This window comes from Wyeomyia smithii, chromosome 3 (assembly GCF_029784165.1).
Source record: "Wyeomyia smithii strain HCP4-BCI-WySm-NY-G18 chromosome 3, ASM2978416v1, whole genome shotgun sequence".
Classification (NCBI taxonomy): domain Eukaryota; kingdom Metazoa; phylum Arthropoda; class Insecta; order Diptera; family Culicidae; genus Wyeomyia; species Wyeomyia smithii.
The window spans coordinates 72,036,692-72,160,954 of record NC_073696.1 but is presented as its reverse complement, the minus strand read 5'-3'; the positions used below and the strand labels follow the sequence as shown (position 1 = coordinate 72,160,954).

Genomic DNA, 124,263 nt, shown 5'->3' with positions numbered 1-124,263 from the left:
GTCTTCATCAGATTTGGTGTGCTGGTTGATGAGGCGGGACAATACGTCAGCGTTACCGAATTTGTCAGTCTGAACATACTCAATAGAGAAATCGTAAGAGAGCAGCGATAGTGCCCACCGCTGGAGTCGATTGGCTGTGTAGACCGGAATTCCTTTTTTGGACCCGAATATCCTCAGCAGTGGCTGATGATCGGTTTGAAGGTAGAACCGCCTTCCGAAGATAAACTTGTGAAACTTCGTTACTGCATATATTATCGCTAACCCTTCTCGGTCGATTTGTGAGTAGCACTGTTCAACCTGTGTAAGCGCTCGAGATGCATGAAAACTTTCACGTAGCCATCTGGGTACCTGTGGCTGATCGTTGCCCCAATACCGATGGAGGAGGCGTCCGTTGAAACGACTATTTCTTACCTTGGATCATAGTGTGCTAGAAGAAGCTCCGACGATAGAATTTCTTTCAATTTGTTGAACGCCTGCTGGCTCTCATGCGTCCATACGAACGCCGTTGTGTTTTTCAGGAGCTCATCTAGCGGACACCTGGGAGCTCGGATGTTGGGAACATATTTCCGGTAGTAATTAATAGCACCCAGGAAGGAGCGTACTCCCGTGATGTCCTTCAGCGGCGGTACATCCTTGGTGGCCTGAATCTTGGCTGGATCTGGTCTGAGTCCATGACGATCCAAAAGATGACCCAGATATCGGAATTGCTGTTGGCCGAACGAATATTTTTCCGGCCGGATTGTGAATCCGAATTCCTCGAGCCGCTGTAGCACTGCATGTAGGTTGCACTGATGTTCGGCGGCATTCTTGCCACCCACAACCACGTCGTCTAGGTAGCCTGCGGTACATGGAAGACCTGCCAGCATTGTGTTCATCAGCTGCTGGAATGCGCCCGGAGCAGCTTTGACACCCGGGGGGGGGGGGGGGGTGGACTATTGGAGCCGCCCACTCGGAATAGTCTACTGGTGAAATGATCTGCAGACGCTCTAGTCGGTCGAGTTCTTTGTCGACTATCGGCAGCATAGCGTACGAAACCGGTCTCTCAGGACGGAAAACGGGCTTACACGACTCTTTCAGCGAAAGCTGAACTTTGGTTCTGGAGCAAAGTCCCAAAGTATCGCTGAACAGTTTCGGATGCGCCTTCTGCAGATAAGCCTTACGAATGCTGGCACCACCGACGAAGTTGCAAAAATTGTCCATCGGTAACGACCAGAGCTAGAATTTTTCGATAAAATCGATGCCAAGGAGATTCAAAGGATGGTTGGACACGAAAATTCGCCCGCTGTGCGTCGTGCCATTGATTTCGACGTCGCTGACAAATTCACACACAAGATCCAACTGCTCACCCGATGCTGACTTGGCGGTCTGAGTCGCTGGAACACCTGCTGGTTGGCCGATACGGTTCCACACTTGCTCGGACACAATGGTTATATCCGACGCTGTATCAAGCTGCAGTCGTACGGGGGTGCCATTGATTTTGACCCACACATAACGACGCTTACACTCGACGCTACTAACCGATGCTGTTACGCTTTTGGTGGAGAATCGGCGTGACTTGTGTTTTGATGGCTTCGAAGGTCGCTTTGCGCTGGTACAGTAGCCCTCCTTGTGTCCAACTTGCTTGCAGTCAACGCACTTGTGACCTTTGAAACTGTAGTGGTTCGAAAAGTGCAAAAATAACCTCACTTTTCTGACACTTCACACGGGTTTGTTTACAAGGTGTTCCGTTCATATTTTATATGATAGGAGTGAAAATGAATAATACGAGTACGAAAAAGATGGAAAAACTCTCCGCCTATGCGAATTCGTTACTGTGATCTTTTGGTTTATTCTTGAAAACGCAATTTTTAACAAGACACTTCCGCATTTTATTCAAGCCGAAAATTTTGCTATGTAAACAAACCCGCGACAACTGTCAAAGCAAAGACGTCATCGTGCAATGATCTATTGAATAGCAAAACACCCAATGTTGTCAGTTTTTTGTTTGAGTGTCCAACCCTGAGCTCGTTGGGTGCCACTCTGAGAAATACGCACGTAAAATCCACCTGAAAAATCACGTAAGTGACTGACCTTAAAAAAATCTGCCAGTTTACGTGAAGTTAGTAATATTCACCTAAATTTCACGTACGATTCACTGTCAATTCACGTACAACTGGTAGATGGTTTCAGCGCATTGGTATTTGTGTTCTTTTAACTTTGTTAGTGCGGCTGTGATTTGACGTTTCCGACAACGATATTTACGTGAATTTTTAGTATGCAAAAAGTCAATATGGCGGACTATGGAAGGACCCCTGAGCTGCTCCAGCTAAATCAATATTGGAAATCACGCAATGTAAGTAGCCAGAATAATATTCATATTAACAAAAAAAACATATAAATCTTTTGAATTTTCAGTTGGTGATTTCTTTCCGGAACGATTGCAATCGTCAACACCCGGTTTCGAGCAGAACACCTCCGGTACCAGCTGCGGATGAACAGTTGACTATCATTCCGGCCAGTCCTGTTTCTCTCCTGTCGGAAATGTCGATTCGGAGCAAGTAATTATTTTTTGATGAATTTTTTGCATATAAATTTTATTTGTCATATGCGCCGTGTATTCTACTATAACACGTAAAAAGTACGTGAAAATCATGTGGGGTTCATGCGCTTAATTTATGGTTTCACCTAAATATCACGTAAAAAGGTACGTGAAAATCAGGTAACAATTACCTGACCAACATCTGGTTGATTGACACTAACACACTGACACATGATCGGCTTTCGAGAAATCGGCAAAAGTTACGTGAAAAGAAGGTGGATGAGAATCAGTCACTTTTCCCGGTAAATTTTACGTGCATTTTTTTCAGAGTGTGGTTTGTGATAGAAAAGTGCAATTTTTAAAAGCGCTCGGCAACTCTGGTGTGTAGTGTGCATTTTGGAGCATGCAAATTGTGTAGTTCGTTCTGTTATCTATCGCTTTTTGTTATAAATACATATGTAGATTTGCATTTGCGATCTGTGAAAACAATAGGAGTTCGTGTTTTCTTCACCTGAATCGTTTACTTGGCTTTTTTTAGTAAACCTGTTTGTGTAGTGCAATTCATCGTGCTGCTCTACTATCAAGGCTTGTGAGGAGAAACTTGCCGGAAACTGGTAAATTTGCACTCCAAAGCTTAGTATCTTTGTATTATTGTAAGAAAACGCTTGTTCAAGTTAAAATGAGTAATTATTATTAGCTGAACTGCAGTGAAAGCCAGAAATTGTTTTTTTTTCTATCGGAAGCAAATCCATTCGGGATTTAGACAGAGTCGAACTGGAAAATTTATGTTGTCAACTATACGAGTGAGGGATAGGAAACCGTGTGAAATGTTTCTTTTCTAGGATTAGCTGAATTGATGCTTAAAATAAAGTTTTATTCAAAATGCCTATGTACGCCGATTCATGTAATCCAGGCAAATATTGGCTAAACATGTTGAGAAGGTTGAAGCTCAATTTCGGTATTTATTTCTATAAATTATAATGTCTGGAAAACAGAACCGTCACAAATGATTATTTCATGCAACAACTCTCATGATGGTTTTTGTTAAAGCTGCTGCCGTGTTGTGTTGTTGCGAAGGATCTCTTTCGATAATAAAATTTTTAGCACACTTGATATATCTTGCATGTTCAACAAATTCCCAAATTTATCTGGAAGTCTGTGATGTCTCACATTTTGGAAATAATATTCAAACTGCAATTTTTACATATTTAATCTAAAATTTATATCGGTACGCTAAAAACTCCGGTTGCCGATCTAATCTATTCCAAAGATTTTTAACATGAGCATACGCAAAAAAATGAAAGGTCGATTAACATTTAATCAGAATAATATGCCGGTTTTGACAATTTCTTTGGATGAGTGTTGGTGACTAAAGAAAGATGACATGCAGATATGTCGCATAACACAATCAAGCATCTGGGGAATTGTTGGAGACAAAAATGGCAAGGAAGACCTCAGACAGGACAACAACAGTAAAAAGCTAACAAATTCGGGCTCAACCGGTGCGGCAGTTTTTCGTGTATTTTTGACTAATTTGTTATCCAATTTTGTACACAAAATCAAAATTCCATAAGGCTATAAAAAGGATTCAATATTCCAGTAAAAACATGTGATTCTAAGTGAAAAAAAAAACTGAATTTGCTGAATCAGTGACTTCGAGTGTCTTTCGTACTAGAGTGATTTATATTGCAGAAGAGTTCACGTTTAACTTAAATTGATATTTTAGACAGCCGGAAAACCGTAGAGAGCCCCAAACAGAACTCACGACTGTGGATGTTCTTACGTTTTTTCTTTCGTGTAATTATTTATGAACACTTACTTTGCTGCTCGTGTCAATGTTCATGCTCCTGCGTAATCAATCGCATATACTTCAGTGCATGGCTTAAATCAAAATTAACTTTTGCTTTTCAATACTACGGATTAATTGCTTTCCAAGCGTGATATTTTAATTACCTCGTGTGTAAAGCCTGAATTGTCGCGGTTGTAGAATTTTTTTGCATCTCTAAAATAGGTTTCTTGGCTTGGGAAATATGCTCGGTAACTTTAGTCTAATATAATGTTACCAAGGCCACATACTGAGAACAAAATTCTGCAAGAAAAGCACAATTCTAATAACCGCTGATAAGAAATAGTTTATGATTCAAAATAACCGCGTACATGCATTCGATGAAAATCTATTTTATTTTTACTATCTGATCATCTCTATCAGTGTTGCAACAACCAAGAGATGAATACACTAAACAAACCCGTTGGCCCGGCAGAAAACGGCGCAATACAAGGTGAACGAATAATAATATTAGATGCCGGGGCTCAATATGGAAAGGTATAAATTTGAAATACTACTCTACGGTTATTTTTGTAAATTGTTTTGTTGTCTAAGGTGATCGACCGAAAAGTACGAGAGCTACAGGTAAGGTCAGAAATATTGCCTTTGGATACTTCCGCTCAACAATTGAAAGAGGCTGGCTGCCGAGCCATTATTATTTCCGGAGGGCCCAGCTCTGTCTACGACGATGATGCGCCTGTTTACGATCCGGATATTTTCAAAATAGGCTTGCCAATCCTAGGTACATAAAAATGAGTTTATTTCAAATTGTTAGACAAAGAAATTGTTGTTTTTGTTACAGGTATATGCTATGGGATGCAAATCATTAATAAAGAGTTTGGAGGTACTGTGCAAAAGAAGGATATACGAGAAGATGGCGAACACACTGTGGATGTGGAATCGGCGTGCCCTCTGTTCAAGTGAGTTGTAAAATTCGTTCCGATAGAAGTCGAATTTATTCTAGGAGGTACAAGAAAAGGATTATCACTTTTAGCATTCGGTAACTCTTGATACAAACCTCCGAAAGTAGCAAAGTTACTACGAACATCTTCTAAAGCATATAGTATTTATTTAGAAGCTACACGCTGTAACACATTTATTAAAAAAAAAGTTTCACATCGTCTTATAAGATCAACGCATATGAACAGCAAAAACTTATTTGAATGATTATTTGAAAAATAATATTTACATATTGATCTTTTGGGACGATTTTTGATTTCGATTGAAACGATTTTCTAATCAATACTATTCTCTAACCATCAGTGGACTGACCCAGGTGCAAACTGTCCTACTAACACATAGTGATAGCATCGATCGACTTGGAGCCAATCTAAAAATAAGCGCTTGGTCCTCAAACAAAATTATTGCTGGTATCTATAACGAGCAATTGCGGATCTACGGTGTCCAATTTCACCCTGAGGTATACTTGATGCTCTATCTTGAGTGCATCATTTAAGCATTTGCTTATTTTATTCCAGGTGGATCTAACTGTAAATGGCAAGCAGATGCTTTCCAATTTTCTGTACAATGTATGTGGTGTATCTCCAAATTTCACTATTCGCAGTCGGCGGGAGGATTGTATTCAATACATCAAAGAACATGTTGGAAACAGCAAAGTTTTGGTGAGTATCCATGAGAGTTCAGCAGTTAAAAATGAATCATACTCTTGAGTCTGTAAAACCGCAAGTGAAGTGTTTCATCACTGCTACAGATCACGATATGAATAATTTTCTAGTCAATTCTCTACTAATACTTATTAATAATCAAAAAAAAAATTCTCAGATGCTGGTAAGTGGTGGAGTAGACTCTACAGTTTGTGCAGCACTTCTTCGGCACGCTTTGAAACCTGAGCAAGTTATAGCTGTTCACATTGATAATGGTAAATAGTACCTAAAATATTGTTAATATTTTGACTTCCACTTTAAAAATCATTGTAGGTTTTATGCGTAAGAACGAAAGTGCAGCAGTCGAGAAGTCCCTTCGTGAACTCGGTGTTGATCTGCTGGTGAAGGATGCATTTTTCCAATTCTCGCGAGGCTCAACCACAATTAAAGTTCCCGGGTCGCTCCATAATCAAGATACACCCATGCTTTGCCAGACTATTAGTCCAGAAGATAAGCGCAAAATAATCGGGGATGTGTTCGTCAAAGTATCGAACGAAATATTGAAGGATATGAATCTGAACACTGATGAAGTATTCCTCGCCCAGGGAACGCTTCGTCCAGATTTAATTGAGTCTGCATCAACCGTGGTCAGTTCAGCAGCGGATACGATTAAAACGCACCACAACGACACAGAATTGATTCGGCAGCTACGAAACACAGGAAGGGTTATTGAACCGCTGCAGGATTTCCACAAAGACGAGGTTCGACAACTAGGCTACGAATTGGGATTACCAGCACACCTAATCGAAAGGCATCCATTTCCGGGCCCTGGTCTAGCAATTCGTGTACTCTGTGCGGAGGAACCATTTATGAAGGACTATTCTGAAACACAGGTAATAGCATTTTTCCTATAAGTAATTTAGACTACTCTTATTATCCAACCATTTTAGGTAATAGCTAAAGTAATTGTGGATTACAAGAATAAGCTGGAGCAAACACATGCACTTCTAAATCGTGTGTCTGGAACGACTACCAGGGAGGAACAGAAAAAACTCTGCCGTATATCCAGCAGTATGAGTTTGAACGCAACTTTACTACCAATTCGCAGCGTTGGAGTTCAAGGTTTGTTACATTTTTCACAGTATCACAATAGTTGTGCTAAAACGGTTGTTTTAAGGTGATAAACGCTCCTACAATTATGCGGTCGGCCTTAGCAGTAAAGATCAACCTAACTGGCAAGATATGATGTTCCTGGCGAAACTAATTCCCCGAATACTTCATAACGTAAACCGGGTATGCTATATCTTTGGCGATGCGGTTAAATATCCTGTGCAGGATATAACCCATACGCTGCTAACGCAGAACGTAGTAGCGCTGATTCGACAGGCTGATAGCATTGCAAACAGGGTAATCTTGATGTGGCTTTTGTCTGAAGCTGCGAGGCTGAACTATAACACTTAATTTTCATCTTCTAGATCTTGTTAGAGCACGAATGCACGCGAAAAATCTCGCAAATGCCAGTTGTTTTGATTCCCGTTCATTTCGATCGTGATCCGGCTCCGAAAACGCCATCCTGCCAGCGGTCAGTCGTTTTAAGACCTTTTATAACTAATGACTTCATGACGGGAGTACCCGCGGTACCTGGCTCGGATCAACTGCCACTACCGGTATTCTAAATACATTTGAGACCATGCGTAACCATCGTTGCTATTGTGAATTATCATTATTTTTAGGTGCTGCAAAAAATGGTCGACGAAATTAGCAGTCTAAGTGGTATTTCTCGAGTGTTGCTAGATTTGACATCCAAACCACCGGGCACTACCGAATGGGAATGATTTTTCAGATCCGTGGCAACCATCATGCGTATTGCCCCTATTTGTTGAACTCTTGTTGCCAGCTATTATTCGTCACCGGTCACCTCTTTGTAGCAACTCATCCAAAATGACACTGCTTCCTACGCATGTCGAGGGCAACCTTACTCAAATTGATCATATTGAACCGAACGATTGAGTAAATATTTTAGTTTTCAGAGAACATGCTAATTCTATAGAAGATAACCAAGGTAATATTGTGAAAAACAAGCTCGACTTCTGATTTGAACATAATGTCATTTAGTTCGAAAATGTAATATGATAGGAATTCAAGCTTCAGTCGATTTGTTGCTATTTATTGCGGTTACATTTTCAGTTACAGAAGTCCCAGCAGATCGATTAGTTAGTTTTTAAAACAATATAAAACGTTTGCTTTTGATGTAAACATATTGTCCATCTGAGTAAAATTGCAAGCTGCAAAATATAACGATTGAGCAAGGTTGAGTCTTATCGGAGCGACCTTTTCACGATGCTTCCGAAACATCCCTTGGCTTTTGAAGAAGAACTTTTTAAACTCGTTCGAATGCAAGCTTTCTTTACCTCCGAATGTTAGGTATACAAAAATGAGTGTTCGATTTACGGCTTGAGAGAGATTGTTAGTATCAATAGGATCGTAGTGCTAATGATTGGCTGCAAAGTCTGTGTCGAGTAAACAAAATGTAAGACCTAAGCTTCCCTTTTGTCTTCCAGCTTGCGCACTTTCAGTCCACGTTTTTTCGGTGAATTTTCTTTACCATTAAACCGATGAACTTCCCGAAAGGACAAAATTTTCGGATCATAGCATTCACTCTTTCTTTTTCTTGTTATTTAATTTATTTTTTTGTTTTTTCATTGTTTTGTTTCTTGCCATCGTCATTATTCTCTTCTTCTTCTTTTTCTTTAAAGTGTTGCTGCTAATGTCTTAGGTTTATTTTAATTTCTTGTTTTATTTGTTGCTGCTTCGTTTTTCGGCTGTTCGCCGACGTTCTTTTACGGTTTTTGGTTGCTTGGATTTGCGAATTTCTTTTCCTCTTCATCAATGAATATAGTTTCTAGTTGCTATTTGTTTTATATTACGATTTTGCAGTATTAAGTGTTGGATTTTATTCCCATACTTCCTTTTTTTGTTTATTACTAAATATTTACAAGAAAATCCTAGTAAATTTCGCGCGCTTTACTTCTGTTCATAATTATCGATAGTATCTCTCTTATAATTAATTCAAATTTTTTTTTTCTTTTTATATTTTTCTGTGATAACATTATTATACCTTCCAGTTTCTGCTTACTCCAAATAATAATTAATTTATTTTATACTTGTTTTGTTTTTCTATTTACATATTGTCGATTTTTCTTTCTTTACCCTATAGTTCATCCCAATAGTTTATTACTGCCTGGATTTTTTTTTGCGTAACAAATTTAACGTCGTTTTTTACTCGTAGATTTTTGTTGCTTTATGATTTTCATTAAATTATCAGTAATATCGTTTGCTTTGCTCTTTTTTCTCTGCGTGAAAATAATTTTTAATAGTACTTTTTTTCTAGAACGAGAAGAATTAGAAACGTTTATTCATATTCTTTTTTTCTGTTTTTTCATTATCAAAATCGTTACTTAAGAAGATGTCAAAAAAGTTTTCTTTTCAGTGTCTACAAAAATTGTTTTTTTTTTCTCTTACTCGACTGCGACTTTCAAATGATCAAAATTGTGATATTATACCGAAAAAATCTGTACTCGTTCGTAAGCCAAATATTAAAGCAGACAACTCAGAGTATATGGCTTTGATCGCCCGCTTGAACACAGGAAAAAATTAAAGTTGTTTCAGAAGAAATGTTTAAAAGATGGCAGTGCGCATTTGTGTTTTTTTTTATACAGTTTTATCTACTTTTTGTTTCATTTCGGATTCGATTAGTTTGGTTAAACCAATTACTGGGAATAGCAGTTCTGTTCGTAAAATTATTACCGCACTCAAATATATTCTTTTATTTTCGATTCGGTTCGGTCCAACTGTTACGAAAACGTGTTTTTTCTTCAATCTAAATCGAACAACTATCGCAACGTGCTTGTTTCTTAGATGCATCAGATGTAAAATCATCCGCATATTATCATATTTAGCGATTGGTCAGAAAGAATGAACATAAATACGATCTTCTCTTTGCTTCTGCTAAATAACTTTCACTTTGTTTTTGCAATTATGGATTCAAATTTGTTTTATATTTTACTTCGTTTGTATCCATGGATTTTTTGGTATCGGTTTGCTATTATTAGTGTTGCGTATTGGCGCTAAAACCATGATTCATCTTTCTGCTAAATTGATTTGCTTGGTTTCACTTCTATAGCTGTCCTTAATTGGTATGTGTCTGTGCCAGAGACTATTTTCTTTTGTAAATATTTGCTGGTTACACTGTTTTCTGTCTCTACTAAAAAGCAAAAAATAAAGCAATGCTGCATTGACAATATAAAATACATTCAGAGTATTGTGTTATTTCGTGTACATTCATAGGTGGCTAGATCCAGATGATGGCATTGATGGACGAGTTCAATTTCAAATTCTAAGAATACGATTCAAGCTAGTCTAGAAAAGCTGGTTCAAGTTCGATCGTGATTGGCGTTAGATTAATAAATCAACTGAAATCATGTTGCTAAATACTACATAGGAGTGAATAGTTAGATAAACAAAACGATTAAATTAAACACCGAGTTTTTCATATATTTATCTGTTCAAAAGGGGTTGTTCTGAGAAAAAAACCTTATCGGAATAAAGAATCCACAATTTATCTGAATGCAGTGCTCAGCTGTGCATTTTACATCATTTCTATCAATGCAAAAATATCATCTATATGAAAACATTCAACATTCGTTTTGCAGGCACTTTTTAGATTAAGGTTAAAAGTCGTTTAACTAACTCGATTGTTGAAAACTGCGCGACAGTGCGGGTTACGCCTGATCTAGGTTTACGTGAAGTAATCCGTCTCGACGAGTAACTCTATGACTTATCTGGTGGCAAATCGTTACTCCGATGTCGATTGACGCACTGTATGGAATTTGCACGTCAAACAATTTTAATTCCCAAATTATACTCTATAAAATGTACGAAAAGTAGGCACTGAACGTGAAGTGAGATCTAGAAAAAACTCCGTTGTTAATCAATCTTCATCAAAATATAGACACTGAAAAATTATCACAGCAATGATAAAATAACAGACTAGGGAAAGATTGTAGTAGTAATGAAAAATTTCGATTATTTTGCTTGAGTGGAAACACTTTGCCAAAAACCCAAAACAATCTGCATTTCCATTAATGACAGCAAGCCCAAAACAAGTGTGATTGACTTGATCAAATCACAGCAGCCCAGGACTGAATAGAAGAAAAGAATTCATACTTGATGACTAGATCTATCTCAGGTCTGTACCGAAAAGTAAGCATTGCAGCGTAGAAAAGAGATAGAGCTGAAGTAGTTTCACCAAGGTTGCAGAATTTGACTGTCAAGAAAGGATTTTCAGTTGGAATTGAAAACTGTGAATTTAAATTTTTCACGAACGAGCTGATCTTTCTCATGACTTTCAGCTTCAATCTGTTGTCAGTGATAATGTTGATTGATTGATTGATTTCTTTTTAAAGGGACTTTGACCTCAGTGATAATGTTGGTTAGCAGCATTTCTATTTTTTTTACACACGTGGTGCTTTAGCGATGTTTATGCGATTGAGGATGTACATAGGGTTGTCACTTCTCGGGGTTTCACAGTGTTTGAGAGGTTATCTCTGAGTTTCCGGGTGAACGCGAATTTTATCTGAGCCAGGAAGGTAGCTTTTGGGTTCTGAAAACTGCATGAGCCATACATTTTGACAATTTGTTAGAAGTCCTGCGTATTTAATTGGCGGGAAGTAAATGAACGAAGTGCGAAAATTGGATAAGCGATACAAAACTCGATTCTAGAACTACGTCTTCTTCGTTCTGCGGTGGTGTAACGGAAACACATCTGACCGGAGATTGGAAGTTGTGGGTTCGAGTCCCACCTGCTGAACTATATTTTTCGTAGTTTCTACTATCATATTTTCAGTTAGTTTAATTTTCTATCTTCATTACTACAGTTACTTTTTTATCCAAAAAGTAAATTATCTGGGCGAAATATTTTAAGAGACTTCCACATTAGTTTTGAGAATTTTGTTAAGACTTTCGGGTTTCCGGCAATTTTGAACAATTTACGAAATTTCATTCAAAAAGCAAAACTATTGACATTGTTTCTAAAATCACCGCGTTAGGCTGTTAAGTATTGCTAAGTTAAATTAGGTAAGTATTTACTATACAAATAGCGTGGAACACTTTTATGGAAATATTTCTTTCTTCCGGTAGAGCAAAAAATGTGATAGCATAATTTAAATTTCGATATATTAGTCCAGTTAACCAATGCAACACACTCAGCCCCCCCATATCCCTCTTCCCCTCCTTCGATATGTTTAAGATCTCCGGGTCAGATATCCATGTGAGGCGGCAGCCCTTGATATAGATGCTTATTGACTTCATCGGTTTCATGCAATGAATTGACTCTGATCAAATAATTTCGATAATATTCTACACATCTTAAGGTGAAACGGGATTGTGGCCTTTTCCTATACAATTTTTAGGTTAGAGTTCTTTTTACTTCTGTATTTTGATCGTAAAAAATTCGGCTTCCACTAAATAAACAGCACTCAAATTGCTACTTTAGGCATGCAACAGTTGTGAAAACAATTGATCAAAGTTTCATGTACGTAGTCTTTAGATTGCAAAATTCGAGTTGATCGCGACCAAGTCCCGATTCACCTTAAAGATCACCTTCACGGGTAAAGATCACTTTCAACTTGAGAATGAAAATGCTGTTTTCATTCGCAGTTTTCAAAATTTGCAACCCTGGTTCTCATTAATTTTTGACTAAAGAATTTTACGATTTTTGTGCTATAGGGCCTCTATTTGGCAGCAATGTTTTCCATTATAGGTCTCAATTTTGACGTAGGGCAACGTCTTCCTTCACTATACTGCGCTGTGGCACCATTCTGTGCAAACTGGATTGTGCATGAACCGTTTAAAATGAGGAACATAACACAGGGTGTCACCGTTAAAATGATACACACATTGAGTACCTCTTTTCGCATCAAGAGGCTGTCAATCAGCTTTATTTGTTTTGACTGTGACACATGTTTATAGTTCACTTGTAAGTGATAGAGGCAGTGTTATATTTTTTTTATCCTAAGAAAAATTGTAATGGATACAAGTACAGAACAAATCACGATATTGTATCTTGCTGATATGAGCAACATACAGATCAGATGGTTATCTCCAAGTGCAAACCGGTTGGAAAACGGAGTGTGCGGACTGCATCGGTGATCGAAGCGGTTAAAGAACGTATCCGGCAAAATTCAGCTCGGTCGGCTCGAAAAATGGCTCGGGAAATGACCATGAATCATAACACCATGCATAAAATAATCAAAAATGAACTTGGATACGGACCCGGAGCTCTCAAGAAACAAAAGATTCACGGATTATTGGCTTTCTCCTAGAAAGGTATAGAAATCACTGAAAAAACCAAAGGTATAAAAGTGCTCCAAAGGGTCGAATCTAGTATATCAATCGACTTAGTTCGACGAGCTGAGCATTTTCTGTATGTGTGTGTGTGTGTGTGTATGTGTGAGTGTGTGTGTGTATGTGTGAGTGTGTGTGTGTGTATGTGTGAGTGTGTGTGTATATATGTAACGGTCTCCCAATCTCACTCGATTTTCTCAGAGATGGCTGGACCGATTTTCATGAAACTAATTGCAAATGAAAGATCTAGTTACCCCATAAGACCCTATTGAATTTTATTGTAATCGGATTTTTAGTTTCGAGGTTATGTATCAAAATGTGAAAATAACAAAGCTTCATTATCTCAGAAACTACAAAACCGATTTGAACAAAATTGGTATCGAAAGAACGGGCTTGTTTTTTGAATCATTTGTGAAATAATTTTATAATGATTGGACATGTAGTTAAAAAGTTATGCAAAGAAACGTGTTTCAAACACTGTTTAAACTCACTCACTTTTCTCAGAGATGGCTGGACTGATTTTCACAAAATCAGTGTCATATGGAAGGTCTTGTTGCCCCATAAAACCCTATAGAATTTTATTGTTATTGGACTTTAACTTTGTCCGCTATGTATAATAATGTGAAATCAGGCTATGACAAGAAACATGTTTTTCTAAGACTGTTTGAGCTCACCCACTTTTCTCAGAGATGCATGGACCGATTTTCACAAAATAAGTTGCAATAGACAGGTCTAGTTGCTTGATAAAACCCTATTGAATTTTATTATAATTGGACTGTAACTTTGTCTGTTATGTATCAAAATGTAAAAGTTATGAAACTCCATTATCTCAAAAACAACACAACCGATTTGAACAAAATAGGTATCAAATGAACGGGCTGTCTTCAAAAACCTTTAAATAAAGAATTTTATGATGATTGAACATGTAGTTCGAAGGTTATGAAAAGAAACGTGTTCAGAAAACTTTATCAAATTTACTCGTGTTGCCAAAGATGGCATCACTGATTTCAACAATCTTAGTTTTAAATTGAAGGTTTAGTTGCTTATTGGTACCCATTTAATTTGATTATAATACTGGTGGACAAAATCGAAAAAAATGCTGCTCTAAAGCTCATAATAATTGCCCTAGAAAGAAAAAAATTCACAGGCAAAGCTATAATTTTTCATTTTTTCTTAGTTTGACCTTCGAGGCAACACTTGTGTTGACCAGTGTAATCGGACTATTATTTTATCCAATATTGAAAATCTCTTCTTCCAAAGATGATTCTGGTCTCTGATGATTCCTGGTCTCTGAGCATCATCCCGGGTACTGAAAAACTCACATTGGGTAATGTTTGTCCCTTTTAGACTGGTAGAAACCTGAAGTTACTGTCTAGAAATTTAAAATGGCCTCTGAAGATGATTTCTGGCCTCAGGGTATCATACTGCTTCTTCAAATCGTATTGGATGATATTTGTCACTTTAGGCTGTTGATCGGAAACTGTCGCCATCTTCGCCATAGAAATACCCAGATTAGGCAGTTCGGCAATTTTACGATGGATTTTATGATTTTATGATTATCAGGCAACCAGAAGTGGTCATCTGGATTGAAAATTAGGTTTTAGGTCGGATTCTGGCAACTGGGTATAATCCAGGTTTCAAGAACCCATATTGATTGGTATTTGGCCATTCATTGGATGCCTCTCAGAAACGATCAGTAATATCAACTGCGTTAAAGAATTTCAATTTCACTGATAAGATAATTCAAATTAATGTATAAGCATGGGCGCAACTAAGGAAAATTTCTAGGGGGGCTAGTTTTCATACACTTCATTTAAAAAAAATAGGAAAAAGAGTTACAATGCGCTGGGCAGTGCGTACCAGCAGTACACCCGTGCTAGTCGGCATAAAATAGATCCCAGTGTGGACCAAGGCATAATGCCATATTCCTAACTCCACGTGGAACCGACTGGAATACGAGCAACCATGAGAAGATTGGGGAACCGGTGGGAACTTGGTCGTATGCTGACAGGGAAGCGGTAGTTGTTCTCCTTGGAGAGCAGCTTGTCTGAGCGTCTGTTTTCCAGGATGGGGTCGGCTCGAACAGCGACTGATCCGAAGTGGACGGTGAACTATGAAATGCGGTGTCTCGCCTCTACACCCAACACGGCGGCCCCGTCGCGAGACTAGGTATCGCAGCCCTAGTAAAGCAGCATGCTAAAATAAACATACTACGAACAATCAAGAATTGAAAACAAACCGGAATTACCCGCAATGATCTAGTGACGAAATAAGGCTGACGATTAGAAGCACGGTACATGTAACAGTAGATCGCTTAACGCCTCGGATGCCGACCGGATCCTGCTTGATCAGCTAGAACTTCACCAGTTCGGCATCGTTGCGCTCCAGGAGCTTTACCGAAAAGGAGAGAAGGTATGGCGAATTTGTGGCCGCAGAGCACAATTTTACCAGAGCGGCGGCACAAACAATGAGCTGGGTACCGGTTTTATAGTGCTGGGCAGGATGCAGAGTCGTGCAATCAAGTGGAGGGGTTTAGCGACACGTTGTGTTTGTTGAGAATAAAAGGCTGGTTCTACAACTACACCATCCTCAATGCCTACTGCCCTCTCGAAGGACGTCCCGATATAGAGAAAGAAACGTTCTACGCACAGCTGGGGAAACTCTACGATAGCTGCTCGTGTAGAGACATTGTCATTGGGGACATGAACGCTCAGGTCGGTAGGGAAAACATATATAAGCCGGTGGTTAGTCCGCACAGACTGCACACCGTCACGAACGACAACGGCCAGGGAAGCGTCAACTTCGCAGCTTCCCGCAGACTGGTAGTACGAAGAACCTGCTTTCCCCAAAGAGACATCCACGAAACCACCCGGAGATCACCTGACCAACGTACAACAAACCAAATTGACCATGTTCTCATCGATGGCTCTTTTTTCTCAGACATACAAACGTACGCACCAATTGTGGTGGGGGTATTGGCATGACCACTTCAATCAAGTCTAGAGCGACGAAGTAAAAAGTTGATGATGTAGCTGATACGACCGGTAGTTCTCTACGGAATCGATACATCAACGCTTCTGGCCTCAACGCTCTTGGAGTTTTCGCACGGAAGATGCTGCGGACTATCTATTGTGGAGTACAGATAATGACGACAGTGCATGAACCATGAGCTGCACGCGTTGCTTGGACAGAACCCTGTTGCACGCCTGGCGAAAGTCAATAGGTTACGGTGGGCCGGTCGCGTCGTAAGGATGCCGGACGATGATCCTGTGCAATCACTTCTCTTCAGCAACCCTGTGGACTAGGGGATGCAGCGTTCGCGATGGCTCGACCAGATCGAAAGAGACTTGCGGGTGATGAGACGTCTGAGGAACTGGCGAAACACAGCCCAAAACCGAGCAGCATGGCAACAACTCCTTGATACAGCACAAGCCACCACGGCACTCGTCTTATTAGTAAGGTAAGTAAGAGAGCTAGGTTTGAGAATCGATCCTGGGCACAGTACTAGTTCTCAGCCAATGAATGATGACTTCTCAATTTGTGTTGATTTTGATGGGATGTATTTATATTGACTACAATTATTCTCTGGGAATTTCTAGGGGGGAGGGGGCTTAAAACTTACTAGGAGGGGCTGTAGCCCCCGTAGTTGCGCCCATGTGTATAAGGAACAACCTTTAATTATACATTATTTGAAATCTACTGACTAGTGTTGACTTAAAGAATCTGAATATTTATAGGCAGTATATGAGTACAAATCGATTATACCACAATCAAAACCAAAATCGCATCATATAGTTGAAAGAATTTAATGTTATTTTCACGTATATGTGTTAATTTATATTCATATCGTCGGTTTCGTGCAACACTGGCACAACTCAAAAAACATAGTTTCGAGAAAAACGCTTTTTCGATTTTCAAGAAAACTTTGAAGTTTAAGATTACCAATCCTTATTAAACACCTTTGGGTCTATTATGCACATATTACGTGCTCACGTTGTCCAAGTTAAAACCTTATTTTTACTAACTTTATGGAGAAATTTCGATTTGTGCAGCAAAGGCACTTCTACTCATAACTCTGGAATTTTTGTGATTTTCGAAATGGGATTTCGTGTGATGAAACTTTTAAGTTAAAACAGTATTTGGCATCGTTTGCCATCAAAAACTCAAAAATGCAAAATTTTGAGTTGTGCCAGTGTTGCACGAAGCCGATGATATGGTAAATTTTAATTGTTCGGTATAGTTGTACTGTTGGCTACCAAAAATTTGTTGTTTAGAATGAATAACAAATCCAGCAGAAATAATCAAGGTGTACTTTTAAATGTTGGAGTAAATCTATTTTAACAAATTATAAGTTCGAAGGTGAAAGGCTGGGTCTCACCGCTAGGTGGATTAATTTAGGTTCTCGTAGAAATTTTGCCGACAGGGGTGCCAGATCTCGATTGCTACTGAAGACGGACGCTGCCCATAAGATATTTTTTTCAGATGAAAAAATGTTTACGGTGGAGGCTGTTTTGAACAAGCAGAATGATCCTGTATATGAAGCATGTCTTTGTGATATACCAGCCGATAAAAGAGAAACGATTCCAAAATGCTTGAGCTGTGATGGTTTGCGAAGCAATATCCAACAGAGGAAAGTTGCCACTGCTATTCATCGACAGGGGAGCGGAAATTAATAAAGAGTACTATCTACAACACATCATTAAAGACCATTTACTACCTTGTGCCAAAGAATTATTTGGAGAAGAAAGTTTCTGCTGTCAACAAGATTCAGCGCCAGCGAATAAGGCATTGGTTGTTCAAAAGTGGTGCAATAAAAATTTTCCGTGTTTTATCAGCATCCTCTTCTGATTTGAATCCATTGAATTTCAGAATTTGGGGGTACATGCTAGGAAAATACATGAGTTTGGACACTTTAAGAACCGTTTGGTGAAAATCTGGTATGAAATGCCGGAAATGAAAATCTGGTATGAAATGCCGGAAAGTCGTGCATGCGGCTTGGCATAATTTTTAGAAGCGGTGATGATAGAAAGAACCAGAGAGTCATCTGTTTCAATTATATGGCACAAATGAAGTGTATCACTTTCACGGTGGCACCCTGTAATCAGTGTGCCGTTCGATCGCTAAAATGTACAAGATTGTTATGATAATTATAACCGATATTTTTTTTTATTAACCCTCTAGTGCCCAATGCCGCCATTTGGCGGGCTTCAGTCGAAGTTCCGAAAAGCTTCAATAAGTACTTAAAAAGTGTTATAATAGTTTATAGTGATTTTATCGAAGTCCGTTTAGAAATTAATTTGGGCACTAGAGGGTTGATAGGAGAAAATCGAAGAAAAGTACGATTGGGTAATTTCCCTCACGCAGATATCAATAAGGTAGACCAGCGGTTCTCAACCTTTTTTGTAAGCGTACCCCTTGGCGATATTTTTCATATCGATTGTACCCCCTGGCTTGGAATGTTCTTGCAGAGTGGAAGAGAGTAATGGTAGATCATGTTGTGGTAGTCTAGTTAAGGTTCCAAGTTAAACTGTAGCTTGTTTGATTGCTACAGTCATGTTTTAGAGGCTAGATTGAACAACAAATGAAGTATTACAGAGTATAATTGCTTCGTCCGCCATTACTGATTTTTCTTTCGCGTACCCCCTGAAGGCTTTCGAGTACCCCCAGGGGTACGCGTACCCCAGGTTGAGAACCGCTGAGGTAGACGAACAATTTTAAGCATACAGTCATTGACTAGCAATACCAATCTTGATATGAAAACTACCAGAATTGTTTGAAATTTAATACCTTTTCATATGCTCATTGGATTTATTTGTTTTGTAAACATTGAAAAAAATACAACCTCCGATATCAGATAATTTTTATCCATCGTAGCAAGATCATTGCAAATTGGCTTTTTTTAATAAGCCTCTTTCTTGTTTGCCTCAAATCACATAAAAGTATTGTAAATTCGTAGTCCGTTTTTAGTTTAAAAAAAAAATAGAAAATTCGAACGTTTTATTTTGCTAAAAATCAAAAATCTTTTCGAAGAAATTCACATTTCTTGAAATCACATTATACCGAAGAACGGTGATCAACTGGAAAATGTTCTATTTTCGAACGATTTCTCCTTGAAGTTGAACTATTAACAGAGAAAACAACGCGAAGGATACTGTTAAAGATTTTCAAGCTCATACAAGAACAGAGATTGTTATTTGCTAAAGTACTTATTGCGGGAGTCACTTCACGGTGAAATATATTTCACTCTCACCGCTTACTTCACTATTTGAGACCCATTCCCCATTCCACCCAACGTGAAGTGTCAAAAATTAGTTCCGTGAAATGAAATTGATAGGGAAGTGAGAATAGGAATAGGATAAGTGAAGTGAGTTTGGCAGCTGAAAAATTTCTAAGTCGATGTTTTCCGAATTTTTATTTTTCTTAGACATTTGGTAAATTTTTATTTCATCAATCGCCATATGATGATTGCCTACAAATACTTCTGGCGATTATTTTTCGTTATAGATTCTATTTCTGATTAGTCTTGTAACTGAAAGATAAATCTAATATATTTTATCATTAGAGCACAAATTAATCGATTTTTAAGACTTATCCCATCTTCGTGAAATCATTTCATCGTTCAAAGTGGTCGTGAAATATTTTTTTACGCGAAATTTCACTATTTCAGTTTTTGCTTCAGTGAAATGGCATTCATAATAACCCAGAGGGACCTGGGCGGCAACGTTCTCACGAACAAGTGTGAGGTGATTGACAGGTGGAAGCAGTACTACGATGAGCACCTTAATGGCGATGTAGCAGAGGACGACGACAGAGTGGTAGTAGATCTCGGTGTACGCGCAGATGACGACAGAATCCCAGCCCCTGACCTCCAGGAGGTTAGAGAGGAGATCGGCCGGCTGAAAAACAATAAAGCCGCTGGAGCTGACCAACTCCCCAGCGAGCTGTTAAAACACGGTGGCGAATCACTGCCTAAGGCGCTACACTGGGTTATTGCCAAGATTTGGGAGGAGGAGGTAGTACAGGAGGAGTGGATGGAGGGTACAGTGTGCCCCATCTACAAAAAAGGCGACAAGTTGGATTGCTGCAACTACCGTGCAATCACGTTGTTGAACACCGCCTACAAGGTACTCTCTCGATTTCTGTGCCGTCGACTATCACCGTTTGCAAGGGAATTCGTGGAGCAATACCAAGCGGGATTTATGGGTGCCCGCGCCACCACGGACCAATTATTCGAGGTACGGCAGGTCCTACAGAAGTGCCGTGAGTATAACGTGCCCACACATCACTTGTTCATCGATTTTAAATCGGCATTCGACACAAAAGTTCAAGACCAGCTATGGCAGATTATGCACGATTACGGCTTTCCGGATAAACTGACGCGGTTGGTCAAGTCGACGATGGATCGGGTGATGTGCGTAGTTCGAATTTCGGGGACACTCTCGAGTCCCTTCGAATCTCGAAGAGGGTTACGACAAGGTGATGGATTATCGTGCTTGCTATTCAACATCGCTTTGGAAGGTGTGATACGTAGGTCTGGTATCGACGCGAGGGGCACGATTTTTACAAGGTCTGTTCAGCTCTTTGGCTTCGCCGATAACATTGACAAAAGAATGACGGAGACGTACATCAAACTGAAGGCTGAATTCGGACGAATTGGACTGGCCATAAACGCTTCGAAGACCAAGTACATGAGAGGAAGAGGTTCAAGAGAAGACAGTGTTAACCTCCCGCCACGAATTCATATTAGCGGTGATGAAATCGAGGTGGTAGACGAGTTCGTGTACCTGGACTCACTGGTGACTGCTGACAACGACACCAGCAGAGAAATTCGTCGACACTTTATGGCAGGAAATCGTGCCTACTTTGGACTCCGGAGGACGCTCTGTTCGAATAAAATCCGCCGCCGCACAAGGTTAACCATCTACCAAACACTGATCAGACCGGTAGTCCTCTACGGCGACGAAACCTGGACTATTCTCGTGAAGGACCAACGCGCCCTTGGGGTTTTCGAACGAAAGGTGCTGCGTACCATCTGTGGTGGAGTGCAGAGGGAAGATGGATCATGGCGGAGGCGAATGAATCACGAGATGCACAGCTGCTGGGAGAACCACTCATCGTTCAAACGGCGAAAATCGGGGGACTACGGTGGGCTGGGCATGTCGTTAGGATGTCGGATGACAACCCGGTGAAAATGGGTCTTGATAACAACCCGACTGGAACAAGGCGACGGGCCGCACAGCGAGCAAGGTGGCTCGATCAAGTGGAAGACGACCTGCGGGGCCTCCGCAGACGACATGGCTGGCGAGCTGCAGCCATGGACCGAGTTGAATGGAGACGACTTCTTCGAACAGCAAGGGACACTTCCGCCTGGAGCTGACTGGTAAGTAATAACCCAGATTTCACAGCAGATGTCATTTTGCCATTTTCTTCTCTCTTACGTGAGTCCCGTAATAGGGCTGTATTCAGTTCACTCTGATTTCGCTGAGAAGTGACTCCCGATGAACACCTTTTAAAATTTATGATCCAACTTATTTACTTATAACAATGAAAATTATCACTGATCATGAAACTGTGTAATTTGACAATTATGCTAAGAATTATCGCGTGTAACGAAATATTCTATTCAACGTCGTTTGTGACTACAATTAATTATTCTTCATTGTAATAACGATACCCCATCGGCAATTTCAAGCTTAAAAGCTGACTAACAACATATAGAAATTCATTTATTCTACTATTTAAAATTATTTCCGAGAAGTATCCTCCTTAAAACGAGTCACTGCAATAAAGATTGAATTTACATGTTTTCTAGCCTGCCAGGAACACCAAAAGTTACAATACAACGCAGTCAACTGTTAGTATTCAATTGCTAGCGCTACAATCCTATTGACTCTAACGTTCTCTCCCAGTCGAGATTCGAACACACGACGACTGGTTTGTTAGACCAGCTTCGTACCTCAACGTCAGCTGGGGTGGCATACTTGGCGCATGTTGTCCTCATTCACTATCGCTGCCTTCTACTGGTACACCCCAATAGATTAGCTTTGCTTGCAAGATCTTGCCGCCACTTTTAACGGTGGTCGGTTTGAATAGAACTTTTGGCATCTCTCAATAAATTAGTAAACATGTTGAATTTCATTTTCTCAAATAAAGTAACTTTGAAGCAGAAAAGTGTGAAGAAAACTATACAAACGCATAATATAATAGAAATGTAAATATGAAAACTCTGCACATTTTAGAAAGATATATTGTTATTAGGGATGGTTTTCTAAGAAAGGTTCCTATCTGGGAAATGGTTTTTTAAAGTGTTGTTCGTTTCGAAAAGCTCTGGCAAACGGTTTTCTAGAAAGTGGTTTTTGGGTTCAATCACAAGAACTTGTCCATACGGCACTCATAAGCTTCCGCCGCTAATTTCACACAAAACGAAATTCAGTGACTACATCACAGGTATATTCAAATGAATAATTGATAGAATAGTCATTCTTCCGAGTGCTTCGGTCAAGTGTTTCCATTAGAAACGAGGGTTTCAACCAACCAAAGAGTGAATTATGAAGGGGCGAATTCTAGTGCACAACTTCTCCAAACTCTCAAAGATCCAGTTCAAGCGATCCAAAACTCGAAGTACTCACTAGCGCATACATATTTCCGATCAGATCGAAGTGATTCCGTTTATTTTGTTCTTACTCATTCGAGAGGCTCCTAGCTATCCGTCTAATAGTAAGCAGCTTAGCAAAATGGACGTAAACGGTAGCGGAAAAGATCCGTTTACTGAAATGTAATCCGAATGAAGGAAAATGTATAAAAAGTGCCTAAATATTTTGTTTTCTCTAAATATCGTTGAGACGGTATGGTTACGCTTTTTTTACTGCAGCTCGAATCAAGCACAATTAGATACACGATTGTTAACACTTTCGTTAGTACGGCTTCTAGCTACGAGGGAATAAATCGTGTATTGAGCTGATGGCTACTTTTCCATCCTATAGATGCAAAAAATGCTACTGCTCTGGTAACATCTGCTGACGGTTCGTGACATTGTGTTTGGCGCTGGTGACGGGTGATATTTTACACAAAAATACGTGTCTTCTAATAAGTACACTCCTGAAGCATACAATTATACTACAAAGGGGGCGGAAATTTTGCGCGTGTGTTATTTCTCTGGTTTAGTATACAAAATTGTTTGGTAGCAAAAATCGACCAATATCGGTTTTCCTTTTTTCTTGACGAATAAAGCCATTTTCTGTAACATTTCTTTCCTAGATTCGGATCTTACGTCCTTGTGGGAATGGATTCTGGTTGGCTTTTCTTCTATAATATACTTGGGGTTTTCTGTCAACGATGCTCTTCAGCTAAATCGATATACATATACTAACAATTCGGTTGTGAATGTTGATGAAGTTTTAGCCTCTAGTGATATTTCTTTAACAGTGCTCGTGTGTAAATTATGTTATGCTGTTATTTTTAATGCGTGGTAACGGTTACAAATGAAACCAACCGCTTTTTGGTTTCACCGAGAAATACGGTTTCGGTTTGGTTGGACTGATTAGTATTAAGATGTATTGTGCAATTGAAATCTACTTCTGGGTAAGAGAAAGAATGTGTCAAAGGAAAGAAAATTAAACTAAATGATTTTATCTATAAGCAACAGGATTTACGAAACACTTGGCAATAAAATTACTACCCGGCAACATCAGTTTCAAAGTAACCGTAGTTTGAAAAAGAATGCGCCGGTTTTTTATCAGAAAAACTAAAATGTTACGTTCAGAAAGTTGGAATAAAACCATTGCACGTAGTGTCTTCAGAACGAGGGGGAAGAGACTCTCGTTTTGGAAGACTTGGATTGCAATTTGTTCAACGCTATTCAACTTTTACGAAATCCTGTTGCTCCGAAAATCCAGCATCGATAACCGAGGGTTACTGAATGAAAAATTTTGTCGACAAAGCAAAAGTTCAAATCGCTGTTAAAAGTTATACTTTCTTACAAACTAATTAATTGCTCTTTTCGTGATTTGCTTCTTTTACATGCATCAAAATTATACAAAGTCTCTATCGCTCTTATAGTTGAAAATTAACAAGTAATAGTAACTATTGCATTGGTTCCATTTTTCGACTCATGCTACAAAAAATTACTAAAAAACACCTTTTTAACAAAATATATCGATTCATTCTTTTTGTTTTGTTTTTTTCATTATACTTTTACTTTTGTAAAAAATACAAACCTTCTCACAACTTGATACATCATAGAAAAGGATGGACGAGAAATGGTTGCCTCAATATTTATTTTCCGTTGTGTGTATTTCTCGCTCTAATGGCATTACCTCTTACTTTTTTCCTTTTAATTTTGAAGCGATTGTAATGTGCAAAAGAGTTATTTTCTTCCTTAGTTTGTCTAATATGTTTGCCGAAAGAAGATACCTCAATTTCTGTTCTTAGATATACAATGCAGAGAATGCAATGCGGTTCACTATTTGGTATTGACCTTACACGTTCTACTATGGATGTTGCTGTTTATGTTAAATTTTCTATGAATATAAATTGTGAAAAAGGTCAGAATTGATGGATGTTCATAGACTATCACCACATACTCAATAAAGAAGTGAAAACGTACCAAGTAATAAATTTGAACCACTCAATTGTATCTGAAACAGAGGATGTAACAGAATAAGAGATAAATTTCCTGCTGCAGCTCGAATTGTTTTCAAATTTCGTCTGAATACGATCAGATGTTGTTTTTTGCCAGTTTATTATGTGAAATATTTCAAAACATAACAAGTTTTATTGACAATAAATGTTAGTTCAACTTGAATCGGGTTTCATGCAACTGAGAACAACCAAACCTTATTAAAATGTTCTACTCTCTAAACGCAGAACCGGTACTCACCACATAAACCGTGCCTTCGAGTAACCTAACCTCTAACGTTAATATATCGCTCATCTTTTCCTTTCAAAGAAAACACAAGAAGTGAAAACGTACGTATGTTTCTTCTAACTAATGCAGTGTTGTGAATTCGAACTATATAGTACGTGAAATAAACAATAAAATCAACAACTCACCGCTTTATCGGAAACAACAATACTACTTCTATATGTACAAATTTCACCACACTTTTGCCGGTGCGCGCTATCACGCAATCGCGGTGATGTTCCCTGAGGCACAAAAACGTAATGCTGCCTCATTTGCTTTATGGTCCGCTCACCGATACGCATGTCTCGCTACGTAACTTAACTTACATGATGAAGGCTAAAAACAATTAGATGCATTTAAAACACACTAAACCCTAACCACTATGTACAATCGATCTTCTTTGCTGTAGCTTCCGTCGTCAGCTAGCCGATGATAATAAACGGGTCAACACCCACAATCAATCCTCTGTTCAGTTTCGCTGTGATTGCGTTTTTTTGATCACTCTGCCATTTCCTTAGTTGCTGGCACAACAAAAAATTTTGAAATCGAAACAATAATAATTATTAGAGCATAACATAAAAAAGATCGAATCAATTTAATGTCAGTGTCAAACTGACAATTACTTGTTATTAGTGTAATTAGTAAAATAATGATAGATATGAACTTGATTAATCCTGGACATGAATGTGTATATAATAGTATCGGCATGATTCTATATTCTAGTATTTGTTTCTCATTTTGTGCACTCGTGTACGCGTTGGTTCAGCCTATTAGCCCTATATTTATTCTCTGACAAAAATGAAAATGAAATGTGATACAAATGTTAACAAAACTATATGCTCTCTATTTCATTCTGATTTGGTTTTTTTGCTATTCATTAGTTTCACTATTTCCCTACGTTCCCGGTTGGTAAAACAGTAGAAATGAAAATGTGTTTTCCTACTTTGATAAAAATAAGTTCCTTTGACCGAGCTGTGTATTTGAATTAGCTTTCAAGTAGACATCTTAATTTCTATTATCATTGCGTTTTGTTATATGAAATTTGTTTAGCGATTTCTATTTGTCATATATCTAAAGCTACAATTTTAATACAAATGTTAAATCAAATTTTAGTTCTGAAGTTTTTTTTTGCTTCTATGGCGTTTCATATCTAATAATTTAGGATATTATTAGTATGAACTGTTCGCCTTTCGCCTAAGGACTTGTCTGTTATCCGCTCATTAAAATCTTGTTTTCAATTATCTGCACTGTATTTTTCTCTGTGTTCTCCTTCTGACTTTATAATTAACATAATTATTTATAGGTTGCGTTCTATAACCTTGCACCAAGGTTAATTCCAATAGTATAATGACGCTTATCAGTATGAAACTTACAGCAGAGCACCGCCCTAACCCACGATTACCGACTATCGCGAGCAGAGCGAGGCCGTCCCTAACTGGAAGTGGATGCAATTGGCGACACCGGTGAGAGTGGACTTCGGGCCGAGTCCCGAGGGCAGCCGGACAGCGTTATCACCAGCTTGCGGGAACCGGCATGATCACGGTGCTCACACAGCCAAACGCCCTGCCACGTGCCGAGTGACAGTTTGCCATCAGTGATCGGGATTGTCAGAGAACTGCCAAGAAAACATGCTTTCACATGGGCAGGCTGTAGAAGACGATAGGGAATATTAAATTGATTGCACCAGACAGCGTTTCAGTGTCCAATAGTACAGTAACACTTTAGTTGTAATAGCAATATTACAATACTATTGAACTACTGAAATTGAACTGATTTTGAAACGATACAGCAACGATTGCAACTATCGATAAAAATCGATAAATATGAAATTCGACCATAGCTTTCTATTGCTATTAAAACATAACTTACCATATCATCGGGGCCTTCACATGAATGTCGGTACGGCAGCCCCTCCGGAACAATTTTGTTCAGCATCATTTCCATGTCGTCTCTAAAAAGAAAAAAATACATCTCTTACTAAATTAAATTTATTAATTTTTAACATATATCAAATCAAAAGTTTTTTAATTATTATTTTTAACAGCCTAAAAAATGTCCGAAAAACAAGCGTTCATTTGTTTGTTATCAGTCCAAAAAGCCTTCAGGGATAATCTTTCATTACTGTACAAATTACCCGACACGGTTCCTGTAATGATCAGAGATAGTGCGGCGGTAACCTAAAGCATAATAAATGTTTTGAATCATCTCGGTATAGCTATCGAAACTACACTTGAAGAACCTAATCGAAAAACAGAAAAGTCAAGTAGGGCACAACAGTAACGGAATCCACGGTTTCTTCCTTAATTTTCTAACCAAAAATTCAGCGACGCTAGACTTTAATCTGGTTATTAACAAACTCAGGCTAAACGCCAAACTCACATCAGCGAAACTTTCGTTAATCCTTGATTACTAACCGATTATTATGTAGATTGTTATACATATCTTTATACATATATACATAATCACCCAGTCGCCGTAGGTTCGAGTCCCGGCTCGGGAGAGACTGTTAGTGTTAGTAGGATCGTAGCGCTAGCCCCGCAATTGTCCTGTACACTTAACAGTCGGCTGCGAAGTCTGTGTATAAATAAACAGTCTGTGTATAAATAAATCAAGTTTCGAATCGGAATGTAGCACCAAGGCTTTGCTTTGTTATACATATAGTTAAATCTACTCGCTTATCGAAATAAACGAAAACCGATTATTATATAGATTGTTATACATATAGTTAAATTTATTGCTTATCGAATGCTATTTACAACAAGTCGTTCAAAATTTGCCAAACAATTTTCATGCTCCAGGGTTTAAAAAGTAATTATGTTTGTATTTTAATAATGTAATAAGATGGCTGGTTGGTAAATGGCAGGAAACGTGTTACTTAAGACACTATTGTGGTCATCGACCTTTGTTCAGCAACTCCTCTCCTAACCTCCACGTGGTGCTGGATCACGAAATACGGTGCCTCGCCAGTTATATGTAAGATGGCATCCCCGTCGTCAGACTAGGTATCGTAGCCCTAGCAAGCGAATATGAATTACTACGAACAATCCACAGAAAAACACGGAACTAAATAATCGGCCTGGACCTAAGCGAACGAAAAAGGACAACTATCATTGGAAACTCGGTACTTGGGATGTAAGGACTCTACCCAACCAACAATTGAAACACAATGAAAAAGTAGGAGGGTGGTAATCAAGACACGACCGCATGACGTTGGACTACGGTATTCTTATATTCCATTAAAACAAATAATAGAGAGAATTGCAACTCTAGTATTTGCTGCAATTTTATCTAACAGTGCATTTCTGAATGCTGAGACGTTAAAACGTTATAAATAATAATATATACTAAAAGAATGGATATCTTTTATTTATTCGCTGTTATTTCATACATTTTCGAATCAACCCTTTGTTAGTAGCTGCACTACCAAGACAATCATTTAATTGAGCGAATTGGTAAAATTTTTCTATCTAAGCAAAAAGCAAACTTAACGGAACTATCTGAAATTGGAGCCCAGAACGATTCAAACGAAAATTTTAAATTTAAAAATTGTTTGACATTAAATCGATAAAACTTATGCTAGGTTAGCTCCAGCCCAGCATATAACTTCATGTATTCAAAAAAATACGTTTATTTCAATAACTTAATATAGCAAGAGCTCAATTACACGTTTTTCGGTAGTTGTTATCAAGGTTTGGGCGAGTGACAGGAAAATATCTTAACTTCTTCAATTGTGATTTAGAGCATTTCTAATTGTTTTGTTATTTTTCACGATAGCGACAAGTTTGTTTCTTTCTCTGTGTGCGAGAAACAAAATCAAAACCGCGCACCGAGAAACAAAAACGAAAATTTAATGAATGCTCATTGAGAAAACTTGCAACTCTTTTTACCAATAATTTATGATACTCAAAAAAACCTGTTTTGATATAAATGAAATTTATAGTAAATAAGTGCTGATCATTCATAGGCAGTAATTTTTTCTCGATGAATAACGACTGGCTGAAGAAGTTAAAATCGCTGCTGTAAAATCAAATTATCAACTGTGTTCGTGAAATTTCGGTTTTCGAATTTTTTTTATGCCAAATGACTTAAAAACGCATGAAACGTCGAGAATTGGTGGCATCTGAAAAAAAAATTTTGCAAAAATTTACTCTCTGGGACTTCGTTTCGAGTCGTTTTTTCAATTGTGGAAGGCGGAGTTCAAAATGTTTAGAACTTATCTTTTGAAATTGATCACTAGTCTCTCGAAATAGCTTGTATAATGATATAGACTATTTTAAAATTTTTAATATCTGTCATCTAGAACAGTGAGTTTTCTATTATAATAAATTGTGTACAATGCATGTGCCGACGAAAAAAAATTAAAAATTGTCTTTAGACTGTTTGTCGGCGTTTGTTATACATATATACGTAATAATAAATTATGTTATATTGATTATCTCGAAGTAAAAACAAACACTCATGTTTTTATCCCTCTCTTGAGCGACCTATAACGACCTAGACGCTCGATATAGACTACTTTGCGGATTTCAAGTCGTTATTAATTTCGCTTGATGAGTTTTGGTTCAATAATCCGAGATTATCCGGAACAGAACCGGGACAGGCCTGCTTGTTCTAAGTACTGCAATGATCATGGCCATTATATTACAGGAATATGTTCCTAGTTACTATAATTACAAAACCGGTTTACCAATAGCGGTTGTTCTTATTGGCAACAAAAAACCCTAAAACCTTGATTTGTGAGGTTATTGAGTAAGAATTGGTTGAAGGAACGACGAGAAAACTGCCAAAAACGAACTGTCTAAGCGGAACGGGGCTTTTATCACTACAATTATGAACAACCCCGAACCTCCCAATGACCCGGAAGACAAAGGTACGTTATATAAATACAGAAACAAAAAATACTCCGGATAATCGAACCATTTTCTCCGGATAATCGAGCCCCCAGATAATCGAGTCCGACCTGTATTGTGAAAAATGAGTATAAAATAAAAAAAGCACTTCGGTTCGTTTGATTGGTGTGACGGCTTCGACAAAGTTGTAGGTAATAATTTTGTCTTTCCAAAAAAATTACACTTAAAATTTTTTTGATTCAAACGTTAGAAGAAAGATTAAAAATTAATTAATCAAAAGTGCCCATTTTTCAAAAACTTGATTTTTCTAATAAAACCTACTAAAGATTACCAAAACAATGAAACCAGTCTGATCATATAGAAATCAAGAAAAATAAGTTATCATTTTTTGGAAAAAAATATATTTAAAAAAAAAATTATTTTCAATTTTTTTATAAAAGGCATATTTCTTTTTTGGAAGGACAAAATATTATCTACAACTTTGCCGAAGACACTATGCTGTTTCGACTGTAGACATATTTTTAATTTCCAATAGAGCACTCTATGAGGAATCCAGAATATTTCTACAGTCAAAACGGTTTATTCGATTGGCATAGTGTATCTGGCAAAGTTGTAAATAATAACTTCGTTCCTCGTTTTTTTCTGATTTCTCCATGGCCGGTTTCGTTGTTCAGGTAAACTTTCGTAGTTTTTATAAAAAAAATCAGTTTTTTTAAATGGGTTATTTTTGATAATTAATTTGAAACTTTCTTTTATTTTTTTTTTTAATTAGTTATTTGTTCTTAGAGTGTATTTTTTTTTTTGAAGAACAAAACTATTATCTACAACTTTGCCGAAGATGTCACACCGCTCAAACGAACCGTGTTGGCTCTAAAAATTTTTGTAATCATCAATACCTATCCGAAATAGCATTTTCCAATAGCTTTTCAAAAATGAGTTGTGTTTCAATAAATTAAACCAATAGCACAAAATGGCATCTTCTGCCTATAAAAACGTCTATGCAAAGTTTCAGCCAATGGGCTAGTTCACGTTCTGATGATGTAAACTTGACAGAAAATGTATGGTCGAACTGTCAAAACGACGCATACCCAGAAACAACGAGTCAATTGTGTTGCGTATCTGATTGAGATCCCTATACTCTCATTATCACTGAATAACATCGATACAGTCTTTTGTCTGATTACATAAGCTAGAGCACTGTGTGTTCAATCAAGTGTTGGCAAAGGACATTATTGTGGTAAATTAAACGAATAAATTGTCTGGTACAACATTCAAAAGACGACTGCAAGTGTCTTAGAGAGTAGATTTTTCAAACAAAGTAAAATTTCATTTCATCAGTTTTCACCGTTTCATTTAAAACTTTAAGACACTTGGAATCGAAAACATTTTTCAAATATTAAAATTCCATGTACCTCCCGTGTGTGATTTTGCAAACGACATGAAAGCATTCAACATTTTCCACGAGACACAATCTTAATTTTGGTTGAGATAATTTTTTTTGCACAGATTAGTTTGATACATTTTGTAAATTTGTTTTGTAATATTTTGCCATTTTACTTATAATTTTTCCAATTCATTGGTATTCAGTGAAAAGTAATTTTTTTCATTTTATACTCATTTTTACACAATATTATGAACCACCCTATGTCGAATAAATGAACCACCCTAATGACACATATTGTATTCGATGCTAGTTATAGTCTATATCATTATACAAGCTATTTCGAGAGACTAGTGATCAACTTAAAAAGATAAATTCTAAACATCTTGAACTCCGCCTTCCACAATTGAAAAAAAAATTTTTTCAGATGACACAAATTCTCGACGTTTCATGCGTTTTTAAGTCATTTGGCATCAAAAAAAAAAAAATTCGAAAACCGAAATTTCACGTAACATTTTCTGGTCACTTTTTTCATACGATAATTGGCACCCTAATGTACACACTGCACACACACTAAATGGCGGTAGCTTTCCTAGTGGCGGTGCTGGCTCGGGCAGTTTGTGGCTGTTCTCACCCAACGATATCTGAATTGGATTATTGCTGGTGGGGTCCAACTCAGATCGAAGGGGAACCGAACTGAATGAAGAAATGCAGCTGCCTACTACCTCCGTAGCTCTGCCTGATACCACCGCTCTGGTTCTGCTGCAGCTCAGTTTCGCCACTGGAATCAGCCACCGCTGCTGATTATTCAGGACCGTTCTAGTGGCCGTCCACTTGGTAACTGATGACTGCTATGAGCAGCGTTGCCAGGTCATATTTTAATAAATCTGGAAAAGGCAAAAAAAAATCTGGAAAAAATCTGGAAGTCATTTCGTGGGGTGAAAGGTAAATTCTTCGGATAAAAGTCTTGGGGTACGTAAAATTTGGGGTGACAAAATTCCAAAATTTCGCGCCAAATTTGAAGATGACCTTTTTGCGGAACAGAGAAAATAAAATCTGGATAAAATTTGGATCATTCATGGAAAATCTGGATAATTGGACATCAAATCTGTCTACCTGGATACATGTTCAAAAATCTGGATAATCCAGCTAAATCTGGATACCTGGCAACGCTGGCTATGAGACGACGCAGGCTATTATATAGCCCAAAGCAGCGATGCCAAACTTTTTTTTATAAAAAGCTGGAAGTTTTCAAAATAAAAAACTGGAGAAAACTGAACTGAACTAAATTTGAAGCTTCTACATTAATTTATTTGATTTCCGGTTCAAAAATGCTGCACCATATTATTGCATGTAACCAAAAAGGCTGAATGAAAATTGTTTACACATAGAGGTTATAGTCACTGGCGTACTTGGAATTGAGTAGATTCCGATTAAGATCTTACAACCGAGGCGTATGAATGCACAAAATACTGAAAAGACGATACATGTAATAGAAATGAGTTCAAAAAATGTGGTGATGAACAGAAAACTGGAAATATTCAACCTTCAGCTGTTTCGCTGGCGATCTTCAAAAAAACTGGAGATATCCAGGAAAAACTGGAGGGTTGGCAACGCTGGCCCAAAGCAAAAATCCATCCGCGAGCAAATGAGAAGCGAGCTTGTGGTTGGTTGAATGTGCACGACTTTTAACACAACTTTTAACTAGTTTAGTATTGAAAACATATTTAAATTATTATATGACAATCTTGCGCAATATTTCCCCTATCAATCAAGCCATAGTGTATCTGGCAAAGTTGTAAATAATAACTTCGTTCCTCGTTTTTTTCTGATTTCTCCATGGCCGGTTTCGTTGTTCAGGTAAACTTTCGTAGTTTTTATAAAAAAAATCAGTTTTTTTAAATGGGTTATTTTTGATAATTAATTTGAAACTTTCTTTTATTTTTTTTTTTAATTAGTTATTTGTTCTTAGAGTGTATTTTTTTTTTTGAAGAACAAAACTATTATCTACAACTTTGCCGAAGATGTCACACCGCTCAAACGAACCGTGTTGGCTCTAAAAATTTTTGTAATCATCAATACCTATCCGAAATAGCATTTTCCAATAGCTTTTCAAAAATGAGTTGTGTTTCAATAAATTAAACCAATAGCACAAAATGGCATCTTCTGCCTATAAAAACGTCTATGCAAAGTTTCAGCCAATGGGCTAGTTCACGTTCTGATGATGTAAACTTGACAGAAAATGTATGGTCGAACTGTCAAAACGACGCATACCCAGAAACAACGAGTCAATTGTGTTGCGTATCTGATTGAGATCCCTATACTCTCATTATCACTGAATAACATCGATACAGTCTTTTGTCTGATTACATAAGCTAGAGCACTGTGTGTTCAATCAAGTGTTGGCAAAGGACATTATTGTGGTAAATTAAACGAATAAATTGTCTGGTACAACATTCAAAAGACGACTGCAAGTGTCTTAGAGAGTAGATTTTTCAAACAAAGTAAAATTTCATTTCATCAGTTTTCACCGTTTCATTTAAAACTTTAAGACACTTGGAATCGAAAACATTTTTCAAATATTAAAATTCCATGTACCTCCCGTGTGTGATTTTGCAAACGACATGAAAGCATTCAACATTTTCCACGAGACACAATCTTAATTTTGGTTGAGATAATTTTTTTTGCACAGATTAGTTTGATACATTTTGTAAATTTGTTTTGTAATATTTTGCCATTTTACTTATAATTTTTCCAATTCATTGGTATTCAGTGAAAAGTAATTTTTTTCATTTTATACTCATTTTTACACAATATTATGAACCACCCTATGTCGAATAAATGAACCACCCTAATGACACATATTGTATTCGATGCTAGTTATAGTCTATATCATTATACAAGCTATTTCGAGAGACTAGTGATCAACTTAAAAAGATAAATTCTAAACATCTTGAACTCCGCCTTCCACAATTGAAAAAAAAATTTTTTCAGATGACACAAATTCTCGACGTTTCATGCGTTTTTAAGTCATTTGGCATCAAAAAAAAAAAAATTCGAAAACCGAAATTTCACGTAACATTTTCTGGTCACTTTTTTCATACGATAATTGGCACCCTAATGTACACACTGCACACACACTAAATGGCGGTAGCTTTCCTAGTGGCGGTGCTGGCTCGGGCAGTTTGTGGCTGTTCTCACCCAACGATATCTGAATTGGATTATTGCTGGTGGGGTCCAACTCAGATCGAAGGGGAACCGAACTGAATGAAGAAATGCAGCTGCCTACTACCTCCGTAGCTCTGCCTGATACCACCGCTCTGGTTCTGCTGCAGCTCAGTTTCGCCACTGGAATCAGCCACCGCTGCTGATTATTCAGGACCGTTCTAGTGGCCGTCCACTTGGTAACTGATGACTGCTATGAGCAGCGTTGCCAGGTCATATTTTAATAAATCTGGAAAAGGCAAAAAAAAATCTGGAAAAAATCTGGAAGTCATTTCGTGGGGTGAAAGGTAAATTCTTCGGATAAAAGTCTTGGGGTACGTAAAATTTGGGGTGACAAAATTCCAAAATTTCGCGCCAAATTTGAAGATGACCTTTTTGCGGAACAGAGAAAATAAAATCTGGATAAAATTTGGATCATTCATGGAAAATCTGGATAATTGGACATCAAATCTGTCTACCTGGATACATGTTCAAAAATCTGGATAATCCAGCTAAATCTGGATACCTGGCAACGCTGGCTATGAGACGACGCAGGCTATTATATAGCCCAAAGCAGCGATGCCAAACTTTTTTTTATAAAAAGCTGGAAGTTTTCAAAATAAAAAACTGGAGAAAACTGAACTGAACTAAATTTGAAGCTTCTACATTAATTTATTTGATTTCCGGTTCAAAAATGCTGCACCATATTATTGCATGTAACCAAAAAGGCTGAATGAAAATTGTTTACACATAGAGGTTATAGTCACTGGCGTACTTGGAATTGAGTAGATTCCGATTAAGATCTTACAACCGAGGCGTATGAATGCACAAAATACTGAAAAGACGATACATGTAATAGAAATGAGTTCAAAAAATGTGGTGATGAACAGAAAACTGGAAATATTCAACCTTCAGCTGTTTCGCTGGCGATCTTCAAAAAAACTGGAGATATCCAGGAAAAACTGGAGGGTTGGCAACGCTGGCCCAAAGCAAAAATCCATCCGCGAGCAAATGAGAAGCGAGCTTGTGGTTGGTTGAATGTGCACGACTTTTAACACAACTTTTAACTAGTTTAGTATTGAAAACATATTTAAATTATTATATGACAATCTTGCGCAATATTTCCCCTATCAATCAAGCCATTGGTGTTTAGAATCTGTTCAGTGGTAATGATAAAAGAAGCACTTTAAAACGGTGTTGAAACACCTGTTGCAGCTACCGAAAGCGAGCTCGTTATTTGTTGAAAGCTGCGATACTGTTTACACAGTCAGATCGGTTGTATCCGTTAGTGTCGACTGTGCTTGTGAAGAGTGGTGGTGATTGGTTGCTCGGTATGGTTTAGACAATCAATGTGATTTATCAATTTTTCAATAGTGTATCTCGAACTTATTTTTGTTAAATAAGTTCAACCGTAAGAGAATTTCTGATCGGTTGATGCCAAAACCTCGAAATTCTGAAAAGAAATGACTGATATATAAGCGCTCAAAAGCTGACCACTTTTCCCTGGTTTTCCTTGGTTGAACTACTGGGTTTTCAAATTCAGGTGCCTAACTTCGATATAGACGTTAGTCCAACGTCAAAATAAATTGTGATTATTTGTTGCACTAACGAAATTCTCAAGTTTCAAGAAACATCTAACAACGATAAAATTGTAAAATTGCAAGCAACAACGAAAGTTGCATCGTTGCTTCAAAAAACTTTACACCAACAACGTGATTAACGATGTTGGGTTTGTTGTTGAAACGTGTAAACGGCATTTGAAAACCTAACCTTCACTAGATAGATCCAGTGGGCGTAGTATATAAGTTGCCAACGTGATGCTTGCGAGATACACAAAACAAACACAAATTAATACTACTAAAAGTTGCTGTCATGTTCGCAAGCTGTGTAACAGCAACTTTTGCTCAATTATTCGCCTTATACTTGTTTTTGAGATGAGGTTATATATTGCGTTGTAACTTTTTACTGATGTCCATGTCTTCACGTCGCAAAGCGATTAATTTACATAAAGAAATGATGCTGTAGTGTTAACCTATGTTCTCTACAGCGCTTGTTGCAAATTTTATTATCTTTACAATGCAAGAAAGGAAAATAGTACCCCGTTGTAACTTTTAAAATGTTAAATAAAGTTATCAACGCTGTAACTATCAAGTGACCTTTTATTTCACTGCGTCGTAACCTCTGATATTAGGATTACAAGTCATCCATAAACCATTTTCACAATTCGGCAGAAAAATTTGGGTCTCTAAAACGAAATTAAAATATTTGCTTTTAATACACTGTCACGCTGAGGTGCTTATGATTTAGAGAAAATGAATTAGCAAAATTAAAAACTGAGCGTGAGCATGATTAGAAAAGCAAAACTAAAAACTGAGCAATAAACTTGCAAGAATTTCTACAGCAAACGACGTAATTAGTAGAAACGTGAAAACTGAATTGAAGTTGACAACTGGAGTTGAATCCTCATCAATTTTTTGAAAATAATCAAAGATCAATCTTTTGTTTGCCACGAGGTCATGTAATTGCTGTTTCGTGCAAGTTGCTGTTACGATACATCTTCGTTGCTGAAATTTGACAAAGCATCATTTATCATGTTGTTATCAAATTCCATACATATGTGTTATGTACATATTGCTGTTTCATTCTTGAAACTTGTGTTGCAACAACGGAAATGTTGCAATTGGCTCCACCTCCCCCGCTTTTTTGGTCATTGTTCAGGAAACTGAAATGTAGCTGCAACTTAGTTTCGCATAAGAATTTGTTGCTGTGATGCAAAAAGTTCATAATCGAAACAAATTTCGCTGCTTGGGTACTCGAACCGGCACGCGCAGACATTTTGGCTAGAGAGCTGCTGAAGATCAATTTGAAGGTCGCAGCTATCCAGGAGGTGGCCGAAAACGAGAGAACGTGAAAACGTATACGCGTGTTGAGAATAAAGGATAAATTCTTCAATTACAGCCTAATCAATGTGTACGCCCCGGCCTATGATGAGAAGGAGGAGTTGTATGATCTCCTTAACCCTCTAGTGCCCAATGCCGCCTTTTGGCGGGCTTCATTCAAACCTCTAAAAAACTCCAATGACTACTTAAAAAGTGTTTATAATGACTCATAATGATTTTACCGAAGCCCGTCTAGAAATTCAAATTGGGCAATAGAGGGTTAAAAGATGTACATTTATATGTGCTGGGTACGTACAGTGCCCAGGAAATGCCAAGATCGACATTGAAGATGCAAATGCGCAGATCACTCTGTAATTGGTAGAGAATACTTCCTTTCTACAATGAACAGTAATGAGGCTTATAAATTTCGCTGCAGCCAAAGGCATGGCTATTTGTATTATTTAACACGCTGAAATATTTCAAAGCACACCTAGATGCACCCAAGTGGTGTGCTCTCAGATCGGCCATTTTCTGATGGTCGGCACTTCAGATGTTACAGACGATAGGTCGTTAACGTAATTTTTATTGTCATTTACATTCATCATTGACTGCGAAGCCAATGTTCACCAGATTGGGGGAGCAAGGGTGTCAATGGTCTTGATGAGTGCCTATTGGATATTAGATATTTGCGATAAAGATAACAAACCTACGTTTACAAACGCTATCAGAGGTGAAGCGGATCCGATGCTATGCAATCTAGCAATTTCTGAGAAAATTACTATTTGGCATGTGCCGGATGAAACTTCACGACCTGACCACAAGCACATTTTGTTCGAAGGGATTGGTGGAAAACCATCATCTATAGCAGCGCTTCTCAACCTTTTTTTTGTCCGCGTGTCCGCGTACCTTTTGGCGATATTTTCCATATCGATTGTGCCTGAAATGTTCCGCGTACCTTTTGGCGATATTTTCCATATCGATTGTGCCTGAAATGTTCTCGCAGAGTGGGAGAGAGTAGTGGTAAATTATGTTATGGTAGTCTAGTTCAGGTTTCAAATTGAACGATGGTTTATTTGATTGCTACAGTCATGTTTCAAGAGCAAGATTGAACAACAAAGGAAGTATTATCGAGAAAAATTGCTCTGTCCGCCATTACTAATTTTTCTTTCGCGTAACCCCTGAAGGCTTTCGAGTACCTCCAAAGTTACGCGTACCCCAGGTTGAGAACCGCTTATCTATAGAGAGAGAAACAGACTGCGATCAGTATGCACAACACCTGCGAAAAAATTTACCTTCAAATTGTAGCAGAATTGAAACAGTTTCATAACTGGAATCTATGACAACTCCGCTAAATGAAATGGTAATAAATGCATGCAAGAATAGTTGTCCTGTAAAGCAGTCGTCATCAAATAGGGACGTGCCATGGTGGAACAAAAAACTTGAATGTCCAAAAAAAAATGGTTGGAAACTTTTTAATAAAGCAAAACGTACTTCTGACTAAGCTCCATATAGAAAAGCCCTAACCGAATATAGTCATGAAATATAGTCAGGAGATCTAAAAAGAGGTTTTGAGTTCGGGCTTTGGGGGAGGACTTCAGTTGATTCCAGATTACGAAAAACTCTGGCCAAAGAACATACCGTTGAGCTTGGCAATCTAAAGCGTCACGACGGAATCTATACTAGTGGTCCTCGTGATACCTTGGATCTAATGATAGAAATGCATTTTCCAGGTTCTATTGAAAATACGGATTCAGCCATTTCTGAATTAGGTGAAAGCGATTCTCAGCGGACTTGCTTTGGGTCTACTAGAACGGAAAGTACTGTATGAGATGGAGCCGAGGAAATTTTTACAAGAACCAGGGTGCAAAGTGCTATGAGCCTTTCGAATGTGCAAGTGTAGATGGAATATTTCCTGCATTGCTTCAAAAAGGTGAAGCAATAATAATTCCTTCACCATCTAACGTCACTGGGAAGCTGCGTAGTCGCAAGGTTACAGAGTTCGCTTTGTCAAGCGGATGGTCGTAGGTTCGAATCTTAGTAGAACCAGGCCATTCGTGTCAGAAAGGACTTGAGCATGGGTTTATTCTCAGGTTCCCCACCAGTTCGCTCTCCTCCAATCCAATGTGAGGAATCCTAGAGAATCTATGCGAATCGTATGTGTTCGTCCGGGTAGCGGTATTTGCTAATAATAAAAGTGCGGGATACAGCAGACACCCGGGCATATCTCACTATAGATCAACGATTCTGGTCGCAGTGAGGAAGTCCATACAGGAATTAATTCCTTCACTTATTGAGATTTTCAAAGCCAGTTTAAAAACTCGACGGTTGGGGTAATAATGAATTTATTGAAAGGTGAATTCTTAGGCTGGCTTGAAGCATGCTGACTAAGGCTCGACGTTCGTCAAGGCTCAACGATATATTTCACAGAGGGCTTAAAAATAGGTACAAAAACTGGTGCATGAATCTTCGGCTAGTTTAGTGGCTATGGGACATTGGCCAACAGTGTTTCAAGCAGAGATTTTTGCAAAATACAAACATGCAAATTTTTGTATTTTCTCTGACAGTCAAGTAGCGTTGAAAGCACTTGGTGCTCATAATTGTCCATCTAAGATTGTCTGGGAATGTATTCTCATATTGCTACACTCATGTCAAAAGAACTCAGTTAATTTATACTGGGTTTCAGACATTGTGGCATTGGTGGGAATTAAAAGGCAGACGAACTTGCAAAACAAGAATCTAACACATAGTTTATTGGCCCAGAATCTTTCTGTGCAATAAAAAAAGGTTCATCACATCAAATATAAGTTATTCCAACAAGTTCATGGAGCTCAATATAATCTTCGAGTCCCGGAAAAGTGATTGGCTGCATGAACCATATCTTCCGTGACCGGGAGCGTGTCGACGCAGGTGCCTGATCACTCCACTATAGTGATCATTGTTTTTGCAAGGGCTACACCCTAAACCAGGTCCCTACGAAAGCCGATTGTCAAAAAATGCATTTCGGGAGGCAGCGAATGTGAAACAATTTCGGCTAATATCCAAAATAATTGAGAAGTTGGCTAATATCCAATAAGTTTCAACCTGTGGCTTGTACATGAATCAGTGTGTTATTACTGTACTTTATTTCGTCTAACTTTTAAAAGTGTGTTGCAGCCCGGTGGTCACTAGCCTCAGGTAAGGGATCGTAAGGCCCTTGCATCAAATTTTACTTTTCTTTACGAAGAATTTTTGATGCAACAAGAATTTATTCGTTGTGCCGCAAAACCCAATGGTCAAAAATCGTGATTGTTTCCTTCTGTCATGAACATTTATATTCTTAGAAAGGCTATTTAGCTCTTTGATTAGAGGTTATATTGAAGAAGATTTAGATTTCTCTTTGGATTTGATGAAATAAAATAGGAAAGTGGATTGTGAGATTATCATGAATTAATAATATTTTTGTTATATTGTTGCACGAAACAACTGTCTCGTCGTCCTTTTCGTCCTCGCTTGGGCTTCCGTATTGTTTTATTGAATTCAAAGCCATTTTTATCACCAACGAGCACGATATAATTCACATCGTATGGATATTAGCCAAATTTTACACCGGATTGTCAACTGATCTTTCGTTAATAATTGAAAAAACGGCTACTGCGTGAAAAATACTTGGCGGGTGGAATTTTCCTGCAGATTTCTCTGATTCAACTCAACGGCAAGGTTCCAGCTTGTATGGAGGGTGATATACTCAATAAAAAGTTGACATGGACAGTCAAAACATTTTATACCGACAAAAAACTTTAAAATGCGTTTTTCTCGAATTGATGCCTATGGCATATTAGCCAATTTTTGAATTATGGGCAGTACGTATCTGTTTACTATACATACTACGAAAGTTCACACCGTTGAACAAAGTAATTCTATTCCCCTAATAAAAAAACTCTGCCAAAACGGAGTACATGATGGCTGGTAGAGAGCGTGGTAGCCCGTCGATTGTTGGTGTTGCGGTGATTAATGAAGAATCATTTGAAGTAGTCAACGAATTTATATATCTGGGTGATGTGCGACTGTGAGGTTAGTCGTGAGATAAAGAGGAGGATAGCACAAACAGGGCCATCTACGGATTGCGTAACCCAATGAGGTACCGCAGCCTGTAAATCCGTAGAATAGTAACACTCTATAAAACGCTGATTCTCCCAGTGGCCTTCGATGAACATGGAGCATAGACACTGAATGAGGCTGATCAGCGAGCTGTGTTTTGAGCCTAGAATCTTGCGTTAAATTTTTGGTGGCAATCTGGAAAATTGGGTTTGGTGCAGACGCATGAACCATGAAGTATATCAGGCTTACAAATCGGCGGATATAGTCAAGCGGAAGAAACATGACAGGCTTCAGTGAGAAGAATGCCTGAGGAACGACCTGCGAAAACTATATTTAGCAGAAATTCGATAGAGGCTGTCGACTTCGCGGTAAACTCTCGTTGACTTCGAGCACTCGTTGGATGTGTGTTGTTGACGAAGATGACGCTGTTGACGCTTAATACATGTTAGATGCGACTGGAGCAACCCAAGAACGATTGACATGGCGACGTGTTCTGGATTCGGCACTATATCGAAAATCGATCTATCCGCAAAAGTAAAGTAAAATAAGTAACCAGACGGTCAAAACTCTATCGTTAATCTGGGGCGGAATGGGGTGTATAGAATGATGGGAGCTATACACTAAGGTCTTTTTTTCTGCAATTTTTGTCGGTTTTTGTGAACGTCTTTGTTTGCGCGGATTTCAGTATTTAACGGTTCTTTCGCATGAACCTTAAGGTGAATTTCCAAAATTAAAGTCCCGAATATTCACAATTTTCACTCTTGATTTTCATCATGCAGGTGGAAATAACTCTACTTTTTAGTCTTTTTTGGAATTATCCAGCAGAAATCATTTAAAACATTTACACGTTAAGGTTATTTCGCTATTTTCAAAGTTTACGTCGTTTTCTTTTTAGCAAAAAAAAGTAATAGATAAACAACACAAAAGCTAAGAAAATCGCTAAAACGCTAACTGAAAATAAGCGACACTTTTTAGCGATTTAGCAAATCAGTGAAATGTGCCTAGCACTGATAATCAAGATTGGTGTCATAACCATGATTGGAAATAAATTGACATACTTAGTCTAATGAAGTCTAGCATTGTAGACTAAAATTACTAAAAGAAATAAACCTTTTGCTGTAGTAGAGTAGATTACAAATTAGTTTCTAGATTACTTACCGCACGTCTGGATCCCAACTCTCATTTAACGCTAAGCTGGCCGATGTGTGTAATACTGGAAATATATAAAATAAAATAACATTAACAAACGAAGGCATATCTAGTATACAGTAGATGCTAAATGTATAAATAGTTTCCAATGATACTTGAAGGGAGACCCTACTCTGAAAAGTTGAAAAAAAAAGTTTTTGTTACTTGACTTTTGGATGTTTGGGGTAAGGTAAACGGGTGTTTTGGTTTTTGATTAAGGTTTATTTAGAGATGTATTTTGCACGTTGTGAGTGCAAATATAGTGAGTATTACGCTGTTGGCAGCGTTTTTCTCGAAACCATGTTTTTTCAACTGGTGGTCGGTTTTTCTCAGCATCTACTGAACCGATTTGGCTGAAATTTGCTTTAACGTGTAAAAATGGGTTATCTAAGTTGTTACATAGCCGTTTTTTAATATCTGATTTTTTTCATTTTTTTATCATTTTTTATTATTCATTTACTGAAATGACCGCCATTTTGACAATTTATGGAATTTTCAAAAACGGCTATGTAACAAGTTAGATAATTCATTTTTACTTGCTGAAACAAAATTTCAGCCAAATCGGTTTAATAGATTCTGAGAAAAACTCACCATTAGTTAGGTACTAATTTAGAGAGAGCATCCACGTTTCCAGCTGCCAACAGCGTAATATTAACTAAATTTGCATCCACGATATGGAAAATATATCTTCAAATATACCTCCCATGTAGTTATATAAAAAGATTCAAAAATGTTCGAAACAAGTGCGTTTAGAGAAAAAAATATGGGTAATTGTTAGTTACGTAGTGAACGTATCCACATGTTCAATCCGTATTTTTATAATCGTGTTTGAACCTGAATCTAATCCAATATTTTTAACACGAGAAAAAAATAACTGCAGCCGCTTTCGTTTCGCTAATGTGTTAATTAGGGATGCAACACGGGTTTGATAAATAAACACTCCTCACTACATTTGTTACACATATCCGTATAGACGTATAGACGACCGAAGAAAAATCGAAAACGATACTCGTAATCACTTGTGAACGGTGACGGATGGCCACATCTTTCTGCGGTTACTCTTCAGTTGTTTATTATAATCAGTTTCGTCACGGTGGCTGGATATGCTCTCGGAGGCAACAGGTTTCTAAAGCCCAGCTAGCTTGTAATGGTGTATAGATTAAAATAAATTGTAACAAGTAATACTTATCAGACAAGTATCGTTTTCACGACTTGTGAGGGTTGTGAAGAATAACTTTTGATAAACAAATCAATGAAAACAACGAAAGCGAAACGATGTAAGGAAATTATTACATAATAACAACAAACATTATGATAAACGATGCGAGATGATTTTTAATTGAATTTGTTTATTAACCTAGTTCGTTCCAGTATTGTTCGAGTTTTTACTAAAACGTTCATTCGTTAATCCAAAAATTCACCTTAAGTTGGTTTTTAAATAGTTTATTTGACACGGCACGATACAATTTATGTTTAACTGAGCCAAGTACATTTTTTTTTAAATTCTAAATTAGCAGGGAAAAGAGGGAGGCCTTTTTCTTATTCTCGCCGACTGCGAGCTAGTGGGGATTTAGGGTGAGAGGAGGGTTGTTACAATTTTGTTTTTAACTATACAGAATGTATTCATTTGTACGTGGCTAACCAGTGATGTTCTATTTGAGCAGTTTTGGTCTGAGGTGTCTGCGTAAACATAGAGATGCCGAGTCTTCGTTTTAGTGTCTCCAGACGGGTGTATCATTCTCTTTCAGTTTGTGACAGAAATTGTATTCTAGCAAAAAGATAAAAGAAATCAAATTTTAATGCCAGCATTTTTTATAAACCCGTATAGCTGTGTCATGTACTGGAGATCACCGCTTCCCAGAATGTCTCTAACGGGTACGTTCGGTTGTTTTCCTCGGGCCCGAAGGGAATCTATAAGCTCAGACCTAACACCACAGTATTTGGTACACGACCAAACAACATGCTCGTTGTCATGGTAGCCATCGCCACAAACGCTAGATTGCGCTATAATAGACTCATAACACTTCCAATCAATATAACGTGTAAGGTCGTAGGAAATATTGATTGGGTTCGGGGGAGTTGAACCATTAGCAATTGATATAACGATTGGGAGATGATCACTACCGTGGGGATCGTTGATTACTTTCCACTGGCAATCTAACGCTAGTGATGTCGAGCAGAGGGATAGGTCAAGCACGCTTTCACGTGCTGGAGGATTAGGTACGCGTGTCGCTTCCCCAGTATTCAAAAGTGTCATATTGAAGTCGTCGATCAAGTTACAGATTAAAGTAGATCGGTTGTCGTCGTACAGCGACCCCCATAGCGAACAGTGAGAGTTAAAATCTCCCAAAATCAAAAAAGGTGCGGGAAGCAATTCTGCTATATCAAGGAGTTGCTTCTGTTCAATCCGCGCGGATGGGGGAATATATAACGAAACAAGGCAAAGGTCTTTTCCATTCATATTCGTGTGAATGGCAACAACTTCAATATTCGAGATCGAGGGGAGGTCGATTCTGAAAAAAGAATAGCACTTTTTGATCCCTAAAAGTACCCCTCGCCGTGTGAGTCTCGATCTCGACGAATGATGTTGAAATCGTGGAAATTAAGTTGGTCATTTGAATTGAGAAAAGTTTCACAGAGCGCGAACGCATCACAATTGTATGTGTTTATCAAATGTGAAAATAAATCGAATTTGGGGATGATACTTCTGCAGTTCCACTGTAACACAGTGACAAAATTCCTAACCTCTTTCGACGTATTAGTCATCGAAAGATACGATAGCTGAAATGAGGGGCCAAGTTGCTGTGAGTTGCTTCAAATAGGTTTTCACTGTAGGGAGAAGGGCAAGAAGAATGTTTTGAAGGGGATCTGGTATGTTGAATGTTTTAAATATCCAGTCCACAATATCAGAAAATTTTATGAACCCTGTTTCTTTTTTATCTTCTGATCGAGAAATGGGTGCACGAGGGGTTTTTGGTGCCCCAGGAAGCGGTGGGTACTCCTGGTTTGATTTGAAATTAAAACCGGGGGGTACTTGCTTCGGTTTTTCTTCACCGCTTCCTCTCTGTGTTGTCTTATTGGTCATTCCGCTAGGGGTTATCTTACGACCTTTGCGAGAAAGATTAGGAGAGTTGAGCATTCTCCTCTTCCTAGATCCCTCTGGCAAGGCATAAGAACACCCTTCGACGGGATCGTCAGATGTACCCTCATCGGTTGGCAAAAAGGAAAAGATGTTTCCTGTCGAGGGTGGCTCAGCCCTCTTAAGCATTTCTGCAAAAGAGCGCTTTGATCGTTCCTTAAGGGAACGCTTAATTTTTTCCTCGCGCTGTTTGTACGCGGGACACGCCGAAAGGTCATGCCGAGTTCCCTCGCAGTAAAGACACTTTTCAGTATCCTCACTGCAAGCGGTCTCAGCATGATTGCCTCCGCACTTGCTGCAGCGTGCCTTGTTGCAGCAGTAGGTGGCTGTATGACCTATCTGCTTGCAGTTTTGGCAATGCATGACCCGGGGTACAAACAGGCGTACAGGCAGACGAACCCTGTCCAAAGAGATGTAGTTCGGCAGTGCGGATCCAGCGAATGTTACACGGAAGGAATCCGAAGGGAGGAATTTTTTCTTCCCTTCTTCGATGGATACTGAATGTAATTGCTTGACATCCAGTATCTTTACATCTTGAATCAGGGGGTTCTTGAAGCAGCCAACCCCGTGACGCAAAATGTCATCGACCGTGAGGCTTCCTTCGGTAACCACACCGTCGATCTCCACGTCCTTGGCAGGGATGTACACGCGGTACTCCCTTGTAAAGAGCTCGTAGCTAGCAATTTCGTTTGCTTGCTTCAAGCTACACGCGGTACTCCCTTGTAAAGAGCTCGTAGCTAGCAATTTCGTTTGCTTGCTCACCTTCGTAATCTCGGTTACGGCCGAAAACTGTTTTGCCAGGGCCTTGCCTATTTGTATAATGTTAAGAGGCTTCTTTATGGGCCTGAAGTAAACTACGAACGGACCTTTCGAAGCATCTGGGTAAGCTTTCACCCGTGTTGCCGGTACCCTTGGTACGGGGCTAGGTAGCGGGGAAGGTAGAGGGGAATTGATGGGGGAGATCTCAATCTCTTCCCCATTTGTTTCCACATCCAGGAATAGTTGCACCTGCATGTCATCCATTTTGCGGGAGCGTTACGCTCTACCGCACACAAACGATAAATATTCGAATGTGGGGGGGTGGGGGGATCAAGTAGTTGATATTAAATTTTAAAAACAATTTTTCAAACTACAATGGGTCAAAATAAAAAAAGACAGTAATACTAATACTAATAACAATAGTAATAATAGTAATAATAATAATAATTATAACAATAGTAATAATAATAACAATAATAATAATAATAATAATTATAATAATAACAATAATAATAATAATATTAATAATAATGATACAAATTCTAAAGTGAATACTTCACCGAACGTCTAAGTCACGACCTCACGGCTGATAGTTGGATTAATCGAGTGTCTCCGCAAAACAAACAATGACGATCCAGCTTCGTGTTGTGACACAGTGGCCGTATCTTACACTCGACCTTGTAGATGCCACTTGTAGTTGATTTCCACTCGCTCGATCGTATGATGGTCCGTGCTGCTAGCGGGGTAACAGCGGTGCGGGAGAATTATTCTTGCTGATATATCAGCTGCGTATCAGATCACTGGCGGGGTAGCTTGCCCCTACCAGTGTGCAGAAGATGTTTCTGCCGATATATTGCAGGCTATTGTTATCGCACACAAGAACTAATCGAAAAAAAAACACCCGTACGATAACTCGTGTATTGTTATTTTGCGAATCAAACGGAGATAAACAATTTGCGTCTAATCAAGACTAAAGCAAAACAACGAATGTTCACCTTAAGTTATGTGGTAGTGTTTACTGTCCCATTTTTTTAAATTATTTTCCGTATTCTACCGCTTTGAACAAAAATTGAATTGAATTGAATTGGAAAAATATTGACGTACTTCCTTAGTAAATTCAAGATCAACGGGCCAAGCCTGATTACAATTTGGCGAATGTTCTTCGACAATAAAAACAAACCATTATTGAAATTTTAGTTTAGCTATGCCAGACGGAAACGGCTAACCATGAATTATTATTAGTTCAGCGTACTACCATCCACTGGTAAAGATTGCCAAACAGTAGATTTGCATTTCCGCCGTTAAGAAGCTTCCTTTCGAATTGGGAACCATCATGTCATTCATTATTTAGATGAAAAGCAATTTTATAGCCGTTTGCGATCTCCCTGCATGCAGTCGCATACCAATCTATGTGATTAGATTGGAACATTAATATTTGAGCCGATTCAAATGTCGATGGTTTGATTGCCATTTTCAATGATAGTATATGTCTGGAAGCAAAAGTGCACTAATGCAATTACTTAAACAAGCAATGTAATAACTATAACAATGCAGTGGAGCTGTATAATATAGCTAACACTACACTTTGCTAACATAACGTTTTGCAGACTGATGCAAAAAGTTTACTACGTTGAACTCTCGAGTTTTGTGATAGCAGGTGTTAGAATTTCTAATTTATCATCGAACACCAGGTATATAAAAAGTCAGATAACATTTCTGGAAGAAAGTTTCACTTGTTGATCGTCTGATCAGGCAGTACGGAAACGTAAACAGTCGAACCGGTTTGCCAGACCGGACATAACAACAGACACAGACATGGCGGTGCGGAAGCATCGAGTTCTATCATAATATATTGATTGAAATCTGACTCCCAGACTAAACGGAAGCGTCTCAATCACTGAAACTGACCCGGATTGCCATCCTTCTCTTCTTTCTCTATTGCCCCGTTTATCAATGGCGGTCTAATCTTGTTTATCTATTCAGTTGATTCTAAATATCAATTTCCTATCGTGTTTTTTCTGTTCATCCTTTAAACCACATCACTCGAGACAACACACCAGGTCGACTGTCTGTCACACGATATGATTAGTAGTCTAGTATCTATGCGGTTGTTTCCATTGAATTGCTATATCCTTTAAAATGATTGCATCCAATAGTATTTACTGGTATATTTTTATGTGTATGTACAAGATGTTGAGAAAATTCTTCCATTTCCTAAACAGGCCATGAGATTACTTCTTTTCAGAAATGCGGATTAACCGGCTAACATGCATCTCAAAAAAAAAATCTGATCTAAATTACTCAACATATAAAGTTTCTGTATTACAATTTCAGTTGATATTAATATTGAACGAATGCACAACATTATGCGTAGAACTGGCGAAATATATGTTGCGACCTAAACGACTTTTCCAAATTTGATGGAACAAACACGTGTAATCTTACATTAATTCAACAAAACCCGTTGGTTTGAATCTTGTATGTACACTAACTTCAAACATTCTAAAACTAAGCGTCAAAACGTGATTTTATCTCACAAATGTGTTGAAAAGTCTAACCTGAATTGCAAGTTAACAATATAGGTATGACTAACATTCTATAAGTTAGAAATAAATTGAAAATGGAATAGTATGTCCCCAAAGACAGCATTTAATATTTTACAAGTATGCTGTGTGTCTATTCTTCGTGTTGTGCAATAAAGAAAATGCAAAATGAATAATTTATTCAAAACGGAAACAGCATATTAGCAATACAAACAGTAACAGCTAGGTAAATTAATCTTAACTATACCTAATACGTTGCATGCTGCTGCCGAATGCATGTGATTTGTAGTCAGGAAACAGACATTTGACACTCTCCTATCGCCTGACTAACGGGTACATGCACGTACTTTGCAGTGAAAATTATGCTTCGTTTTACTCCCGTTGTAATTGCTAATGTTCAGTGACAGCTTTCAATTAATTACAATTAAAAAAACAATGTGACCGAATACCTAAGCTAACGAGTATCAAGCAAGCAAGGCATCCGGGAAACACAGCCACCATACTTTGCAGCTACTCAGTGCACAAGCTGAGGAAAAATGACTCCAGAACGGCAGTTCCTATAATCTGGTGCATGCGATTACCGAATGGCATGTTTAAATAAATTAACAGCCATTTAATTTTCCCAACCATGAGCCTAAAACTTCCAAGCAAATCAAGCAAGACTGCAGGGCCCAGGATTGCTTCAAAAGTGCTGACGAATTTTCCGGTTCTCTACAAGCTATAGGAAACACAAACGACGGAAGTGGCATTCATTGCTAAAGAGCGGTAGCCAGTGATCGACGAAGAAAATAATTTACCCTTCGTTGGCATGGTTAGGTTTGACACTGCAAATTGTTTGCAGGCATTTCGTGTCTTTATGAAAAGCCTCAATATATTCACTATCGATGGCATTTCCAAATTCTTTAAAAATTGAACAATTTTTCTTTCCAGTTGGCATATATGATAGTAATTGATATCTATGAAACCCGTATAGTAATGTAACATTATAAGGTCCGGGTATTATAATTTGCATAGTTATATGAAGAATTAGAGTGTGGAGACTGCGCATTGCTATCAAAATCTTGAGAATCTTGGTATCATTGCATGTCACATTTTGCATGTTGTGCGATAAGAATCCCCCTATACCTACCGTAAACTAATAATTTATTAGAATTATGAATTTTGGAAGTGTAACAAACCAAAACCTAAATCTCTTTACCCACCTCCCACATTGAAAGAATTGTTTACTTGCTTCGGAATCGTGTATAAACGAAATGCACGCAATTATGAACAGAAATGCTCCATTTCTCAAACCGGCTGTATCCATAGTGTCAGAGTATGGACTTTTTTACCTTGTTTACCTTAGCAGGGGAAAGTTGAAGTTACGCTGGAATGATTTGCAACCAAATGTCATTGTAATGAATCACAACGGCAGTTTTATTGTCGTTTGCATGCGCCTATACTATGCAAATTAGCTAACGTCTAACATTCACGCCGACTTACTGTAACTGTTCAACTTTCTACTCCTGGAAATATTGCTTTCCAAGTAATGTGTAACAAATTTGTATGACGTCAAAGTCGCCGCAGCCAAGCAGTTTCTTTCGACTGGTGTTTTCTTTGAGAATAGTTTGACTACTTTTGACTGCACAGTTGTACGTCTGATTATATATAACATATGGTAATTTTTCATCATTTCAACGCACTTATTTTGCATTTTCAACAACATTCGATTATTATCAAAGTTACTGAACTCGAATCATATAGTGGTGAGTTCTGAGTGAAACAATAAGTCAAAATATTTAACATTGTTACTTAGCTCTTAGTAAAAATAGAACGAGCAAAACAACGTTAAATGATCTATGGTCGAATATTTTTCACATATGGAGAAATGTTTTAGACCCATTATAAATTATTTTCAAAAAGAGCGCATGCATTTTGGCATAGGTTTTACTCAAATTATTCTACCTCAGAATCCGCTGGTTTGATAGAGAACTGTCTGAAAATGAATTATAAGAAAATTTTCAATGTTTTTTGAGCAGAAAATTATAACGCAACTTTTCATAAAAAGTCCAGGATGGAGAAATGAAAACCAAATTTTTAAGAAAGGTTGAATTTTTGAAGAATGCGATTTCTTCATCTCTCAAAATATACCATATCCCAGAGGAACCGGATTTCCGTCAATGAAAAATTCTTCCGGAGCACCGTTGACGCTAACCTCAAAGCAGAGACGTCACTGAATCTTCTGATGCTAAAACTTTCGAAATCGGATGAATATTGTCAAAGTTACAAGAATTTCAATTTGTGGCATCTAATGTATGCGTTAAAAAAATGGACTTTTTTCGGATGAAGATAAAAAATAACTAAGACAGATAATTAAGTTTGATAAATTTCCCATGGAAGATTATTTTTTTACGTTACGGGTTTAAAATTTAACGTCCTTGCGTGCGGCCTTCTGGCAGTTAACCAGAACATTCGCCATGGCGGACGAAAACATGAGTGTAGGCATGTTTTGCCTTTCTCCTAGAAAGGTATAGCAATCACTTGCAAAACCGAAAGTATAAAAGTGCTCCAAAGGGTCGAATGGCGTATATCACTCGACTCAGCTCGACGAGCTGAGCATTTTCTGTATGTATGTGTGTGTGTATGTGTGTGTGTATGTGTGTGTGTGTGTATGTGTGTGTGTATGTGCAGATTTTTATTTTCACTCACTTTTCTCAGAGATGGCTGGACCGATTTCCATGAAATTAATTGCAAATGATAGGTCTTGTTGTCCCATAAGACCCTACTCAATTTTATTGTAATCAGATTTTTAGTTTAGAGGTTATGTATCAAAATGTAAAAATCATGAAACATCATTATTTTAAAAAACTACACAACCAATTTGACAAAATTAGTTTCAAATGAACGGGCTACCTCAAACACCCTTAACTTTCAAATATTATAAAGATTGAACTCCATTCCGCGTCGAACACTCGACAGAAACGGACGTGCAAAGTGGTCGTTCTATTACAATCCGGTCCGTGTGTACGAATAGCCAAACAAAAGAGTGTATTATTCGCGCTAAAGGCCAACTAGATTGTGAGTTGTGTCGCTACGTTCTGTACCCGGCTCGCAACTTTGGCTGTATTGGTGCAAAATACCAGCTGCAGTTTTGATCTGTGCACATTGAATAGATCTTTCTAATTCAAGGCCATCAGTTGACAGTCGAGTCGTGTCGCTGTGCTGAGTGATCTCACACCCGGCTCACTGCTGGTGGCTGTATTGGTGCTGCTGTACTGGTGCTGCTGTACTGGTGCTGCTGGCTGCTTTGGGTGCAGCTTCGAACGATCGGACAACCACTGCTGGAAGGAAGAAGTAAATAGGTACGTGTTCTTGTCGGCGCTAGTGCGCTACATTTAGCGCGATCGATATAGATCCCTCGCCTCCCGTGCCACCATCCCCGAACCCCCCTGACCCTGACCCTTCTGTTACCCCCTCCCCTGTTCATTCTCCAGTCCCCCCTCGCCCCAGGCTTTACCCGGACGGATCTCAACAGGGCAGCTATACTGTTTATTTTCGTCCAAAGGCAGGAGTGAATTCAAAGCGATTAAACATACTGCAAATTTCTAAAGACCTGACGAAGGGGTACAAGGCCGTGACCGAAATTTCCAAGGTCCGATCTAACAAGCTCTGTGTCGTGGTCAGTAATCTGGCACAGGCCAATGCTATCGCTTGCTCTGAGCTCTTCACACGCGAGTATCGCGTTTACATACCCGCACGAGACGTGGAGATCGACGGTGTCATAACCGATTCGAGTCTGTCTGTCGAGTGTATCCTAAAAAGCGCAACCGGTTGCTTCAAAAATACCGAAACACAGGCGAAGATTTTGGATTGTAAGCAATTGCGGTCCATGTCTCTTGTCGGCGGTAAAAAAGTTTACACTCCGTCAGACTCGTTTCGCGTTACGTTTGCCGGATCTGCACTCCCTAGCCACGTCTCGATCGACCGGGTTCGTCTGCCTGTGCGATTGTATGTACCCCGTGTTATGAATTGCACCAATTGCAAGCAGTTAGGCCACACAGCCGCCTACTGCTGCAATAAGGCACGATGTAGCAAGTGTGGGGAGACTCATGCGGAAGATTCTTGCAGTGTTAATGCTGAAAAATGTATTCACTGTGGGGAAAACCAGCATGAGCTCTCCACATGCCCGGTGTACATGCAGCGCAGAGATAAAATCAAGCGGTCACTTAAGGAGCGTTCAAAGCGTTCTTATGCTGAGATGCTAAAGAAGACCGTGACCACTTCTACCATAACATCGAACCCCTTTGATCTGTTGTCCTCTGATGAAACCGATTCTGACGATTCATCAGCGGGAACATCTTATGCCAATCCTGGGGAGTCTAGGAAGAGGAAAAATGTTTCTTCTCCTAAACTTCCCCGTAAAGGTCCTAAGATTTCCCAAAGTGTAATGAAAAGTACGAACAAACCAAACAGTGCTGCGGAAAAACCGAAGCAAACTCCTCCTGGGCTTGCAAATTTAAAGTCCCAGAAGGAGTTCCCAGCACTGCCAGGAACATCTAAAACCCCAGTTGTTCCTTTTGCACATCCAGTTGATGAAACAAACTCTGGATTAGTGAAATTTTCTGACATTGTGGACTGGATTTTTGAAAATTTCAATGTACCCGATCCAATTAAAAATTTTCTTACAGCATTCCTCCCAACAGTTAGATCATTTTTAAAGCAGTTGACTGCCCAATGGCCCCTCCTTGCAGCGATTGTATCCTTCGATGCCTAATTCAACTGCGTATATGAAGGATTCTATCTCTGTCTTACAGTGGAATTGTAGAAGTATTTTACCAAAAATTGATTCGTTTAAAGTTTTGATAAATAAAAACAAATGCGATGCATTTTCCCTTTGTGAAACTTGGCTTACTTCAAATATTGATCTCAACTTCCATGATTTTAATATTATTCGCCTTGATCGAGACACCCCATATGGAGGAGTACTCTTAGGGATTAAAAAGTGCTATTCTTTCTATCGTATTAACCTCCCCTCGATTCCAGGCATCGAAGTTGTCGCATGTCAAATGACAATACAAGGTAAAGAGCTTTGTATTGCCTCAATATATATTCCTCCCAGAGCACAGGTTGGGCAACGGCTGCTCTTTGATTTAATAGAACTTCTTCCCTCGCCACGTTTGATTTTGGGAGACTTCAACTCTCATGGTGTGGCTTGGGGTTCCCCTTACAATGATAACCGCTCCTCTTTAATCTATAACCTTTGCGATGACTTCGACATGACTATTTTAAACAACGGTGAAATGACACGTATCCCGAAACCTCCAGCGCGCCCAAGCGCTTTGGATCTATCCTTATGTTCGACGTCGCTACGGTTGGATTGCACATGGAAGGTAATCCTCGATCCTCACGGTAGCGACCATCTGCCTGTTATTATTTCAATTACAAACGGGTCAACTCGCATGCGACCAATTGACATTCCGTATGACCTCACACGGAATGTCGATTGGAAGTTATACGAGGAAATGATTTCAAAAGCGGTCGAGTCGATTCAACATCATCCACCACTTGAAGAATACAACCTCCTCGCGGGCTTGATTCTCGACGCCGCGTTGCAAGCCCAAACGAAGAAATATCCCGGCGTAACGATCAAAGAACGGCCTCCCACTCCGTGGTGGGACCAAGCGTGCTCCGATGTCTACACGCAAAGATCCGACGCGTTTTTGGCCTTCCAGAAGGGAGGTATACCTGGCGACTATTTACGGTATTCGGAGCTTGATACCAAACTTAAAAGTTTGGCTAAAGCAAAGAAACGAGATATTTGCGTCGGTTCGTGAACGAGACGTCGAGGGAGACATCGATGAGCACTCTTTGGAACACAGCCCGAAGAATGCGGAATCGCGTAACGGTCAACGAAAGCGAGGAGTCTTCAAGTCGGTGGATATTTGATTTTGCCAGGAAAGTATGTCCGGACTCTGTTCCTGAGCAAAACATTGTTCGCGATGCGTCTCCGGGCCACGACGCGATAGAATCACCTTTTACGATGGCAGAATTTTCAGTTGCCCTCCTGTCCTGTAACAATAACGCGTCTGGGTTAGATAGAATCAAATTCAACTTGTTGAAGAATCTACCCGGCAATGCCAAGAGGCGCTTGTTGAACTTGTTCAATAAGTTCCTGGAGCAAAACATTGTACCGCAGGATTGGAGGCAAGTGAAGGTGATCGCCATCCAAAAACTGGGAAAACCAGCTTCTGATCACGACTCTTATAGGCCGATTGCAATGCTATCCTGTATCCGGAAATTGATGGAGAAAATGATACTTCGTCGTTTAGACCATTGGGTCGAATCACACGGTCTATATCAGATACTCAATTTGGCTTCCGCCGTGCCAAAGGGACGAATGATTGTCTTGCGTTGCTTTCAACAGATATTCAGCTAGCGTATGCTCGCAAAGAACAAATGGCGTCTGCGTTCTTGGACATTGAGGGGACTTTTGATTCCGTTTCTATTGACATTCTTTCGGGTAAACTTCACCGACAAGGATTTTCTCCAATTTTGAACAATTTTTTGCACATTTTTTGTCCGAAAAGCACATGCATTTTACGCACGGCGATTTGGCAACTTTTCGCATTAGCTACATGGGTCTTCCCCAGGGCTCATGTTTAAGCCCCCTTCTTTACAACTTTTATGTAAATGACATCGACGAATGTCTGGCAAATTCATGCACGATGAGACAACTTGCAGACGACAGTGTAATCTCTGTTATAGGAGCCAAAGCTGCCGATTTGCAAGGACCATTGCAAGATACCTTGGACAATTTGTCTGCTTGGGCTTTACAGCTAGGTATCGAATTCTCTCCGGAGAAGACTGCTCCGCTCAGCTTCAAACACAATTAATGGGTAGAACGATTTCTCAGGTTTTGGTACACAAATATCTTGGTGTCTGGTTCGACTCTAAAGGCACCTGGGGTTGTCACGTGAGGTATCTAATGAAAAAATGTCAACAAAGAGTGAATTTTCTCCGTACAATAACCGGACAATGGTGGTGAGCCCACCCAGGAGACCTTATAAGGCTTTACCAAACAACGATACTGTCTGTTATTGAGTACGGGTGTTCCTGCTTCCGCTCCGCAGGAAACACACATTTGATCAAACTGGAGCGAATACAATATCGTTGTTTGCGTATCGCCTTGGGTTGCATGCAATCGACCCATACGATGAGTTTGGAGATCTTAGCTGGAGTACTACCATTGAAATTCTGGAGCCTGTCTTCTCGTATTCTAATCAAATGTGAGGTCTTGAACCGTCCCGTGATTGAAAATTTTGAAAGGGTAATCGAACTTAATTCTCAAACCCGTTTTATGACATTGTATTTCAATCACATGTCCCAAAATATTAACCCTTCTTCGAATATTTCAAATCGTGTCGACTTATCAAATACTTCTGATTCTACTGTGTTTTTCGAATAAATCCATGATAGAAGAAACTCGTGGAATCCCGGATCATTTACGCGTGCAGCAGATCCCTAAAATTTTTTCAAATAAATATCGAAACATCAACTGCGACAATATGTACTACACTGACGGATCACTTCTTGATGGGTCCACTGGCTTCGGTATCTTCAATAACAATTCAACCGTCTCCCATAAGCTCGATAATCCTGCTTCTGTTTACGTCGCAGAATTAGCTGCAATTCAATACACCCTAGGGATTATCGTAAAAATGCCCACGGACCATTATTTCATCTTTACGGACAGTCTCAGTTCCATTGAGGCTCTCCGATCGATGAAAGATGTTAAGCACTCTCCGTATTTCCTGGGGAAAATACGGGAACATCTGAGTGCTTTATCCGAAAAATCTACTCAGATTACCTTAGCGTGGGTCCCTTCTCACTGCTCGATACCGGGTAATGAGAAAGCGGACTCTTTGGCTAAGGTGGGCGCAACAAACGGTGATATTTATGAAAGACCAATTGCCTTTAATGAATTTTTCGCATTTGTACGTCAGAATAAGATCATCAGTTGGCAAAATTCTTGGACCAAGGGGGAACTGGGAAGGTGGTCACATTCCATAATCCCCAAGGTATCGACGAACCCGTGGTTCAAGGGGTTGGATGTAGGTCGGATTTCATTTGCGTGATGTCCCGGCTTATGTCCAATCACTATAGATTTGACGCGTATCTCCGTCGTGTTGGGCTCGGGGAGAGTGGTATCTGTGCCTGTGGTGAAGGTTATCACGACATAGAGCACGTTGTTTGGTCATGCCCTGTACACCGTGACGCCAGGTCTAGATTAATAGCTTCCCTGCAGGCCGAAGGTAGGCAGCCGGCTGTTCCTGTTCATGATGTCTTGGCGAGCCGTGACCTATCCTACATGTCCCTTATATACGTTTTCCTGAAATCCATCCACGCCCCAGTTTAGTCCTATCCCCTTCCGCCTACATCCAACCAAACGACAAGAACACGTTAAGACCCCGGATCCGGAAACAGCAATCAGACCCGCACGATACTCTCAAGGCCCGATGGAAACAACCCAATATGCCAGTCCGTAATATCTTGGCCCAGCAGCGGAACAAATTTAATATGCTGCTTACCTATGGCAATGAAAACCATCAAACAGCAAACCTGTGCTTTTAATGCAAAATATTTTAACTTTAAGTTAGATTTAGTTTCAGCTCGTAGTCGGCAGCGAGGATAAAAAATTTGCTTTTAGTTATTAAGATACTTTAGAAAGTAAGCTACCAGATATAATTGGCGCCGTTAAACATTGAATTGTATTTGTGCCGTGTCAAATAAACTATAGATGAAGAAAAAAAAAAGATTGAACTTGTGGTTCAAAAGTTATGAAAGGAAACGTGTTCTGAAGACTGTTTAATCTCACTCATGTTTCTCAGAGATGGCTGGACCGATTTTCATAAAATCAGTGTCAAATGGAAGGTCTAGTTGCCCCATAAGACCCTATTGATTTGTTTTGCAATCGGACTATTACTTTGCCTGTTATGTTTGAAAATGTGAAATCCAGCTAGAAAAGGAACATATTCCGAAGATTACTTGGACTCACTAACTTTTCTCAGAGATGGCTGACCCGATTTTCACAAAATTAGTGTCAATTAATAAGTCTAGCTGCCTCATAACACCCTATTGAATTTTACTGTAATCGAACTGTAACTTCGTCTGTAATGTATCGAAATGTGGAAATCACGAAACTTTTACACGACTTATTTGAACATAACTAGTGCCATACGAACGAGTCATCTCACAAACTTACAAATAACAAACTTCAAAACAATTTGATATGTGGCTCAAAAGTTATGGAAAGAAAAGAAATTCAAAGACTTTTTAAAACTATACCTGCTTTGATCGATATATGTGGCCTCAACATAATTAAAATGTGGTATCGTACTATTTGAACGTTCCAAATTCATTGATTCCTTGCGATGTGTTTGAAGTCTGCAAATGCACGACGAATCGGCCATAGGATATGATCAAAGTCAAATAACAAATCGTTTAAAATGATTGGTTTTATCGAAATGACAACATCCTCGACTTTTGGCTTCTGTACATCGCCTTAATTCTGAAAATATTCATATTGGGTGGTATTCGGTCATTTTCAGCAGATTTTCTGGCATCAATTTGATACTGGAAATACCCATATTGGGAGGTATTTAGTTATTTTGGTTGTTTTCAAGAAACTAAAAGTGGTCGTCTTTAAATTCAAAATGATGTTCAGGGTCAATGTTTGGTTAGAAACACCATCTCGATTACGGAAATATCCATATTGAGTACTATTCGGTCATTTTCGACTGTTTCCTAGAAGTTGCCATTTAGCAATTCAAAATGGTGCCTGAGGTCAATTGTTAGCTCATTGCATCATTCTGGTTCCAGAGATACTCATATTGGATGGTATTTGGTTATTTTAGGCTGTTTTTCACGAAACGGAAGTCGCCTTCTTGGATTTAGAAATGGTATTTAAGATAATTTCTGGCCTATGAGCGTCATTCTTGTTGAAAAAACACCCATATTGGGTGTAATTCGATCATTTTCGGCTGTTTCCCAGGAACCGGAAGTCGCCAACCCAGAATCTAAAATGAGGTCTGTGGTCGATTTCAGCTGCTGTGTACCATTCAGGGTGGCCACTCATTTTACATTTTCGAGTTCCCGCTTTTTCCCGACTTTTTCTCGCATGATTGCAAGAAATTCCCGATTGTCAGAAACGGTAACTAGGTTATAATCTATCGACAGCTGAACGTCAATTTTTGTACCCTAAATTGGAAGTAATAGCTCATATAGTCATATCATTTCTACCGAATTTGCTCGGGACATTCTACACAAACAGTTGAATAGTTACATAAAATGCAACCTTTGCCTTCCCATGGTAGACAATTTAAATACATTTTTTGCGGTTTTCTCAAATTTGCAAACCTTCCATTAAGCAGTCAATAATCGTGTTAGCTATTTCGCTTATTATATTCATTATGTTTGTCTATCTGTCTTCTAAAAAATATGATATAAGCACCCTTTTTTTTCAACGCATAACAACCTATGAGGGGAACAACAACAAACCAAAGAGCACTTTTCGTACAAACTTTTTTTTTCGTTGTTCAGATCATCGGGAAAAGTCGTGGGAAGTTATGGGTGAACATGAAACTACTTACCCTAAGAGTAATGAATATTTTGATTGAATTGATTATTTAGGGAACAAAACTTGTGACATGGATTTGCAATTTTTTTTCTCAAATTAAAGATATTATGTTACATTCAGGAAAAATACTGCGATTTAACTGTATTTCGTTTATCACACATTACATAGATTCTGAAAATTTCAGAAGTGCATTCACAACTTTTTCAGTATTTTGATTTGCTAGTTCATGAAAGTTGCATATCTCTGGTTATCTGCCAACATCTTCAACTTGTTTGCATCCAGCGCTCAAAATGGCTAAGCTGATGAAAAAAATGATATTAGGGGCCAACATTTCAAAATAAGTGATTTCGAAACTTAAAAAATAACCTGGAAATCAGAAAAATGATCTTGAATTTTTTCATTTATTTCAATTTTTCAAATTAAAAGGCTGCACGAACTGTCTTGCAGAAACCGTTGCAAAGGAAACAAATTTATTTTTAACTTCTTTTAAACTTTTCAAGAAAAAAAATGTTTCCCATAATTTTCCCAAATCCTTATTAGGATTTTTTCCGAAGAATTTTTAGGTTTTGTTTCTCCATGATCATCAATAAAATATTTTTCAAAAATCAACTCTTTGAAATGTTTAATTTAAAATATTTTTAATACTCAACTACTGCCAACAACTTTGCCGAAAACATCGCACCAGTCAAACAAATCGTTCTGGTTTCGAAAAATAAACTTTCAGAAATTTTAACTTCTTCCGTGTTCAAATAATCAACGTTGTAACATTTGGCAACTTAGAATTCAAAGCATTTTGAGATATTCAATAATTTTTTTCAATAGGACTACTATCTAAAGCTTTGCCGGACAGGGCGATTGCAGCGCTAGCGCTACGATCCTGCAGACACTAACAGTCTCTCTCGAGCCGAGACACGAATCTACGACGACTGACTAGTTAGGCCAGCATCGTACTCTAAGGCTAATGAGGTATACAAAGGTGAGGAAGAAGAAGACATTCGTCTGTATTAGTAACGAAAAAAAGGTAAACAGAAGCACGTGTTGGGGTTGTGACGTAGATCTCCAAAAACAAGAAAATGCCATTCGGAATTATGTGCCGCATTGTTTAACGACGCAGGTAGGCATTTTCAGCCGTAAACTATCAAAAACTGTGAAACATTTTTGAAAAAAATGTACCGAACATTGATTTCTGGGCATTGTTTTTTGACTTTTACGTCATCACTGTTAACAAAAAAGGAGCCCTTTTAACCCGAGACTCAAACCATCTCCGTACCTTTCTATATTGCATTGCTCTAAGGCCAGTTACAAAACGAAAAGCATGTAAAAAGTCGTAGGAAGAAACAAATAAAATAAATAAAATGTTCTCTTGAAAAATCTCGAAAACGGTAATATTATTTTCTAAGAGTATTTACATCAAAAATAGTTTTTTTACAATCAAATTGTATAATTTACAGAAAAAATACGAGTTTTAAATATGTACAAAAATTAGTTTTTCAAAAAATCAATTCAATTCAATTTGCAAAAAATAATGTTTGTTTTATTTTGTGGCAAGTTTTAAATGTTTTTTCAATTAACTGCTCCGCATAGCAAGCTCGTCCCAAACCCAAATTTTCACCAGCATTGAGTTTCTGAGCGGAAATGATAGCTAGTTTCGCTAGAGTTCGCCAAATATTTCTTCTAGCTGAAATAAAAATCTATTTGAAAAACTGGAGAACCAGAACTGTGTGCCACTTATTTTATCCTCAATTCGTTCATTCAAACAATTACTAATAACTGATAATGTTAGTAAGACTGTACAGTGAAACTTATTTTGCATTGCTCTTAGAAATTGAAACAGGATCTATTGTACATATGAGAATTTATGATTAATTCTCTCACTAAAAACGTTTTCTCGACAAACTGGCAACTTTCATTCCCAGATTCCGGGCCGCGGTTTCAATTCGCTTTACTATCTCACAGCACAGTGGGGCGGCTCCATACAAATGCTGGCCAAGCGAAAAAATGTCTTTAAATCATGGAAAATACATGGTTTTTATATAATTTTGGGACGCTGAGTCCGAATTTGATATTATTTTTGCATGAAAATGCGTATTTTTGACGCCAGGGGAATTTTCATGTTTTTTATATATATTATATGAGGAGAATTTTACGTCGGTTACAATCTTTTGGAAAATAAAATGCATGATGCTTGAAAGACTTTCATATGCCATAAAAAACATAAAATATTAATCAGTTATTAAGAAAAAAAATTGAAAAATATGCTTCGTGTTGAAAATCACTTATGACTTGTTTTTTTTTTCAAAGTGACTATATTACATTGATTCTTTTTATCGCATTCGCATTTTTTTTCCATTCGCATTTTTTTCCATTCACTTTCACTTTCACCTTCATCTTCATTTTTGTGTTCATTTCCAATACAGTTTTAATATCTTCAAGAAGGGTGTTCAAAATGCAGTTTCTAACGTCAAAATAATTATTCACTATTTGCTCTGTAGAAATTAGCAGGCGATGTATTATGTCGTGGTTTATGTTTACACGATTGTTTTTACATGTGACTGGTATGATATAAACTTATAACATGATTTTGGTAGTCAGTGCTGGTGATCCAAAACATAAACAATGACTAGTTTTTAATACTTCGTTAATTATCGAAATATAGATCAGTTGAACTCGTAAAAACTTGTTTGAAAACGTTGTTATTATCAGACTAATATGAGCCATTTGTTATTATGTAGATGGTTTGCAGTGTGCAATTCAAATTTACATTTTTGAAATCCGATTTGTGCCGAAAACTCGTTGTTTCTCTTCGAACGAAAGGTACTCTGCGCAACTCTGTGCAGGATCGGACTAGATGCATTTTAAGGCATTTTTTTCAAGCTATCTTTTAAAACTAGTGCCAATAGTGCCAAACCCTGCCGTCTAAACTTTAAACGCTGTTTTAAGCAATAAATACGTAATTTTTTGATTCCATCAAATTTTTTTGAGTATAACATTGAGATTATACATTATCCAATGATGAGGATTTATTCTCCACTATTTTATAGACAACTTTTACTCAGACGTCATCAAGATTCAAGTTACTCTTGAGGCTCCAGCAAATTTCGCAACATTGCATTTTTTTCAAGAAAAACGCTGAAAAACGCTGACTCAATACACTTTGAAAAATCATAGAAAATTCAAATTTTTTCGTAATGCTCTAAAAATTTGGATTCTGTCACTTCAATAGTATACAACTATAGGAAAAATAAAATTGAAATAAAATTCACATTTTCAATTTAGGGTCGATGGCCAGCGATTTCCCACTGTGCACAGAGTCCATTCAATTTTTTTGGATAACACCAGATTTCGACATTTAATGCTATTCTAAGACATTTGGTGACAACATTTATTTCATTTGAAAAGCAGGACTGCTAAAAGTAGTCAGCTGGTCAGCGGGTCAAAATAAGTAAGTTTAGTGACTTTTTGGTCAAAAAATTGACTGCTAAAGAAAAATGTGACTTTCAAGGGACCAACTTGCAGTCCTGCACTACCAACTTCTCCATCATTTGTAATTGCATCATACACAATACTTTGGAAAAATCTTGGTAACAAAATCCCGATCAAATAAAAAAAATCCCGACTTTTTCCCGCATTTTTTCCCAATGTAGTTTAATTCCCGACTTTTTCCCGCATTTCCCGTTTTCCCGAATGAGTGGCCACCCTGACCATTCTAGATCCGGAGATACTCATGTTAGACGGAAATTGGCCATTTTTGGCTGTTTTCCAGAAACCAGGAGTTGCCATTCTACAATTCATAATGGTGTCTGAGGTCAATCTTCGTCATTTTGGACTTTAAAATTGCATGTGAAATCAATTTTTGTTATCTGGGCGTAATTCTGGTTCTGGTCATTTCCGGTATTTGGTCATTTCCGGCTGTTTGCCAGACACCGGAAGTCGCCATCTTAAAATTCAAGATTATGTCTGTGATCAATTTTTAGCTTCTGTGCATCTTTCTGGTTCCGGAGATACTCATATTTAACGGGAATCGTTCATTTCAGGCTGAATGCCAAAAACCAGAAGTTGCCATCTTACGATTCAAAATGTTGTCTGAAGTCGATTTGTGGCTCCAGTGCATCATTACGATTCCGGAAATACTCACATTCGGTGGTATTAGGTCGTTTGCCGCTGTTTTTCCGAAACCGGAAGTCGCCATTTTGGATTTCATAATGACATTTGGAGACAATTTCTGGATTTTGGTCATTTTCAGTTGTTTTTCAGAAACCGAAAGTCGCCATCTTAGAATTCAAAATGGTATCTGTGGTCGATTTTAGCAACTGTGTATCATTCTAGATCCGGATATTTTTATATTGGGTAGAAATCGGCCATTTTTGGCTGTTTTCCAGAAACCGGAAGTTACCATCTTACAATACAAAATGTTGCCTGAGGTCGAATATGGAACATATTTGTTACCACTAAAAACATTCACTCGCCAAATATGGTTCCATTTAGTTGATTAGTTCTCGATATGTGCAGAAATTTGTGTTTCATATGTATGGCACCCCTCCCTTCCAAAAGAAGGAGGGGTGTTAAAACATTATGGACATATTTTTTGCCACTAAAAACATCTACCTGTCAAATTTGGTTCCATTTAGTTGATTAGTCGAGATGTGCAGAAATTTGAGTTTCATTTGCATGGAACCCCTCCCTTCCAGAAAAGGGAGGGGCGTCCAACTATTATGGACATATTCGTTACCCCTTAAAACATCCACATGCCAAATTCGGTTTCTTTTGCTTGGTTTGTTCTTGAGTTGTGCAGAAATTTATGTTTCATTTGCATTGGACCCCTCCCTTCAAGAAGAGGAAGGGGTCTCAAACTATCATAGGAACCTTTATCGGCACCAAAAACCCCTACATACAAATTTTCACGTCGATCGGTTCGGTAGTTTTCGAGCCTGTATGGATCAGACAGACAGACAGACCGAACTGCATTTTTATATGTATAGATTGCAACATCATTTTATTACAATCTAAATAGTGAATATACATTTTTTGAATTGAAGCGTTTATGTAAATATATTTTTACAAATAATAAGTTTGAATGAGAAAGGCTGGGTCTGACCGCTAGGTGGATTAATTTAGGTTTTTTAATTCTTTCGTCGTTTTATTTATCAATTCCTCCTCAGTTTTCGCGACAAAATTGTTAGAGAAGATCTTACGATTAAGATTTGGCCAGAAATCCTCGATGGGACGCAATCCTCGATGGGGACGTTGGGCGGGTTCGCCAACTTGGGTACCACATAGATATTCAGCCGCTCCATCTCCTCCAACGATCTCTTCGAGTAGTGGGCGACGCCAGATCTGGCCAAAACACCGCGTCTTCGGCCTTTCAGTACTTCTTGATGAACAACGCAACTTCCGGCAGCTACTTTGTACTATAAATTTCCCCGTTTACGGCCAGTCCGGAGCGAGAAAAGAGCAATTTTGACATCCCTTCCTCGCTGATGGCCAGCCACAGCTTGGAGAATTTGGTGTGTGAAATAAACTTCACCTCGGTGCTCACTCCCTTCGTAATGCCCTGCCAGTCGTTGCCATCCAGAGTGAGACAGGTCTCGTCGTCCATCACCACCACGTTGTTATTTGCCGGAAAATCGACTTGATCATTTTATTCAGGCGCCGCCGCTGCGTCTTTGCCTGCAGCTCCAAGACTAGTGGACGGGACTGCTGCTTCCTGACATGTATGTCCATGTTCTCCAGATCCTTTTTCACTGTTTGGCCGGTCGGTGCGACCTCCTGGCCTAACTCACGTAGCGATGTAGCCATTTTTACCTCGGTCTCCCTCTTCAGCATCCTTTGGAGCTTCTTGTCGCTCTGGATCGTCGGCCGTCCGGAACCGGGCTTTCTTTCAATGCTCTGATGATTGTCCAATAGTGCCAAGATGTTGTAGATGCCGGAACGGGCGTATACGGTGTCCAAGAACTGCCCAACGATGTTCTTTTTAGACGCGACGGGGTAACGTTCTTCGAACGCGCATGCTTCTGAACGGAGTAGAGTCACTATTTTGGCCATCACGGTTAGAGTTCGACTGATAGAGTTGTCAATTTTTTTCTACTGACTCATGGGTTAAGTTGGTTGTTGCTGGATGCGTATTTTCGTCAGTGCGTGTAGAGGTACACCCATGAAAAATCATCAAATTTTGTCCTTTTTTTAACGCAAACGTTATGGGGTAAAATATATTCGCAATATCACAATATATCAAATGTCTCTGGTCGCAGTGATGAGTCCACACAGAGAAATAAAATAAATAACAAGATGTTGTTTTGTCTATATGTTTTCAAAATCAAAAATCTCTAGTAAGTTCCTATTTCAGCTATTGCATTGTTTTATTCGCCACGCGTGAATTCTATATTGACCAATCCGCGGAAAAGGTTATGATAGATTTGTGATCTCTTTTGTTACTTAATTCTACTATCCAGTTAGGTTTTCCCTTGATGGTTTAACCAGCTTAACGGCAAAGATATCAATTGATCAACCTATTTATCGATAATTTATTGAATACATATAACTAGCAGAGCAGAGTAATTAGAGTTAAAATTCGAATTCAGCCTACTCTAAACAAACCAAAGTTCCAACTAAATGAGGGGTTTTGTAAGACTGTCTGTAGCTTTAAGGTGGAACTGTGTACGAGCTCGAAGTTTTAAAGGCAAAAGACTTGGAAATAGTAGAAATATTTATGTGGTAGTTCAAGACCCCTCCCTTCCCAGCAAGGGAGGGCTGTCATACAAATGAAACACAAATTTCTTCATAACTCCAGAACTAGTCAGGTAAATGGAACCTAATTTGGAATATGAGGGTTTTAAAGTACAAAAAATATTTTTATGATGATTTGACATCCCTCCCTACTCTGGAAGAAGAGGGGTCCCACACAAATGATACACATATTTCTACCAATTTGTCCGGAAAACAGCTTGAAATGACCGAGATGATGCAACGATGCCAAAAAATCGATCCCAAGGTTCATTTTAAATAATAAGATAACGACTTCCGCTTTCTGGAAAATAGACTAAAATGGCCGAATACCACTTGATATGGTTATTATCGGAACCAGAATGATACCCAGAGGTCAAAAATAATCCCGCATGCCATTTTGAATTTTCTGCTCTCTGGAAAACCTTACAAAATTGTCAAATACTTACCACCCAATATGGATATTTCCGTAATTGCGATCATGCACAGAAGTCAATCGACAGAAAAATGTTTCAAAATTAAATTCCTTGATTTTCCTTAAAATATATTCTCTATTTCATCATTCAGGAAAAAATGCAACGCAGATGAACACAACCTTGATATCCCAATGGAAAAAAGTATTCGATCGGATACAAAATCAAACAGTAGCGGTTCCGATTGTTTTTTATTTTTTCCTGATATTACCTGATTTCCCTGATCAAAAATTGAATTCCCTGACATTCTCTGATTTTCCAGGCTTTTCCAGGATTACGCCACCCTGTTACAAACATTTCACTGTTCCAGCATTTTCTCGAAACAATTGTTACCAATTGGCAATATGCTCGGTTCCGCTCTATTGCTCTTTGAATGCTCATTAGGCTGTTTTTTTGTCAAGAAGGCAGAATTTGAAAGTCAGATATGAAACACTTGTTTAGATACTCCATCTCTACAATTTGTCCAAACATTGTATTGATGGAATTTCCATAGATATAACGTAAAAGTCAGGCCAACCTTGTAAAACCGGAAGAGCTTCTCTTTTGGTACCTACAAAAATAAAACAACTCTGGCTATGGGACTATAGCAAGTTCAACATTACAATGTCCAGACAAATTGTAAAGATAAAGTGTCTCTACAAGTGCTTCATATATGACTTGTTCGAATTCTGCCTCCTTGACAAAATATAGCCTAATGAGCATTCAAAGAGAGAAACCAAGCATGTGGATAAGTACCAATTGAGTTTTTTTTATTGATTTTATTCTCGCAGTATTTCTGAGCCTAATATCGACGAGAGAGAAATGAATGTGAATGTGTTTCCAAAAATCTTTCAGAATCATAAGAACTATGATGAAATGCACTTGCAATCTCGGCAGTGGAAAACAAAGATGTCGACAATTTGAATTTCATCTTTCAAAACGAAATTTGTGGAAATCAACATATTGTATGATAAATCAGTAGATTGTAAGAATAATCACGAACCAACCATCTAACAGATAATGCTCAGAAACCTGAACCTATCAAAATTATGCAATGGGACAAGATTGGATGTGGAGCATCCAAAAACCAATGTATTACAAGTGACGATACTTTAAGCATAATTCAAGACATGAATATTTTCATTCCGATAAAACCAATGATTTCAAACGATTTGCTATTTAAGTTTGAACATATCCAATATCAGATTTTCGTCATGCATTTGTAGACAATAAACAAATCGCAAGGTAAATTTTTGGAAGTATGTGGAATCAACTCTTATTCCCATGCTTCCAGTGTTTAAAATTAATTAAAGAGAAATTTACGGGGCGAAGTTAGCCGGGTCTGCTAGTTATCAATGGGACTTTAGGCTTTTACCCTTACCCACTTTTCACTTTTCATAATTGATAAAAATCTTGTTTGTCTCTTAAAATAAAAGGTCAAGTGAAAACTAATATCCAGTACAGTAAACCCCATTTCACGGAATAAAGGTAGAATAAAAAAAAACCGTAATTTCACAAACCTTAATCTTACAGTATAGTTTTTGTGGCGGATTTCAAAAATGAAACAAGCCATTTTTTAAACTCTGTAGGTTTTTATACAGCTAAAAATCCACTACTCCCTTTACTTATCCTAATTGAAATATTATTGAACAAGAGTATGAATACATTGTAGTGTTATTCGTATAACTGTTAACATTTTGCGTCTTACAGCCCTGACACCTTTCTACTAAACATATCTATATATCCATAACAAATCAAAACGAATCATCTTACAAACCCGGCTAGTGTGTAACTTGAATAATTCAACAATACCTGTCTTCCAACGTCTTATCTATAGCGCTGGATGTGTAGAACGTGTTCGACTTTGAAAATCAGTAGGTTTGTTTTTTTTGTATTAGGATTGCTTGTTGGCCGTAATATGTTCTTCAGATAAAACAAGTATGCTCAACGTGTTCCTTTACCCGCTTAACATGAACAAGAATCACTAGAGGTAAAAAAGAAAATGAATAAGCGCTGTTATCGTGAGGAAAACAGACACTTGTCGATAGCAACGCCGGTATGGCTGCACCTTCTGTACAGCAGCAGTTTTGTATTACCCGATCAGCTTCTAAAGCCGACGTTCAATGAAGTGCATATAGCTGCTGTTATGTATTTATTTTGTCGGTTGCATCGGCTGCGTCCTCTACCTCATATACCATTTATGTTAGACGTCAAAAATATCAATTCCGGCATACATTTTCCTCGTGGCCTACATTTTCACAAATAAACTGTACAATCGAGTGTTCGTCTATGGATTCGTCTACAAACACAGACATGAAGAAAATGAATGTAACTTCTGCTGGGTGTTGAAGCATGAAATAGAATGTACAGCAGTTGTAACTACAATTGGAATCGTCTCTAGCTATGCTTCGTTAGACATTAGGTCAAAAATACTTCTCAATCAGTGCTGATTGGAAATGTCTGATGATTTAAGCTAGCGAAGGCATAACTAGGTAAACCATGGTTTTAAAATCATTGTTACACAACTTATGTATTAACAGTGCACTTATCTTTGATTAATTTTTCTAATGCTTTTGGCGACTTACCTGCAAAAAAAGGAAAGAAATGATTTAATTGATAGAAAAATATTAATATATTAATTAAGAGATATTAAGAGTTATAAAGTAGGATTGATATAATCACATTCAAAACCAAACGAAAAAAAATTTTGTTTGAATATGCAATCATTTCTTTTTGATTTATACTTTTTATCTTTGAGGGTAACAGCCTCCGAGGTTATCAACTACATCGTTTCAGATGGTGAGTTTTGTATTTTAAATCACATCCATTTTTTAGAACTTTTCCACCTCCGAGAAACAGTCGTCTATGTCCGACCATACATTCCATACCATATACATATTCGATTCTACGTTGTACAGGCTATGAGTCTCAATTTTAAGTATATGGTGTTCAAGCTAATAAAGATAATCTAGTTAGGTTTTTTTTCCGAAAAACTCAGAATTTACTTCCCGATTAGGTTCATAAATTCTACCCATTGGAATAAAATACAACATTCAGAGACCCATAGTATCGTTTATTTTGTACGATATTAAAAACGCTACTAATCAAAATGAATTGCTTACACAACTCATATTTGCCGAACTTAAAAGGCATATTACAATTTTGTTTTTGTATCTATGTATGTATGGGTGCTTTCTCCAACCTGTTTATGAATTAAGAACACGATTTGAAACGAAAAAACGTTCTTTCCTCTGCGTTTTAATATAGTTGAAAGGAGAGACATCTTTGGTCCCAGTGAGAATGATTCATACAAACTCTATTTGTTCATTTGAGCTATCAGTTAGATTTTAATCGCCAACATAAGCGCACAGAGAAAAGAACCGCTCACGTATTTTAATGACTCTCGTATGCAAACGGGCGGCCTCGCAGGAAACTTACTTGCAGCAAAAAAACTATTTGGAGTATTCTGCTGAAGAGTGACCCTGTCTGATCGTTGTAGTACACACTGGTATGCACCAGCGAAGAAGCACGGTTTGCCCTATTGTGGGCGTACGAAGGATGATTTCCGTCTGAGCAAGGACCTTGCTCTCCAGCGCTCACACTCTTTCTCTCTTCTATTCAGCTTTCTCCCACACTTTATGAATCAGTTCGTTCCCTCATGCAGTTATGTATTTCATTGAAAGGAAAAATTCCTCCTCTCCATCGACACACTCAGTACACAAAGTGCGGTGTTGTGGGAAGCCGGCATTTATGTTCTCGTTCCACACCATTTCCTTGTTTAACCCATGATATCTCCGTAGTTTCCGCGTTTTCCCCGCTCATGAACGCACAGGCCTGAACGGTTTGTTTTCCCCTCTGCCTCTCACCAATTTGAGGCCACTTGGGGTCGTATCAATCACCGTAATTACTGTAGTCGGTCATGGTCAGTTCAGTTTTGCAATCTCGGCTTGCTGTGACATATGAGGTATCAGTGCGAGAAAGTAAAATTGTATATCAAACTGAAAAGTGAGTGCAGTTTCACCATTGACGTTACGTGTAAGCGACAGTCCGATCATAACAGATACTGATACACGCGATTCGGGAGAAATAATCACCACATAGAAAGACCAGGAGGATAATTGGTTAGAATGTACGATACGGTTTGATATTATATGTATAGTTTTCTGCAGAAGTTTAGCTAAGTGCACTCGGGTTACGTAACAGATGCACGAAGCGTTTTGGAAAATGCTTCCAAGGTGTGTATCTACATGGAAGCGGATATACAGGAGAAAGTATTAGTATATCGTTTAAGCGATGTATTGTAAAAGCGTAATCGTACGAGTTCGACGTTTTCGATAGTATTTTTAAAAGTTTCCACACAAAGCGGCATCCTTTGGCGTCAGCATTTTAGCGTTCTTCACCGAAGAGACTTTAATTTTATTTCATCCATTCATGGGTAATTTAGTGATTTTAAGTTTTTGGCAACCTGAAAGAGATATCGCGATTTTCAAAAAAAAATTGATTTAAGCAACAAACAACGTGTTCCTTATTTCTGCATGATCGAACAGCCATAAATATTTAGCTAATTTTCCGCAGTTTTCAAAAAAAAAATAAATAATGAGTTTTTTTTGGATAGGTAAATTTTTGTATATTTTTCGGAAAGACAAAATTATTGTCTACAATTTGACCGAAGACATGACTCCTATCAAACAAACCGTTTGAGCTCTAAAAATACTTGCAATCATTTTTACATTGCATTTTTACAGAGCTTTCTAAAACTGAGTCGTGATTCAAAAAAAAAAAAACGATAGCACAAAGTGGCATTTTTTGCTCTGAGAAACATCTCTGCAAAATTTCAGCCAAATCAAAAATGACAGTTGAAAGAAAAATTATAAAACTGGGTCATTTTTTGTGGAATGCGCTCTTATGTATTTTCATTCCTGTAACAAAAACACAACTCCCAGAGAACGATGATACGTTGGTTTCGTTTTGCCCTGAGAGTTCAAGATAGATCGAACATGTCCCGCAACAAGAATTCTGCTCAGAGCTTTTGGTAATCAATAAAAGAATGTGTAATGACGATAGTATTTTTGAAAACGTATTTTGATCGGAGATTTAAAAATTGAGGGTCCCATATGGAAATTTTATATTTCAAAAAGCATGCTATCATATTTTCTGATCATTTGATTTTCAATCCATTGAATATTGATTGAAGTAATCAAAATAACTGGGACAAATTGATATGTATATTAAAAAAAAAAACAATTATTTCAAATCCCTTAATTCTAAAGAAAGCAAAGCCTTGGTGCTACATTACGATTCGGAACTTGACCTTCTGTTTATTTACACACAGACTTCGCAGCCGACTGTTTAATGTACAGGACAATTGCGGGGCTAGCGCTACGATCCTACTGACACTAACAGTTTCTCCCGAGCCGAGACTTGAACCTACGACGACTGGCTTGTTAGGCCAGCATCGTACCTCGAGACCATTTGTGTGATAATTTCCTTAATTCCTTAATTCTATTCTCTTTGAAAAAGAAGAGTTCAATTATAAATACTAATAAAAATCAAAATGTTCACTAACATCCATGAATATTTTCTCAACTTCTGGGCTCTAAAGGAATCCATTTATCATTCGTTCAAATTGAAACCAAATGACCATTTAAAGTTTATAAATAAATATATAAAAAGCAGTGCGCGGCCCTTTTTTTTGTTATGGGTTGCGATTTTTTTGCGTACGGTTCTCCCCAGAGTCTTTTACAAAATAAAGAGTGACAAAAACCAGAAAGACATGAAAGACAGAGTTACGACAAACACTAAACAGAATCATGACAAAAAGAATATGTATAATTTTGGAAATACTCAGGTCTGCCCTTCGTCTCATCATTGATTGTATCCTTCGTACGTTAGTTAATTCTGTAATTTGTAATCTCGCTTTTCACTACGGTTGTTATTTTAAAATTTGTGATTCGGTAACATAGAATATTGATTTTCATAATATTGCTTTTCGTCATTTTGCTTAAAGCTAAGCAAAACTTTGGTTCCGGTTCGGAATTCGACCTTCTTTTCATTACTTCGAGGGCAACTGTTTAGTATACGGGACAATTGCTGGACTAGCGCTACGATCCTATTGAAACTAAAAGTCTCCCTCGAACCGAAACTCGAAATAGGACGACTTCCTTGTTAGACCAGCATCGTAGCTCGAGACCAACTGGCAATTTTGCTTATCTTGCTTGTTTCTTTACTTTTTCGATGGGTTCGATGCAAAATTAATGTTGGGATATAGACTGTCCCGAAAATTATAAATACACTAATGATTAACCGCCATTACAAGTAACGTGCAGTAATCAACAAAACATTGGCTGAGTCCTGTTGTTTACGTCATTTCTTTATCATTTTACGCAGAAGTTTAAAAATACGTAGAATTTTTTCGACCAAAGGAAACGAATTGTGTACAAATGGGTCAGCGTAAGATGTATTCCGATCAGAAAATAAGCCAAAGATGAGTATGAGTGTCAGAATAGTTAAAACTTTATTACGGAAGTATGGTGAAGAGTATACGTTTACAGATGCCCCAAGACGTGGAAAAAACCCAGGCCTAGTGACCCCACAATAGACAGGATAATAAAAGATCACTTAAAGCGACATCCATTAACATCAGTACGAGATGTGGCGAAAAAACTAAGTACCTCATCGACAGCGTTCCAAGATAAGGATGGCCCTACAGAAGTACAGACTCATCGAAAGCAAAGTAAACCAAGGCTTCATTCCGACAGTGCTGAAAAATTCATAAAAGATTGGCCGAAAGTAGTGAAAATGATCGGAGAAAGCATCGTACAGGAGCTTACGAGCGGTGGTAAGAAAACAGTACCCTACCAAGAATGTTAAAAATAAATTTAAATCGGGAAGAAAACATTATTAGCTTACTTGAGAATACAATTTTAAAAAAACTCCTATAAATTTGGTTTTAATTAGAAAGAAAAATTTACAATTTTTTTTTCTTACTATAGTAGTAACAATGATGTTACAATTCGTCTATCATCGAAAATAAGTGAAAAGTGAAAAGCACTCCATTATTGTAAATCCCTATTTTTTTTAAACAATTAGACAGTAGCACTTCTCGTGTAATATTTTACCTGATTCTCAGGCGATAAAATAACTATCGAGGCAGCATAAAACGTGTTGTCCTACACATTGTCGCAACATATGGTAGAAGCTGAAAGAGCATCATCGCTTCTCCAACGCCTTTGGTATATTTTTATCCACTGTCTATTGCTGAATTTAGTCCGATAAGAAGTAGTTGCAGCATTCACCTGTCATAAAATGGCAAGCATTCAGTGAACAATATTGAAATCATATCACGCTGCATTGGATCAATAAATTGCAATACTAGCGTAAACCCCATCTATTGGCGACCCATCCGTGGAAGGTAAAACATTCAAACCACTAGAATGGTAATTACCGAAATGACATCCGTCCATTCTTGCTCACAGCAAACTAACTTGATCTAAATATTCTACCATCACCATCAATCTAGCAGGCAAACAGTTGTATACCAATTTGCATCGTATTCCGCGTAGAGAGCGGTATCTATCGGTAAGCACACATACGGAAGGGAACTGATGGGTGACGAGTAAGCGAACGTGTCCTCGGTCGAACGAAGTCATCTGCGGCACTAGTGCTACGCGCAAAGTTCAACTGCGGGTCTAACCCACTGTGTTGTAGCAGGCAAGTCCGTGTAGTTTCAATTGTAGGCATACACTTGACTTTTTCCGCTAGGTTTTACCATGCGACTCTTTTCTAAAACTACATATAGACATTTCTATACAGACTGAAAAGGTACAAAATGTAAAACAAGCTCGAGCCTCACTATATAACGTATACGTACGCTCTGCTCCATACGGGCGCTGTCAGCCTGGCCACGAGATTGTGTAAAATGACAAAAAATCTACGTTACTGGGTAGCAGAGCAGTGGGGCTCCTTCATTGAAGCTGAAAAATGGGCCAAACCAAAGGTAACTTAGCTTTTTCCTGTGTGAGCATTGACTTTCCCCCGTCCTCATTTCATTTCCACGGAAGGGTTTTTTTTCTCCTGTATATGTGTGTGTGCACAGCTGGTGGCCTTCATTTAGGCACGAGCGAACTGCCACCATCAGCAGTTCGTCCGCGTTTAGTTCTCTTCACTAACAGTTGCGCCACTATGCGACCTATAGTTGTCTTTTACGACTACACAGCAATTCTAGCATACCTCTAGTGCCAACCGCAATACCAGACCAGTACTCTAGCTTTAATATGGCACTCTGGCAATGATATTAAAAAGCATAAATCAAGCATTCAAAACTTTTTTTTGTTATATTGAATAAGTGTGAGTACTGGGAGTACTGTCGAAAGGCGTAGAGACAAACTCAGCGTTTAAGGATTAAAATACATGGAAAGAATAACGTAAACGTAAAGTGTCGATGTATGGAAGAAATTTGCGCCTTTTAAATAATACTTTTACTAATTTGTCTGGAGAACTTCATGTTTTTATTTGATTTTATTTATTTTCTGTCGGTTTATTTCCGCACTATTGGGACAAAACCGACGTCCGAAGAGGTTACTCTACCCAGGGCCCTAACCAATGAACCATTGACTAACGGGGCCGCTCCATTAACACTCTTTTGAAAGGGGAAGGTGTGATTTCAGAGATTTTTCACCCCATCGGCTTGGATTAAGCCTAGACCGGATTGGTTGGTTATGAGGGTATCACGCTAGTTTTCAACCATCCACACCTGTCGTGACGCTTTAAATTGGAAGACATTTATATGGAAAAGCTTCGGGTTCTACACATTTATAGAATAAACACGTGTGGGAGACTTAGGTTATGTCTAGAGACAGTGGTAATTCGCGGCAAAAATATTCAAAATTCGCGGGTGATAACATAGAAAATATTCAAATATCGCGGTAATTTCGCGGCAACCTAAGTAAAAAGATTTTTTTAAGGAAAAAACAAGAAACAACTGTTTTATTTAGTTTAATAAGCGATAATTTAGCCGTACGATAAGTTCTTTGCATTATTACGAATTAAAATAACATGCCTTATCAAATTGTTTTTTAGTGCTATTGCAGTGTTGGCAGGCACGTATTATTTCAGTTATATTGGCTCACGTTGCGTTCCGTATCTATCGAGTTTCCGGTAATCGAAAAATATTTAATTAAAAACCGGGAAAGTTCAAGAAAACGTCCGCGAATCGATTGAAATTATAAAACCAATTTCACTGTCGGATATTAAAAAAATGCTTGCTGAGGGCGTAGTTTATCTCGTAACTTTGATTTCATCCTTTCATGTAGGTTACCAAAACCATTGCTCCAAGTGGATCTAGCAGCCGAATCTTTCGAAGACAATTCAACTCGGGTTAACGAAATCGTGTTATAAGTGAGCAATTTAGTACTGTTCCATCTTTTCGGTTGCGTAGAAAAAGGCGTCGCGCTGCTATCTGGGTGCCCATTAATATTCAACTTTGTCCGTCTAGCTGGTTTTCATGAATTTCGCAAGTTTCAAATCGAAATGTTTCATAATTGACATAGAATGTTGCTGTTTTTCATTACTTTCGCGGGTTTTAGTGAATTTCGCGGCCAATGCTGGATTTCGCGGGATTCGCGGCTTCCGCGAAATCGCGATTTACCACTCTCCCTAGTTATTTCCTAGTGGTTAAGTTTGAAGAAATGTAAGATTTTAGAAAACTACGCCTATAGCACATTTTCTAAAAACTGAAACGAACGTTAAATGTTGAGAGAGAAAGTTTTCAAATGCTTACAGATTTCATACAACTGGCCAGAATGCAGTAACCTATGTATCGTTGGATAGTTGCTCACCTGGCCTTTGTCTTGTGAGAGTCCGGAGCCCAAGAAACACAGAAATCAGCCGGGAAAGTGTTAGCCAGTATGGTGAAATAACCAACGAACAGTGTTTATGTATATTATTGGGTTGATTGCCCGTTAAAATTAACTCGAAACGTCCACATATGGCGAAAAAAGTGCTTTCCCAACAAGACAACGTTTCCGCTTATTCTGCTTGCAATACGATCGATAAAATGAAGGGTCTGCTTATACGAGGGGGTTACTTAAAGATAATAGAGAATTATAAATTTAAAAACTAATTACACAGGTTATAAATAGGTGATAAATAATAAATGAATAAAGAAAAAATCCAGAATAAGCTTCCTACTTAGTCTCTAGATGCTGGTCTGATAAGCCAGTCGTCGTGTTTTGAGTAAATGATGATGAAATGCCAAAGTTGCCAGTTGTTAACCCATTATGGACTGGACCTTGATCCCGATTTTTCTCCAACGTAATTTTCATGATGCAGGCTTGAAAAAAATGATGACAAATTTTTTTCGACGTTCTACAACCGAGTTTCTAACAGGTTGTTCTACACTACAGTGGGTCCAAGTGTGAAAAAGTATGCTTGCAGAACCTTGATAAATGGCACAAAAACAATATCATCTGTTAGCAGCCAGAATATATTATTATCAAAAATTTCTATTGTTTTATTTTTATTGAAAAATTGTGTTTTGAACATATTTACGCGAAATGCTCCCCTCCCTACGGAATGAAGGGGAGGGGTGCCCGGTAGGTTTTTTTGTAACTAAGATTTTCAGCTATCATATACAGAAAACGGAATATGTTTATCTTAACTCAGTTATGCCTGAAAAAAATCTAAAGTACTGTTCGATAAATCGAACACTTGGTCCATAATGGGTTAAAATTGTTGATTTTACTTAACTTCTTACCCTTTTTTTCTAATCGAATCAGTAACCATTTGGCTGCGAAGCTGAAGAGTGATTCAGATTTTATCTTCCGGAGCGAAATATCTAAACAAGTTAACTAGTAATGTACAAACGTGATAATTATTTCCAATATTGTCATTTGTCCAATATTGTCAATGATTGCATTGATGGAACAAACAACAGATGCTGTGTAGTATGATTATTAGTTCTGATATAATATCCATATGACCCGAGTATTATTTTCAGTATGTGAAATAAAATTATGAAAGAACAACAGGCTTTCTCGGGCCAAACAGGTAGTCCCATATGAGTACCAGTCACTAGTAGCAATTAGAGACTATAGTGATAAGTTACAGACCCTTTTTCAATGTGTTGCACGGTTGCAACTGAATAAAGCGTCGACTATCCAAGGAACGACGCGTTGAATTATGTTCACTTGTGGTGTGTATGGTGCGAGTGTTCCGCCTACCTGGAGCGACTAAGGACGACTCGAATCGAGCTCTCGAGCTCTAGTCAAGAACCATTCGAAACCATGGTCGTAATGAAAAAGCATGTAACAGCTACGAGAAAATTTATTTCTTTTGTTTCATTGGAAAGTTTATGTGGAAATTATTCAAATTCAAAAACACTATGATTAGTGCGGACAACATGTTTACAGAAATATTGTAGTGCACAGGGGTTGAAAAGTAAAATACTGTGAATGACGACAATTTTTTTACTGTCGATCAAATAAATGTTTATTTATCAAATAAATAAATTAATGCGTTAAAAGGAATGTATATTAAAAAAATAATTCCGATATCAGATGTCGATCAAAAGTTTCGTTTTTTTTAACTCTGAACTCGATACTGAAACCGTGTGGGAATTAGCGAGATTTCGTTTATGAAACCAATGAAAAATACATTCTCTTTGGAGGACATCGCAGATCGTTAAAGTTGTGAAGGAGCGTATTCGGCGAAAAGGGCAACATTCGGTTCGAAAAACTTGCCACCAACCTGAATATATCTATTGGATCTGTCCACAATATTTTCTCAACTGACCTTGAATGTAAGGCCGCTGTTATACTGAATGCGAAGCGACACGAGTTAAAGGTGAAAAAAATGGTTCACTACAGTTTGCGGTTCAGAGCGGTGCAGCCCATCAAAGTGAATTAGTTCTTTTTAATGGCTCACTCGCTCTCTTCGTCCAACTTTTTTCCCAATCAGCATAGTTTATTTTTCGACATCGCAAGCGAGAGCCATGTGGCAGCTTTACATCCCTCTTACGGAGCGCAAAACCGCATGTGACACTGCATTATGCTCTGCTATGCATACCCCATCCACCAACCGTGAGAGCAAGCAAAAATTGACCTACCACAGCTCAGTGAGCTCACTCACAGGCACAGGGGGTGGCTAAAGCCGAGTACGCACACGAATGGATAGCGCAAGTGGAACGGAAACAGTGAAAGAACTGGTTCGGGTATATAACGGGTGACAACTAAAAATTTGAAATTTTTTTCTACTGCTGTCAAAAAAGGTGGATGAACTTGAAGAAAAACTGATTTATTCATGACGATACATCCATTATAAACTAACAAAAAAATTTAACATTTGAAAAGGGCCCGTCACCGGCCTTCCGATGAAGTTTCCTTATGATGTTGGAACAAGAGTGTTGTTCGGCCTTCAAGTTCGCTTTTCGAATGCATCTCTTGATTCTCCCAATCAACGGTTCGCAATTCATTGATCTCCAGTTATTTCTGCACCGAAAGAACTCAAAATCCCAAAGAAATCTTCGATTAGACGACATTCGTTGGGTTGCATATTTGGGTTACAAATGGAGCCGAGTGGTTGTTCAGAAACGCTTGTTTTTTTTTACTTTTTTTTTGACGTAATGTGATGATATTTTATCTGTCCAAAATACATTCTTTTCATCGGTATGGTGTTTTGGAAGAAATGGAATCATGATGTTGTTCAAGCATTCGTTCTGGTATATTCATTTAAATTGATAGCCAAACCACAAGGTTTGAACCATGATTTTGACAAATAGGAAAAAGTCCTTTTCTGACCACTACTCTGGCCGGTCTTCCACTACCCTCCTGGCGGATTATAGTTGTGGTTTGCCGGAAATCATACACAATAGAAACCGGAAGATTTTCACTGTCCAATACAGGGTGGCGACTCAATTTCCAAAAATAAATTCCCTGATATTCCCTGATTTTCCCTGATGTTTCAAATTTTTTCCCCTGGCTGTTCAAATTTATTTTAAACTGATTTAAGTTACGACTCACGGTGTGTCCGAAGCAGGGTTGATATTTGTTGACACTCTTGAGTGAAAGTGAAAAAAAGCATCCATAAACGTTATTTTTTTATAATCCTTTCAGAGTTCAGAGTTACTAAAACACCTTCAGAGTTGTTAAAACACCTCATTATATTTCATGCAATGAAAGCAAGACAACAAAATCAGTTTATCAGTCAACGAAGATTGACAGGGTATCGGTCAGTGTCAGCGAAAAAGTGTTTCGGTGAGGTTTATTTTGGTTGAGTGGACTGTTTGTTTTTCTTTTTCGCTTTGAAGTGAAGATCATTTGGTTGGATTTGTCGTCAAATTTTATTCCGTAACCGTGAACGATGCGCGCAATCTGTTTCATCTAAGTATAACAACACGTTACTAGGACGAAAATCTAGTGTGTCTGAAAGAGTGCTGCGATCATTGGAAGTGAAAATTGAAAATGATTGGCTGTAATTTTCGAAGAATTTTGCTGGGGAAAATGACTTTTATCAGCACTGGTCCGAAGTGCCGGATTATCGTACTTTAATGTACCTCTGATTTTGCGGTTTGGTCCTAACCTTTCAAAATCGGCTGGTTTTAAAAAAATCCATCGGGGGAAATTTGAAAAAAATTTATTTGAATTTTTAGTGATTTTTCAACCTAAATTTTTCGATTTGATTGGTGATCTATACAAATTTAACCGAATCGCTTGCAATAATTTATAATTATTACAGTCCCCCCACAATTCTGGATCATTTAAAAAGATGTATGAATTCAAAATAAAAACATTTCTGCCCAATTTTATTGTATATAAGTAATCTATAAATGTTTTCAGTCACAGAAATATGTAATCTTTCACTTGATTGAGTATTTGTTTCCATGTTTTATAAATATTTCTCAGAAAATATATTTATTTTATTACAACTTATCAAATACAAAATTTTGGATCGCTTTTCAGAGCGGTCCCAATTATGAAACAATTTGCATCATATTAAACAGTTTTCGGCAATGAATTTGTTTTATGACCCTTATTCAAATTATGTAATAAGAAGAATTGCCATGTTTCATATCGTTTTAAAGATCGCACATGGCCTGGTCAAATTTTATGTGACTTTCGAGGTTGCAGTAAGAATGAGAGTCCAGGTACGTCGCTCCCGAAGGTAGCGATGAACCGTTCCATATGGTACATCATAACTTTTTGCCGCTTCACGTAGCTTTCCCGTCCCACGTGCTTTGAGAACAGTATTTTTCAAAGACTCAAAAATGTTTAGCTTCCGTTTAGAGCCCAATAGAAGTTGATTGGGTGTTTTAACTGGTTAAAATCTTATTTGCATCGAAGTGATTCATAACTGTGAGAAACTACCTTGTCTTGGTCTCTATCATGAAACATTCAGAAAATAACTTATTTTCATAGAAAAATCGCTATCAATCATCAACATTTTGGTAAATCTTGAAGAACTCACCTCGATTTTTGTGTATTAGCTATTTTTTGCCCGAGAATTAGCTATTATATCACATAGAAACCTTATGAATGGGAAGCGCGCTACTTACGCCGATTGAGAAAGACGATAAATACTTTGATAGATTGTAGATTACAATACTATACGCTTATAAAAAACGTATCTATCTTGGGATAAAAACAATGTTTTCTGTGTTCAAAGCTAGCAAATCTGGTATGTTTTACTGCAAAAATGCTACATGCCTTCAAACAGTTTTTTTAACTGAGTCAAAAAACATAAAACACAAAAGTGATCCGTAATTGTGGTAGATCCATAATTGTTGAGAGAATGTATACATGATAAAATACGTCAAAATTTGTAATTTTTTTTTAATCTGTCTGATTTCATATTTTGGTTACGAAAGTTAATAAAAACTCAAATGTTTTATTCCTGGTTTAGTTTTTCTAGGTGGTTAAAACATACTATAGTATACAACATAGCAGCTGTCGCAAAGAATTCTGGGATACATTCCACTATCACTGAAGCACTGTTTATGGTTTTTGTCAGCGTATTATGTATCAATTTAGGTTGTTTCACTTTTTTAAAACACAAAAGACATATTTTAGGCCGATTTTGTTCATGTGTTTTCTTCATTTTGTACAATCTTCCGAAAACAACTAGACGAGCCGTCGTTTGTTTTGACATTGTCGAAATAATTTGTTAATATCACTGTTTCACATGTGTTGTAAATCATAGCAATCACTGATTTTTTCACATGCACCATAGCAACCAAGGTTACTTTGCAGTGAGTGAATAATAAATGCATATCAACCACTAGTATATAAATGTGTTCGGGTTTTTTCGTAATGTTTTTTCAATACCTGTGTATATACCTCATTTTTTCTCTAACATGTAATCTAAAAATCTACTAGGAAAGCTATTTTAAGCTTAAGATTGTGATAAAGTTATTGAGATTTAGATGGAAAAATCTATAATAGTCGCACGGTGTGTCCGAAATGCCGGATTATCATACTTTAATGTACCTCGGATTTTGTTTTAAAAAAATCCATCGGGGGAAAATTAAATAAAATTGATTTAAATTTTTCATGTATTTTTTTTTTAATTATACTAATTTTTAATGTTAAATACACTGATACGTCTAGTTTTTTTTCTTCATCTAATAAACACGTCCAGTTTGATAAGATTGAAAATAAAAATTACACTGGTCGACAAAAAGAAAAAAAAAGTTGTCCTCAAGTTCAAATATGTACCCTAGAAATAATATAGTTTCTTAACCTGTTCATTTTGGTGCCCTTGGTAAATGCAAAAATGCGTCAAAAGACCGCAGAGTAGTTGTTCGCCATGTTCGTCGTTTTTCCGTTTACTTTCGGGAAAATTTTATTGAAATCTCTGAAGACTTGAGGCATTTCCGAAACGTCTAGGGGCACCAAAATTCACAGGAACAGTGTTATCAATTAACTTTGACCTGCTTTGACAAGAAAATCAATCAGATCTGGAATTTTGGTTGGATCAGTTAAATAATTGTTTTTTTTTTTTTTGATTGTAAAAAGTAGAAAATTAGAAATTAACAATTTCGCAATCAAACCTTTATGCTAAACACTGTCGAAAGCTTTTTATATGTATAGAAGAGCAGCTCCACTTGAATAACCTTCAGATTTTTTAGCTCGTATCATCATAAAATAGTTGCTTGACAACTTTAAACCTCAGCTGGTTTCTTATCCGGTTTTAAAATTTGAGTATTTGAAATATTCATTTTGAAGCAATTCCTGAGAATTTCTCAATAACTTTAATTAAATTGTTTAAAATCCCATCGTGACGAGGTGCTTTTATACTTTTGAAAATTTTCAAATTAGTTTCAATTAATTCTGCTGGTAAAAACTCCGGGGTAGAAATTTGATAACATTTGAACACACTCAAACTACTGAGCAAGTTTTTGTGTTTTCTGTTAATTGATGGAGGAAGTAATCACCATTTTCAATTACACTAAAGTCGCTTTTTAAGCGGGGGATACGTGCCGCGTAAAAAAATCGCGTAGAAAAAAACGCGTAAATTCCGGAATCCGCGTAAAAGACCCGCGTTAGTTCTGCAATCCGAGTGAAGAGAAACCGAAATCCGCGTAAAAAAAACCGCGTAAATTCCGGAATCCGCGTAAAAAAGCCACGTAAAAAACCGCGTAAAAAGCGACTTTAGTGTACTGGACTATGACAATGGCGATAGTGAAGCTTGCTCAGACGATGTGAGAAGGTGCGTTAATAGTTTGGGAGCAATTGCAAGAACCGAAGAAAAAAATCTCGTCTAACAACTGGTTTGTCTAAAAAAAATCGTAGTAATTAGTAGTGCTAGGACTATCCGGATTAAAATATCGGGATACCCGACCTCGGATATCCGACAAATATCCAAAATCCGGATCAATCGGATATCCGGATATTATCCGACAGGATATTCGGATTTTCGGGGGATGAGGGATTGTGGAAAAAACCATTTTTCGCGTTACATTTCATTCGAACGGGCTTAAAAGACAGAAAAAAAAATCCGGATATCCGGATAGTATATCCGGATAGCATATCCGGATATTCGACTATTCGATTATCCGTATCCGGATATCCGAACATCCGAATAGTATTCGTTTACACATCCGTGATCCGAGCTTCGGATAACCGGATCACGAATATACCCGGTTAAAAGTCCCAGCACTAGTAATTAGCATAAAATTCGCGTACTACTTGATGACTTGTTAGTACCTATTTGGATACTTTTCAAAAAATTTAATCACTATTTCTTGACATCTACAGTTACATTGTCTAACCGTTATGAGCCCTGTAGAAGGTATCATCAGTGCTACAACACTCTAATCCATTCCCGCGGGAATTAAACTAAAATTTAAACTTTAATTGCAGTTTAACAAATATACTTGAAATTTTTAACGATGGAACTATTTAAAACGGTTGGAGAACAAATCGACCTTCAATGTACAATAGAGCTTATGCAAATTGTGCATGTTGCTGAGTAAGAAAAGTTCGTGGAAAACCCTGTCACTCCGCGGTGATGAGGTTAAATAAAGCCAATGCTAAAATGGATTCGTTTTTCTAGAAAATTACTTTCCAGGAAAATTATTCTACCTGGAATAAATTATTATTGAGTGTTGTTGTAGGGTTGCTGGTGACCGTCTACATCAAATGCATCGAAATAAATCCAATTCAGAGCTAACTTCGTAAAAAAACCCAAGCCTTTAAAGTTTTCTCTGATGACTTTTTAAATTCCCTGATATTCCCTGTTTTTCCTGATCGAAAAATTAAATCCCTGATATTCCCTGATTCTACCGGTTTTTACCGGTAGTCGCCACCCTGCAATAGTTAACCGTGAACGTTTTTGTCATAATTGTTGAGCAGTTCATGGCGCACTGTACAATGCGTTTACGGAATGCTCCTTGTTTCAACACCATTTTGAACAGAATTGTGCATGCACAAATAAAACAAAAAATACAGGCACAAAGAGGAGAGAGAGCTTTCATATACAAACTCTCATTGCTCTCTGAGCGTCTTTGTTGTGGAGTAAGAGAGGCTCAAAAAATTCCCAATTTTTTGCTGTCACCTGTTAGCTATACAGACAAAGAACCGGTTCTTCTGCATCTATAAAGATGCAGACGATCCGCTGGTCGAACTCGAACTGGTCAAAGTCAATACTATTTTCTACAAAGCGGATGTTTCGGAGAAAATTGTTGCTCTGAACCTTTTCAGGGACGACCACTTTTTGTTCCAGCAAGACAGTGCAACAGTGCATACTGCGAACTTGGTCTCTAGGCAGGTGTATTGACAAATTTTCTGAATATAAATGAATGGCCGCCAAGCTTCTAAACATAATGGACTTTTTTATCTGGTCCTACATGATGCCAAGCTTGCTGATTTCAACTTGGAACAGTTTAAAGTGGTTATCCAGAAAAGCTGTGAAATACCCATGGAATCTGTGCGTGCCGCCTGCGACAGCTTCGAAAAGTGTTCGAAACTGAGAACTCTTCTGAAGGCCGTAAGGCGCTTCGATGCGTGAAAAAAAATGTATTCACCGCAAACTGATTGAATGTCTGACGAACTATTCACCATTGAATTTTTCCAGCAACACTGCTACAGCATGCTACTATTGCAAACTTGCTTAAGGATGAGAAATAGTTTCGCGTGGGATTAAGCTTGAAAGTGTGATTTTTGCTCATAATATCTTCGGAGAAGCCTGCAAGATAAATTTTAGGCGATATCATATTTAATCATACGGTTGAATTTGCAACAGCAGCATGCTGCAACAGTATTGCTAGAAAAATTCAATGGTGAGCCATTCGTCAGATATTCAAACAGTCTGAGAGAAATAACTTTTTCTACCAGCATCGTAGCGCCTTACGGTCTTAAAAAAGTTTTTCCAAGGAAAATTTCCTATAAATATCATGTGTCGATATATTTGTAGGAGCCAACTAGAGAATGAGTTTAGAAAAAGTGGATTTTTCCAAATAAAGTCATATGGAAAAATCGGGCGCAAAAATATAGTTTCACCGATCGATCTGAAAATTTACACAGTTGTTGCAGGACCCATAAGGAACACGAAAAGTGCATGGGAGCGTGAAAATAACACCATTGCTTTTTTCCCATGTAACCGAGTCCCAGTCTAATACAGTATAGTATAAGGATCACTAGTTATTTTGGTCAAAAACTAACCAACAATCAATCTTAAAACTAAACGTTCAGAGTATTTAGCACTAATAGCAATTAAAAGTTATAATGTATTTCGTTAGTAATAATCTTCAATCATCGGGATAGTTAGTCAACCTAGACAGCTATAGCCAAAGCGAATGTTGGTAACATCCTAACAGAGATTAATTTCATTACGTAATCCTTCAAACAGTTTGTTCTTCACTACACAGTTATAATATCGAAAGTAAAAAAAAACAGTCATGGTTTGATTTTCTGACGTTTGCAATAAAGCAAGGGAATCGTTATATTCTCGGCCAAAAGTGCACGTTCTCTCCGGAGCAGATTTTCGCTTCGGAACCCAAAATCACACTCCTGGTCGGGATGGATGACGCTGACGACAGGGACACTGCCGGTTGACTTTTAGTGGAAATTACACTGTCCCGTCGCATCGGTCAGGCACTATGAACCTAAAAAAAGGAAATCTGCAGACATAAATCTAAATTATGAACGAAAGCACCAAACCAAAGGGGAAAGCAGCAATAAAATGAACTTCAGGCCTGGCTGTATGAGTATGGCCGAAATTAAAAAAAGTATGTATATCGATAGACTGCTGCTATTGCTGCAGGCTACGGTTTGTTGCCCAAAAAAAAACGAATAATGGGGTCGACAGTTGGAGTTTTTTGGCTCAACTTACTAGTGCTCATGCATCTTATGCACATTATTTGAACTGCCGAAAGCATTTGGAACATTTTTAAAAAGAGTGCTGATGGTCCTAGACCGAAAGCGGACGTATGCTCTCGGCTGATTATTGATTGGATATTATTTGCAAAACATGAGAGCGCGAGAAAATGTAAATTGTTATTTTCTCGGCAATTTCACTTGTTCCAGAAAAAAATAAAATGTTCAATATAAACATACATCGTGTAAACATTATGTCATAAACATAGGTTCACTCATAACTCAAATAACAATAGTCATAAATTTATTGAGATTTATATCATTCAAGTCCCATGTTAATTAAATTTACCGAAAACTTATAAATTAAGTTTTCAAAAGTTATTATATTGACAACAAACATATAAACTAATTAATTAAAGCAAAGCAAAGCAAACCCTTGGTGCTACATTTCGATTCGGAACTCGACCTTTTGTTACACAGACTTCGCAACCAACTGTTACGAGTACAGGACAATTGCGGGGCTAGCGCAACGATCCTATGGACAAAAACAGTCTTTCCCGACCCGAGACTCGAACCTACGACGGCTGGTTCGTTAGGCCAGCATCGTACCTTAGGACCAGCTGGGAGCTTTTTTAGCTGTTTCTAATTTACAAATACTTTTCTGGAATATATCCTGTTTAGAACTTACTCTATAGCTAGTATATACCCACACGAAAAATAACAATTCATAGACAATAGCACCAGTCGAATAGTGTTCATTAGGTCCATGCTCACAGCTCGCAATTTTCTAGTTTCCTACTAAACAACGCCCCTGTGTCTGACTAGCTCAGTAAGTAATTAAACCTTATTTAAGCTGTCTTTCTCTGATATGTTATGGTTTTAATTATCGTCATTTTATCATTATTATTTTAAACGCACACACCGTTTACTATCAGATAGATAGACCGAGTCTTGTGATGCGTTTTTGCAACCACCGTTGCCGCGTGCGTTAATATTGGAAGTTCGTATGATGTATGCCGGACACGCTGCACCGGCCGATGGCGTCTGCGGTGCAATTATTGGGTGCGGTATTCATCGTTGAGCAATATTGCGGCAGGAACCCGTGCCAAACTCGTGCATTCCGAGGCGAGCTTTGAATACTCCCGTTGTGGAACATGCAGCGCGATTCACGGTTTGGCGTGCCACAATGCCGAGGTATTGCACTCCTGACTGGTAAGGAAGTTGTACCAACACTTATATTGTGTAGAATTGAAACACAGTAATATCAAAATCAGCGGCGGTTATATGTCGTGTTTTGTCGTTATCCGGTGTAGAAATAAAAGCAGATAACAGCAATACTTCTCATTTTTGTGTAATTGTTTGTCTGAAGGAGAGCCTAATTTATTTCAACGATACAATCGATTCCATCGCATGTGGAAGTAAAGCCGGTGGTGCCGGTCTATTTGTTAACGGCTTCAACCCGAACATAAATACGATCTTGTTATGCCATGTCTTAGGAAATGACGATCACATAAAAATTTTACATCTGATCCTCATGAAATAGGACCGAATATTTCAATATTTTCATATTAGGACATTTGTACATTAGGACAAGACATTGTACAAAAAAAAAAAAAAACAAATAAAATAAATAAGGGAGCAGTTGCATATGGAGTGCGATTTAAACTAAGTAGCGCCTCATCAGCAATAACAAAATAACATATAGTTACTGACACTAAAACGTCCATTGATCCCAGGTTTCGGAAACTCAATGTTTTAATATTTCATTTTGAATCTTCCTTGAACCTTGTTGGGTCCAGGATTTCCAAACGGGTCTGGGAAACCACTTTCAACTTCCAAATCTAACGCTTCTTCTCAACAGGAACAGCGGACTGCGGGACGGGTATCTTCGGGCTCAAACTTCTTTTTTACAGGAGGTATAATTCACGGGTAGCGTTCTAATAAGCGCACTAATCGAGCAGACACTGGTAAGTACACGCACTTATTTATTCAACAGGTAAGTATTCGCGCCAGGTAACTATGCACACTATCGAACGGGACAGAACCAGTATCTTTCACGGGTAGGAATAAGTCACTTTGCGTAAATGATAGTCACTTTTTCTGGTCGCTTAAAAACACTTTATTCGTCTCTAATTTGGGGAAATTCCACTGATTTCGGGGTATTGGGAAATATACTACTAACGCGATCTTGTTTCTAGGCCGGTTTATTATAAACTGAGGGGATTTTTTGGGCTGTCTTTGCCCTTTTGTCGCGAATATTAGGCGGAAACAGTCAAAATAAAAATATAATTTGCACCGCGAACCGAACTAAATGTAAATAAAACCAGCATAAAAAACTGCTGTCATATGCTGCACAAGATTTTAACACTACGGTTAGGGAAGCAGGATTAGTAGGGTGCTGATCAGATAGTAACGCAAGAACCGACGAACAGATGGTTCGTCGGTTCTTGCGTTATTATCTGATGTTGCGCGATAGGGTGTTTCTAACATTACGAGCCTAAACAAACCTTCTTTAGAAAAATAGTATTTATGTTCTTTTGTTCGAAAAATTAGCTTTAGGTTTCGAAGCTGTTTAAATATGCATCAGCAAATTTATACTGAAGTTATGAGGCAATTAATTAATAAATAGTTACAACATTTTACGTTCACTAAAATTTCTATCGAATATTGTTCGATGGCGATCAAATTGGTCATTTTCGCATCCTAAACACGTTTTAACTTACACCGGTAATCACCGCAATATCAGGACAATCTCGAAGTTCCAAATAAGGTGGAGTAGGGGTGGTTCTACACTTCCAACAGGCATCATCTGATGGAAGTGTAGAACCATACAGATGGTTCAAAAATAGTAAGAAAACCATTCCAGTGAGTAAAGGTAATGGGCCTTACACAGTTGCGCCATGTCTTAAAAGTAACTTCAAGCTTTCGAAAATTGGCGTCTTCCCGGATAGCCAAGCTGCACTGTGTACAGCGGTACGGGAGATATTTCGACAGAATCGAGTTCTATTGTACTGAGTGGTATCGAGGGCAATGACAACCAACGTTGCCAGTATGCCAGATAAATCTGGATCTGGAGAAAGGTCATTACTGCGAGATGGGCCGTGGCTGGCCTTTACCTATCTACACCCGGCGAGAGCAAAATACTACAAGGTATACAGCCCTAGGGTTGCATGAAATGGTGACGTGGGACTGAACACTGTAATTAGGGGACTTTTGTAACAAAATACACAGAGTCCGCAGAAAGAATCAATGTGTTTGCTCAGTGACTTACGTATTTCTATTTGCAGCCTTCCCTGGAAACCTATTTTTAGAAATAAATTCAACAACTCTCGAAAGAAAATCGTATATATTTGGCGATATTATGCCTGTAGTCTTTTTTTGTGCAAACAACATGTATTTGACAAGGCGTGCTTGTTGAAGAAGCACCAAAAATTTCTCGTAATGCGTCAAAGTCAGAATTTACTCTATATACTCAAAAACGAAATCCAATAATACTTACGTTATCAAAATGAATGGTTTTATCTCATTTAACTCTGATTAAACCAAATGTATAATATGGATCTTACTGCTTACTACTGCTTTGCTCCACTGGTACTGTTGCTTTTACCAGCATGTTTTCTTTCAAGACATAAGTTTTCATTACGTTAGCAGGTTTAGGAATTGTTCAAGAATGGGATTTGTTTTAATTTTTTGGGAAAAATTTACCTTCGAGACATCATACTAGTCTAAGCTCATGGAAGCAAAAATAAATTGACCTATTGGAACGGGGAGACTCTGTCAATTTTTTTTTCGATATTGATACAAAGAATATCACAGGGAACGGATGGTGTCCATTCACGTCGTCTGTGCTAGGAATGCTCGCATGTAATTGGTTCATTGTTCGCGTAAATTTGTCATTGAAACATTATCAATCTCACCGCTTAGCAATGAAATTAAAGTGATAACTAGCATGTTACAAAATTATTCTACATTCTATCTATCCAACAACATATTAGTTATTGTTATCCATTATGTGGTTGTGCTGTTATTAACGTTTGAAATCTGACGCAACATTTGCCTGTTTCATTTCCAATTTTACAGAATGCATCTCAGTATAGTAAACAAAGACGTAGTTCCACGTCGAAAAAAAGGTCATCAGTTTCAATTCTGCCAGAAATTTTATCCAAAAATGAGTGCCAGATTTTTGCCAGACTTTTTATTTTTTTAGTTTTGCCTGATTTTATTTAAAACTTAGTGGCAACGCTGATGACAACGCTGACTATCTCGCAACTGATGGTACAACATACAAGGTTGCAGACAAACTAAACAGCTGTCTTAGGTGATAACTGCCAGTTCAGCAACCTCGTAGCTGAAACGTCAGCTCGTGGTGAAGCCCTTGGGTTTGCTAGGTAATACTTCTATGAGCGTTACTTTTCAACTATATATCATGTATGGAATTCTAATCCCGAAAGGTCATTAGTCTTTTTGACCATGCATTACTGGGCCAAGCATTACTACACACAACCCAACTCCATCAATGAGTATGGCTACCTTGTAATCTGTGTATAATCAAGGTCAGCGACAAAATATAATCAATAAGATGGCTGCATTGCCTTTCAGCAATCCATAGGAATTTTCATTGAATAAGGTACAATTAAGCACAAAATTGCATATTTTTGATTTTTATCTATTTTGTTGACGCAGACTTATGTCTTACGGCAACATAAATAGGAGTACAAAGTTAGAAATCGGAAACATCGAGAGCGTTACGAAAATTGTCTCCTTTCAAATGTTTAAAACTCAATTAGTTTTCAACCGATTTCCTTCATTCTTATATCAATCCTTAGAAAAATCATCTATGCACCCGCTCAAATGCGGAACATTGTAGTTTGATTATTCGAACTATTGTACTATTGAAAATTGTCGAGCCTTGTTGAAATGCCGATTTCGACCTCTGATTGTTCGCTTAATGCTTACTTTCCCTAACACGGTCGACAAAATATTATACCAAGTTAACCGAGAATGCCCTGTTTGGGCTAAATAAAAGCCTACCTCCCCTCAAAACCTCGAATCGAAGAGTGATTTAATCTGCAGGCGAAAACTAATTTAACACCCCTCCCCCCTCCATTCCAGCTCTTCATATTCAAACCAACAAAAAGGCCCATTGGATTTGTAGCGTTCCATTGAAGTTGTTCGACAGAAGCAAAGTAAATGGCAGCTGAAATGTGAAAGGCTGTGAAGAAACCTTTGCAAAGAAAATCCGCAGAAGCGAGAATGGAAAAAGGTGACTTAGTAGCTCAACTATTCTTAAGCTTACGCAGCAGCTTTGATCCGCTGGTGACGACACTCGAGAATTTAGAAGAGAAGGACGGTCAAGCAGTGGCTGTTGGCCTAAATGAAAACAAGAGCAGACTGCCAGGATGACTTAAGGGGTGCGGTGTTCGTGGGAGATAGCAAGAAGCAGCAGAATCAGTTTACCTACAAGTGCCATCGCTGTGGCAAAGCCGGGCACATGTCAGAATTGTCGTTCAAAGAAATCGGAAGGAAGTTCTAATGCGGCGATAAGAAGGCAGTCGCTAATATTTTTCTAATGGGTAATTCAAATACTACAAGAATCAAGAAATTCAAGTTCACGCCGCACAGCAAAACAGGGCAGCTACACGCTACAATCGGATGCTGGTTGAAAAACTAAGATCAATTCTGCTTGATTTAAAGGCTTCGAAGAAGTGGTCGGAAGCGGCTCTGACGGCATTGTACCTCCTAAACGGTTGCCCAACCGTGACCTTAGCTGGAAACGTAACCCCTGCAGAGAAGTAAATTAACGTAAAACCAGACCTCGACAAGAGACGGATTTTCGATATAATGCTAGACATGGATCCCCAACCAGCAGAGAAAGAATTTAGACTCCAAGAACCGGAAGATGGTGATGAATGGTTACGCTTCGAATGTATACCAGCTTTGAGATAAATTTGCTGAGCAAAATCCTAAAGCGTATAACATGCTATGGGTAGATAAAGCTTCCGAAGGTTTAAATATGAGTTTTTTGGATTGGATAAAAGTTTTTGTATGGAGGAGCCTAAGAATAAGCCCATGCTTAATTCCTTTAACATTGAATGGTCTGATTCTACTAAGATTTGAACCTATGACCACCCGCTTGTCAAACGGACTTCTCGATTTTGGTAAAAATAACATCTTAGACAACTTTTTAATTATTGGCAGTGCTGCAATGTTTGATTCTACAGATCCATAGTCACCCTATGACAAAATTGAGCGGGGAGACGACAAGGATTGTCCATGATTAACTGCAATCCATGGAGAACAACTTAGTGCGGCGGATCGTGAAGTGTCCAGCAGGAGTAAAGCCCTTGTAATCTGCGTGAAAAATATGCGGGTCTCGATTACCACAAAACCTATACACCAGTAGTCAGTGAAATGCTGTTCTCAATCAACAAGATGACGAACTGCGGCGAACTGCGACACGGGCCTGGCATGGGAATTGAGTCTGACCAGAAATAAGGGCGATAGATGGTACATACGGCAACATACGACGGCTGCTCGTCACGGGACATCAAGATCGTCATCGGGGATATGAACGCCGAGGTTGGTAGGGAAGCGATGTATAGCCCGGTGACAGGGCCTCACAGCCTACACACCGACACGAATGACAACGGCCAAAGATGCATCAACTCCGCAGCTTTCCGAAGCCTAGTGATTAGAAGCACCTTCTTTCCAAGTAAAGATATCCACAAAGCCACCTGCAGATTAGCTGACCACCGAACAACAAATCTAATTTACCACGTTCTCATTGATGGCCGATATTTCTCAAACATTACAAACATACGCTCCTTCCGGAATGCGGATATCGACTCAGACCACCACCTAGTAGCAGTACATGTGCGCTCAAAACTTCCCACGGTATATCACACTCGTCAGAACCGTCCTCATCGGCCGAACATTCAGCAGTTGACCAATCCGCAGGCTGCCCGAGAACTACGCACGCCTACTCGATGAGACACTACCTTCCACGGAAGAATTATGTGCATGTGCCATTGGAGAGGCCGCAACCTTGGCACTAGATGTAGTAACGTCGAGCCGAAAAAGACTGGTTCGACGGAGAATGCAAGCGATGGAGAGGAAGAAAAGAGCTTGGAAAAACTATCTAAGTATCGCCACTAGAGAGAACGCGGCCAAATAGCGACCAGCTCGAAATGAGTTAACCACGATTCTAAGGAGGAAGAAGCGCCAGCAGGGAGGACAGAGATCGTGAAGAGCTGGAGCAACTGCTTCGGGCTAACGATACGCGCAAGTTTATTGAGAAGGTGAACCAATCCCATAAAGGCTATACACTGAGTCCAGATGTGTGTAGGAACGTGGATGGAAACCTGATCACAAGCGAGCTCGAGGTTGACAGGTGGCAGCAGTTCTTCGATGAGCACCTCAATAGCGGAGCAACGGAAATAGGCGGAAGGGAAGGGAAGTTATCCTTGGAGTGCCTACAAACGACAGTAGTGTCGCAGTTTCCAATATCCTGGAGATCAAACGGGAAATTGGGTCATTCAAGAACAACAGAGCCGCCGGTAAGGACAGGCTACCGGCAGAGCTCTATAACATGGAAAAGAGGCACTAGCAACGGCACTCCACTGGGTAATCTCTAGGATTTGGGAGGAAGAGAAAATACCGGAGGAATGAATGGAAGGAGCTGTATGTATAAAGGGCGATCAGCTACAACAGCAAGTGCCGCGGCATAACGCTGTTCAACGTTGCCTACAAAGTTCTCTTCCAGATTCACTCTCCAGCAGATCCTTCAGAAATGCCGGGAGTACAACGTGCCCACATTTCATGTTTTCGTGGACTTCAAGGCAGCGTATGATACAGTCGATCGAGACCAGCTATGGCAAATAATGCACGACTACGGTTTTCCGGATAAACTGACACGATTTATCAAAGCTACCTTAGACCGAGTGATGTGTTACGTGTGCGTGTCAGGGACACTCTCGAATCCCTTCGAAGCGCGCAGAGGGTTGAAACAAGGAGATGGATTATCCTGCACGTTGTTCAACATTGCCCTTGATGGTGTAATCCGACGAGCGGGCATCGAAACGAGAGGCACGATTTCCAGCAAAGGTAGTCAACTCATAGGCTTCGCAGACGACCTGGACATTATTACGAGAAACTTAGTGACAGCGGAGGCAATCTATGCCAGACTAAAAGAGGAAGCTAGAAGAATTGGATTTAAAATAAATGCGTCGAAAACCAAGTAGGGTCGACTTAAGCTGTGGCGCCTATTTTAATCAGTCAAAGAAAACAGGCCTTAAACTCCTGGATTTTGATCAATATCGACAATTTCAATGATGGAAACGAAAACTTTGATTGTCCAGCTGTCTTACGAATATAAGAAATACGTTTAATCACAAAGAAATCACACAGAAATCACCATTCGAAACAAATCGACCTATGTTGCAGCCATTCAGGAGCCATTTCGGGTGCTGAAAAAAAACGCTTGCAAAACATATGGAAACTGCTTAAAATAGGTTCGGGGTGATTGGAATAGTATCCCTCGATTGATAATTGATGATTGTTAAAGTTTACTAACTTAGTTTTACAATCTAAAAACAAGTTCTGACAGAGAAAAAGATAGAAAACAGATTGATATAGGGTGATTGATCGTGGTTCGCACCTGTCTCATTGTTTTCCATGGCACCCTTGGAATGAATGCAAAATTTTTCTAAAATTGCAATAATTTTCAACTAAAATTTAGATTGAATAGAAAGAGTAACTATAGACGAATAAATTAGTTGACTTTAAAAACACCTGATGTCTAGTAAATATCATTGGTATGAGTTTTAATGGAAGCGAAATTTTGATCCTGGTTCGTGCCATGTTGATCGTGGTTCGCGTCGTTTATGATCTTGGTTCGTTCTAATAAAAAATAGAAGTTCTGCATTGGAAATTGACGGAACACACGTAATATGAACGTACTTTTGTGTCAAATACAGTTATATTCTCCCTATATCTACTTAGCAGTGTGGAAGAAACTTGTACATAATTAGTATTCAGACTATTTCGAACAATATGAACTCAGACATTTTTTTTTGTTAAACAAAAAATTTACTTTCAGAGTTTCACACTTTTTTCTATACGGACTTCCTCACTGCGCCCAGAATCCTTGATCTATCGTGAGATATGCCCGGGTGTCTGCTTTACCCGCGCTTCTATTATTAGCAATACCGCTATTAGGAAGTGGGATGCTGATAATTATTTTATTCATGGTGATGTTTAATACGATTTTATTCTTCCTTTTTCACATTTACTGCTCTACTATACAGAGTTTTGTTCCTCCAGCCAAATATCCCCACTTATAATGTCCTGGAGAAGTTTCGTGGGTCGTCTTTCTGGCCAGTTTCATTATTAGAGGGACTTTTTCATTTTAATGGCCAGAAAATCAATGTTAATTTGCCTTGTTAGATAAATTATTTTTTTATCCAATTCCTGTGTTTTTACAAAAGTTCGTCTGTTTGTTTCGATTTTTCGCGATGTTTTAAAAGAGCGGTTGACTGAAACTCTCAGGTTGAAAATAAACAATACGCACTGCCCCTAGCGGTGATTTGGTGAAACTATTAGGACGAACCACGAACATTTGCAGCGCGAATCAGGATCAAAAAACTAATATTGTTTTATTAAAGAAAAAACAAAATCGAAGACTTTTTTCTATAATAAAAGTTTCAGTACTGGTAAAATATAGATGGATCGACTTTTTAAACTTAATTCGAAGTTTTATATCACGAGCTAAAATACTGTAGAGAAGTTTAAACAGACTGCTTCGGTGAAGACATTGGCGGCCGAATTTACATCTTCCATTAGATTAGCTATCAGGGCTAGTTGAAGTAGTTTTCTTTAGGAAAAAATCAAAGGTATGTATTGTTAAAAAATAGCAGCAGCTTTAAAAATTTATTTAATTATAAATCTTTGACCATTCAATGGTTTATCGATGATTTAGTTCATAGCACGAACCAGGATCAGTTTTTGCATAGTGCGAACCACGATCAATCACCCTACTTCTGTTTGAATTTTACCCAACACATTTCAAGTATTTCGTCTGAATACACAGACGGTTCCTGAAGCTGCTTAGAATATGTTCCCTATCCTGTATCAAAGGAAGAGGCTCGAAAGAAACCAACATTTGCATCCCACGGACGGTGGTCATGGAAGGCGGCGAACTCGAAGTGGTAGAGGAGTTCGTATACTTGGGATCTCTGGTAACCGCCGACAATAACACAAGTAATGAGGTATAACGACGTATTCAAGCTGGAAATCGAGCCTACTTTGCTCTTCGCAGGACGCTTCGATCCGCCGCCGCACGAAACTGACGTTGTACAAAACCCTTATCTAGTTCTCTATAGACTCGAAACCGTGCGCTGCTCACGGAGGACATACGCGCACTGGCCGTTGTTGAACGGAAAGTGTTGCGCACAATATTTGGTGGGGTACAAACCGAAAGCGGAGGCCTGCTCTCAGATCGACCATGTTCTGATTGATGGTCGACACTTTTCGGACGTTACAGACGTGAGGTCGTTTAGAGGACCAAACGTTGACTCGGATCATTATCTCGTGGTATCCAAGATTTGCGCCCGGTTGTCCAACGTGTTAAAATCTAGGACGACAAGAAGGATACAGTTGAACATCAAGCGGCTATCAACTGGATAAGTGGCTACAAAGTACCTGCGGAAGGTTGGTGAGCGGATCGAGGATCAAGTTGAAGGTAGCCTGAATGAACTGCGAAGGCACATATCCACAGTGCAATCAGCACCACAGCGGGAGAAGTATTGGGTACATTTGCGACAACAACGTCCAATGAGTGGTTTGACGCTGAGTGCCAGCGAGCGATGGATGGAAAGAACCGCGCCAGAGTTCACATGTTAGCCACGGCTGTGACTCCTCAGAGCGCAGGAAGATACCGGGAAGCTAGAGCAGCTGAAAAAAGACTCCATCGTGGGAAGAAACGACAGCATTGGGAGCGGATTCTTGCGGAGGCGGAAGGTTGCTTCTCTAGACACGATACGAGAAGCTTCTACAAGAAGATAAATGGAATCAGGAACCGGAACGTGTCAGCCCCTGTTATGTGCAACGATAAGGAGGAGAACCTGATTACCGATAGAACGGAGGTGGCCATGCGTTGGAAGCTACACTTTAATGTGCTGTTGAATGGTGAAGAAAACAGCGTAGTCGAAAGGAGCAGAATGGCAAAGCTGTGGACCCATCATCCATGGACGAGGTTAAGAAAGCAGTGAAAGAGCTGATGAACTGCAAGGCAACTGGTTAGGGCGGCATTCCAACCGAACTTTTTAAAGTCGGGAGCAAACAGCTGTATCGTGCTTTTTTTTTAATTTATTAAAATTTATCTGACAGAGTGTGTGTCTTAATGAAAAATTTGATAACAATGTCAATAAATAATCACAAAAAGGTTACCTAACGCGAATTCTATTTTTAAAAGCTGTGCAAGTTATATTAAAATCGAACGCATCTGCTATTGCGTTAAAGCTGGCCGACATGAAGCGTATTGGGTCAAATTTCCCATACTGTGCATTGCGTTGAGGCAGGTTCAACAGGGATCTTGGTCTGAGAGATCGTTCGGGGGCATATATATCCAGGTAGCCGAGGATTTCCGGAGCATCGATTTCATTTACACCGCATCATGCTGAGAGTGTGGTCCGATGAAGAATTGCCCTCGGACTGGTTGGATGGTCTCATATGTCCGATCTACAAGAAAGGCCCCCGCCTGGACTGTAGTAATAATCGGGGCATAACTCCCTCAACACTGTTACAAAATTCTCTCCCATATTCCATTCCATAGACTGAGGCCATTGTCGAAAATCTTTGTCGGCGATTACCAATGTGATTTTCGAGAGGAATGCTCCATTACGGACCAAATGTTCACCCTGCGACAAATCCCCAATAAAATTCCAGAATTCAAGCAGCAGACGCACCATCTGTTTGTTGACTTTATGGTAGCGTACGATAAAATAAAGAGAATTAGGGCATCTTCAGCGGTGGTCTATTTTTGAAACAACTTTATACTAGATTTACACCAGCGAAACCTGAATAGAACCAGTTAATATAGACCAACTTTTCGTTCTCCGCACCGGTGCTGTATATCTTGTTGTTTTAAACCACTGACTTCTGTCACACTGTCAACAATTAAATACCCCATGCTATCAGTTTATGAGACTTGCATAGATAAAAAGTACTCAATATTTAACAAACGGAAATTCGATAATTTTTACGCACATTACCGATTACTTTGGCAAGACACTTTATATCCACAAGACTTTATGGATTTGACGGTTTGACCCGAGCGTCAGTGACATTTCTCAGGATGGATTGGTATGATCGAAAAATTTCTGCTACAAGTAGGGCTTCGGAGGATAGCGAAAAATATTTGATCGCGTAGATGTTCATCTTCCATTTTCGTCTCATCAATCTTTCAGAATCTTGCAGTTCTTTAACCCAGGGTTCGGTTTTGAAGATATTGAAACAAGCTTTGAACGTTTTCAGTTCAGTGTTTTCAAGGAAAATTTTTCTGGCCTCTTACGGTCTCCTCTAGTCCCACTGTAATTAAGGCGATTAACAAAATAGCCAACATATTTGTTATCCCTCTGGCTGATGGTTGCAACTTACGGTTATAGTCTTCCAGAATTCATCCTTTTGCTGGTCGGTTTCCTGTTCTACAAACCTGTTCATTTTCTTCTTCAGAAAATGAATTGTGAATTGTCATAAAAAATCTTTGTTTTGTTTATTCCCCAACATTCGCAAAATGCTTGTATGGCAATAGCCAAAAATGAGGTATTCAATTAAAATATGACATTTTACCCACCTATTGGTAGCGTACAAAGGGTTTTAGAACGATCTATTTCTTGTTCCAAAAAGTGACAAAAATAGACCAAAACGTATACCAGTTTCAAATTTCTTCAATTTAGATCTTCCTTTTTTCCTTTTTATCCCCGTAGGACCGTAGTGGTCGGGGTTTGTCCGTGAGGCCTATAGATCTTCAAGCGATTATGCCGGACGGATTGGTCTATGGTGAACCATTTAAGCACCGGGCTGAAATCAGCTTTCATAATCTGCTCGTCAATCTGAGATAGGCAGTTTGAGACGGTCATTTAGCTACGTTGATTGTCATGTCATATTTTTGTGTTTGTTTGGGTTTAATTTAGGGTTATTGAGTGTTCAATTGTCCGTGGGCAGATAGAATGTATATATGTGATCAATAAATTACAGTGGCGTCGGGTCCACCTGTGCAACATATGCACGTCACAGATACCCCCTATTCCCCAATATCCAAGCATGTCCAATTATCGAAATATTATAACCTACAAAAACAAGTAAGCACACTAGTGAAACCCCTCAATTCGAAGCATCAAACACTTTGGATTGATTTTCTTATTTCATTTAAGGAAAAAGAACTCGAATAAATGTTTGGTGCACATGTGCCACGCGACACCTCTGATAAATTAAAATGTGAATATCTTCGTTTACCTTGCGTGTGTATTATCTTACGTTGAGTCTGGCCTAGCATTCTTCACAGTAGAAGCCGTCTCGGTGTCGCTTAGACCGTTGAACTCAGAAGGAACCAGTGAAATACCTATGCTGTCGCAATCAGATTCGCTATCACTCAGCGCATAATCCGATTCCTGTAAATGGTTGTATAACTCCTTTGTCACTTATATCTCTTCAACGATAGGACAGTTTTTTACTCCTGTATTTAGTATTTAGTCACCAAGACTCTTCTATTTACCCTATTATGAAAGGGAGAGGATAGGATTAGAAGTCAATTTTATATGACTGATTATATGTTGAAAAAGAAAATAAAAACAAAAACAAAAAAAAAACAAACAAACAAACAAAGATAAATAAACGAATAATGTAAAAAAAAATTAAATAAAAATTAAATAAATAAATAAATAAAATAAGAGAATAAAAATAAAAATAAATATAAATTGTTATTAGTTCTGGTAAGTTGGGATGTTGTTAGGGTTTCCATGGTCTCATTCGTTCCCGTGTAACTGGGTATGAGGCCTATAAAGAGACAAAAACATAACCAACAATCGCTTCTCTATCAGACCTTATCCGGACAAACCAAAGTGCAGTATCTTTGTGATATTGTTTCCCATAAAGTCCTGAGTCAAAAGCCATCATTTATTTTATAATTTATAGCATTGAATTTTTAATTTTACAATTCACGACTTAAGAACCCTGTTTTCGATGTTTAGAGTGACAAAGCTGCTGTTCGCGGTAAATTTGAAGTTTTGCTCACAAAGATACTGTTGGTATGACTCAATTGGCTTTTGGTCTGCAACATCACAACTAAGTAACACTCGTGTGCATCTTTCATTGATTTGTAAAGATGCAGACAAGCCCTGGGACCTAGAATGCAATCAAGCATCCTCAAGGTTTTACTTTTGCCCAGGGTTTTACTTTTGCCCAGGGAGTTTCAAATTTCTTCAATTTAGATCTGGTATAAAACAAAATTTACACCACCGGTGCAGCAGTGAATTTGAGTTTGTTCCGAAAAAATAGAACAAAACAACGATTTGGACCACCGCTGAAGATGCCCTTATGGTTTCCCAACAAAACTAGTTAGGCTGATACGTGCTACCCTTGAAGGCTCCACATCATGCGTCAGGATAGCTGGTGAGATATTGGACTCCTTCGTGACGTTAAATAGTTTGAAGCAGGGAGACGGGCAGTCAACTTTATTGTTCAACATCGCTATACGGAGGGCCGGCGTGGGGCACCATTATTACGAAGTCTCACATGCTTCTAGGTTTGGCGGACGATATCGACATCATTGGTATCAACCGTGGAGCAGTGCAGGAGGCTGCAAGAGGCCTCTCAGGAGAGAAGCTGCGAAAATGGGGCTCATCATAAGCTCTGCCGAAACGAAATACATGGTGGCTGGTAGAGAGCGTGGTAGTCCGACGGTTGTTGGTGCTGAGGTGAAACACTTTTGAAGTAGCTGATGGAAACACTTTTGAAGTATTCGACAAATTTATTATCTGGGTACATTAGTGACAATGAGGTTAGCCGTGGGATACAAAAGTGAATAGCAGCTGCAAACAGGGCCTTCTACGGATTGCGTAACCAGCTGAGGTCCCGTAGTCTGCAAACCCGTACTAAACTTGCACTCTACAAAACACTTATTCTTCCCGTGGCCCTCTACGGCCATGAGGCATGGACGTTTAAAAGGGCCGATCGGTGAACTCTTGGTGGTTTTGAGCGGAGGGTTTTGCGCTCAATCCTTGGCGGCACGCTAGAAAATGGTGTTTAGCGCAGACGCATGAACCATGAAGTGTACCAGGTATACAAACCGGCGGATATAGTTAAGCGGATAAAACACAGCAGGTGACAGTGGGCTGGGCATTTAGCTGGAATGCCGGAAGAACATCCAGCGAAGACTATATTCAGCAAAAATCCCGATAGAGGCCGTCTACTTCGGAGTAAGCCCCACACTCGTTGGATGTGTGCTGTCGACGAGGATGCCCGCGAAATAGGTGTTAGGGGAGATTGGAGGACAGCAGCCCAAGACCGAGTGACATGGCGACGTATACTGGATTCGGCATTGGATATATAATCGGTCTGTCGCCGTAAAAGTAAGTACAAACCGAAAGCGGAGAGAACCACGAGCTGCAGGCGAGGATGCCGGAGCGACCCAACGTGCTAGATGGCTTGATCAGGTTGAAGCGGATCTGCGAGTATCGAGACGTCTAGGACATTGGCAACGAGTAGCCCAGGACCGAGTAGAATAAAGGAAAATTCTTGATGCGTCACGAGTCACTACGGCTCTAGGCTGCTGAAGTAAGTAGATGGTATATGGTGCAGGTAGGAAAGACGGTTGGAGGTTGGAGTTCGCTTGTGATTAACACTAACGTTTAAGGTGTTCGGAGAATCTGACTGTTTTTTTCTATAAGATTTTGTGGCCTCCCAGCTCCCCGGACCTAGATCGCCTGAGATTTTATGTATAGTTGTGCATGCTGGCCAAGCAGAACGAACATAAAGTGAGCACTATGGACCAATTTAGAAAGCTTATTTCCAAAATCTGGGACGAGATGCCGATGAAACAGGTGCGAGTCGCGTGCGGTTCTTCTGAGAGACATCTCAATATCGTCTTACATCACGAAGGGGATGTGCTCCGGTAATATGTAAAGGTTCACAATAAACACTGCTTCAACCAATAAAAATTAATTTGAGAAAAAATATCTTGTATTTTCATTCTTTTAACAAAATTTATAAAGTATATTTAAACTTATGGAACATCATGTTTATTTCTTTTTTTATCAACTAACGGCTTGTCTTTACCCCGTATTTAGTTTCGCTTCTTACGAAGTATCTAAAAAGGATCAAATAGTTGTAACCTGTTTCGTTTCAACGAATGGAGAGGCACAGTATCGCGCCAGTTCAAAGCTCTTTTGCGGCACGTTGATTTATGAACGAGATGACTGTCCTCATTATTCTTATATAACGTATAAGAAGCATCCAATAGCAAGGATCAATAGCCTTATTGAGAATACGATGTGACAGTAGTTGTTGTGTGCGATACAGATTCCACAATCAAAATATTATCATTTCTAGTATCGCGAAAGATTATACCGATCAAAATATTTCAATGGAAATATAATCCTTCATGTTGAAAAAAATCGAGAGTAACATATAAAATAAATCGGATTAACTGTACATAACAAACAATTCGCATGTTTTTTTTTCGCTTTTGTCGACTAGTGTAATCATTTTTCATATAGGATGTGTATTCTCGAGGGTAAGAACATCAAAACTTTGAGCGCTTTGAGGCACCCTAACAACACCCTGTAAAAATTTTGCTCAATCGGATCTTCGGGTAGGTGAACTTTTTGTAGTTTTGTTAATCCTTTTTTTTTAAATTTTCTGGTTTTAAAAAATTGCCCCCCTACTGAATACTGTGGTATCGAAGTCATTCGACATGCTGACCACATCTACGAATACCTATTGATGTAAAAAAAATCACAAGGATATAGACAAGTTTTCTCGGTCTCAATCGCACATCTACCAGATATTTATAACCAGACACTGCCTTGATTTGTATCACCAAAAGAACATAGAGTGCCTTATTTGATAATTGCTACTTTTGCAGTCGACACTCTGACCTGCTTTCTCAGTGGGAAGCATTCGCTTCTGCAAGGTACGACTCCTCCAAACATTTCCTATGAACATCAAGTCATTCCATCATTCAGCAGTCGGGAGCAGTAAAAAAAAACATAATCAAAAACCTAAATTAATCCACCTAGCGGTCAGACCCAGCCTTTCTCATTCACTTTTTTATTTGTAAAAATAGATTTACTTGAATGCTTCAATCCAATAAATGTATATTCACTCTTTAGGTTCTAAAACAATGATGTTGTAATCTATACATATAAAAATGCAGTCCGGTCTGTCTGTCTGTCTGTCTGATCCATAAAGGCTCGAAAACTACCGAACCGATCGACGTGAAAATTTGTATGTAGGGGTTTTTAGTGTCGATAAAGGTTCCTATGATAGTTTGAGACCCCTCCCTAGCATTGGCCAAAAATTGCAGAAGTATCGATACTCGAGTATCGATAATTTTTCCCTGATGGTATCGATACCAAGCTGATTCGAAGGCGGAGCATCGATACCAGCTGTATCGATACCCTGCCTGCTACTTGAAACAGGTCTATGAAAAGCTACCATTTTTTCTTGATCTTTAACACGGGAAATCAGAGATGACAGGTGTTTTTGAAAAATGTGAGCAACCACTCGAAAAACTGATAAAATCTGCTGAAAGTCTGAAAAAAATTTGTCTGTGATTTGAAAAAATTGCGTTCGCGCAGGCAAAAGTCTGCAAAAATTTTCACAGATGCTGAGAAAGTCTGCGCAAATAAGAGGAAACTCTGCCAAAAATCTGCAGAAACTCTAAAAAAAATATAATTATCTGCAAATCAATAAAAATCTGCACACCGACTCTAAAAATCTGCGTTTTGTATCCCTGTGGTCAATAGATCTAATGGGACCACGGTGGGACAGGATTATATGTCACACACACAAATCAATGCAATAGCATAAGCGCGTCTACGGCCTCATTAGAAATATGGGGCAGCACGAAAAATCTGGCTCCTTATTCTTTATTGTCTGCCTTTTTGCAAAAACTCAGCGCTTCCGATTTTGCATTGCACAGACAGTATTATCAAATGCGGGAGAATTTTTTTTGCAAGAGGCATGAAATACCGCCTTAGAAATGAGCGGGTATATTCAATCATGTTGGCGTCTTTTACAAAAAGAGCACAAAGCAAGTTTCTGCACTGTTTGTAGAAGACTTTAACGTGATGGACCGTATCCGCGCACTTCTCCAAGGATTTTCCGTTAGACAATTCGTAGCAATCAACAATATTTTCCGATTTTATAGTTTCCCTTCACTAACGAAAAAATATCGGGGCGAAAGTATCGATCCAGCTTGATATCAAAGTCGCTTGTATCGATAAAAAATAAGGATATTCAGACCCCGAGGTATCGATACCGCAAGTATCGATACGATATCGGCCAATGCTACCCCTCTCTCTTCTGGAAGGGAGGGGTCCCATACAAAAGAAACATAAATTTTTGCACAATTCAAGAACAAGGCAAGCAAATGAAACCGAATTTGGCATGTGGATGTTTTAAGGGGTAACTAATATGTCCCTAATAGTTGGACGACCCTCCCTTTTCTGAAAGGGAGGGGTTCCATGCAAATGGAACCAAATTTGGCAGGGGAATGTTTTTAGTGGTAAAAAATATGTCCATAATGTTTTAACATTCCTTTCTCTTTTGAAAGGGAGGGGTCCCATACAAATGAAACACAAATTTTGCGCAGCTCATGAACCAATCAAGAAAATACAACCTAATTTGGTATGTGAATGTTTTTAGAGGTAACAAATATGTCCATAATGGTTCGACGCCCCTCCCTCTTCTGGAAGCACATGTTTCGGCACGAATTTCTGCACATCTTGCGAACTAATCAACTAAATGGAACCATATTTGGCAGGTGAATGTTTTTAGTGGTAACAAATATGTTCCATAATCGACCTTAGGCAACATTTTGCATTGTAGGATGGCAACTTCCGGTTTCTGGAAAACAGCCAAAAATGGCCGATTTCCACCCAATATAATAATATCCGGATCTAGAATGATACACAGGAGCTAAACTCGACCACAGATAGCATTTTGAATTCTAAGATGGCGATTTCCGGTTTCTGAAAACAGCTGAAAATGACCAAATACCACCCAATATGAGTTTTTCGTTAACCAGTATGACGTTCAAAATCCAGAAATCGTCTCCAAATGCCATTATGAAATCCAAAATGGCGACTTACGGTTTCTAAAAAACAGCCAAAAATTGCCGATTTCCGTCTTACATGAGTGTCTCCGGATCTAGAATAATACACAGCAGCTGTAATCGACCACAGACCCAATTTTGGAATTTGATTTGGCGACTTCCGGTTCCTGGGAAACAGCCGAAAATGATCGAATAACATCCAATATGGGTGTTTCTTCAACCAGAGTGACGCTCAGTGGCTAGAAATTATCTTACATACCATTTTGAAATCCAAGATGGCGACTTCCGGTTTGTGAAAAACATCCAAAAATAGCCAAATACCATTCAATCTGTGTATCGCTGGAACCAGAATTATGCAATGAGCTAACAATTTACCTCAGGCACCATTTTGAATTGCTAAATGGCAACTTCTAGGAAACAGTCGAATATGACCGAATAATACTCAATATGGATATTTACGTAATCGAGAAGATGCATAGAAAACAAACATTGACCATGGACACCATTTTGAATTTAAAGACGACCACTTTTAGTTTCTGGAAAACAGCCAAAATAACTAAATAACTCCCAATATGGGTATTTCCGAGATTGATGCCAGAAAATCTGCTGAAAATGGCCGAATACCAACCAATATAAATATATTCAGAATTAAGGCGATGTACAGAAGCCAAAAGTCGAGGATGTTGTCATTTCGATAAAACCAATCATTTTAAACGATTTGTTATTTGACTTTGATCATATCCTATGGCCGATTCGTCGTGCATTTGCAGACTTTAAACACATCGCAAGGAATCAATGAATTTGGAACGTTGAAATAGTACGATACCACATTTAAATTATGTTACGGCCACATATATCGATCAAAGCAAGTATAGTTTTAAATAGTCTTTGAATTTCTTTTCTTTCCATAACTTTTGAGCCACATTTCAAATTGTTATGAAGTTTGAAATTTGTAAGTTTAAGAGATGACTCGTTCGTATGACACTTGTTATGTTCAAATAAGTCATGTAATACTTGAGATAATAGACTTTCGTTGTTTCATTAACAATTTAATACATAACGATGGCTGGGAACGTATAGGGCAGGCAAACTTTGAAACCACGTGTTTAATCATAATTCATCAGTTAACCCTTAACTAGCCAACTCATCTGATAATAATATTGATCAAATTGGTTGTGTAGTTTCTGAGATAATGAAGTTTCGTGATTTTCACATTTCGGTACATTACAGACGAAGTTACAGTTCGATTACAGTAAAATTCAATAGGGTGTTATGAGGTAGCTAGACTTATTAATTGACACTAATTTTGTGGAAATCAGGTCAGCCATCTCTGAGAAAAGTGAGTGAGTCCAAGTAGTCTTTGGAAAATGTTACTTTTCATAGCTGGATTTTACATTTTTAAACATAACAGGCAAACTAAGAGTCCGATTGCAATACAAATCAATAGGGTCTTATGGGGCAACAAGACCTTCCATTTGACACTGATTTTATGAAAATCGGTCCAGCCATCTCTGAGAAACATGAGTGAGATTAAACAGTCTTCAGAACACGTTTCTTTTCATAACTTCTGAACCCGAAGTTCAATCTTTATAAAATTCAAAAGTTAGGGGTTTTTAAGATAGCCAGTTCATTTGAAATCAATTTTTTTCAAATCGGTTATGTAGTTTTCGAGATAATGATGTTTCATGATTTTTACATTTTGATACATAACCTCTAAACTGAAAATCCGATTACAATAAAATTCAATAGGGTCTTATGGGACAACAAGACCTTTCATTTGCAATTAATTTAATGAAAATCGGTCCAGCCATCTCTGAGAAAAGTGAGTGAGAATAACACACATACACACACATACACACACACATACATACAGAAAATGCTCAGCATGTCGAGCTGAGTCGAGTAATATATGCCATTCGGCCCTTTGGAGCACTTTTATACTTTCGGTTTTGCAAGTGATTGCTATACCTTTCTAGGAGAAAGGCAAAAATGATCGCCCTCATTCTGTCATTGAAAAAAATCCTGACGGCAATTGTCTAACAAACTATAAATTTACTAAAAATTCAACAGCTTTGCAATTTGGCAAAGTGATTTACCAATTTTCGGAAGTATTTTCAAGAATTTCGTCAAATTCACCCTCATGAATTACTGGTCTGAATCTTATATCTTGCTTTTTCCTGTCGATATATTTTGCTGGATTTTGCGCAATTTTAGCAAGTTCTATCAAAAAGTTTGGCCGTAACAAAATAAGTGTGCGATATTTATTTAAATTGTGAAAATCACAGAAAAATAAATAAATTATCAATAAATATTTAATGAAACGTATAACTTACTTTGAACATGGCACAATCCGACTGAAAACTGGCCCAGCTCTGGCATTTGCCTAAGAATTTCCTCGGTCACCAGATGAACACCCCGATGCTGCGGTCGCAAATTAATTTTCCGTTGAAACCAGGCCGAACCGATCTGTATTCCACGGTGATTGGAAGAAGCCATGTTGTGACTCTTCTCATACGAGTCCGGCGGATGAGGATGGTGTTGATGACTGGTGGCCGAACCTCCGCCGCCTCCGCTTTCACGCTCGCGGTCAATGGCGCCTGCCGTACCTCCTGCCGTGCGACCTCCGGCAGAAACGGACAGCAGTAGCGAGGAGGAAGAATCGTCAGTAACCGAAGAAGGACTTCTCCGCCGAGCGTAATCCGTTTTGCTGCTCCGCCGACTAGCACTCGCACTACCACTGCCGCCGCCGCCGCCTCCTCCGCTACTGTTCGGTACCTGACTACGGGAACGTCGACGTCCCCCTCCTCCCCCTGCTGCTGATCCTCCTTTCGTAGATGCAGATGATGGTCCTGCTCCCCCTGTTCCAATTCCAACTCCCCCTGCTGCTGTCGGTGGCGGCTGGCTGCTGTTGGTCGACGTCGTGGCGAACTGTATTTCACGTTCACTTGAAAGTGATTATTACTTAATCCTTTCGTTTAGCTGTATGTTTTATTGAGCTTATTTTCAAACAATTCACTTTTTTCTCTTGAGATTAAAAAGGCAACACTCACTTTGCGCGACAGTCGTTGCCAAACGAAACTTGAAACTTTCAAACTCAAATCCTTCAAACACTGTTTCAGAACTATTTTATGTATGCAAAACTAATGATAATGCAAGAGCGACGGAATCAAAACGAGCGATCCAGTTTTTTGTTATCACAAAAATGATGTGTAATTCAAAAATTTACACCAATCTTAAGGAATCCGTTTTGTTCTGTGTTCTTTTAAACGCTGTTCTTGTCTTGTAAACTTTTCACTAACCACTTTTCCTCGGCTTTTACTGATTGTGTCTAGCACCAAAAATTGAGGCCGTACTCATACTCTCTCCAGAAAACAGTGCAAATCCTTCCGCAAGGGGACAACGCAATCTGACGTGTCGTTAGGATAACACCAGTACACTTTTCAGCTATCGCTCATTCTCTTCGTATTGGCCACTGATCTCACCTATGGTACCAGATCATTATAAGTAGTTCAGAAGATTTTGCACCACCATCGTTTATTTTTCTAGATTTGATTTCAATCTTTCGTTTTACTTCTACAAGCAACGAATGTCCTTCTGTATAATTACCACACCACTTTTTTGCTTCACTGAACAGTTGTAATCCTCATTGATGTTAAGGTGGGGGATGCATATGCGTTTTTTTTTTGACAACACGAGGATTAAGTAGTTAACAACTGTTACTGCATTGTTTTCACTTCTACTGTAATTTTACAAAGGCAAACCGGGGGTCAGAATAGATTTTTAGGAAAATTCCTTCACAGTGGTAGGCTGGCGTTTTCTTTCTCCTGCTTCTTTCTTGCACACGCGATGGTGGTGCCTCTCTCTATTGCTCTCGTATTCCTGACTGCCGATGATGGGTGGCCCTTCTTTTGGTGCTTTCGTTGATGGAGAAAAACAAGAACAAGAGAGCGAAGGGGCCGCGTTGGAAAATCTGGTATCAGGAATCCATCATTTTTTTCATTGCTTCAACTTCTTCGGCAGATTTAAAGCTTCTACAACAATTTATAGTATTGCTATTCCGCTGTAAATTCTTACAGAACAGTAACAAAACTTCCTTTCTGGACGTACTTCACTCGGGTTTTATAATATACGCCTGCTGGGTATCGATCGCTGTAACGCTCTGCGGTTTTTCACGCACAATACTCTACTTTTTTCTGCTTCAACAAAACATCACTTCAGGTGTAATTAAAGCCTTTTTTCTTGCACAAGAGGACACTTCTTTAGTTGAATTTTCAAAATGTGACGGCTACTGAAAAAATTGATCAGAAGCGACGGTAGTAAACCACGACGGAACACACAACAGGAGCAGTTTTATGTAATTTTTCTCTCACCCTCCGTCACAGTCTGGCCTGGCTGTAGGTTGATGTGCTTTGCTTGCTTTACAACGGCACACACGACGGCACAGTACGAGGTTGCTCCTGCCTGCTGACTAAAGAACGGCGAACACAAAAACGGAAGGGATGGCCACTTTGCAGAGGATCTCACCAGCGAGATTCTCTCTGAAATCGCAATTCTCTCATTATGCTGTTTGTCGTACACCACCGCTGGACTTAACCAGTGATGCACTCTGGTACTTTTCTTCGTTCAACTCATTCAATTATTCAGAAGGTAATTGAAACTTCACTTTAATGTAGATTCATAAGCTCGTTTTGCTTGAAAATTTAATACCCGTAGATTACATTGAATTCTCCACTACATTTTCAAAGCATTGGGATAAACCAGAATGTAGTCCAGTAACACTTGTTAAGGAGATTGTTAAAAATGTTGAAATAAGATACATCACTGTTGAATACCGCAACCGACTTGTATTCTGTGTCATCTCCGCATAGGATTAAAAGTGAGAGCAGCATTTTCGCTCACTTCAGGAGATGTCAAACTTTGACAAGCTTCGTTGACGTTTGTGAAGCGTTAGCTCACCGATTTAGCATTGGGGTCGTTGTACCACAGACTAACTGACGTTTGCCTCAAGACTTCGCACAATCGAAAACAATAGAATTTATTGAATTCAAGTGACTTCCGGCTTTTATGTGAATCTGTTATTTTTCCAATAGAATAGCGAAATATCTATATACATATAATTTTCAATTTTTGTGCTGTCGCTGAAAATGCTATTTTTTTCAATCTCTTACATAGAACGTAAACCAGTTTGTCAAGCTTTAAACTTTTAGTTTATTTGAGAGTTTTTTCCACTTTTATTCTTTGAATCGAATTGAGCTGCACATCAAAAGGCAACACTCATTTATATGAGCCGTTGCGGAACAGAGTGGTATAAAAACTATTTTTTATAAAAATGAATTTTTTTACATAGACCGCATCTACTCAAGAAGCTGAAGTTAGGAAACTACTACTCAAGAAGCTGAGGTTAGAAACTAGAAAAATTTCGGGAAATCGAGCTTTAGAGCTGATTTATGCCATGTTGAAATTTCGTCTGGCTGTTTCGTAGCAGAGTGGTCTATCCTGATGAATAGGAGCCATAAACGGACAATACTCTATATGGTTCAACGATAACCCAGATAGTTCGTACTATACCCCGAATAGGCTGTTTAGCATATGGTTATGGTCATTGATTATGCGGGTATGTACATAAATCGGTGTAATACCACATGAACATATTGTGTGTAATATGTAACATGTCACTTGTCCTGTAACATGTCACACGTGATTTGTAATATGTTATACGTAATGTAACATATAAAATATCATGTCATATGTAACATGTTGTGTTTCATGTAATGTCACACGTGACAAGTTACATTTGACATGCTATGTCTATCATGTAACATGTGACACTAGCCATTTTATACGAGTTACCGTCCTTTTCTTGCTGCTTTTTTAAGTGTGAAAGCACCTCCCTGACATGTTCGTAGCCTGTATTTTTGTATACGCTATAAACAGCGACATCGATAGATTAGGCAACATTGAACGAGAGTGAAGAGCATGTCAAATATCTTCTCTTTGCGGCCATAGTGCTTTTGGACAGCTCAGTCACGTCCACTAAATTTGTTTTGTTTGCCCCATAATGACTCCTGCTGAACTCTACCGGGGTTAAGCTAATCGAAAAATATGGTCTCTTTTGAGTTGCTCGGTACTGTAAATCAAATATTCATTTTTTAAGATGCTATCCGTAAACAAATCACACAGTCAGCGTACCCGAGAAAAAATTTACGATGTATTTTGTGGTGAGAAATAGACCAGTACTTTTCATTGTAACCATAAAAAACATGGTGTTTTTACTATAACCTTGCAAACGTTTTTTGTTATTACCATGTTTTAACAATGTTTTTTGTTGTTGAATCTACCACCGACCCCTCAACAACAAAAAAAAAATTGTCAATGACTTCTGAATGTATGGGGAAAGTGCCTGGAAAAATGCTGTTAAGATACATAACAACCCTAGGGGCTAGACACCTTTATTTTCATGAAAAATATTTCGCTAATATTACACAATATTTGTTGATATGTTTTGATATTTATCGTTTATCTGTCAATTGATATCCTTCAACGATAATGTAACGCTTGATATAACGGCAATGGGCTATGACACAGATAGAGAGGTGCCCGAAAATGGAACGGTAAATACTTTTTAATATTGAATATTGAGAATATTTCACAATATATCAATAGTGTCTTACCCCTAGTAACAACCCCCTTTTACATGGTAAAAATTTCAAAAACAATGTTTTTATTGTTCTGGACAACGATATTCAATGTAAAAATGAAGTATTTGTAATGAAAAACATAGTTGAATTATGGTAAAATTATGTACAATTACAGCAACTTCTAAGGTTTTTTTTGATGTTATTTTTTTCGGGTAGGAATAAACTAATGTCGAATTCGTTTTCGCGGTGTCGCTGCACTGGGACTACACTTTTTACCCCGAAAATGTTTTTTTTAAATTGAAAAGTGTAGTCCGGGACGGTGTAGCTACACCGCGAAGACGAATTCGACATAACTTTCAAGTCGGTGAAAGAAAATAAATATTTTGCAATCAATGCAGACATTTCGATATCTCCCAGATGGTCTCGAGGTACGATGCTGGCCTAACAAGCCAGTCGTCGTAGGTTCGAGTCTCGTCTCGGGAGAGACTGTTAGTGTCAGTAAGATCGTAGCGCTAGCCCCGCAATTGTCCTGTACACTAAATAGTCGGCTGCGAAGTCTGTGTATAAAAAACAGAAGGTCAAGTTCCGAATCGGAATGTAGGACCAAGGCTTTGCTTTTTTTTTGCAGACATTTCGACAGCACTTTGTTTGCTTCATTTTCCATCCGACTCACACGGTGTAAAGTGCATAATTGGAGAGGTCTATTGTTGTTTAGGGTTCAGCATCGAGGGTTCGTCATAACTAGGGTACTGTCAAACTATAGGACCATCTCACCGAATCTCTTTAACCTCACTTTTCTCACAGTTAGTGGTCTTCGTTAACATTTAGACTTTGTGCTTTTTTTTCTGGCGGAGCAATCGTGTGCGTAGTGAATAAGCTGCTCAATTTAAAGTTGTTCTTAATGTACTGGCACCTCACGCACAACATTTAAAGGGCATTTTGCTCACAATTGAAATGGATTGCTATAATTGAGAGATAACTGTATCGGTCGAAGGTAAACAAAGTTACCAGTAGCGGTGAGCTGTAATGACCCATCCGTTTGGCTTCAACCTTCATTCCGATGTACATACTCAGCATCTTGGGTCCGAGCCACAATGTTGATATCGTCGGTAAAATCAAATAGTTGAACCACGAGTTGAACCGAGTTTTGGAATATCGAGCCTCTCTTTTCTAATCACACCTAGTGCTGGTACATTTAACCGGATAAATTCGTTTCATTGAACTATGATCGGATATAGAATCCGAAAATCCGGATATCCTGTCGGATATTATCCAGATATCCGGTTGATTCGAATTTTGGATATTTGTCGGATAGCCGAGGCCTGATATCCGGATATCTTAATCCAAATAGTCCCAGCACTAATCACACCTTCCAGGGCATTATTGAACAGTAGCTTTGTTAATCAAGTTTTAGCTCGGAGTTGAATTTACGATATCATTTTAACAACATGCTAGATATTGTTCTGATGATAACATCATATTACTTGTGCTAATTATAATTATCTTAATCATGCATGTTTAATCTTACCATTCGCGTGTCAAACCATTTTTCATTTATTTACCTTGTTCTTAGGGTATAAAAAACAGAACAAGTCAAGAACAAGAAAAATGAAAATAAAGTAATCAATGTTAAGTGCGTAACCATTCAGATGAGGTGGAACCGCTACTTGACTATATAGACTTCGAATGTTAAAATCATAAGGAGCAAGATCGCGCGAAATGACCTATGGTCGAATATCGACCATTTTAGATTTGAATGAAGCTTTGCACACGTATTTGGCTTAGCAAACTGAACATTTTTCACAGATGGAGAGATTTTTTACACCCATGAGTTATATTCTAAAAGGGCGTATGCCTTTTGGCATAGGTTTTGTTCGAAGCATTGTAGCCCAGAAACCGTTGGTTGTATAGAAAAACTGTCTGAGAATGAGTTGTAGGGAATTAAAAATGCACCATAAAAAATATACACCACAAAAAAAATTTTTTTTGACCAAAAAAAAATTAAAAATAAACATTAAATTTCAATTAAAAAAAAAAGAGTTGAATTTTTTTTTTTTTTTTTAAAGAAACTTGACGTTAATACGAAACTTTTAAAAAAAAGTCCAGGATGTAGAAATGAAAATTATTTTTTTTATGGTAGATTAATTTTTTTATGCAAATTCTAATTCAAACAGTTTTCAAAATATTTGTATTCTGATGATTTTAAAAGATGCAGAGAGTCATTTTGAATCAAAAAGCTCTTGGTAGTAAACTTTCTAAAGGCATTGGTTTTCGAGTTATTTCTAATTCAAGCTCAAAAAATTATAATTATTTAGGAAAATACACGTTTTTCTTAATTTGTCCATGGTTCTCCAGCAAAAACCATACGTTCATTGGAATGCTTGATCAAAAATATAAAATTCATCCTTTGACAACAAAACGATTGGGCGAACGGTTCTCAAGAAAAGAGTTAAATGTTCTAAGTGATATAAATATATATAAGAATCAAATATTTATTTTCGAGTTTTATTATCTTAGGAACATATAATTTTATGACATAGATACTTTACAGAACTAGTTTCACCCTATATTTTATATACATCATAAGTAAATGATTCGTCATCTTTTGAAAACAGCTTCGTTTGTATCTTATTTTATACCAACGGTTTCTGGGCCACAATGCTTCGAATAAAACCTATGCCAAAAGGCATACGCCCTTTTAGAATGTAACTCATGGGTGTAAAAAATCTCTCCACCTGTGAAAAATGCTCAGTTTGTTAAGCCAAATACGTGTGCAAAGTTTCATTCAAATCAAAAATGGTCGATTAAATTTTCGCGTATTTCCAGGCGATTTGAAATGATTTTGCTCTAAGATATTTTTCAATTGATTTTAAAAACTTACATTAGATTTGTCCTTCTTCTTCTCTTTTCACGCATTCGAAGAACTGTTTACACGCACTCTTCCCCTAAACCATTACCTAATATTAGCAATACTCAGAGTATCTATACCTAATATGTGGCCTTCGACCCTTGAACTAAACCGAGAAAGTCAGTGTTTTTCTGTGAACAGAAAAACGCTCGCGAAATAAAATACCTTTCTTTCATTTACAAAGCAATATAATGTAGTCGTTCTTGGAAGAAAAAGTTTCATGCAAACTTTCATACAACAATGTTTTGACTGGTACGTCCTTGAGGTGAATGAAATTTCTCTGTGACGATATTCACTATTCTCGAATTGTTCATTCGATGCATCGGCTGACAAAAGCGGTAAGAACTATTTCTTTTTAAACGCAATATTTTACTTTCATCTAACTTTTGGATCAACACAGAGGCAATGTTTAATCCCAAAGTTATCAGTGATTCAATAGTCAGTAGCTGGTAAGTACAATAAATACAACAAGATTACTGTTGCAAATAGTCCAAACACTGCACTGAACACATTTCATGTACTACAGCGATCGTTGTCCGCGGTTAATTGCGTTTGGAAATGTGCTGTTGGACATCAGTGTTGAACTACGTGATGATAGTAATATTCTTCAAGATTTTGACTTAAAGGAAGATGATCAAAGGGAAATTCCAGCAGATAAACTGGCCCGGTTGGAGGCGGTCGCTATAGAAACGTGAGTATGATGGGTCAATACTAAATCACTGCGCCCGCGTTTTACGGGTATCTTCCAACAGGTAGCATATATGAGCAATTGATGGTGGTTGGCTTGTGAATTGTACCTACCTTCATAGTAATAGCATGTGCAATTGTGAGTGTATCTGATAATTGTATTTACGTTTCGTTTCAGCTGTGGGAATCCCAAATATAACCCTGGTGGATCAGCCTTGAACACGTGCCGAATTTTGCGCGCACTTGGAGAGAAGAATGTTATGTTTTGCGGTGCGGTCGGTGCTGATGAAAATGGCAAGATACTTCTGCAGATTCTGAAGGACAACTCTCTTTGCACTTGGTATGTAGCGTTCATGAATTGATTTTCTTTTACGAGAATGAAGTACTAAGTTTTCTGGGAGGATCTTTTTTGTTATGTACTGTCCTGTATGACTATAAGAAAAAAACCTACATTCAGTGATATATATTCAAGCAAAACTTTTTCTATATCTCAGTATTCAGACACTGCCGGAACATTCCACGGGCACCTGCGTCTGCCTAATCAGCGGTGATAAACGGAGTCTTAATGCCAACATTGGTGCTTCACTGCACTTTAAAAAGGAATTTGTTATGTCCCGTTGGTGCCAGGACAAAATCGGTCACTGTAAATCGGCTGCACATGACTTCAATGAGGACGTTCGAGTTTTCTACATCGAGGGTTATTTTATACCCGAGAAATTTGCCATCTGTCAGTATATTTACGAAAATTACTGTAAGGGAACAGCTAATCTGTTCGTCACGAATCTAAACGCTACTTATATACTACAAAACTTCACCAAACAAATGAAATGCTTGATAGAGCAGGCAGATCTAGTGTTTGGCAATTTGACAGAATTCGTAACACTAGCAAAGATATACGAGTGTGATAGTGTTGATGATTTGAGCAAAAGCTTGATAAGAAAATATCTCAAACTTAATCGGGAAAAAATAATTATCGCAACTGATGCTAGTCGCTGCGTTAGGTTTTATCATGGCAATGGCAGTGCGTTCTATGCTGAAACATACCAGGTGCCGATAGTGCCACAGAAGGCCGTCGTTGATACGACTGGTGAGTGTTTTTGACATGTTTCAGCTTTCCAATTTTATGCAATCGATTTCATTGTAGGTGCCGGAGATTCGTTTGTAGCAGGCTTCCTGTACAAATACTTAAACGGAGAAGCGCCAACGTTATTAGATTGCGTTCGATACGCAAGCAAGGTAGCAGGCAAAGTAATTCGTCAAGTGGGTTGTAATTTACCTTCCTCTCTACCGGCATCGCCCTTGGTGTCACCGATTTAGAATTCTGCTTAATTACTTAATAATGCAAACAAACAGTTATAGGGATGTGTACTTCTGATATTATTAGGTATATATAAATATTCTCGCTGTGGTATGCCGTTATATAACATTTGGTTAGGTACCTTTTTCAAAGTTACTTCTATTTTAATGAACGCTTGTTACAGTATCATTGTTAAGGAATAAATGATAAAAATTTTGAAGGTCGAAAAGAACGTTGCTTAATTATTTTGGGTAAATATCAGCTGGTTAACTGTAAAATGATAGACCATACATAATAAATAAAAATAAGATGTTTTTGTGGAAATTGTAATTCAACACAATAGGGGTCTTCACATCGAGCTCGTATACGAATACCCAGCCGTAAACTGTGTATCTTCCATTACTCGTCAATGGAGGTGAGTATTTTTACGGCTGGGTATTTGTATACGAGCTCGACATGAATACCCATAATATAACACGTGTTTCCCATTTCAGAATATTTTGTATAACTAAGTCAGGGTTCATTTAAACACTAAAATTTTGTATCAAAACTGGCACAGCAATGAGCGTATTTTATTCGGAACGCATGATAACTTTTATACTAAACATACAATTCATTGTAACGTCGAACAACAATTGGGATGATGTGAGACAAAATATTGTTTTTAAAAGTTAGTAAACTGTACCGTATTAATTGTGACTACAGTCGTCAAACACCCAAAATAAACCTAACTGCCAGCTAGCAATGGATTCGATTTAATTTCGATTGCGTTTCACGGAGATTGTCGACGTGCGGCTGGCCATCAGGTTTGGTGTACAATATACTTAAACAAGCGGATATAAGATCCTGGGACTTCGCAATAACCTTTCGACGATCTTTTAGTGGAATTAAATTTGGTTGGGAAGCAATTATTGATAGTAACTTAGCCGTTGACCTTACCAGATACAACTCATCTTCGTCTGTGACCCAAACACGCTCGTTCATGGATATCAGTCTAAAATATGAAAAAATATATTAAAAAATAGAAATTGATAATACAATTACTCAGCGTTTATTACAACATACCGTGCGTAAATGTTAAGCAGTCCATCAATGTCCAGATTCATTTCAATCAACGCCTCTGGAACAGGCGAGTCAAATAGCTTCAACCGAAAACATCTTAATTCCAACTCGCGCACGATAAACGGAAGTGGAAAACAATGTCCAGCGCTTTCATATTCTAGTGCTAGACTTCTCACTTTCGTTAGTAGCCGTCGGCATCGTTCGGTATTGCTGTCTGGCCGTTCCAGTTCTTTGTCCAGAATATGAGTCCAAACGGATTCAATCAAAAGTGGATCGTTGTGGTGCGAACAGTTCAGAATGGTTAGCTTACATTCCCATAGTTCGAATCGCTCTGCAAAATCTGCGTACAGCTGTGTCAAGTTATACAGCGTTGAGTTCAGCATTTTCAATGCAGTGTTCGTATAGCTTTTGTCAGGAATTATTGACATTGCATCGAACACTTGCTTCTGTATTTGCGCTACCTCCAGTTTATCTTCCAAATCTTTCAAAAGGACACCGTTATGGGCCGAATAGCCAACAGTATCACTTCTCATGCACATGACAGCACGAGCCAGATACTCAATTCGCTGCTGCAGGGACATTGATTCGTTGGGAATGTTTGCCAACTTGTCAAGAATTTTAGCAGCAGCTGCATGCTGACCATTCCGTTCGTGATACTTCCATAATAAATCAGCCAACACCAAATTTTCTGGCGTTCGATTAACAGCTCTGCCAAGGAACGCCCCTAGAGATGGCTCGCCGACTTCTAGCAGTTCACCCAGAAGATTATGTGATAACAACCACTCATATACGGCAATGTGCAGCAATTGGTCTTGACATTGTAACGACAGGCTGATAATCGACATGAGCTGTAAATGTTGAAAAATATTCGAAGCTAAATTAATCTATTGAAACTAAAAAGCAAATGGTCTCATTTGAAATACATGGTCGAGTCGAGTCTACTCGCCTTCTGTAATAGGACCTACAAGTTTCAACTTATATTACTCAATTACAATTTTCAATAACGAAGTGTTCAACACCTCTTACCTGATTATTGGCCAATTTATCCCGATCTGCACTCTCTAGTGAAGGATAAATACTGCTAGGTTTATTGTTGCAAACGTTAGTGTAGACATGTTCAAGCATCAGTTTGATTTCCTTGTAACAATTCATGCGGCTCTGGAATGCCACGAACCCTTCCTGATCTTCCATGGGCTCATTGTTTCGATAGAAGTGCAATGCTGCTTCGTTTGGATCACTCTTCGCAGCGCAAATCGAGCACAGCTCGATGACTCCAGTGTAGAAAGAAGCATTGGTAAATTGTTGGCAAATTGAACTTAATGGAAGATTAGGCGCAGCACTTTTGCACAATTGTAAGGCAGTCTTAAGGCGGTCTGCCTTTTCGTCAGTATCAGTGCAACTTTTAGACAAGAGTAAGATTTCAGCGGCTTTATGTGAAACAGCATCCTCGTGACGGTAGAGGTTAGGACAAACCTCACGAAGTTTTGAAGAGATCGAGCCTACACTGGCATTATCATTCAGGTAGGAATTTATCAAAGTCACTATCAATAATCCACATAAATCGGAGCGCGAAAGAATGAGGTCACGAAATGTACACGATTGAAGAATCGATTGCTGTTCTTTGGTTAGCTTAGACACCAATAGGTGGCACTGATGCTCACAAAGAATTTTCCACAACGCTAGTACTTCACAGGCATGCTCTGTAAAAGAAAAATCTTATTACCAGATTCTATGAAAGATTTACATCCTTACTGATTAAACGAATCAATGCATCCAGTGATTTTTTCTCTTCGGCTAACGCCTCCTCAATTGTATTCTTTTGTGCACCGGGTCCAGTAAATAGGTTCTGACTTCCATAATTTTGCTGCCCATATGAACTCTGCATGTTACTTCCAATGCCAGCAGGTAAACCTGACATTGCTTGTTGATGTTGCTGCTGTTGATGCAGATAACCACTCGGTCCGGAACCTCCGATCGAGCTAGGATTGGACAAGTTTTTTCCAACCAATCCAACCAGATTAGTCAATGTAATCGACTCCAAAAAACGCTTTATAGCATACAAGTCCTCTAGAATTTGGGCGCAATCCTGCTGGCTGATCGTGGTATGAAGTTTATCGTCGATACACCGTTTGCGCCAAATCGACCGCAACAAACGAGACATATGCAGGTAAAGGCCGGCGTGTTTGGCCGAGTAGTGAAAGTTCGATGATTCCGCCGTCATAGGAACGTTATTATTGAAACTGTTGCTCAAAGCAGGTGACACTGAGAGTAAAATTAAACATGATCTCATAATTCATCGAAATTGCTAAACTAGAATTACTCTTTTTGCTATTATCATACTCACTTGAGCTACCAGGAAATTGAGTTTGTTGCATGAGGCTTTGTTGGACAGCTGAAGCAGGTCTAGAGGCGGAAAACGGTGTTGACATATACATCCTGGGTCCTCCTGGTTGTGATTCTAGAGAAAAGATAACAGTTCAATAGTTGAAGGTAAATGCAAAGCCATGAAAGTCATGAACATGAATATCTTTTAACAAATTGCTAAACAGTTGCGTCGCTCGGTTTTACCTGCATATGCTCCGGCAGGTGAATTGAAGCTCAAAGGTCGAGCTGCCGTTGAATGTGCTCCCATGTAAGATCCAATTTCGAAGTAAGGCTCACCACCATATAAAATAAAAGCTTGCGCAGCCCAATCTCCGAGCTCTGTTCCTTTGAACGTTTCGATGCAAGCCAGTAGCAAACTAGTGGCACACGCCTGTGGCTCTGTTTGCACCTGGAAGTATGCTTTGACGGCTTCATTGTGCGGACCATGGCAGGAAAGCAGCAGCTGTTGTAGAATATCTACAGATTTCAGCAGGGAAACAATATGTACGCCTTGATTGGTGAGCAAGGCCACTCTGTTGGGAACCTGTGCTGCTCGCAGTGGGGTCTCTACAGTTACTTTATCTCTAGGTTTTACTTCGGCAATTGCCCACACTTGTCCATCCATAGTCATAACAGTTGATGATTCTACAAGGTTTTGACGAGAAGGAAAAGGTTCCGAACTAAGCGACCATAACAAATCTTGGTCTGCTTGCGGTGTAGATACCATTAATAAACAACCTTGGCTGAAGAAAGCTGAGTGAACCTGCTTTGGTTTCCCCACTGTTGTATTAGGTGTGTACCCTGGAGGAAGACGAACATGAAGAAGGTAGAGGCCTTGTGGCCGCTGATCGTATGTGCCTGGTTGTTGTTGGAGTTGTTGCGAATGTTGTACATTGAATAGCACTGGTACAGTAGAAAAGTAGAACCTTACACCCGTTTGGGTTATGGCTATCAAATGGAATTGCGGTGAATCTTCGAGCGACAGTGTACATAAGGCAGTGACGGGTTTAAATATAGATGATTCAATAGTTCTTAAAATATTCGCCGCTGCTGACGCAATATCGCTTTGCGAAATCCTTGCTATCCTTCTGACTGTATTGGTATCAACACCAATATCCCATGCTTCTATCGCACCTTTCTCAGTTAGCGTATACAGCAAACGGCGGTTATTATCCACCGTTATTTTCGATATGGAATCAGTTTCCGAAAACACCTTGAATATTCCAGGCACCAAATGTGACATGAGTCCTTGAGAATGGTTCACTTTTTTGCAGCGCTTCCCAAACCAATTCGATTCCGCCTGATAAGAAATTTCATACAAACAACCATCACGTCCTCCGAGAAATATACGGCCATCAGCAGTTCCTTCCACGCACGTGATAGCAATATTATCGGTGTTCAGCACAAAAATTGGCTTGTTTAGTAGCTGCATCTCTTCGGTGGAAGACATGATTGATCTGTTAGGAGATGCGTTCGAATCGCCAAAAGTTACTCCTAAAATCACGATTTCTATGGGGGTGGTCAGTACCAGGAGGTATTTGACATCCGCTATGAAAACGCAAGGTTTTGGGGCAACTAATCCTACGCTTACAATCAAGTGTGAAAGCCCGTCAAAATAGGCCACATCTCGTGTTTGTTCATAGGTCCAAATCTAAAAACGTACATAAAAAGAGACAATTGGTTTGCACCCGGTTGAGCCTAGTTTAGATTATTATTGCACTCACGTAAATATCAGAGTCGATAGTTAACCAGGCGCGCCCAATTTCCGGGAAAAGACCCATCATGCAGTGGCATTTGATGTCTGTAAAAAAAAGAAATAGTTTTTTTCGTCATGCACCTCTACAAAGAAAACAAAATACAGCACTCACGTTTAAAATGCTCCATTATTTCTGGCGGAATCGGTATCTTGTCAACTGTCGCAAGCTGATTCAAGTTTATCAAACCCAGTGACAAACTGGACAGATTCTGGTAATCAAAATCGTTAAGTCCACTAGCTGTCGCAACTCCAGATTGCCTGATGCCGGTTACCTGTTGTAAAACCAAACCATCTTTAATTTCCGTTATAGGTTAGACTTGAAATCTCAATATTCAACAAATGTACAAATCTGTAGAATACGATCCGTGTTGTTGATTTAGGAGTTAGAAACTTGGCCTTACTTCTAATAAACCAGGTATCGAGCAATCGGCAATGTCGTGCCGCTCCAACATGGTACCGGCTAACTCCAGCGACTCTAGCAAAGCGGTCGTTTCCGGCATACTCATTGTGGCGTTTGTTAGTCCGGTATTTGACACGACTTTGGTACTGTGCCCAACTTTTCTAGTACCGCGGCAATTAACGTGCGTAATTTGCTTAATTTGCAGAAATTCACAATTTGATAAAATAGCTTCACTCTTCACACTTTTCGCACCTTTACCTGACAGCTGCTAACAGACAAAAATGACAAAAATCAAAAATATCTGTAGAAATGAATAGGGCGGGCAGCGGGTTTGTCAATGATAAGTTCATTTGTAGAGCAACATGTCAAAAGGATCTATCTGCTTTGATCGATTTTTTGATCGATCGGTTTCTTTCAACCGCCACGGCTTATTAAACACGTTTCATGATATGTCCTTTACACCATTTGATAGCGGAGAATCTAATCTAGCTTTTTAAATAAAAACCACGTTGGGAATAGTTACTTTAGCTGAACCATTAAACATATGAAAAGTCAATCAAGAAAATCAATGAAAGTAGATAGATCCTTTTGACATGTTACTCTACATTTTACGCTTCACGAATGTACACGAAAAAATCAAACTAATAATTCTTCAAGTACAGTACAACTTACAGCTCAAACGCAACACATTCAGGTTAAAGCTAATTTAAACGATCTCAAAAATTAATTAACTTCACTGAGGTTTGTTTCTCTGACCTCTTTATTCAATTACTCTTCAAAAATCACATATTTTCTAATGTTTTCATATCCAATATTTTCACTGTTAGCGAATTTCTTTTTTCGTCAGGGTCACTGCAAACCTTCCTAGGAATAAAGGAACGACATCGCGATTTACGACGTAATTAAGAAAGAGATGCCAGATAATTGTTTACAAACTAAGCACGTGCGGT

The 124,263-nt window shown here is 38.5% G+C and overlaps 4 protein-coding genes across 7 annotated transcripts; 2 read left to right on the top strand and 2 right to left on the bottom strand.

Moving 5' to 3' along the window:
* Positions 1-2,880: 2,880 nt before the first annotated feature.
* LOC129729380 (GMP synthase [glutamine-hydrolyzing]) lies at positions 2,881-8,268 on the top strand. 3 transcript variants are annotated; one of them, XM_055687908.1, is made up of 12 exons: positions 2,881-3,132; positions 4,728-4,841; positions 4,899-5,085; positions 5,146-5,263; positions 5,607-5,763; positions 5,822-5,965; positions 6,126-6,222; positions 6,281-6,840; positions 6,898-7,069; positions 7,125-7,354; positions 7,423-7,614; positions 7,681-8,268. In XM_055687908.1, exons 2-12 carry the CDS (start codon positions 4,746-4,748, stop codon positions 7,780-7,782), a joined length of 2,055 nt encoding a protein of 684 aa, XP_055543883.1. In that variant the 5' UTR covers positions 2,881-3,132; positions 4,728-4,745; the 3' UTR covers positions 7,783-8,268. The 3 variants fall into 3 exon arrangements, with proteins under 3 accessions (XP_055543883.1, XP_055543884.1, XP_055543882.1); XM_055687909.1 differs by lacking the exon at positions 2,881-3,132 and adding an exon at positions 3,864-4,020; XM_055687907.1 differs by lacking the exon at positions 2,881-3,132 and adding an exon at positions 4,032-4,315.
* Positions 8,269-8,602: 334 nt separating this feature from the next.
* Positions 8,603-110,941, bottom strand: LOC129729381 (UPF0047 protein YjbQ). The gene is made up of 4 exons (XM_055687910.1): positions 108,535-110,941; positions 42,803-42,857; positions 27,123-27,204; positions 8,603-26,900 (listed from the first exon to the last, which is right to left on the bottom strand). Exons 1-4 carry the CDS (start codon positions 108,695-108,697, stop codon positions 26,685-26,687), a joined length of 516 nt encoding a protein of 171 aa, XP_055543885.1. The 5' UTR covers positions 108,698-110,941; the 3' UTR covers positions 8,603-26,684.
* Positions 110,942-116,021: 5,080 nt separating this feature from the next.
* On the top strand, positions 116,022-118,096 carry LOC129729379 (adenosine kinase). Of its 2 annotated transcripts, XM_055687905.1 has the most exons (6): positions 116,022-116,085; positions 116,148-116,196; positions 116,274-116,438; positions 116,613-116,774; positions 116,929-117,521; positions 117,579-118,096. In XM_055687905.1, exons 2-6 carry the CDS (start codon positions 116,153-116,155, stop codon positions 117,749-117,751), a joined length of 1,137 nt encoding a protein of 378 aa, XP_055543880.1. In that variant the 5' UTR covers positions 116,022-116,085; positions 116,148-116,152; the 3' UTR covers positions 117,752-118,096. The 2 variants fall into 2 exon arrangements, with proteins under 2 accessions (XP_055543880.1, XP_055543879.1); XM_055687904.1 differs by having other exon boundaries at positions 116,043-116,196.
* Positions 117,370-123,604, bottom strand: LOC129729378 (nuclear pore complex protein Nup154). Its single transcript, XM_055687903.1, has 9 exons — positions 123,315-123,604; positions 123,026-123,185; positions 122,882-122,958; positions 121,362-122,808; positions 121,138-121,251; positions 120,546-121,055; positions 119,820-120,493; positions 118,797-119,641; positions 117,370-118,725 (listed from the first exon to the last, which is right to left on the bottom strand). Exons 1-9 carry the CDS (start codon positions 123,417-123,419, stop codon positions 118,470-118,472), a joined length of 4,188 nt encoding a protein of 1,395 aa, XP_055543878.1. The 5' UTR covers positions 123,420-123,604; the 3' UTR covers positions 117,370-118,469.
* Positions 123,605-124,263: the final 659 nt, after the last annotated feature.

Coding starts and splice junctions, on each gene's coding strand:
- LOC129729380 (XM_055687907.1), top strand. CDS start 4,292: ATGTTCTTACGTTTTTTCTTTCGT. Junction 4,842..4,898: donor CCGGGGCTCAATATGGAAAG/GTATAAATTTGA, acceptor TTGTTGTCTAAG/GTGATCGACCGAAAAGTACG. Junction 5,966..6,125: donor TTGGAAACAGCAAAGTTTTG/GTGAGTATCCAT, acceptor AAAAATTCTCAG/ATGCTGGTAAGTGGTGGAGT.
- LOC129729381 (XM_055687910.1), bottom strand. CDS start 108,697: ATGGCTTCTTCCAATCACCGTGGAATACAGATCGGTTCGGCCTGGTTT. Junction 42,858..108,534: donor CGGATTGTGCCATGTTCAAA/GTAAGTTATACG, acceptor ATATATTTCCAG/TATTACACACATCGGCCAGC. Junction 27,205..42,802: donor AGTTGGGATCCAGACGTGCG/GTAAGTAATCTA, acceptor TTTTCTTTTTAG/AGACGACATGGAAATGATGC.
- LOC129729379 (XM_055687905.1), top strand. CDS start 116,153: ATGTTTAATCCCAAAGTTATCAGTGATTCAATAGTCAGTAGCTG. Junction 116,197..116,273: donor GATTCAATAGTCAGTAGCTG/GTAAGTACAATA, acceptor CATGTACTACAG/CGATCGTTGTCCGCGGTTAA. Junction 116,775..116,928: donor GACAACTCTCTTTGCACTTG/GTATGTAGCGTT, acceptor TCTATATCTCAG/TATTCAGACACTGCCGGAAC.
- LOC129729378 (XM_055687903.1), bottom strand. CDS start 123,419: ATGAGTATGCCGGAAACGACCGCTTTGCTAGAGTCGCTGGAGTTAGCC. Junction 123,186..123,314: donor CGATACCTGGTTTATTAGAA/GTAAGGCCAAGT, acceptor GTTTTACAACAG/GTAACCGGCATCAGGCAATC. Junction 119,642..119,819: donor ATAAATTGGCCAATAATCAG/GTAAGAGGTGTT, acceptor CAACATTTACAG/CTCATGTCGATTATCAGCCT.